Source organism: Oppia nitens, unplaced genomic scaffold (assembly GCF_028296485.1).
Source record: "Oppia nitens isolate AA-2021 unplaced genomic scaffold, nextdenovo-longstitch-racon4-pilon3 scaffold16_pilon_pilon_pilon, whole genome shotgun sequence".
In the NCBI taxonomy this organism is placed as follows: domain Eukaryota; kingdom Metazoa; phylum Arthropoda; class Arachnida; order Sarcoptiformes; family Oppiidae; genus Oppia; species Oppia nitens.
Window position 1 is genome coordinate 2012175 of NW_026533195.1, and position 122826 is coordinate 2135000.

The 122826-nt window shown below is 22.1% G+C and overlaps 11 protein-coding genes and 1 long non-coding RNA gene across 12 annotated transcripts in view; 6 read left to right on the forward strand and 6 right to left on the reverse strand.

Moving 5' to 3' along the window:
* Positions 1 to 1565, reverse strand: part of LOC128965063 (kelch-like protein diablo) — a 2304-nt gene extending 739 nt beyond the window's left edge. Inside the window, exons 1-6 of the mRNA XM_054311716.1 lie at positions 1479 to 1565; positions 1206 to 1388; positions 999 to 1084; positions 829 to 884; positions 351 to 564; positions 149 to 267 (exon numbers count right to left, since the gene is read on the reverse strand). Of these exons, the coding sequence (XP_054167691.1) occupies positions 149 to 267; positions 351 to 564; positions 829 to 884; positions 999 to 1084; positions 1206 to 1388; positions 1479 to 1565 (745 nt within the window). The remainder of the gene's footprint in view (positions 1 to 148; positions 268 to 350; positions 565 to 828; positions 885 to 998; positions 1085 to 1205; positions 1389 to 1478) is intronic.
* A 1314-nt stretch (positions 1566 to 2879) lies between these two features.
* Positions 2880 to 9529, reverse strand: LOC128965064 (ATP-binding cassette sub-family G member 1-like). Its single transcript, XM_054311717.1, has 6 exons — positions 9129 to 9529; positions 6641 to 7310; positions 6510 to 6569; positions 5940 to 6440; positions 3746 to 4098; positions 2880 to 3219 (listed from the first exon to the last, which is right to left on the reverse strand). The coding sequence occupies exons 1-6, from the start codon at positions 9527 to 9529 to the stop codon at positions 2880 to 2882; spliced, it is 2325 nt and encodes a 774-aa protein (XP_054167692.1).
* A 7986-nt stretch (positions 9530 to 17515) lies between these two features.
* On the forward strand, positions 17516 to 24678 carry LOC128965008 (stearoyl-CoA desaturase 5-like). The gene is made up of 7 exons (XM_054311660.1): positions 17516 to 17655; positions 21620 to 22035; positions 23391 to 23565; positions 23681 to 23733; positions 23821 to 23886; positions 24224 to 24285; positions 24384 to 24678. Exons 1-7 carry the CDS (start codon positions 17573 to 17575, stop codon positions 24621 to 24623), a joined length of 1095 nt encoding a protein of 364 aa, XP_054167635.1. The 5' UTR covers positions 17516 to 17572; the 3' UTR covers positions 24624 to 24678.
* Positions 24679 to 45638: 20960 nt separating this feature from the next.
* Positions 45639 to 50224, forward strand: LOC128965065 (ATP-binding cassette subfamily G member 4-like; the record flags this gene model as incomplete). Its single annotated transcript, XM_054311718.1, has 6 exons — positions 45639 to 45896; positions 46370 to 47051; positions 47406 to 47465; positions 47634 to 48173; positions 48953 to 49305; positions 49900 to 50224. Coding segments are annotated over exons 1-6 (2211 nt in total), but the record flags the coding sequence as incomplete, so codon positions are not given.
* A 1888-nt stretch (positions 50225 to 52112) lies between these two features.
* On the forward strand, positions 52113 to 57238 carry LOC128965066 (ATP-binding cassette sub-family G member 1-like; the record flags this gene model as incomplete). The annotated part of the gene is made up of 7 exons (XM_054311719.1): positions 52113 to 52342; positions 53634 to 54426; positions 54626 to 54685; positions 54770 to 55297; positions 55510 to 55865; positions 56255 to 56552; positions 57233 to 57238. Coding segments are annotated over 7 exons (2271 nt in total), but the record flags the coding sequence as incomplete, so codon positions are not given.
* A 613-nt stretch (positions 57239 to 57851) lies between these two features.
* Positions 57852 to 58642, forward strand: LOC128965118 (uncharacterized). The gene is made up of 3 exons (XR_008484682.1): positions 57852 to 58132; positions 58197 to 58400; positions 58512 to 58642. It is a non-coding gene; the product is annotated as an uncharacterized LOC128965118 (long non-coding RNA).
* Positions 58643 to 74562: 15920 nt separating this feature from the next.
* Positions 74563 to 76105, forward strand: LOC128965068 (RCC1 and BTB domain-containing protein 1-like). The gene has a single exon (XM_054311720.1). It carries the CDS (start codon positions 74563 to 74565, stop codon positions 76072 to 76074), a length of 1512 nt encoding a protein of 503 aa, XP_054167695.1. The 3' UTR covers positions 76075 to 76105.
* Positions 76106 to 77897: 1792 nt separating this feature from the next.
* LOC128965069 (uncharacterized oxidoreductase MexAM1_META1p0182-like) lies at positions 77898 to 79129 on the reverse strand. The gene is made up of 3 exons (XM_054311721.1): positions 78663 to 79129; positions 78444 to 78553; positions 77898 to 78123 (listed from the first exon to the last, which is right to left on the reverse strand). Exons 1-3 carry the CDS (start codon positions 79125 to 79127, stop codon positions 77898 to 77900), a joined length of 801 nt encoding a protein of 266 aa, XP_054167696.1. The 5' UTR covers positions 79128 to 79129.
* A 91-nt stretch (positions 79130 to 79220) lies between these two features.
* Positions 79221 to 82413, forward strand: LOC128965070 (blarina toxin-like). The gene is made up of 5 exons (XM_054311722.1): positions 79221 to 79226; positions 79414 to 79429; positions 80361 to 80655; positions 81471 to 81885; positions 82096 to 82413. Exons 1-5 carry the CDS (start codon positions 79221 to 79223, stop codon positions 82411 to 82413), a joined length of 1050 nt encoding a protein of 349 aa, XP_054167697.1.
* An 802-nt stretch (positions 82414 to 83215) lies between these two features.
* Positions 83216 to 84354, reverse strand: LOC128965071 (uncharacterized oxidoreductase MexAM1_META1p0182-like). The gene is made up of 3 exons (XM_054311724.1): positions 83893 to 84354; positions 83704 to 83813; positions 83216 to 83447 (listed from the first exon to the last, which is right to left on the reverse strand). The coding sequence occupies exons 1-3, from the start codon at positions 84352 to 84354 to the stop codon at positions 83216 to 83218; spliced, it is 804 nt and encodes a 267-aa protein (XP_054167699.1).
* An 8966-nt stretch (positions 84355 to 93320) lies between these two features.
* On the reverse strand, positions 93321 to 95505 carry LOC128965117 (ADP-ribosylation factor-like protein 1). Its single transcript, XM_054311771.1, has 4 exons — positions 95470 to 95505; positions 95177 to 95311; positions 94882 to 95075; positions 93321 to 93564 (listed from the first exon to the last, which is right to left on the reverse strand). Exons 1-4 carry the CDS (start codon positions 95471 to 95473, stop codon positions 93352 to 93354), a joined length of 546 nt encoding a protein of 181 aa, XP_054167746.1. The 5' UTR covers positions 95474 to 95505; the 3' UTR covers positions 93321 to 93351.
* Positions 95506 to 98913: 3408 nt separating this feature from the next.
* LOC128965072 (uncharacterized) lies at positions 98914 to 109833 on the reverse strand. Its single transcript, XM_054311725.1, has 4 exons — positions 109642 to 109833; positions 102448 to 102852; positions 100555 to 101593; positions 98914 to 100188 (listed from the first exon to the last, which is right to left on the reverse strand). The coding sequence occupies exons 1-4, from the start codon at positions 109824 to 109826 to the stop codon at positions 98914 to 98916; spliced, it is 2904 nt and encodes a 967-aa protein (XP_054167700.1). The 5' UTR covers positions 109827 to 109833.
* Between the last annotated feature and the right edge of the window lie 12993 nt (positions 109834 to 122826).

The window sequence follows — 122826 nt, forward strand, 5'->3', positions numbered from 1 at the left end:
CTAATAATAATTATAATATTACTAATAATAATTATAATATTACTAATAATAATTATAATATTACTAATAATAATTATAATATTACTAATAATAATTATAATATTACTAATAATAATTATAATATTAAAAATAATAATAAATTACTAACCAATTGATGTCCATTTGTTAGTAATCGGATCATACGATTCACACGATTTACTATCGCTGCCATCGTGTCCGCCGCACACATAAATTTTGTCCATAAATACGGCCGAACCAAACCATGATCTATATATATATCGATATATCGGTAAATATATTATTAGTTTCAATTAAAAAATATTAATTTAATAATAATAATAAACACTAACCTTGTTTTTGCCGACATATTTGCCGCCATTGGTGTCCATTGTTTGGATTGCGAATCAAATCTTTCCATTGAATTCAAACCGTTGCCACCGATAGCGTACAAATGGTTGCCGAGAGCTACCAGTCCGAGACCACTGCGTCTAACTGTCAACGGTGTACTAGCCGTCCATTTGTTAGCTTCCGGTATATATGATTCACAAACAAAATACTCTTCGCCTGAAATAAAATACAGATAAATATAATTATTTATATAATACAAGTTATATATATATATCAGAGTTAATCAAGGTTTTAGATTTTAAGGGGGGGTCTAGGGTGGGGTCAACTAGGTTCAACTCCACCCTACCCCTTGCTTAACCCTGATATATATATATATAGTATATAACTTTATATAGTATTTATTGATTTGAAAATATAAATTATATGTTATTTTTATATTATTATTATTATTATATACAGTAGTATACAGTATTAATATACCATTTTTTCCGCCGCAAACATAAATAGCATTATTTAGTACTGCCGTACCAAATGATCTATTGATTAATTAATTAATAAAATTAAAATTTATAAAAACTATAAATTACCAACAACAAAAATCTAATTAATTTTTAGTTTACAAAAAATTAATTTATTTAAATAAAATTTACCCTCGTGTAAATATAACATTTGACAATTGATGCCATGAATCAGTTATGGGATCATACACTTCAACCGTATCCCTTTTCCACCAATTCTATAGTAATAATAATAATTATTAAAAAAATTAAATTTTAATTTTAATTAAAAAAAATAGTAAAAATTTTGGTAAATTATTATATATTTTTTTAATAATTATTATTATTATAAATACTTACAGTTGTACCGCTAATAGCGTACAATTTATTATTCAGTGAAACCAATCCAAAGTTTGCCCTATAGGTAGACATATCGGGTATTGTATGCCATTCCCGACTCAGGGCGCTATAATGATAGCAATATGACTGATCTGAACCATCACTTTCACCGCCGCATAAATAGATTAGCTTTTCATCGCTGGACTGTTTGTATTAAAAAATTATAAAAAATAATTACAATTAATTAAACTAATTAATTTTAATAATAAATATTTTTTTTAATAGTTAACTTACATTATTAATTGGTATAGCATTTATTAGTAGTGTATTAATAACACTAACATAGCAAACACTAGCTGTCAACAATATCAACTTGGTCATTTTTGTGATGATAATATTACTTTAATATGTATATTTTAATAATTTTAAATTACTAAACAATAATAATGTTAGTTATTATTATTATTATTAATTATTATTATTATATTATTTATAAAAAATATTTATTAAATACTATTCATATATTGATTTGTTTGTTGTTGTCTCTTATATACAAAAAAAAACAAAATTTATTATCACTTTAATCTTAAAATAATTTGTTATTTTAATTATAAATGCTAGGAATTAGAAAATTTATCATGCTACTTGTGTTTGTTTTAATATTAGATTAAATATATATTACTTAAATTATTACAACTAAATATATTTTGATAAAAAAACATTTAATAGGATAATTATAATTAATTTTATTTATCTATTATTATTAAACATTGTAAACTGTATTTTAAATAACTGTATTATCAGATACTACCCTAAAAGTACTTAATATTAATAATAATATAAGATATATTGTGTTTTATTATTATTTTGTTATTGTTTTAATACACACTTAATGCACTCTAAGTTTATATTTATTTTATTTAATTAACAAAAAAATTCATCAAACAGTTAGCAATTTTATTATTTTTTTTGGATACCGTTGTTAAAAAATAAATTAAGTAAAAAATAGCAAAATTAAACAAATATATTATTTATTGATGTTTTTTTTATAAAAAAAATAATTATATAAAATCCTAGTAACTCCTCAATGTTTATGATATATATATATATATACAGTATATATCCGCATATATATATTTAAGGATACGGATAGGGACAGGGATGTATTATTTTTATATACTGGTTTAAAAATATAATAATTTTTTTTAAAGAAAATAAGTTTACTTTTTTATTATGAAACAATAATTATTATTATTACATAACTTAAATTGTAATTTCTAACTAATTGATTAAAAACTTCAAAAAATTAATTAAATAGAAAACTACTGATAAAAATAGTAAAATTTAGATTTATAATTTTAAAAATAATATAAATTATAATACAAATAATTAATTATGTAATATATACTTTTAGATTTTTTTTAGTATATTTTATTTGTAATTAATTTTAATTTTTTTAAAAAACAATATAAACTACATAGTTATATATCAATAATTAAATATTCAATACATATAACAAAATATCAAAGCAGTTTTTATTTAATTAATAAATATTTGTTTCATTATATTACAAATATATATATAAATTTGTTTTAATTATTATACTATTAATAATACTATTCAAAAAAAAATTTATCTAAAATTTTTTTAATAATTATATCAAAAAAACAATATTTTTTAATAAACTAATACTAATTATTTGATTTTTGCTTTCCATCTCAACGCCAGATAAGCCAACACTTGAAATATAACTGTATATATGGACAGTAGGGCTATATATTTGTAGAGATCTTGATCCCGGAGCGCAAACCAGTCCAGCATTTTGCTCGGATGCTGACCAGTCAGGTATCGGTTGAATGCTTTGAGGCCACCAGTGGTCAGATTTGCCGTAGCGTCTGACCAATCGAGACAGTCATTTAGTTGGCCAATATTTACGGCAAATTCGTGGCCCAAGTCATCCATAGTTATCGGTTGGATAGCACCGGGACATCGATCAAAACCGTACAGTATTATCAACATTGCCTCATAGGTTAGTCTATTGAAGAAAAAAATACAAAATACAAAATAAAAATTATATAAAATTATAAATATTTATTAATTAATTAATTAACTAATTAACTAATTAACTAAAAAAATAAAATTAATTAAATACTGAAATTAGGTATTTGTATTAATAATGATAATTATTATATATTAATAAAGTTTATAAAATTTATATATTAATAGCTAAACTGTTTGTATGTCTATAAATAAGTTATTTAAAAAAATAAATTATTTATTTTATTATAATATTTTTTGTTTGATGAATAATAAAAACTGTAATTTTTTAATTATTATTAATTTGCATAAATTTTTATAATATTTTACATTGATCAAAATTTAGGGGTTGGTTTAATTGGGAAATATTATTATTTATTTATTAATAATAATACTAACATTTCAATAGTCATATTTCAAGTATAGTATTTAGGAATAAAAATATTTAAAAACTTTTATTTTTAATTTTTTTTTATTAGTATACTATTGAATATATAAATAATAATAATAATAATAATAATTACCTAAATATTGACAAATAGGACAGTGTCTGCATATAGCCAGGCATTGTACGTATGGGTATTAGGGCACCGCTGGTCAATAGAAACGGTACGACAAATATGGCGAACGACATTAGGGCTGCCCTAACGTTACTGATGAATATGGCCGACAATAGTAAACCCATACCATGGGATACCAGTGCCAGGAGTACAATGACCACCAGGTGTATTGAGAAACGCCACAAATCCCAGGCCTGGCCAGTGATCAGCCAGAGTAGTCCGGCATAGACTACTGGCAGGACTATTACGACGGGTATGTCGACTATTGATTTGGCCATAAAGTATGACCAAGTGGTGTACCATTTGTTGAACCGTTCCTTTATATATTCAAATAAATAAATAAAAATTTTAATTTAAAAAAAATAATATTTTTCTAAATATATTAAATTCAATAAAAAATAATTAATTATAAGTTTATATTATATAGACTTAATAAAAAAAATTTCAAAAATAATAAAATAATAATTATTAGTAATAATAATCAAATATATCTTTATATTAATTTGTAACAGTACTTAAAAATTTTAAATATATATATAATTTATATTATATTATATATATATATATTTAAATAACATTTTTTAGTATAATTAGTTGACCACAAAAAAAATAATAACTATTATTAATTAATTACTTTATAATAATAATAATTAAAAAAAATACGAGATTTTTTTCACGAGATAATTGAAATAATTTTTTTTATCATTATTTGAAAATTATTATAAATAGTTATAATTTTTTTCAAATAATCATTCAATTAATAATCACAAAACTATTGTATAAAAATAGAGGGGAAGTGACAGTTGAGAGAGAGAGATAGATAGACAAGTGAGGGGACAGTTATGTTTATGATCAACTCGTTAGAGGGTATAGTATGGCTGGCCATTGGCCTGTTTGTCGGCATTGAACTCGAGGCCCGTTTTATAGTATCGCAACGCGAAGGCTATCTGTCGCTAAAACATTGGTTAACACAACTGATACGCCAACGACTCGAGCGACTGGTGCCACCAGAGAGACTACCGGTGCCACCGGCAAACAACGATGATGATGAGGAAGGACTGGGAGTACAATCAGGACAGGGAGTAGAAGGAGGACAGGAAAACAGTAGTAGTAGTAGTAGACATCATCAAAAACGGATTCACCGGAAAAAGAGAGAAAATCATAAAATCATAACTTAATGGATACAAACAGAGAGATTAGAGAGAGAAAAAAAAGCCAACTGTCCCTATCATTTCATTTATTTAGTCACCCCTACTATCTGTACAAAAATCAAATGTATTGCATAACAAACAAAAAACAATATATATATATATATATATAATATATATTATATATGATTAGATACTGTACTAAATGGGTATAGAAAATGTTTTATTAAATAAAATATTATGTGTATATAAAACATTGTAATATTGTGTAATGTTTTTTTCAACAAAAAAAATTAATTAAAAAATCTATTCAATGGACAGTTAGCTAAAAATAATTCAGTATTTTTTGTTGTTGTTGATAAGTTGGGTCATATATTATGATAATATCTATTAATAGATATAGTTTTATTTGACAACAAACCAACTGTTCTCTCTCTAACTCTACATTAATATTTCATATCCCTGTGCCCCCTGACTTACATACATAAGCTTAACACCATCAATACCTATCAACAAAAAATATGTTAAAAAAACTAATTTCTTATTTATTAGTAATATATATATATTCATAATATATACAGTATATTGTAGTTATTATTATACTCTAGTTAGCTCTAACCCACCCCACTCCCACCGTAACCCATTAATCCCTTGAACCCCTGAACCCCTGAACCCCTGAACCCCTGAACCCCTGAACCCCTGAACCCCTGAACCCCTGAACCCCTGAACCCCTGAACCCCTGAACCCCTGAACCCCTGAACCCCTGAACCCCTGAACCCCTGAACCCCTGAACCCCTGAACCCCTGAACCCCTGAACCCCTGAACCCCTGAACCCCTGAACCCCTGAACCCCTGAACCCCTGAACCCCTGAACCCCTGAACCCCTGAACCCCTGAACCCCTGAACCCCTGAACCCCTGAACCCCTGAACCCCTGAACCCCTGAACCCCTGAACCCCTGAACCCCTGAACCCCTGAACCCCTGAACCCCTGTAACCCCTGAACCCCATTACCTTAACAAATGTGTTCAATTCGATGGGAAAGGTCATCAGTGTCGGTGCTATCGTACAGAAGTGTATGAACATCATTGTTGTCAATATATACGATATGTTTTGTATTGAACGAAACGATTTCTGTATGGATGACTCTTTCAGATGAATTGATCGAAGTTTTTGGAAAACATCATCCGAGTTGACACAACTGGTCGCCGATTGATGACCGGATACTTTACTGTAGATAATCAGTTTGGACAGTAGGGAAAATAGTAGGCCGAGTATACGTAGCCAATAGTTTAGCGGCTGCCGTACGGATACCAGACCCGATCGACGGATCAGTATCCAGGAGTTGCCAAACTGTTGGCTGAAGTTGTCGGGGGGCAGATGAATACTGAATCGATGATTGTTTTTTCGATGGAGACGACTGTCCCCTGATATGAGCTCGTCTTTGCTAACTGTCTGATGGTCTAACAGTGGCCGCGATTTATGGCGTTCATAGGCGACCAATGTTTCAATTGCCTGCATATATATATAGGGATGGGAAGTCATAATTTAGTATACAGTAGTAATACATACACACATACATACATCAGATCCATGTCCACCACTGGCTATCTCTATGACATAATCGGCCGGATTATGAAATACCTAAACAAATATGTTATGTTAAAAAAATAATTATATGATTATATTAAAACACGTATTTATCGGTCACTTACGGGACAATTGAGACCAAACTTTGATAAGTGTTCAACCAGTGTCTGTGTCGGTCCACTGTAGACACACTGGCCGTCGACAGACAATACGTATATGTTGTCAAAAAATCCCAACAATCTGGCGGTCGGCTGATGTATGGACGCACCGATTATCAGCGGTTCTCTGTTTGCGGACAATGTTTTCAGCAACGATAGACACTGGTATGAGGAACGGGAGTCCAAACCGGTAGTCGGTTCGTCCAATAGTAGAACATTCGGTGAGAATATTAATTCCAGAGCAATGGACAGTCGTTTTTTTTGGCCGCCACTAATACTACCGGTCCGGACGTGAGCACAGCTGCCCAGTCCTATGGCTTCGATTAGCTGATGAACATATGGATCGGTCGAGTATTTCGGTTCGACTAACGGTTCGCTTAGTGGTCTACAGCTATCCAAGCCATCCAAGCGTGTAGTGTCCACAGTATAGCGTATGGTATTATTATTATTATTAATAATAGTGTCGTCAATGCCGTTAGCCGACTGTCCATTTGTGTGGTTGTGTCGATGATAAAAGTCGTACGGTTTATGTGTACCACTGGTCAACTGGGAGGCATACCTGAGCGCCTCCTCTACCGTTAGTTCATTGATCAGTGAATCGCTCTGTGCATTGTAGGCGATCCTTAACTTAACTTTCCTAATATAACAAAAAAATTAATAAATTTGTTATTTGTTAATAATTTTTAACTTATTATAATTAATTAATTAATGGAAAAAAATATGATTACTAATTTTATTGATTAAAATATTTTTTTTTAAATTTATATAAATTATTTAATTAGAAATTAATTTAAATTATTACAGTTTCATAATAATAATAATAAATATTTTGTAATAAAAAATTAATAATATTTTAGTAAACATTTAATTTGTATTAATTTATTTTATTTTATTTTGAAATTTGTTTATTTTACTAGTTTTGTGATTACAATAATAAAAGTTTATTTTTAAATAAAAATTATATATATTATCTTATATTTTATAATTCTAGTTTAAATTAATTTTAATTTTTACTATTATACAGTATATTTAGTACATAATAAAAATTAAAAAATTATTTAACTAGAAATAACCGTATTTTTTAGATTAAATAATTTATTAACTAAAAAAATATATTATTAATATAAAGTGTTTTTATTTTATCATCATCAATCATATTTATTTTCTATATATTTTAATATTATATAATTCACTATTTGAATAATAAACTATTTGAGATAAAAAATTAAAATGCAATTTAAATGTAATATTAAATGTTATATTGATATATATATATATAATGATAATAATTTTGTGTGTAATAAATATAATAAAAAACAAAAACATAATAATAATATTATCCTAAAGTATTAGTGCAAATCAATCATTTAGATATTGCATATTAATAGTGGGTGAGTGAGTGTGTGTTATGCAATAATATCAATACATTTAAAATGTTGCAAAAATATACAGTATATATATATAATGAATATATATTACTAATAAATAAGAAATTAGTTTTTTTTGTTTTAACATATATTTTTTTGATAGGTATTGATGGTTAAGCTTATGTATGTAAGTCAGGGCACAGGGATATGTAATATTAATGTAGAGTTAGAGAGAGAGAGAGAGAGAAAGAGATAGAGAGAGAGAGAGAAAGAGAGAGAGAGATATTAGATAAGGAAAAAACTGTTGTATATTTCAATTCAATAATAAAAAAAAACTTTAAATACATAGTAATTGAATATTTATTATAATCTTATTAGTAATAAATTCAAAAACTATTTTATAAATCAAGGAAAGTGTATTCAAATAAAAAAATAATATTATAATAAATAACTAAATTTTTTAAAATTTACAAATTAGATGTTTTATTCATTTATATTTAATTATAATTACTAATAGACAAACAAACAAAAAATAATAATAATTATAATAATTAAAACTAAGAAATAAAAAATTATATAAAATATACAAAATATATATTTTTTGAACAATTTCTAGTTTTTTTTGTGTTGAAAATTTAAATTTATTTATTTTATACATAAATTTATTAAAAAAAAAACATTTATAGACTTGCATTTGTATTTATAAAATGCTAACCAAAAAAAATATAACAAAATATCATATAATGTATACTTTTTTCTAAAAAAACAAATGTTTGCAAATACTGTAAAATAATATCTAAAAATAAAATAAATTACAATAGTATTAGATTACAGTAAAAAAAAATTTTAAAAACTGTTTACCAAAATAATAATAAAATGGCTAATAATACATGATATAAAAATTATTTAATATAATAAATACAATAATAATTAGTAAATAAGTATTTTTTTATAATAAAAAAAATCTAAATTAATCTAATAATTAATAAAAAATAAAACTAAATATCATATCAAACTTTTTTTTTAAATAAAAAAATCCAATAAAATATACTAAACTTTATTATAATAATAATACTAATAATACTTACTTTTTGGCCGTACTTTTAGCCCACACTCGGCCGGTCAGACCGGCCAACCGTCGGCCGGCCAGGCATTCAATCAATGTTGTCTTACCCGCACCGCTCGGCCCGAGTATACCGGTTAGCGAACCGCTAGACATCTGGCCATTCATATCGTTGACAATGGTTTTCAAACCGCACTTATTATTATTATTATTACCGGTATTTGATTTACTACTACTACTACTACTAGTAGTTGTTTTATCCGATACTTTATAAGTCAATCGACACCAATATAGTGATAGCTTATTATTATCATCCTTATTATCTACCGGTACAGCACCGGTAGATTGGCCTAAACTACCAGTGCCGCTGGCAATCATTGATTCAGTAACACCATTATCATCATCAGTGATAATCATGTCTAACATGATATGATAATATAATATTTTTTTTAATTACCGGTATATATATATATCATATGTATATTTAGTATATGAAACACAATATATGATATATATGTTGATAAAAGTTTTTTTTTAAAAAACAGTATTTTTAGTTTTTTAAAGATATTAATGTACACTATGTATATAAATTGAGATATAAATAATTTATTTTTGTAAAAAAAAAGTTTGACTTAATTGAAACAATAAAAAATAAACTTAAACATCAAATAAATGTTTATTATTTAGCAAACATAATATATTATTATTATTATTTTAAAAATAAATGACTTTTCATTATTATTATTTATTATTTAACATTTAATATTTGCAATAAATAAATATTTATTTATTTTAAAACATACATAATAATAATTATTATTATTATTCATATGTATGTTAAATGAAATATATTGTTTGTAACAACTATTATATTATATATATATATATATATATATATATATAATATTATAATGTCATCACAACATCATAACAACAACTACTACTACTATTACAACTATTACTACTACTACTACCCAAACAGGGGAAAGGGAGGTACAGGGAGTAGTGACTCATTTAATTATAATAATATACCTGTATATTATATAATATTATTTATATATATAAAGTTACTGTAAAACTAAAACATAGATTTCACTGGTATAGTCATTATAAACACACACACAAAAAAACTAATGTAATATAATATACAGTAAATATAACAACTATTAGTAGTAGTAGTAGTAGTAGTAGTAATAATAATAATATTATTATAATAATAATATTCAATATAATAAAACAGTACTAAACTGCTATTCAATAATACCTGTAATACCGGTTAAACGATTTTATTTTGAAAAAAAAATAATATACTATTCAATAATAATAACATTAGAAATAATATATTTTAATATAAATGTTATAACATTATTATATATATATATATATATATATACTGTATATACACACATACACTATGAGCTTATATAGACATACATTTATTTAATAGAAATATATTAATATACAGTACAATATATTTTAATAAATATATTGATAATAATATACAGAGACATTAGGCATTGCATAATAATAATTATTTTTTATTTTATTTTGTTGTTAGTGTAAAACTATTTGTATTTTTTCTAATAATAAAAAATATACTAAAAAAATTTCATATATAAAAATGTGATTATAATTATTGTTACTGTTAAATAAATGTTACTTTAAATTAAATTAGTAAGTATTTAACAAATTTAAAATTATAAATTGAAATAATTAATTATAATATAAATAATTAAATATAATATATATATATATTTATATTTATATTAATTTAATAATAATAATAATAATAATTAGTTTATGAGACAATGATCTGTTAATAAATAAATTAATATTTATATTATCATTATTACAATTATTATTATTTATTACTGATTTATTTACTTATAATAATTAACATTTATAAATGTATTGATTAGTTAATTAATGAGATTAATTAATTATATTTTTAAAGAAAAATTATGATTTATTAAATTCATAATAAATTGTTACTGATCAATTATTAAATAAATAAATAAATAAAACATTGATTTAAAATCATATTAAATTAACATTATATTTTAATATTAATATTAATTTAATAATTATGTTAAAATAGTTTGTAATATATTAAACATAATTGATTTTTTTGTTATTTTCAAAAATAAAAATAAAATAAATTAACAATAATTTAGCTAGATAAATTCAATAGACTATATACTGTATATATGTTTACTACTTAAATATATATTTTTTTATAAATGGTTTTTATTTTATTTTTTATTTTTTTGTGTTATGTATGATTCATATGATTTTGTCGTATGATATTTCAAAATGTCTAGACTTGAGTAAACAAAATATAATAATTTTATAATAATAATAATAATTATTATTATTATTAGTAAATTATTATTATAATTCACAATAACTATTATATTTTATATTTTCATGCGTATAAAGTTACCAATTATTTTTTTTTAATATTATTATATTATTATTTTTATTATTACTAGCATTATCATCAGCATCATCATTAAAATTATTAAATAGTATTATCCATGTTATAATAGAAAAATGATCAAGTAAGTAATGGATTTAATTTAATTTTTAAATTTTAGTTAAACTATTATTTAATTTGAAACTATTTATTTTATTTAAAACAATTATTTATTTTATTTCTATGTAATTTACTAAAATAAATAATTAATAATATATTTATATTTGTTTGTTAATTATCTATGACAACAATAGTAACATTTTTATAATGTTTGTCATTGAACTAGGTGAATTATTATTATTATTATTTTCATTACTATGATAACATAACCTACATTGAAACAAACAAACAAACAAAAAATGTTGCTAGCTAAATATATATACAGTATAATATATATATATATATATATATAATATAATATATATAAATAGTTAGTAAAATAAAAAAAAAATAATTATTTGAAATATTAAATTATTTACAATTACCTTATCTTTATGTTTACATAAAATATTATTTAATTTATTAATAATATTTATTGCATTTTATTATTATTATTACATAACCGATTACACAATAAACTAGGCAACAGTCATATAAATATAAAAAAAATTTATATACAATTAATAATCATACGATTATTTCAATAATAATAATAATAACTGAAAATTGTTGCACAGTTAGATATTAATGTCTGTACCCAATAACCTCACGTTTCATATATATATATATATATATACTGTATATTATAAATAGATATAAAAATATTAAATGATAAGTTATAAAAAATGGTAAAATTAATTATTTTATTAATACAAATATATATTAATTAAATAAAATTGATGGATTGATTGATTGATTAATATATAATTTTTGTATAAATTATTTAATTAAATCTATAAGTTTAATATCTATTTAATATATATATATATATATATATATATATATATATTAATTAAAACACATTTAACTTTGATTTTTATTATTTTATATTATAGTGTAAAGTAATTTTATTAAATATTTTTTTTTATTAATTTTAATTAGTCATTTTTATATTATTGCCAATTGTTTATACATTACATATACATATTTATAAGAAAAATACACCGGTATATTACCAACATTATTGTAATGTTATACTTAAATATATTAATATAATGTATTTCCTAAATATAATTTTTAATAATAATTATCATTACAATGATTACAATATTTTTTTAAAAAAAACAATTTCAATTTTCTTGTCAATAATATATAATACTATCTGACATGACTTTTATTATTTAAATACATTTATTAAATATATATCGGTATTAATTAAAATTATAAAATATATATTACATTTAAATATACTGTATATATATGTAATATAATTTATATTATATTTTGTATCCTATGAACCCGTTAAATACATGATGTTTACTACATACTTATATATATTAATCTACACTAAAAATAAATTATTTATGATACTGTTTAGTGTGTGTATGTGTGTGTATGTATGTGTGTGTATGTATATGTGTATGTATATGTGTATGTGTGTGTATGTGTGTGTATGTGTGTGTATATGTGTGTATGTGTGTGTATGTGTGTGTATGTGTGTGTATGTGTGTGTATGTGTGTGTATGTGTGTGTATGTGTGTGTACGTGTGTGTGTATGTATGTATGTGTATGTGTGTATGTGTGTATGTGTGTATGTGTATATGTGTGTGTGTGTGTATGTATGTATGTGTGTGTGTATGTAAGTGTATGTATTTTCATACGTATGTAATAAATATATTCAATATGTTTTATGATTAGATAAGCTTAAAATAAAATAAAAAAATACAAATTAATTATTTTTCAAATATACTGTATATACAAAAAAAATTATAGAAAAATTTATTTTATTCACTTAAATAATCAATATATTTGTCTCTCTAAATATAAATAATTATATTTATACACAAAAGAGATGCGAGAAATTTATGTACAATTTTTTTTTATTATGTCTTTTAATGTAAAGTTATTTACTTTCATTTAAATATATATATATATATACAGTACATAAATAAATTATTTTATTTAAGTTTTATATTTTTATTTGTTATTTGTATGAATAGAAATGCTATTTTTTATTAGAAAATATTTACGACTAAATATACTGTATATATATATAGTATTAATAGTAATAAATAATTACTAAAATCTTGTTTAAACAAAAATTATATATTACTTTTTTTTCATGTTAACAAACTAATAATAATAATAATAATAATAACACAAAAAATAGTTATTGATTTATTGGTTTATTGCCATATATTTTTTAATATAACAATAAAAATAAAATTATTTATTTAAATATATAAGTACTACATTTACATTTTAATTATTTACTAAATAATATACATGCAAATTTTTATTATTATTATTTTTTCAACAAAACATGTCTAATATAAATATATATATATATATATTTGCAATTGTAGTACAAATCTATTGTATGTTTTTTTTTATTTGACAATACAAGTGAAATATAACAAAATAATAATAATAATAATTGTTATTGAAATTCAATATTATTTATAATAAACAACAATATATTCTGTGTGTGTGTGTGTGTGTGTGTGTGTGTGTGTGTGTGTGTGTGTGTGTGTGTGTGTGTGTATTGTATAATGATTTTAAAATTATTTTATTTATCAATAATATTATATTAAATGATGTATAGTAGTATATCATATATCCTGGTTTAATGGTAACAGTAATATTATATATATATATATATATATATTACTAATAATATAAACTAACTAAATATAGTAGAATTATAATGAAAATAATATTTTTAAGATAACCTTGTACAATAATAAAATAATATTATTTTTTTTGTTAAAAATATTATCTCTATTAATAACAATGTTACAATTATAATTAAAAAAATATGTCACTTTTAAAAAAAATATATAAAATTTCATATAAATATTGTAATATTTTATATTAAATTATATAAGAAAAAATTGTTTGCCAAAAAAAAGTAATAATAATAATAATAATTGCTGATTAAAATATTTTTTTTTATAATAGTAAAACTAATTGTTTGATAAAAACTAATAATAATAATAATAACACACAATACAACAATAGTTATTATTAAATTATTATAAAATTATAATATTATTATGTTTTAATAGATAATAGATTGTATTATATATTACTTAAAATAAAAATTTTTATTTTCAGTTAATAGTACAGTACATACTCTAATATACTAATCTAATTTATTTATTATATATATAATAATATATATATTAATATATATATTAATATATATATATATATAATATATTGTATAATCTAGTTTTATTAACAATATAATATATATATATATATATATTTAATTGGGCGTATATACTATTCAAAAAATGTAGATGTAATTTTGTTAGCATAAAAAACAACAAAAAATTATCTTGCTTATAATATATATATTATAGATTATTCATACCAGTTTTAATGGTGTATTGTTAGCCCTTATTATTTACAGAGCACAGGTAGGTTTTTATTTCTAATACTCTGTGTATATATAGATATAGATAAGGCAACTGATTATTAAGTGTCTGTATATATAGATATATATATATATATATATATATACATTGAATATATCATATGTATATACACTATATGGTTATAATGTATGTGCAATACAATTAATAGTGTTATATAATTTATAAATATACTGTGTATATGCATATTGTGCTAAAACATTACATAATGATTAGTGTATGTATGTATGTATGTATGTGTGTGTGTGTGTTGAGTGCCTGATCTCTAGCACATATACCTTTCAATCTCTCTCTATCACTCACTTACTCTCAATTACTAAGTATAGTACATACCTGTGCTAAAAGTGTACTGTTATATACTGTATATACATACTGTATTTTATATGACTATGTGTGAGTGTATGTGTGTGTGTGTGTGTGTGTGTGTTTGGATAGCGAGCTTAATGTACATATAAATTATATCATATACAGTATATATATAATGTTGTAAAAAAAATTTATTTTATATAAGCAATAGTAGACACACCAAACATCCCATACATAATTGATTGGATCCTTAAATATAATTACATAAGTCATTCACTTCACCCCCACCACCACCACCACCACCACCACCACCACCACCACCACCACCACTAGCACTACCAACACCAGCACCACCACTACTACTATCACTTAACTCACCCATTGATGATATAAACTGTATATACACTGACATTCAGTGTGTGTTTGTATGGATATTGTACTGTAATTTTTTTTATTATTATTATATAACATGACATACCAGTGCGCGCCTAATATATATATATATACATGTCTAGTGAAATACATTTATTGGTGTGTAGTCTGGTATTTAATTTATATACTGTATATACAGTACACACACACATACACACACATTATGTGGTGTTTAAGTGTCTGTTAGATAACAGTATATATATATATCTGTATATAAGTTATATATATATATATATATAAGTCACTCACAATTAGATGATTGGTGTTAAAAGTTATATATATTTATATTTATATACTGTATAAATGAAATTATTGAAACCAACAAATTAAAACAAATAAAAAAATCATTTTTTGTATATATATATATATATATATATTATTTATACAATAATATATACATAAATTATCTATCAATATATATAACAAAGTGTTTATTTGCTGACAATTAGTCGAAATGTGTTTATTTTAAATATATAATTGTGTTTTTTTAAAATAATTATTTATTTATTAATTAATAATTTTAGTAATAATAATACAATTTTCTAAAAAAGTAATTATTTTCTTAAATAACTATTATTTCTATATAAAAAAATTTTAAAATTATATTTTATGTTTGTTTTTTTCAATTATAAATATACTATCATTTATCAAATTTTTTTCTATATAAAAAAAATTTTGCTAGACTAAATTATAAATCATATTTAACTTATTTTTTTTATATTTATTTATTTAAAAAATATATATTATCACAACATACACACACACGCAATAATATTATATACTATATTAAATGTGATATATTTAATAGATTGAAAAAAATAATAATAATAATAAATATTTAATAAATAATTTTATTTAGCTAAGTGTGTGTCTATATCCTAGTTAATACATTTAGAAAATACAATATATATATAATATTTATATATATATAGTATTTATGAAAATATTTGTTTTATTTTTTGTTTTATTTCATATATTTAATAATAACTTTAGTTTTTTTTGACTGATTGTGTTATGTGTCTGTACATGTATTTTGCTGACTAAAAAATTTCTATTAATATATTTATTTTATTATTATTATTATTTTTGTGGTGAGTTTTGTTAGTATATATGTATATATATAAATTATATTCAATATATATATTAATAGTATTGTGAATATCATAAATAATACGATTATTTATTTTTTTTTTCTCTCTCTCTCTCTTTATTTAATAATATATAGAAATTTTTATTAAAACAAAAAACAGTTTATATATAAATATATATATATTGTGTAACCATTTGGTTGAGTTTTATCGCATAAATGTCATCATATTATTACTATAGACTGTCATCAGTTGGCCTGTTATAGCAACAAAAAATTTATATTTATGTTTATTATATAAATATATAAATATATTATATATATTTAATAATATAAATTTAATAATAAATAATATTAAATTGAAAACATATATATATACATTATATACAGTATATATTAAATGATATGACATTTAAAAATAATTATTGTGTTGATAGTGTGCCAATATTTTTTTGAAAAAACAAAATTTAAAAAATAAAAACATTTTTTTTAAATAGTGCTAAATAATAACTACTAATAATAATTGAAAATTATTAATTTTAATAATAATAATAATTTAAATTTCTGGTGAAATAACAATTAATAACTACAACAACAACAAAATTGTTGAAAACACACAATTAACACAAATGTTTGCTATCAAGGGTTTACTAACAGTGATGTCAAATATGACTATTCAAACAAAATTATTACAACTATCTCGACGACTATAGTAAGTAAAAAAAATTTTAAATAATTTAATTAAATTAAAATTAGTTAAATATTTTTTTAAAAAAAGTATTTTTTTAGTACAAATAAATATTATAATTAATAAATTAAATTAATTAATAGTAATAGTTATTAATAATAATAAATAAAACATACAAAAAAAATTTAAAAAATTGAACATGTGATTTTATCATGTTGATACTTTCACTTTAATCTAATTTAATTTATCTAATATATATATATATATATATATATATATATATACATAAATTATATACATATACATTAAATACAGTACAAATATACACACTATGCTATTAATTATAGATATATATATATATATATATATATACAATATATATAGTATATATACATTTTTGTTTAATGTGATACATAAAAACTGTTTTTAATGACAACATAGGCATAGTTGGGTGTGTGTGTGTGTGTGTGTGTGTGTGTGTGTGAGGAGTAGGAGGGGTGGGGAGCACATACCGGCAGGCATTGTGTACAGTTATATTAGGCATACAGTTATATATACAGTATATCTATAATATTTATATACATTGTAAATGTATTTTACTGTATATATATATATATATATATATATATATATCTAAAGTCAAAGGTCTATTAAAGTACAGTACAGTATATTTTACAATAACTTATATGTTTAGTGAGTCATAGCACTTGACTATCGATAAGTTTTTTTTATTGTGATTATATATACAGTATATGTGTATAAGTTATAACTTATATTAATTAATTTAAAAAAATGTGATTATTTAAGTAATCAATGAGTGAGTAAGGTAAAATAGTTATGTTGCTAACTTATATACAACTAGTATAATGTACTTGTATGTATATGATATAATACTGTAGCTCAGGTATGTTAATAACCAGATTAAAATGTGTATGTGTATGTGTATGTGTATGTGTATGTGTATGTGTATGTGTATGTGTATGTGTATGTGTATGTGTATGTGTATGTGTATGTGTATGTGTATGTGTATGTGTATGTGTATGTGTATGTGTATGTGTATGTGTATGTGTATGTGTATGTGTATGTGTATGTGTATGTGTATGTGTATGTGTATGTGTATGTGTATGTGTATGTGTATGTGTATGTGTATGTGTATGTGTATGTGTATGTGTGTAAATAAATAACATGCTAGATTAGTAATAGTATAATTTATTGTACCATATTATAAATATAATATATATACACTATTTTATTGCATAATATAAAATAACAATATTTTACTACCAGGGTCAATAGTACCTAATATGATATACTATATTATATACTGTACTTATAATTAACAACTATTAACAATGTTATTTAGTATTGTATAAAAATATTTACTTAATGACCTTTTATTGTATATCAATGTAATAAAAATTAAATATTACAAAATAATAATAATAATAATAATAATTTTATCGTTTATCGTATTACTTGAAACAACAATAAAAAATGTTATACAATGTTATATACAAATGTTATAACTTATATATTGTATATAACATTGTTTGTTTCAATTTATTATACAATTTTGATAAAAAAAATTTGTTTAAATATTGTTACTAAGTATTTGATATAATAAATAGTAGATATATAACAAAAATTTTATCAAAATTAATTAATTTTTTTCATTTGAAAAATTACAGTATACCTAATGATAATTTTACTTTTTTTAGTTGTAAAACGTTTGCATATTTTATTTTTTTAAAATAAGATTAAATTTTAGTTATGTAAGTTATTTTTTTTATTGAAATTATTATCACACAAAAAATATTAGAAATTAAATAATTAAATTATATAAAGTATCCGTTTTTTTTATAAAAAAAATGTAAAAGTAATCAAAATTGATAATTTTTATAGAAAATTATTCAAACAAAAAATAAATTTAATCATAATTTATCAAAAATAGTTAATTTTTTAAAATATATATATATAAGCGTCAAAAAATTATTTTGAATAAATTATTAAACTATTAATTAATTTAAAATTTTAATTTAACTGTACATAATTTACAACAACAAAAAATTCAACAACAACAAAATTATTACTTAATTTTTATTTTAAATAAATAATAATTAATATCTAGTTTTATTTTATATTTTATAATAATATTAATTTTTTTTAAAAAAAAACTATTACTTAGAAAAAAATTAATAAAAATATATATTAATATAAAAATTTTATTTTAAAACTAAATTAAATTTATATAATTGAATAAATGTAGAAAGTGTTCAAGGTTATTTTTTACTTTATTGTTACTTTTAAAAAAAATCTATTTGTATTATATTATTGTACATAAATTTTTATAATAATAATAATAATAATAATAATAATAATAAAATCTAATTGAATGCATTAGTGAAAATATAAATCATTATATATTTAATAAATATAATAATAAATGTAATTTTAAATGTAATTTAATATATATTTTATTTAAAAGCACGTATTTAGTGGATATTGTTTGTGAATTAATGTTCAAAAAAAATATTAATAACATATTTTTTCAATTTTTATTATTATTATTATTAATATATAACTTGAATTAATAATTTTTTTAGTTAGCAAAAAAATATGTCTGTGTCTATGTGTTTTTGTATGCACTTATAAAATGTTATTTTGATTTTTTTTACATTTTTTCAAGTATTTATATTTTTCAATGTCTATAATAATAATGTGTGTTTGAATTATTTATATATAATTTTTATAATAATAAATTAAATATTGTGTATTATTATTATTATTATCTACTTATTAAATCTAAATCATAAGTGTGAACAACTAATAAATAAAAAATTAAAAAAAAATAAATTACAACTAAATGTGTTATATTTTTTATAGAGGAAAAAAATTATTGCATATTCAGCAATAAATTAACATTTATTAAATAGTTTTTTTTATAAATATTATTAATGTTAAATAATATATCAATATTTAACAGTACAATATAGATACTTTATATGGCTATTAATAATAAAAATAATTATTATTATAATTTAATATTGTTATTCAACAAACCGTTTCACTGACAAATAGCCAGACAAACACACACACACACACACACACACACACACACACACACACACACACACACACACACACACACACACATACACATACACATACACATACACATACACATACACATACACATACACATACACATACACATACACATACACATACACATACACATACACATACACATACACATACACATACACATACACATACACATACACATACACATACACACACACACACACACACACATACACATACACATACACATACACATACACATACACACACACACATACATACACACACACACACACATACACATAAACATACACATACACACACACACACACACACACACACACACACACACATACATACACACACACATACATACACACACACACACACACACACACACACACATACACACACACACACACACACACACACACACACACACACACACATACATACACACACACATACATACACACATATACACACATACACTAATACAGGATATGAACAGTAATTTTATAATACAGTAAAATATATTATATTTAAAAAAAATTATAAATTATAAATATTCATAACAACACACACAACACACAAAACTCCATATTAAGCACAACAACATTATATATAATATATATACAGTATATACTGTATACTAAATATATATATAAATTATATAATTAATCTATTGATAGACACGTTATGTATACACACAGTAATAATTTTGTAACAAACAACACACACAAACACATATTTTAACAAAATATTTATTTATTTAATTTATTTTTAATATTAATTATTTTTGTTTTCTCATTTTTTTTATTGTTGTTGTTGTCGTCTCGCACATACCTGTGTCCTCCACCTCCCTGTTCACACACCCGCACACACACACACCCGGCTCGTACAGCAATCGTATGATGTATTGGAACGGCTGGCGTATAGTCTGGCCAATGGTTTGGGCACTAGCTGTGGCACATGCCGGTGCTATGTACGGCCTTTATTTGCTAGTATTTGGCACCGTTATGTGGCAGACGCTAGTGTGGCAAAATTGCATACACCTGCTAACCGCACCGGGCATTACTGCCGGCGCTCATCGTCTATGGTCTCATCGGTCGTTCAAAGCTCGTTGGCCACTACGCCTCTACCTAATGATTGCCCAAACTTTATCACTTCAGCGGGACATCTATTCGTGGAGTGCCGACCATCGTATACATCATAAGTACTCGGAAACCGATGCCGATCCCCATAATGCCAACCGGGGGTTCTTCTATGCCCATATGGGCTGGCTGTTTGTCGAACAGCACCCGGAGGTCATCAAAAAAGGTATATATATTATATTTTTTTTATTATTAACTAATTATTTTCTAATTATTTCCATTCAATTTTCAAATAAATATATAATATTCATAATAAAAATTCATATATTTTTTTTAAATATTATTTTTGTTTTATTGTTGATATAATATATATATATATAATATTTTTAATTATTGATTTTTTCTGTAAAATACTAATTTGTTTAATAATTTTAATTAGCATGGTAAATTTTTGTTTTTATGTTTGGCAGTGTATGTGTTTGTGTGTGTTTGAAATATAATTAATGTTAATATAATTAATAATATATTATTTAATTTATGTAAATTACATTAGAAATATTTGTAAACAAATTTTTTATTTTGATAATATTTTTTCTAATTAAATTCTAGACTTATTTTTAATATTTAATTAATGATTTTTATGTTGTTGTTGTTGTTGTTATTTATTTTGACATTCAAAAAAATTAGCTAAAAATTATTCAAAATATTAAAATATTAATTTTTTATTTTTTTTGAATAGTGTATTAATATCTATGAGTTAATTATTGTTAAAATTAAAATTGTTTGAAACAATGTTTTTTTTGAATAATATTTATATATATATTTTTTGATTTATTATGGGTTAGTAGTACTGTATATATATATATATATATATATATATATATATATATATATATATATATATATATATATATGTTTAATATGTTAAACATTAAAAAAAAATTATTTATAGTATTGATATATTAAAATAATTATAATTAAAATAAATTTTTATATATATTATATATATTTTATTTTAAATATAATAATAATGATATTTTTTTAAATAAACTAATATACAATTTAATATATAGTCTATTATTTTGATATTAAAAATTGTTTAATTAGTAATAGGGTTGTTCCTAACAAATAAAAAATCATTAATTATTACTATATTTGTATATATAAAAAATAATAATATTTATAGTTACAAAAAAAACCAACACTAACTTTATTAATAATTTATTAACTCTACTAAAACATATATATATATATAATAATTTATTTTTGAACAAAAAGCTTAATACACTAATTAATTACATTACAAAAATAAAATGTTAAGAAAATTTTTTTTAATTACATTTTCAACACTATGTTTAATTGAGACAACACTTAATCATTTATAACAAAAAAAAAAAAATAAAATAATTTACATTAATTAATAATTTTGTTGTCAAAAATGTCAAACTTTTTTTTTTAATTATTAATATTATAAGAAAACTTATAATTAGTAACTAATTTTGGAAATAATTGTTTTTTTATAAATATTTTAGCTTAAAATTAATTTTTTTAAAATTATTTTTTGTTTGTTTAATTATTTAGCTAAAAATATCGATTTGAGTGACTTATTAGACGACCCAATAGTCTACTATCAGAGATTGTTTTATCTGCCACTAGTGGCCATCATTTGGTTTGCCATACCGGTGCTGATACCCTGTTATCTATGGGACGAAACATTTATTAACTCATTGTTCATCAGTATAACCAGATATATATTGTATGTGATTTAAAATTAAAATTAAAATAAAATAAAAATTAAATTAAATTTAGCATGCTAATAAAATAATTATCTAGTTAATAATTTATTTTTTTTTAATTTTTAAATAAATTAGCATGCTTCATTGTGCATTTATGGTCAACTCAGTAGCACATCTATGGGGAATACGTTAGTATTTAAATTTTAATTATTTAATTAATTTTTGTTTTATATTTAAAAATAAATAATTATTATTATTTTATATATTTCAACTAGGTCCATACGATAAAAATATTAATCCAGCTGAAAGTCAATCAGTTACCTGGTTAACTCTTGGTGAAGGTACTAGTTGAAAATTGTTATTTTATTGAAAAAAATAAAAACTACTAACAAATAATCAATTATTTATAAATAAAAAAATAAATAATAATTTTATTTTAATTTATAGTCTAATCTATTTTTTTTAAAAAAATTTTTACATATAATAAATATTTTATTAAATATAATATGAATTTTTTTAAATTTTAGTATAAATTTTATTAAATTTAGTATAAATTTTATTATATTTTAGTATAAATTTTATTATATTTTAGTATAAATTTTATTAAATATAATAAATACATATTTTTTTAAAAATTATTTTTTTATTTGTACTAATAATTTATTTATTAATAATTAGGTTATCATAACTATCATCATGTCTTTCCATATGACTACTCAACTGGTGAATACAGTTGGGATGTATGTATCAAATATATTAGCTAGGACAAATTATTCTAATTTTTTTAAAATAAAAAAATTAGCACCAATGTTAATTTAATTTTTTTTTAAATAATTAGGAAAATTTCAATCTAACAACCTGGCTGATCGACTGGTGTGCCCGCTATGGACTGGCCTACGATCTGAAAAAGCCCAGTGCCGATAATATAGAGCAAACCAAATTGAAACGTGGCAATAGCAAACTGATACATAAGCCCAGTATACCGGTGCTCGACTATGTTACCGGTATTGGCGTACAAACATGGATCATATGGCTTCCGTTAACAATTAGACTATTACTTACAATTGCTACAAATTAATTCAATTTAATTTAATTAATTTTTTTAAAACATAATATTAATACATATAAACACACACAAATAAAATTATTATTATTATTATTATTAAACAAAATAATAATTTAATAATTGATACAAAATATATATATAACAATTAGCAATGATATTTATTTCAAATTTTTTTTTAATTAATTAAATTTATAAAAAAAATATATAATATATTAGTATTATTCTAATTATTATTTTTTAAAATTTTGAAAAAAACCATTGATTTTCTATAGAAATTAATTGATTATCAATAATTGACCCATAATTTGATAACTAAATAACTATTATTATATTAAATATACAGTAGATATTGTGTGTGTGTGTAATATAAATGTGATAATTGATATTTCAAAGTCATTTTTATATATTATTATTATTATTATTATTAATATATGATATTTAAATTATTATTTCATTAATTACTGTATTATTATTATTGAAAATAATAATAACATTAAGTCATAATAAAAAAATTAATTATCATTATTTATCAAACAAACAAAAATCATTGATTTATTTATAATTTTTTTATATAATAATTCAAATTTACATTCATCTGAGTTGTAAATTACAACTTGTAATAAAACAAAATATTTGTTATTAATTTTATTTAATTCAAAATAAAATTAATATTTAATATTAATGATTAATGATTAAAATGTGAGTATTATTTTTTACATTTTTGTAAGTAAAAAATATTTTAATTTAAATATTAATTTCATAAAATTAAATTTATTAATTCTATAATGATTTATAAGTTATTGAAAAATACTAAAATTAAATAATTATAATATACTTATAAAAGTTTATTAAAAAACAATTATTTGTTAATATTTATCAAAAACTGTAACAAATATATATAATTAGTGATTTATAATGATTTATATATTTATATTTAATTAATTTAAATATAGATATTAACCACGAGTTTATTTTAAAACTAAAAATTACAATTTTAGATTTCTGATCATGGTCATTATTATTTAAATTTTTAAAATCCTTAAATATATATATTTAATAAATAATCAAATATCACAAACAAAAAATTATTGTAAAAAATTTATTTATTGATATTCAAAATTATTAGTCATTTAATAATTTTATGTATATATATATATATATATAATATATATATATATTTAATAAAATTGTTACATTAATTAATATTCATTGTATATTAATTAGTATATGTTTACAGTATATGAGCAATTATCAATTTTTTTGAGGACTTCAATTATTATTAATTAAATTAATTAATATTAGTTATTATATAATTATTGTTTGTAAAATACAGCGTATTAATCACTTATATTAATATATATATATATATATATATACTGTATAACCATTAGATATCATATTTGGATATCTAAATAGTAGTAACCATTATATTGATATTTATATATTGAAATTTTCCAAATATGCATATATAAAAAAATTGAAAAAAATAATTATTAATATTTCCTTAATATGTTTTTTGTTTGTTTGTTTATGTTTTACTTCAACAAATCAAACATTTGTATTTTAACAAATGCTATTGAAATAAAATTTTTAAAAAATACAATAATTATTATTATTTATAAAAATAATTATTTTGTGTGTGTGTGTGTGTATAAAAAATATATATATAGATTTCACAAAAAAGAAATATAATATCAAAAAAATATTATATGAAATCATATGATTATAGTTTTAAATGTGTTTTTATGACATTATAGTTATATATATATATATATATATAAATATTGAATATATATATATATTTATATTGTATATATCAAATTTGATTAAGTAACCCATGTTTACAAATATAAATCATATATAATAATAATAATAATAATGTATTATTGTTGTATAAATATGTATAAAAAAAATTATATTATGTTTTATAAAAAAAATTGTTGTTTTTTGTTTTGTTTTGTTGTTCATTATATGCATTAAATAATAATAAATTTAAATATAATATATAAAAATAATTTTTTTTAAATATATTTAATAAAAATAATTCATTATTATTATTATTACTAAATTATATTAATAACTGTTTTTCATAATATCAAAACTTATTAAAACATTATTTAAAAAAAAAATTAATACTTAAAAAGGTATTAATAATTATTAGTTGAATTTTTTGATTATTTCGATATCATTATTGGAAATGTGATTATTATTATTATTATTACTACTAATAATAATATTATTATAGTTTTTATTCAAATTATTATTATTATTAGCGAAAAATGTATTATTATTATCAATAATTTTTCGTTGCCTGAGATCCTGTACCGCCATTACTACTGTATCATCACTGTTAACATTATTATCATTAGCTACCGGTGCCACCACACCATTAGCTAGATTACCATTACTAACAACAGCCTTATTAGTATTATGGACGCCTCCCAGTCCATTGGCCATTGAACAAGCCGTGGGCGTAAATACCATACTTTTGGTCTGCGATTTCAATAGGTAGGTGCGTACAAAAAAGTTGACAAACAAAGCGAAAAACAGTCCATACAAACTGGTACCGGTTAGGGCTACCGTAATATGACAGTCAACTGGTTGACTTTGGGTTAGTTTATAGACCAGCACCTGTACGTTCACATACAAGCCGTACAGCATTTGGATGATCTGCAGGGATGTTATGGTGATGTTGACCGCCCGCGGTATTTGTACCCGAAATGCTTTGGACGCGTAGTACGTGTACATTAGTGAATGTATTAGGAAGTTCATGTTGACCATCCAGCGGGCAGTGGCCGGTACATCGCCGAAAACATACCACGAATAGCATAGGGTTAGACAATGATGGATCCAATGCAGGGTTATTAGCTTATGTCGGCGCAGTACGATAAATAGGGTGTCCACCAGTTCCAGTGCTTTACTCAATACAAACGATAGGTACCATAGATTTACACGCCAGTCCTATGTGTTGTGGAAGTATGGTTGGGAGGGGTGGGTATGGGAACGGGTAGTGGTTTTTTTTAAAAAAATAATAATAAAAGTTAATAGAGATGGTCAATCAATTTTTTTTTAATAATAATATTTTATCAATAGTTATATAAAGTGTGGAAAATCTAGTATTTTTAGTTAATAATAACAATAATATAATTAACTTTTTTTTATCAATTAATTTGTTTAACTAACTAATTAAAATAATAAAAAATAATTAACATTTCTATTATTTTTTTCCATAAATTTTATATAATTATTATTGTTATTTAAATTTTAGTTATATTGTAATAATATTTATAATATAAATTACTGTATTTGATAACTGTTGTTGATAATTATAATTGATAGATACAAAATAATTAAATAATAAAACTAATAGTTACCTAGATACTATAAAAAAATCTAATCTATCACAGCATATATAGTTTAAATAATAATAATAACGTATATTTAAATAAATAAATAATAGTATTTTTAGCGCAAAAATAATAATAATAATTTGCAAAATACTAAATATTTAGTTAATTTCTAAACTAAGTTTATTTTTAATTCATAAAATTATTACTAATTAATTATAATTAAATAATTATGTTTATATAAATGTTTGTTATTACTGGTATATATCACTAACACATAAAACTAAATAATAAATTGTTTAAACTATTTGTTAAACTGTAAATGTTTTACATGTTATACAGTAATCAAAAAAAATAATTAATTAATATATTGATACCTAACTATTTTTTAATAACTAATTATTCAAACACACCCATAACCCCATCATAAGCACCCGCACCCATACATACATGTGTACACACACACACACACCCAACCCAAACATACCTTATAATAGCTTGAGTCGGTAAACGAGGCATTGAAACCTTTATACCATAATATGTGTAGAAATTCGGGTAAACATCGGACGACGCCGATAATCGAGAATATGGCCAACAGTGCCGACCAGTAGGCCATCGGTAGCCGTAGATTATAGGGTTCGGATCGCTGGCGCATCCAATGTCTCAACGAAAATATAGTAGCTATATAAACGGCGGACAGGTAGATGGAGTAGTGCCATTTTTGTTGGAAAAATTCATGTAACCGATCCCCGTAGGGTAGTATGGCTTCCTCTAGTTCCGATAGGCCCGGTATGTATGGTATACCAGGAAAACGGGACCAATCGCGCGACCATTTATCAAAATGTTGGCCATGTTTGATATGATGATAGTTATGATAGCGTAGGTCACTGTCGTTAAACATGTTTATTGTTGTTGTTGTTGTGTTGTTGGGACAGTTGGTTTTGGTGGTGTTGTTGTTGTTGATACTAGTGTTTAAAAAAATTTAAAAAAAATATATTTAATTAAATATTTTTGTTTGTTTGGCTAATTCAAATTGATTCAAGTTTTTATTATTAAAAATAGTTATAATATTAATTATTAATAAATAACTAATTAATTAATTAAATATTATACTAAACCTAATTAGTAATTTAATTAATTTTTAACTTTTTGTTTCAATTATTATTATAACAAAATTAAAACTAAATTAAAGTTTTCAAATAATGTTTCAAATAAAATAAGTTATTGTTTTATTTTATTAAAAAAAAGTATACAGTTTTCACTTTAAATAAAAATTATTATATAATTATGTGATATAACTGTCAACATATTAAATACCGGTACCAATAATAAATTAATATAAAAAAATAAATAAATATACAGGTACAATTTATTTTTAAAAGACAATAGTACTTACAAATTAATTTGACGATTGATTGATGATGATGATTTATTTTGTTAAGTATTTTAAATATTTTATTCTAAATAAAAAAAATAAATAATAAATAAAATAAATATTGTTTTACTTATGTTAAAAAAATGTATATAAATTTAAATATAAATAATTAGTAATTATGTACTAAACTATAATGTGTAAATAATAATAAATATTTATATATATAAATTTCTATTAATTAAGTACAATATTTATTATCATTATTATTGTTATTATTATTATTATTATTATTAAAAGTTTAATGATAATTATAGTAATATTTGTTAGTTATATGTTAGATACGTGACAGTATTTTATTGTACAAAATTATTTACACAATTTTTTTTAAAAAATAGTAATTTATAAATTAATATTATTATTATTATTTTTTTTGTTAAAATATAATAAAATATTAAAGATAAAAATAATCAAATCAAATACTAAATAATAATAATAATATAAATAAATAAATAAATACTAATCGCATTTTTTAACAAATTAAGTTTTATAGATAATAATTTTTTTAAATAAAAATTAATAAATTTACTTTTTTAATTGTAAATTAATATTACAAATTATTAATAAATATTAATACAAAAATCACATTTATAATGTTTAGTTATACTAATAATTCACTTATAAATTGTATATCAATACTAATAATAATAAAACACTGTTTTTTAAATAATATCAATACTTTTTTTAATTTTCAAACAAAATAAAAATTGTATAAAACAAACTTTGATAATAAAGAAACTATTATCAAATGATAGTTTAATTTCTAAACTAAAAAAAATATTATAAAATATTATTATTATTAGTATATCTAATAATAAATTATAATAAAAACATACTTAAAATAATTGCTAACTATATTTCACCACAGTTACCAACAAAGTGCATGTATATTATTATTATTATTATTATTATTGATAATAAAAATTTTAAGATAATTAATTTGATAGACATAATAATCATTTATAATTGTGTGAAATATACATAAATTAAATATATATATATATATTTTAAAAAAATAAATATTATATTGCTGTAAACATAATAGATATATAGTGTTTAATTTAAATATAAATTAAAATTATAAAAAAAAGTAATAATAATTAAACACAAATAAATAGTTGGGATATTTTTATCATTGCTAACTATATATAATAAATTATATTAAACATAAAAAAATCAACTTATATTATAATAAAATTATATAAATATATTATATTTGAGTTTTAATTAGTTTTGATATCTTTATAATCTATTTAAAAAAAACATATTTTCATTATAAAAATAAATGATTGTAATTAATTATATCATCTTATAATATAAAAATTACTTTAAATATATATATACTGTATATATACAGTAGTATATACCGGTATATTCAATGATAAAATACCCAAAAACCTCACATACACTACAAATATACAATATATTGTATGTATATATTTATCTAATATTTGTTAACACTATAATTGTTAGAAAACAATTAAAAAATTAAATAGGGATGACCAAGGTCATTATAATATACAGTACTTGAAATGTTTAAATATAATTAAACTATACTTAAAAAAATAGTAGATCATATATATATATATATATATATATATATATAGTACAATATAAATAGGGAAGTAAAACATACATATGATACAGTGATAATTATTTACAGGTAACATAACACCCTTGACTATGGATACACTTGGCTACCCGCTCTATAGTTATTTCATAATATATATATATATATATATATATTAATAATAATAGTTATGTTCAATGTACAGATTGCATAAAATAAAATAATAAAATTAATAATTTAATAAATAAATAAAATTTCTAAAAAAAATGTGACAAATAAATAACTTTTAACTTACCCTGGGTATTTAATTAACAATTATATAGTATATATAGATAATAAAGATAATAAATTATTTTTATCAATTTTTGTTTTAACTAAATAATTAAATAATATTGTCAATTAAATTAGTTTACAAATATAAAAAATTAAATTATTATTATTATGTCTAATTAAATAAAATAAATATTAAAAAAATATTATTTTTGTAGTTATATTATTAATTATTATTATTAATATAGTAACACATAATTTAAAAATATCTAATTTATATATGTATTTATACTAATTGCTAAAATTGATTGAAATTTTATTGATTTTATTGCATTTTAAATTAATTATCACTATTTAAATACACTCACACTCACACACTAAACAGTTATATTTATTTAAATAAATAAAAACAATAAATACATCAATAATTTCACTTAAAAATAAATAAATATGAAATTTGTTTTATATTTTAATGTATTTCACAAAAAAAATTTGTATTAACTAACACTTTCTATGAGTTGATGCAATTGATAAAAAAAATTATTTACTAATACATTATTATGTTTATATATATATATATATACAGTATATTCAATATATATGTATATATACTAAACACACATTTATACTATTAGGTAAACATTGAACAAAAAATATTATACAACAAATAAAATTTAATCACTAATTAAATGTTTTACGAAACAAATCTTATCTATGAAAATAAAAAAAATTATATGTATTTATAATATATATATACATATTTTTTATACAGTATATAAATATTTAGTATTTATAACATATATATATATATATATAATTATCATCATTAAATAAATGTAATAAAAGTTATATCTAATATAGTATTTTTTTAATTTGTAAATCTATTGTTAGTTATTATTAAGTAATTGATTTATTATATATATTTATTATTATTATTATTTAATTATAAAAAAGTGAATTTGTTATATATTATTATTATTATTTTATATTACATTGATTGCAAGTATTTATTTAAGTTATCTATTTCAATAAAAATAAATTAAAAAATTGTTAAGTTATTATCTATTTATCATATATTAAATTATAACAGTTAATTATAATTTTTTTTATAAATATTTATCATAATTATAACTTATTTTTATTGCTTACCCTGATTAATTAAACAACATAAATTTTTTATACTTATGACTATTTATATATTATTAAAAATTTATATATATAAACCGGTAATTATATTATAATTTGTAAACTATATGGTTTTTACCCAAAAAAAATTAATAAATATTTATTATCTAATATATAATAAACAATTATAATTTTTACAATAATATTTACCTAAAAAATATTATGTTTTCAATCAATTGTTGAATATATAAATAATAATAATATTAGTTGTATTACATTATTAAAAAATAATTATGTTTTTTAAATAAAATAATTTAGGTATGCCTTAAAACATTAGTTAAATTACACAAACAAATAATTTTAAACATTTTTAGTCAATATATATATATATATATATAAATAATAATAAAATATTTGTCCTCATATATATTTAATCAGGGTCAGTAATAGTTATGTATAGTGATATAATATACTATATATATATATATATATATATATTAAATAGATATATATATTGGTATTTATTTTTACTGGAAAATTACCCGAAAATTTTATTTTATTATCTAAAACGTTACGTTTTTAGCTTATCTACAGCTTATATATATTTATCAAGTTTACCACAAATAAAAACAACAACAACAACAACAATACATTTAGTTCAACAACAAATAAAAATTTTAGATAAAAACTCAAACACAAAAATTTATGATAATATAATTACAAAAGTTATAATATACCGTTTATTATATATATATATAATTAATAGTATATATATATATATATATATATGTTTTATAATGCCCTCCAAATTAGTGATCATTGATGGCATCCTTCATATAATAACTCTTTATTTTACATTATTATTAGTCACTCGACTTAAACTTAATTTTATTTACTCTCTCTCTCTCTCTTTCTCTCTCTCTCTCTCTGAATCACTCACTCTATCTCATCAATTGATAAAACAATAGTTATTATTATTATTATTATCATTACTATTAATCAGTGAAAAAAACCACTTAAAATTATGTTAAAAGAAAGAAATTAATTTTTTAAAAATACTATAGATGCAAATATATATATAAATATAATATATATATATATATATATATATATATATATATATATATATATACTGTATATATACTGTATATATATATATATAAGTGTGTACTGTATTTAAGTGATGTACTAATTACAGTCATAGTATACTAAACATAACTTTAAAATACAATCAAAATAAATACATGTGTTATTTCAATAGCTGATCAAAACAAAAAAAAATCTTAATTATTATTATTATCAAAATATAAAAAATTTTGAATGATATTTGAGATTTTTTTTTAAAAATATATGAATTTTATGAATTGTATATATAATATTATAGTGTAATATATTATATATATGATATACATTACGTACATTCAAACAAAAAATACATAACATTCCCCGATATCAATGTCAGGACTGTCCCCTAAATAAAAAATAATACATTAAAAACTATATTTAAAAAAAACACTGAAGTTTTTTTTGTTGTTGACACTACCCTTGAAATTATGTGACCATCGATTAAAAACAATTAAAACAAAATTAAAGTTTTATTTTTTTAAATATAAAGTAATTTTTTTTAAATACAGTATATTATTATTTGTTGTATTTCTGGAAAAAATATTCGGTGTTTTACCAAATAATAATAATCATAACAATAATTATTATTATTATTTAAAACAAATATTATAAAATACTGTATTTATATGTATGTATTAGAAATATAAAACAATAATAAACTGTTTAATTGATTTTTTTTTGTTTGACGTTTTATTACATATACACACATATGTATAAAACTATTGTTTTTTAATTACTATTTTTTTAATTTTACTGTCAGAAATAAATTTCAATTAATATACATATATAGTAATAATAATAATAAAGTGTTTTATTTGATTGAAATGTTTTATTATTTTTATTAAATTTAAGACAAATAAAAAAATACTATATATAGAAACATTAAATAATAATAATAATATAATACATAAATAGCTATATTAAATATATATATATATATATATATATAAATGATTAAATTGATTACCTAATTGTTGTCAATCAATAATTGTTTGAAATATAATTAACAATTATTATTATTATTATTATTATTATTATTATTATTATTATTATTATTGTTAGTTATTTAATTGATAAGTATAGTACAACTACTATATATATATATTAAAAAACAAACAAACAATTCATTTAATAAAATATTAGACACATTGTAGTTGTATTAATAAAAATTATTAGAAAATTTGTTTTCAAATTAAAACATAATTTATTTTTAAAAAACACAGTTTTATATAAATTTTTAAAAATAAAATTATATGAAAATAACACATTAATAACATATATATTTATAAACTATTTAGTTTTGTAATAATAATAAATATTAAAAATAATATCTTTATATATATATACTGTAGTATTGTTATAATGACTATCAATGTAAACCTATTGATAATTATTTTGAAAATTAATAAAACTATTTATTAATATATATATATATATATATATATATATATATATATAATTATCTAAATAAAATGTTAATGAAAAATAAATAAATACCTTGATGAGTTGTCAAATTAAAAAAAAATAAATAAATAACTATTTAATTATTGTATATATCAAACATATCACAACAACAACAAATAATAATAATAACTATACAAAACAAATAATCATTTTTTATTTAATATTTATTTTAAAATAAAAATTTTTATCAAACAAAGTAAAATTAAATTAATTTTTTAAAAATAAAATTTTCATTTAAATATAAGATTTAGTTTTTTTTTTAAAAATATATAAATAAATACACGTGTGTCTTATTTAAACAGACACACCTTATTATACTAATATAAAAATAACTTAATTATTATTTTTAAAAAAAATATTTTTTATTTTGCGAAAGAGAGAGAGAGAGAGAGAGAGAGAGAGAGAGAGAGAGAGAGAACCTTATCATTAAAAGTTTATTGATTTTTAAAAAACGTTTATTTAGTTTTATTTAATTTTGAAAAAAATTACACATTTATATGTATACGACTGTCTCAGGGATATCATTCAACTTGAAATTTATATATATAAAAAAATAAAATAATTAATATACCTGTATGTATACTATGTATATCTATTATATATATATATATATATATATATATATATATATATATATATATATATGTGTAAAGATTAAAATCACATATAGAAAGTACTGTATATATTAATACATTTTATTTATCATTTACTATTTTTTTGTTGTTGATGAGAGAGCTCAGGCACCTGTAGGGCAGTTAGCATACCATCACCTCTAGTATAGTAGTCAAGTAAAGGACATCAAACGTCATAGACGTTAGAGAGAGAGAGAGAGAGAGATTATAATATTAAATAATTTATATATAAATATAATTTTTTTCTTAAAAATTATTAAAGTTTTTATTAGATATAAAAAATAGCGATTATATTTAAACAAATAAATTATAACATATATATACTGTAAATAAATAAATAAATATATATATATATATATATATAAAATTTGGGGTGTTTTTAAATTTATTTTTAGACTAAAAAAATGTTATTTATATCTATATAAAAATATACAACAACAACAACATCAACAATAAAATTTTAAGTTTAGTTTTTTTTAAAAAAAAATTAACACAAATAATATTATTCAATAGTTATATGATTTATACAAAATGTTTTTCATAATATATATTATTAAATAATCATTAATTTAATAACTTTATATAATAAGTTATATAATATATCGAGAGTTAATTTATCAAGTTCAAAATAAGTTTATGTAAACTTATAAAATAAATATCTTTTTAGATAAAGTTTTTTTTTGTATAAATAATAATAAATATTAATTAGTTGAATTAATTTTTAAAAATATTTTTATTTTAAAAACAACTTTTTAATTAATAAAAATAATTTTTAAGTTCAAAAAAATTGTACTTATTTTTTTAAAAATATAAATATTTGTTAATTATTGATATATTGAAAAAATAAATAAACAATATATATATATATATATAAATATTATAGCAATAATTAATTAATAGGATATTGAGTTAAATTTAGATTTATATTTTAAAATTATAGATAAACACAATATATTTGATTTTAATTATAATAATAAAATTAAAAAATTTTCTTACTTTTTAGCAAATTTAAATTTCCATTATATTTTGATTAAAAAACACAAAAAATATAACAATATTATTATTATTGTGATCAAAAAAATTTGCACGATGATATTTCAAAAAAAATAAATAAATCTATTTGACATCAATAATAAAAAAAATGAAAAATTATATAAAATTTATTTTAAAAAATAAACAGTTAACAAACATTTTAATAATAATAATAATATTATTATTATAATACTGTACTTATGTTAAACATAAAATTTATTAAGTAATTAAAATATATATATATAAAATTTTTTTATTTATTCATAAAAAATATGATACATACTATTTTTTATATAAAATTTATTTAATTAAAAAAATATTTTTAACAATGGATCTAAATATTGCAATCAAAAAAAATATATGTATATATAAAAAATTTAAAATTTAAAATACTAAACACAAAAAATTATTGTAAGTTATGATTTTTTTGTCAACAATAATATATACTTATAATGAAATTAATTATTAGAAAGTATTATTTATTCAACAGATATTGCAATATATTTGACATTATTTTTCATTATCTCACACTTTTTCAAACACATATACACAGTATTACATACATACAAAAACACATACATACACATTACATACACACACACACACACACACATACACATACACATTACACACATACATACACATTACATACACACACACACACACACATACACATACACATACACATACACATACACATACACATACACATACACATACACATACACATACACATACACATACACATACACATACACATACACATACACATACACATACACATACACATACACATACACATACACATACACATACACATACACATACACATACACATACAAACACTATATCTCTTACTATCTTTTTATTTTGTTATTGAGATAATAAACTCTAAGGATAATCATTGACCGTCACATTCAACAAAAAAAATATAATAATTTATATAATATATATATATAATAGTTTCATACACACACAAAAAATTGTTTATAATTTTTTCTAGCAATATTAATTAATATTAATTAAAAATAATAACATTAATTGAAAATTATTATCATTATTATTATTATTATTATGGTTTTTAGTTTATAAACTTTTCTATTAAACTAAACTATAGTATAATAAGTTTTTTTTAAAAATAGATTATACCGTATATTTAGTTAGGCTTGTTTGCATAGTATATATGAAATATATATATATAAATTATAAAATTTATTATAGACTTAATTTATTTAAATATTTGAACTTGATATAATTTAATATTTATTATTATTAATAATTATCAATTTTACAATGCTATTGATTGATAGATATAACTTATAGATTATACTTTATAATAAACAGTGTATATTGTATTTTTGTTTATTAAATATTTAAATTCAAATTTATTGATTTTTCTATTGAAAACAAAACAAAAAATACAATATTTCAATCAAATTTTGTAACTCATTATTTACTTTATTGATTAAAAAATTAAATACTAATAATACAGTATTATTATTATTATTATTATTATTATTACAATTTTGTATATCTTATCTTTTTTGTTAAAATTAAATAAATAATTATTTAGATTTTTTTTTGATTGTTGATTTCTATTAATAATTTATTATTATTTTATAGTATATTAAAATTATCCATTTATTGTCTATTTATTTGTCAACAAATATTTGAATATATTTAAAATAATTTTTATTTTTGGGTAATAATATACACACATAAATGCACTCCTATATATATATATATATATATATATATATATATATATATATATATATAATACAGTATATATATATTGTATTATATACATACAGGAGTGCATATATGTGTATATATATATATAATCTTATCAAATATTAGCATTTGAACCCATTGATAATATTAATATTAATAATATAATTAAATAAATAAATAAATATGCATATTAAAAGGGTTATTTGTTTTATGATAATATTGTAATAATAATAATAATACTAATATTTTTGTAATTGATATTGTTTTAGTAATTATAGTTTTATAGTAGTAATAATAATAATTATATGTATATTATTTATTAATTAATTATGAAATTTGTTTTGAATTACTCGAATATTTTGTTAAATATAAATTTTACTTAAAAAATTAGTTAAATCAAAATATATTTTTTTACAATAATAGTATAATACTTTTTAAAAACATTTTATAGATAAACTAATTTAATATATATTTATATGATTTTTAAAAAAATTATTAACTACAATACAGTTTGTTTTTATGAAATCAATAATTTAAAATGTACTTAAATATTATATTTTATATATATATATATAAATACTAAAAATCAAATTAATTTAATGTATAATTAGTAAATTAACTTTATCTAAAAAAATCAGTAAAAATATGTATATTTTTCTAAAAAATTTTAATTTATTTATTTATGATTTTTTGTTGTTGTTGTTGTTGTTATGTTGTTGGTTGTTACTAATTTCTCTAGGGGCACTGACACCCAAAGGGGTAGGTTAGGTGGTTAGATAGGGGGGAGGGGGTTAGCACTAGTAGTTAGTTTGCAAAGTAATACTTTAAGTACGATATATATATATATATAAATGAGATTTTTAATTAATTAACTACCCTTTTACTGTATATATTAATATATTATTACTTTAATATATTAATAAACTAAACTAGATTTTCAAGTATTATTTTTTTTTAAAAAAGTAATAAATTTTTATACACTAATATCAATATATGTTTTTTAAAAAACCAATATATCGATAATATATAATAATAAATTAATAATTTAGTTTTTTTTATAAATATCATATAAACAACAATATTATGTATTAATTAAATTTGATAATAAAATAATTGCTATTATTATTATTAAATATTTAATATATTGATTTTTTTGTGGTAATCTCCCTATTGATAATAACCATGAACTTTATAAAAAAAATTAATTAAGTTTAATTTTAAGTTAAGTATTTTTTAAGTACAATATTTTTATAAAATAAATTATAATAATATTTATTAGTATTATTAATTTATCATTAATTATATAATAATTCAATATATACAGTATATATATTGTATGTTTTAAACTTAAAACAATTTGTTAATAATTTATATATATATATATATATATAAGATATTTTAATAATATTTAATTTAAAATTTATTAATTTAAAAAAATTATTTTTTTATATAAAAATAAACACTTTTATTTATATAAATATTTTTTAATTATTTAAATTGTAAAAATGTTTACATATTAACATTTATACAAAAAATTAAAAAATCTAAATAGATATTTTCAATAACAAAAAAAAATATATATATTGTGAATACTAAAAATAAATGGCAATAAAAACAATAGTAAATTACTATATAATTAATAACTAATTTAACTCAACAACAACAACAACAAAATACCTGGATATTTTTAATTAAAAAAATACAAATATATCAAATAAATAAAACTATTATAACAAAAATCATTAATTTTAATTAATTTAATATATATTTACAAAAAAAAAATTTAAACCCCTTCAAAAAACACTACGGTATATATTAATTAATTAATTAATTATTTTACATTAAATAAAATAATTGATTAATTAATTTTTCAAAATAGTCATATAATTGTTGCACCTGGATATATGATGATGATTATTATTATCATCATGGTCCAATTGTTTACCATTATTTTTGTTAATATTATTATTATTATTATAACTTTTATTTTTATTATTATTAGTAGTATTAGTATAACTTTTCCAATAAAAATTGAGAAACAGGCATAAAAATATGGGCGGTTGACTCAGGCCTAGCCATAGATAGATGGGACGGTAGCCAAAATAAAACGGTACAGTCAATGGCGAATAGATCATCAATATGATAAACTGTATGAGCTAGATAAAATTTTAAATAATAGTAAAAATTATTATTTATTTATTTTAAAAAACAGCAATTAAGCATATCTATTAAATAGTAAGGTAAATAGCGCACCTGTATCTGAGTGATATACCGTTTCCACCAGAGATATTTTTGGACACTGGGTCCGAAAGCTGCCAGTGCATAGTAGGAGTACATAATAACGTGACAGGTTGAATTTAGTAGACAAAATAATAGGATAGCCGGTACCAGTGGATCGACTTTGATGACCAGCCAACCGAGCACCGGTACACTAAAATGATGATACAGGTGCAGCACTGTTACCTGGGCGGGGACAAGTTTTGTAAAAAATATGTAATACATAATATTTATAATTATAATTATAATAACTTATTATCCGATAGTTTTCAAATATGTTTACTAATTAATATTTATAAAAAAAAATTATTTATTAAATAATTACTTAATAATAATATTATTAAATAAATTAACTTGTAGGGTTTTTAAATAATTTATATATATTAATAATAATATTATAAAAAATATAAAAATTATATTATTTATATAATATAAAAAATTATTAATTTAAATTAAATTATTAATTAATATAAATTATTAATTTAGATAAAAATCTATAGACATTAATAACTATAGATATAACTATAGATATAAATATATATATATTAATTTGAGTATTAAAAAAGTCACCATTTATTTTTTACTAACTAGTATTTAAATTAAATAATTATATTATTTAAAAATAAAAATAAAAAATAAATATTGGTACCTGGTTAAATTTTTTGCGCAATACAAAAAACACTGTATCCATTAGGTCGACAAATTTGCTCAAATAAAACCAATACATTATTTGGATGGCATGTATAACATTGGGTGATCGATCGGTACGATCGGGCGCCTGTAGATTAACCAATCGTCGGCCAAATTCAATAATAAATACATATTCATACAGGAAATAGCCGTTCAATAGGACCATCATTATGTTATAGATGAGCATTGGTGTACGTAATTCAATTGGACGGCAGCACCGGTAGCTCATTAGTTGGGGTCCCAATAGTTTAACAAATAGCAAATATAGAAACATTATGCTAAGCATAGGTATGGGTCCGCCAGACATCAATGGATAGCCCTGGACCCGGGGGTCGCCCTCCCGGTTCCAGAATATATCACTTAGACAATAGATTGATGACATTTTTTTTATTATTAAAAAAAATTATTATTATTATTATTATTATTAAAAGTTTGTAAACAAAATTTTATTTATTTAATTTTTTAAATATTTTGTCGATTTCCAAGTTTATGACCAAAAAAAATAAATTCAATATTTTTACAAAATGTTTTCTGTTTATTTATTTATTTCGATTTTTTAATTAATTTATATATTAATTATTAATATATTAAAAATTATTTTTTTTATAAAAAAGATTTAAACTTGAAAATATTATTAAAAAATTTGAATTAACTGATTAAATAAATTTATTAATTATTTACTTTTACACAAACTTAATGATTGAATTATTAGTTTTTGTTTTGAATATTATATTTAAATTATTTATTATTAATTTAATATAATTTTCAATTAAAAAAATAGTTAATTAGCAAAATAAATAATATCATCAAAAAAAAATTCAATGTAAATGTCACTGATTTTTCAATAATAGATTCATAAATGTATACAAAAATTTTTTTTGATAACAAATAATACAAATATAACTTAAGTCACAACTAAAATATATTTTATTTGTATTAAAATTTTTCATAAACTTTTCATGAAAAGTAAAACTGATTTCTTACAAAAATTTATTGAATAATAATAATAATAATAAATAATATCTGAAAAGTTTTTCCTAATTAAAAGGAAATATTTGTGTAAAATTCAAAATCACATATAAAATAGTAATAATAATAATAATAATAATAATAATAATAAAACAAAAACAACTGTAATAAACATTTCATATTATAATTACAATTATTATATCATTTATGTAATAATAATAATAATAATTCAATATATGATAAGACTCTCTCTCTCTTTCTATTACTCTCTCTATTACTCTCTCTCTCTCTCTCTCTCTCTCTCTCTCTCTCGTGTTTTGTATGTGTTATTAATTTATGTGTGATTTATAAGTAGATTAGAAAACAAAATACAATTTACTGTTTAAATTACACGAAACAAAAAAAAAGTAAATAAATAAATAATAATATTTTTAATTTATTTAATATTTAATAAAATATTTTCCTTTTGCCCCTATTATTGTTGTTGTTGTTATTATAACTAATAATAATAACAAACAAAAATAATATTTATTATTATTATTATTATTATTATCGTCTAAAATGTCACTAATAATTTAATTTAGAAATAAATTTACTTGATATATTTATTTTATTTTTTAAATAATAATAAAATTATCATTATACAATTGACAATAGCTAATAAATTTTTTAAAAATCAAAAATGTCTAATTTTGTTAAATCATATATATTATAAAGTATTATAAACTTTAAAATATTTTATTTTTTTTAAAAATAAATATTGTTATGACATTATTATTTAATAAAGTAGTGTTAATATAATTATCTATAATAATAATAATAATAAATTTTGAAATTGTTAATAATTATAGCTTAAATACATAGTTAAATGATTTATTATTAAAATAATAGTTTTTTAAAGTTTTCATATATTACTACTAGTATTATACAGTATATATCAATAAGCTATTAAAATAAAATTTTTAAAACTTATTAAAACATTAGTAATTATTTATTATATAATTTCATTAATATTTTTCCAATTAAGTTTATTTGGGTTAGAAATTAAAAATCTAATCAAAATGAAATTTGTGTAATTAATAAATTGATTTTTAATTAGCAAATAATAACTATTAGGCTATATATATGATCGCAATTGTATATTATTAGTTTACAATTGTTTATAAACACTTACACACACACACACACACACACACACACACACACACACACACACACACACACACACACACACACACACACACACTAACACACACACACTAACACATACACACTAACACATACACACTAACACATACACACTAATACACACATACACACAATCACACACACACACTCACACTAACTGTCTTTTTCAATCAATAAAATAAATCTATAGATATTTAGTCATTGATAGACAAACATCATTGCTGTCGATATCATTGTTTGTCTTAAATGTAAAAGAAAACCCAACTGTCCATCAGTTGCTTAAGTAGTTTATGTTGTTGTTGTTGTAAATGCTGTAAATTTGTTCATTAAAACAGCAACAACAACAACAACAAAACGGTATCTTATATTTACCATTTTGAATGCCAGTTAGAGATAACTGTTTTTTATACAGTTCCTATAGTTAGACCTACCTGTTCCCCATAATGTTTCTAGACTATAGACAAACTATAATATACTGTATAAATAATATCAATATATAATATATATATTAGTATATCATAAAAACTAGTTGTTAACTTGTTTTTGGTTATTATTTTTAAAAACTAAAATTTAATTTAAACATTTTTCAAAAAAAAATATTTAGTATTATTAATATAATTATTATTTTTCTAATTTAATTACTATTTTTCTAATTGGAAATCATAATAAAATAAATACATAAAAATATTTCTATATTATAAAAATACTAACAACAAAAACAAATTGGATATAAATTTAATAATTTAAATAGTTAACCTTGACGATTTTTTTTAATAATATAAAATATATAATATTTCATTTAAAAATTAAATAATAAAATAAATTTAGCATAATAATAATAATAAATAACGTTAAGTTTGTTATAAGTATTATGTTTTCTTTTTTAAAAAATAGTTAATTTTTATATTGTTTTTTATTTTTTTGAAAAAAATGTATAAAAATTTTTATGATTTAGATATAATAAAAATTACTACTAATGAAAGTTTTATATTTATTGAATTTTTTTAACAAAAAAATAATTTTTAAATCAAATAATAAAAACATTAAACACTAAAAAAATAATATATTTTATAAATAATATATTTTATAAATAATATATTTTATAAATAATATACAAACTAGAAAATTACATTTTATCACGTAACATTTTTTTTATTTAAAAAATAATTTTTCAATAAAATTTTATAACATAATTATATACTTTATCATTTGAAAAAATGTATTGTAAATATTATATATATGTATATTAAAAATATGTACTTAAATATACTTGTATATTTATTATTATTATTATTATTATTATATATCAATACATCATAGTCATCACAATCAACAAAAAAAAATCAATGTTAAAATTTTTAACTTAAAAATATGTTTCAAATAAAATATCAAAGTTTCAATTAAATTATTTAGTTTTTTTATATATATATATATATACTACTGTATCGATTTTAGTATTGAGAAACTTTTTTTTTAGAAAAAAAAAATAATAATAATATTTATTTTACCATGTAGTTATCAAAATTTTTTAAAAAAAAATTAACAAACAATAAAAAAAACTGTAAATATATAATTATTTTTAGTAGTAGTAGTAATTTTTTGGTACTAGTTTTGCAAGTTATTGCAACTAAATTATTATTATTATTATTAAATTATAATTATTTTTACATACAATAGATGTTTCAATCAAATTGTATGTCACTGATGATGATGATGTTAATGATGTTAAAATGTCCTTGTTCAATTTACTATACATTTTTTAAATAAATTAAATTTTTTTTATAATAATAATAATATTTTTTACGATGTTTGGTGTGTGTGTGTGTGAGTGTTTAATATAATAATAAAATATATATTATTTTTTTTTTTAAATTATTAGAAAATAATATAAATTATTTAATATTTGTTATAAAATTGTATTTTTGAAAATATTTTACTGTAAAAAATAATAATATCATATTTAATATTTTGTTTGATATATAATATTTTTGTAAATTATTTTTTTTGTTTGTTAAATAAATATAATAATTTAGTATTAAATGTAATAATAATAATAATATTATTATTATTTTATTAAAAAAAAAAATTAAAACTAATGTCTACTACAACTACTACCACTACTACAACAACTACTACTGATAATAATAATAATAATAATAATATTGAAGAGGAAATACCTATGAGTTATGCCTCACGCGATAGCAATGATAGACTTAATCTCTATTGGAAAGGACTGTCGTATGAAACCGATGATGGATTGCGACAGAAAAAGACAATTATCAATGACCTGAACGGCCATATATCTAGTGGACAGTTGACTGGTATATTGGGACCGTCGGGTGCCGGCAAATCAACATTCATCGAGTGTTTGGCCGGTAAACGTAGGACTGGACTAAAGGGACGGGTTTGGGTTAAACATAGTGTCGATAAGTATGTAAACTATTTTTATTTTATTTTATTAATTTTTTTGAAACATTAATTTTAAAATTATAATATTTTTAAAAAATATATTTAAACTATTTATTATTATTATTATTTTTCAATATATATACTTATTTATCTAATTATATTAATTATTTAAATATTTTTATTACATATTTAATTTTAAAATAATGTTTCATATTATACTAACATTAAATTAAGTTTTTTTATGAGTATTATATACAAACTTAAAAACAATTAAAAATAATAATACAATCATCATCAATCATATTAATTAACTATATCCTAATAAAAACTAATAATAATAATAACTATTAGTTAAATAATTTTATTTTCTTTTTGGTTTAAAATATAAAAAATTATTTATATAAATAAAATTTCTAATAATAAGTTAAATTGTTTAAACTATTATCAGTATTATTAAAAAAATTATTATTATTATTATCATTCATATAATTTAGGAAAGTTCACATAAGATTGGCATATAATGCACAGTTCGATGCACTGATTGATGAACTGACCGTCGAGGAGGCGCTCAGGTATGCATCCCAGTTGACCCGTAAGACACATAAACGGTACGATTTTTTTCATACCGATCCCCAACATCAACAACAACAACAATATGATGAACCAAATAATAATAATAATATTGTTGTTGTCGATGATGATGATGATGACGACAAGCACCGGGAGATTGTTGACCACAAACTATTGGATACTACTAATAAAAGTGAGGACAATAGTCAGTGCACAACAAAAGCCAATGATAGCTATGTTGATTCAATGATTAATGCTATCGGACTGACTAACTGTGCCCGGGTTAGGGCAGCCCAGATAAGTGGCGGCCAAAAAAAACGACTGTCCATTGCCCTGGAGCTGCTATTTTCGCCAAATATCTTGCTATTGGACGAACCGACTACCGGATTGGACTCCCGTTCCTCCTATCAGTGTCTATCATTGTTGAAAACATTATCCTACAATAGGGAACCGTTAATTATTGGTCTATCCATACATCAGCCGACGGCCAGATTGTTGGCATTTTTCGACAATATATATGTACTATCGGTTGGCGGCCAATGTGTCTATAGTGGACCCACACAGACACTCATTGAACACTTATCATCATTTGGTCTGACATGTCCTGTAAGTCATATATATATATATATATATACGGTATATATATATATCAATAATAATGTTTATTGATATTTAAAATTATCTAACATTAAAATTAGATAAACATTTCAGTTAACTATTTAATTATTTGTATATATTTAATATATAAAAAAAATATTATTAATATAATAAGTTTATTTATAATTTAAACTAATTATTAATATTTAAAAAAATACTTATTAATTAAACTAATTAATTAATTAATCTATTATTAGTTAAACTAATTATCGAATAAACTTATTATTAATTAAACCTAATTATTTACAAATCTATTAATTATTATTTATGTTTTTGTCTATTAATTTTCAATGACTAAACCAGATCTTTCATAATCCGGCCGATTATGTCGTAGAGGTGTCCAGTGGCGCACATGGATTAGCTGTAAGATATTGATACTGATAGCCCATCACATCCCACTCCACCCCACATCCCATTCCTAAGCTCAAACACACACACACACACACACACACACACACACACTAACTAACTAACTAACTAACTAACTATCATCTATTAAATACCTGTTTATTATTATCATTATAAAACCAGACAATCGACACACTTGTCCACTACGAACGGGAACATATGCTACCCGTATTGGCCGCCAACAGCAAACAAGTGGCCAAACACGAGATCGTAGTCTATTCAAAAAGGCCGGACATCGGATCGCAAACCGACATCCAGAAGCCCGTTGGCGAACAAATCCGTGATCTATGGTGTCTGACTCGGCGGTCGACAGTAGTAACCAATCGACATCCGATAATATTTTGGTTACGTATTGTCGGTCTGGGACTGTCGATAATGGCCCGCAAGTTGACACTCATAGAGAATACTGATGCCGACGGCGGCAATGGCGGACAATCGGACAACTTGTCCGCCGCCGCCGATGACTCGAATACTATATGTACCGATTCGGATACGGTTTTCCGGCTGGTCAGGGGTATGATTGGCGGTACGGTTACCCCGCAACGTGCGATGAACAATATCCGACACATTGGCAACGTTATGTCCGTAGTAATGTTTGTCTATTTGGTGACCATAGTACCGACCATGGTCACATTTCCCATTGAGCTAAATACATTTGTCAAGGTTGGTTAGATTTTCTTTGGGGGGGGGGGTTGGGTTAGGTTAGGTTAGATTTTTGTTAAATATATATATATATATATATATGATATAATTCCTAATTATTATTATTTTAAGTTTATATATTAATTTTTATTTAAATAATATAAAAAAAAATTTACAAATAAATAGCATTAACAATTTACGGTACAGATTACTTATAGTAATTTAAACTTAATAGTAGTGTGTGTGTGTGTGTGTGTGTTGTGTGTGTGTGTGTGTGTGTGTGTGTGTGTGTGTGTGACATCTATTGATAAAAAATATATATACAAATAAACTAGGTTATATACTGTAGTCAAGTTTTATTTTTTTTTATTTTTTTTTGAGTTATTTTTCAACAATTATAAGTACTAATCATAATAATTTATTTATTTAATATATTATTATTGTTATTATGATTTATTTATATATAACAATATTTTACTATAACTAAATAATTTGGCTTGATTGATTGTCTATAAAAAAAATTGCAATTATTAAAATATTATTAACTATAAAGTTTATTAATAATTAATTTGTTATAGTTTTTAAAATATATCTATATATAAATATATAACATAACAATAAGCACCCCCTCCCCCCCAAAAAAATAACAAAACAAAAATATAGATAAAAATAATTATTTAGTTTATTATTATTATTAAATAATTTGATTTTTTATTTTTCTATTATCTAATTTTCAAAAAAAAACAAAAAAATAATTTAATTTTCAATTTTTATGGGTGTATTAAATTAAATAAATAAAGGAAAGGTTCAACAAATGGTATACTACGTGGTCATACTTTATGGCCAAATCAATTGTCGACATACCCGTAGTAGTGGTCATACCCGTAATCTACGTAACCGTTATGTGGTGGATAACCGGCGAGGAATGGGATCCGAAACGCTATCTATTAACCCAATTGGTCGTCCTATTGGTATCGATAGCGTCCCATAGTCTCGGTCTATTGGTTTCGGCATTTTTCATCAACAATATTAAGGCCAGTCTTATATCCCTATTGTTACTAATGGTACCGCAGATTATGTTTAGCGGTAATCTCCTACCTATCAGTGTTATGCCCTATTGGATACAACAACTAACCTATTTATCATTGTTTAGGTAATAATTTATTAAAATTAATTTATTAATTTTAAAATTATGTTTAATTTATTAATATTAAAATTAATTTATTAATATTTTTTTTAAAAAAATATATTAATATTAAACTTTTATGTTAATTTTTTGTATGCGCTAAATATGTGTAATATTAAAAAAAATATTAATAATAAATCATTATTTTATATTGACTATGTAATATATATATATATATATGCTTAAAATAGCATAATAAAATTTTAATGCATTTTTTAATCTAAACTAATTATGCTATTTTTTAAATAAATATATTTGACATTTATCTAGTTTATAAAATATTACAGTCTATTTACCATATTTAACAAATAATATAACATTTTATAACTTATTATTAAAAAAAAATATTATTTATTTATTTATTTATTTATCTAGTATAATTTTCTATTATTCAATTGCACACATTATACAATATTATAAATATATATAATTTTTATTCTAGGTTTTAAATAAATAATTAATTAATAATTTTATGAAAAAAATAAATTCTAATAATTATTATAATTTTTTTTTTAAATTTAAATATTTTAATTAATTATATTTATTTATTAATTTTTATAGATTAGCCGGTGAGGCCATGTTGGTCATAGTATTTGGTTTCGATAGATGTCCCGGTGCTCTGGAGCCGATAACATTTAGCCACCTGAGCCATCACTTAGGTATGGATATGTCGGTAATCAACGATTGTATGGATTGGTCTCATAGTACGGAAAATGTTACCGCAAACGGTTTGTCGGCATTCAATCGCTTCCTACTATCGACTAATCCGTCAAAAATGCTAGACTTTTACGGTCTAAACGATAATACACTTACTATTAGTATTTTATTACTATTAGTGCATACAATAGTATTGCGTATATTAGCCTATTATGTATTAAAATATCGGACAAGTGTTAAATAAAAATTATTATAACTTTTTTTTATTATTAAAAAAAAATTATATTTATATATTTATATAACTTTGTATACATACATAAATATGTTAACAAAAAAAATATTTGATTTAAAAATTAGTTTTTTCAAAACTAATGATTTTTTTAAATATTAATATGAAATAAAACTTTTTTATTTAAAAAATTTATTTCTTAATTATTTCCGAAATTAAATTATTTAATATAATATATATATAAATTTATATTTAAATATCTATTTTTAATTAAAAATTAAATGTTTACAGTTTTTTTGTGTATGTATGTAAATTTAAATATTTATTTTTACAGTATTTAGCAAAAAAATATATATAAATACTTGAATACTTGACAAATATGTATCATTTAAAAAAAATATTTAAATATGTAATTAATATATTGCTATTTTATACTGGAAAAATTATAACCTTAAAAAATTTATTGGTGTAATCAATAGTATTATATATATATATATATATATGTCAATAATAATATTAATATAAATATTAATAAGTTATTGATGATTTATTAACCATATAAATAATTTTTATAAAATGTATTAGTAATCATTAATTTTAAATAATTTTTATTAATAATAGAAATTATAAACTATAAAATATTATTTGACCATGAACATTATGATTAATTTATTAATAAAAAAAATTATATACATTATTATTTAATTAATCATTATTTTAAAAAAAAAATATTTAAATAATACATAATATTTCACAGTAACAACAACAAAAAATTTTATTTAAAATAATATTATATTGTTATATAATTGTCTATTTCAACAACACATAGCAACAAGCAATTAAATAAGTCATTTATTTTATTTTAAAAAATATATTATATATAAAAATAAAATAAAATTTTGAAATATTAATTATGAAAATATTAATAAATTATAAACTTATTTAGACAACAATTGTTGAATACTTAAATAAATATTATAAAAATAAATAAACTTACTGTCATAAGTAAGTAAGTAATCAATTGATTTATTATACAATTTTCAATTGAAATTAAATTTAATTTCATATGATTTTTTTGATTCTGAATTTATTATTATTATTATCATAAAACTAGTTTTCTGTATAATATATATATTAATATATATATAATATTTACTTAATATAAAGTTTATATAGACTTTATATTAAGTAAATATTATATATAAGTACTTATATATATATAATAAAATTTATATATATATGTTTAGTACTAATGTATTTATAATTACAATATTAACTATTTATAAATACAATTATAGCATTTTTCTTTTAATAACTAATTTATATGGAAATATTAAAATTCAATGTCAATTGCTTTATCAAATTTGATTACTAGTTTTTATTTATTTTATTTTAGTTTTTATTTATTGATAAACTATTAATAATTAATATTACCAATAATTATGGTAAGAAAATTACATTAAACTAATTACATAGATTAATTAAAAATTATTATTTTATTTTTAAAAAATACACTCTTAAGTACATAATATTAAAAATTTCCCTTTAATTTAATCAATAGTTAAAACAATGTTTAAAACATTTTTCAAAAAAATTTAATTTATAAATCATTAATATATATATACAGTATATTAAAAGATCAATACATTAGACATTATTTTTTGTTTAGATTTTAGTTTTATTTTTGAAAAAAACAAATACTAAAGTAAATATTTTTTATTATATAGTTTTCAATTAATAATAACTATTAGTAAATATATTAAAATTGTTTTATGGTTTAAAAAAAATAAATCTTTATTATTGTTATAAAATTATGGATATATTAAATAATGTTAATAATAATAATAATAATAATAATAATCCAATAAATGATAATTGTTTTAATGATAATCGTATTAATATCTATTGGAAAGGACTGTCCTATGAATTAGTAGACAACAACAAACAAAAAGCAAACAAATTTATAATCAATGATCTGAACGGCCAGTTATCCAGTGGACAGTTGACTGGTATATTGGGACCATCGGGTGCCGGGAAATCAACATTTATTGAATGTCTATTAGGAAAACGTAGGACAGGCCTATCGGGTCGGGTATGGGCTAAACATAGTAGCAATAAGTAAGTCTTGGTATATAAAACTAGATAAATAAATATTGAAAATTAATTTTTAATAATTATTAATTTAAATATATTAGATTTAATTATTTGCTACTAATTACTATTAAATTTTTTATTTATTAAAATAACTTTCGATATATATATATATATATATATATATATATTATCTGTATTTTTATATAATTAAAAACTTTAGAATTTATTTAATTTAATTATATATTTCAATAATTAGTAAAAAAAATTAATTTTAATATTATAGTAATTAATTTAAGATATATAGAGGTATATGTATATGTTTTATAAGTTATTATAAAATTTGAGTTATTATAATATTTAATTTTTTAGAACTGTTATAAATAAATTATTTTTGAAAATAAATTATTTATAAAAATTTAAATTAAACTAATAGTAATTATTTATATCTAATTTTATATATATTTATTTTGTTTTAAAAACTGTAACAAATTAATGATTGACTTATTTGAAAGATATATACATTTTATATAAATTTTATATATAGTTTCGGAGGGAGGAATGTATTTTAAAAAAAATTAATTAAATTTATTTAAAAATTATATTTCATTAAAATTTTTTATATTACTGTAAATTTATATAATATAATTTAAAATTAGAAATTAAATAAATTTAGAAATAATATAAAAATAACAATAAAAACTGTAACAAATAAATTATATAAAATATTGAAAATTTAATATAAATTTTAACTAAATCTGCTAGACTTGAGATTACATTTAATTTTTTAAAAATTTAATAAAAGTAACTTAATATATAAACATAAAATTTCTTTTAAATGGTTTATTTAATAGTAAATTATTTTATTTATTTAATACATATTTTTTCTATTTGCATTTAAAGTTTATATTTATAATTTTTTTTGCATTAATTATTATATTTTAATTGATAAAAAAAATAAATACTTTACAGTAATTTAGCTAAAATTTGATATCTATTGATATCTATAGCAAAAATTTAGAAAAAATAACTCAAATAAAATAATATTTAAAAATTTTAGTTATTATTTTGTTATTATAATAAAAACTGTAACAAATTAATTGTTGACTTATTTGAATAATTTAAATATATTTTTATAAACAATTTATATATAGTAATTAAGAGATTATGAATTAAAAAATAATAATTTAATTATTTTATTAAAATTATTATAAATACATATAAAATAATATTTTTAATATATATATATATAAATATATTTAATCTTAAATTATATATTTTTTTTTAAATATTTATTTATTTATTTATGATATTAAAGGAAAGTCAAACTGAGGATAGCCTACAACGCACAGAACGATTCACTGGTCAATGAGCTGACAGTAGACGAAGCGCTTAGGTATGCCTTGCAATTGGCCGGTAATGCAATCAGTAATAAACGGTACGATTTGTTTCATACCGGTGCTGCTGCCGTACAAATGGTTAGCCATGGTTTAGGTAGTAGTAGTAGTGATACTAATAATAATGTAAAAGAGGAACCGTTAGATCGTAAATATAATATCAATGATTATATTGACGATCAGGAAGTCATTGATAATAATAATACTAAACGAGAAACTATTGCAATGTTAAGACACAGTAGTAGTAGTAGTAGTAGTGATGATAAAACAATAGACAAACCGTTAGCCTCCCAGAGCTTATCAACAACAATAACACCGCCGCAACTATCCGATGATGATCTATATGTTCAACAATTGTTGAAAGCCATAGGACTGGTTGGCTGTTCGCATGTTAGGACCGGCAGTATTAGTGGCGGTCAGAAAAAACGACTGTCCATTGCCTTGGAATTGATATTTTCACCAAATATCTTACTATTGGACGAACCGACTACCGGTTTGGACTCTCGTTCCTCCTATCAGTGTCTGTCACTATTGAAAACTTTGTCATCGAATCGGGAACCGTTGATAATCGGTGCGTCCATACATCAGCCGACCGCCAGATTGTTAGGTTTTTTCGACAACATATATGTACTATCGGTTGGCGGCCAATGTGTCTATAGTGGACCCACTCAGACACTGGTTGAACATTTGTCGGCATTTGGTCTCAATTGTCCCGTAAGTCCCATAACATATTTATATATATATATATATAAATCCAAAACATATAGATTACATAACTTTTCAATATATATATATTACTTATTAAAATACAGATAATTTATTTTTTAATTATTTGTGTGTTAACTACTATACAATATATATCGATATATATATATATATATATATATATATATATATATATATAAATGTTTAGGTATTTCATAATCCGGCCGATTATGTCATAGAGATGGCCAGTGGTGGACATGGATCTGATGTATGTATGATATCTCATGATATATAAAACTTTAATTACTATACTATCTATTCATATCTTATATATATATATATATATGTTTAGCCAATTGAAACGTTGGTCGCCTACGAACGGCAAAAGTCACGCGCGTTGCTAAACACGCATACAATTGCCAAACACGAGCTAATTGTCGACCAGTCGAGTAGTAGTAGTCATCGTCGGGGAAACAGTAGTCGTAATGCTATGGTCAACAATCGGGCTCAGAGATGCCAGCGCACAGTATGGCGTCAAGTGATGGACACTTGGATACTAACTCGACGGTCGGCACTCGTAGCCCGCCGTTCGGCACTGGTAGTCTGGCTACGGTTGGTCGCACTGGTAATGGTATTAATAACACGTAAGGCAGCCCTACTGGAGGTAAACAGTACCGATCAGCCGGATATTGAATGTATGAGCCTATGGACGGCTGCCAAACTAGTTGCCACAGTTGACCGCGATCATATTACCCTGAATGTTGGCCTAAAATTTGTTATATACCTGACCAATATAGCAGCCGGTCTACTATTTGCCCATTTGATTGGTGTATTTCCCACGTTGTTTACACTGGCACTGGAACTTAATACTATGATCAAGGTAAATTAATTAACTAATTTATTTATTAGCTAAATCTATCCAGGATAAATTAGTTTATATTTTTAGCTAAATAAATTTTTTTTATTTAAATCAAGTTTATATATATAAATATTTACATTTTTGGTTAATTTATCTAGATAAGCTATACTATTCTATTTTTTTTATTTTATTAACAAGTTAAATTTATTATTTTATTTTTTTTCATACACCAGGAACATTTTAACAATTGGTATTCATTCAAGTCGTACTACATAAGCAAAACATTGGTAGACCTACCGATTATCATACTGTTTACAGTTGTCTACAGTATTATCGAAGTGGTCATCATTGCCGACCGGGATTGGGATCTATGGTATCTGTGCTCAGTTACCTCTATATTTCTGGTTATTGCTAACGTATCGCACAGTTTGGGCATATTTCTATCGAGTCTATTCATTAATAATGTTATGCCCGGTTTGGTTATTTTTTCCGTGATATTTGCCGGCAATTTTATGTTTAGCGGCTGTATTATATTGATTAGACAAATGCCCGTCTATTTCCAATGGTTTTCCTATTTATCAATATTTAGGTAAATATATTGATATATATATATATATACAATATACGTAATTTATGTTAACATACGTAATTTATGTATGCAAACGTAATTTATGTATGCAAACAAAATTTATAATTAGAAACGTAATTTATGTTTTACAAACGTAATTTATTTTTACAAACAATTTATGTATAGTAACGTAATTTATGAATACAAACATAATATATCTATACAAACGTAATTTATTCTTTCAAATATAATTTATGTTTACTAATGCAATTTATGTTAAACTAACGTAATTTATGGTTTCAAATGTAATTTATGGTTACAAACGTAATTTATGGTTACAAACGTAATTTATGGTTACAAACATAATTTATGTAATTAATTAATCAAATATATTTATATATATATTGTAGGTTGGGTGGCGAAGCACTACTACTACAAGGTTTCAATATTAAGCCTTGTCCTAATTCAGCTGACTATCCCATATCGATGGAACAGTTAGGCTGCCAAATGGGTGTCGACATGTCTATTGTTAACGATTGTATGGATTGGGCTGATTCTACAGCCAATATGACACAGTTTGGTTTGGATACGTTCAATAGATTTCATAGTGTCAGTACCCTGGACAAAATTATTAGTGTAGTCAAATTGGAGCCGCATGATCTGTATATAAATTGTACCTTGCTAACTATTTATTCAATACTGTTAAGAGTCATAGCTTATTATATTATTAAAAGAAAATTACTAAATTAGACTAAAATGATGATAATTATTTTAATTGTATATATATTTTTTTCTATCAGTGTAACAAACAATTTTTGTAAATATAATAAAAATATAATAAAATCAATTATTTTCTAATATTTATCAACTTATATCAATTTATCAATTTAATTAACATTAACAGTAATAGTTTTTTTAAATGTTTTTTTTAATAATAATTTTATTTTCAACTAGGCGTGGTTCACATATTACGTTCGCACTTGAGGGGAGGGGGGGTTGGCCAAAGCGAACTTTTGCGAACGAGGGGGAGGGGAGGGTTATAGTCTTTAAGAACGTTCGCATTTAGATAATATTTTATTTCTTGTGGTGGGGGGGGGTAGTGGTTAGGGACATGCGAACGTAATTTTTTTAAATGACTACATGCGAACAATTGCGAACATAGGGGAGGGAGGGGGTCTAGATTTTTTAAAAAGTGCGAACGTAATATGTGAACGACGCCCTATCATTTTATCGTGAATTTAATGTTTTAAAGTTTATATTGATATAGTATTTCGTATTAATTTAGTAATTAATTTTTTTAATTTTTTTCTTAAAGTTTAGATATATATTTATTCATCATCATCATCATATGATCTAGTACAAATTATAAGTAATAAATATTGTTTAAGAATTAGCTATTTAATCTATTTTTTTTTTTGTTATTGTTATTATTAATAATTAATAATAAACATGATAACTAATAATAATAATAATATCAATAATATTATTAATTAATTAATTATTTCAATCAAAATCATATGACTATTTCAAATGTCATTTACTTAATGAGTAAATATTTATAAATAATAATCAAAAAAAAAAAAATTATTACTTGATAACAGATTAATAGTTAATTAAAAATATAAATATTTTCAATTACATTATCAATTAATAACATTGAGTTTTTTTACATTTTAAAAATAATGTCAAATAATTATTTAAAATAAATAATTTAATAATATTAATAATACTAATTATTAATTAGAAAAAAAACAATAACTATTATATTTTTATATCTTATTTAATGATATATTTTTTTTTGGAAAAACAAAAAAATTATAACAATTTTTGTTTACAATTTTTAGAAAATAATTAATCAGTTTAATTGTTATTTGTTTTCATGTTAATTAAATAATATTTATTATTAATAATAATTATTTTGTTTTTTCAAAATAATACTGATAAAATTAATTATTTATTTAATTTATTTCTATATAAATATAAATTTTTTTAATAAATACTAAATAAAAATTTTTATACATTACAATTGAAAAAAATTTAGAGTTTTTTTTTATTATTTATTATTATAGAGTGTTTAACAAAAACAACAATAAAAAAAACATGACATCAATTAGTAATATAAATTTAAATGATCATGGTACTTTGAAATTAAGTACACCCAATTTATCGACTGGCCTAGAATATATTATCGAAGATATACTAGATTATATAAAAATATCATCTAGTCAATTTAATCAAGCAATTGACAATAATGATACAGGTAATAATAATAATAAACAAAAATTAAGGTAAAGTATAAATGCAAATAATTGTTTTATTAAATAAATAAATAATTAATTATATTTTTCATAGCATGCTAATTGAGCTGAAAAATGCAATTGATGAGTTTTTAGAAAAATCAGCATGTCAAAATTTTCTAGACACTATAACTGTTAAAATACTAGAAAATTATCAACCATTGAACTATACAATTGACCAGGATCGTTTGAATGGAAATTTTATGTATACATTGAAATTGTTTGGTCAAAAATTTATGCAAAAATCGACATTAAAAAAGTTATATTTTTAGATAATTATTTTCTTTTTAAAATAAATTTATAAATATATTTATACAGTAATTAATTTATTACTAATTAATTAATTAATTTAATTAAATTTTTTTTACAGTAACTGCAACATTGACATGAATTTAATGAAAACTGTTGAAAATTTTCATTTAAAATATTTTAATACTAAAATTGATATCTGAAATACTTAAATATAAATTTTGTAATTTCACTGTCTATTGATATAATATTGTTATATACAATATAAATAAATAAATCTACTTTATCATATTATAAAAATTTATTTTAAAAATGTAATTAAAACTTTTTTTTATTAAGTGTTATGTACTTGTTATTTTTTTAAAAAATAAATAAATAAACTAAACTAATATATAAAATTATCATTTGACATATTTTAAGTAATTAATTGATTACTTAATACGTCTATAATTTATCTTAATAAATGTAATTAATTTTTTGATATTTTAAAAATATTTATTTTTTTCAGTAATTAATATTAAATATTGATAATATATAACTTATATAACACTTATTACTAATTATATTAATATAATAAATTTATTTTTTTAAATATTTAGTTTAATTATTATTAATCACAAACACTTAACTACTTAATTATGTGTTAATTGTTTTTTTTGTAATTTATAATTATCATCAACAAAAATACTAAATGATTATTGTTATTTAACTTAGATTTAAATTGAAAAACTTAATACATTATAAATATTTACACTTAAATTAAATCTGATTTTTTTTCTAAAAAGGTATTACAATATTAATAATAATTGTAATTAATAATATCTATAAACTACTTATTATTTACTTAAATATTTATTAATAGTTAGAAATAATTAAATGTTATTGATAATATATTTTTTTTGTTGAATAATTTCATTAATAATCAATTAATTATTATTTTTACGGATATATATATATATATATATATATATATATATAATTTATTATTAATTTTATCTTTTATTTTTGCATCAATGATAAACTAATAAATATAAATTGTATATATAAATATGTTTATTTTTTTAGTTTATTAATTTATTTAGATTTATTTAGATTTATTTAGATTTATAATTTATTTATTTTTATTTAGATATATTATTAATATTATTTATTATCACTCTATATATATATATATATATATATATATATTACAGTCTATCATCAGTTATTTGCAACCCTATTTATAATTTCATAATTAGTATAAATAATTATGCAAAATGATTATGTTGATCTTATTAAAAATATATTTGACAAAATCAATGCTATCAATTATATTAGAAATATAATCGATTATCAAGTAATATATAATCCAGATACATTTGGTGATTCATATATTAGGCTAACACCAGAAAACAACATTGGGTAATTAAATTTAATTTTTATTAATAAATTATTATATATTATAAATAATTGTTTTAATAATAATAATAATAATAATTTTATTTAGACTTATTAAATCGTTAAAACAATATATTATATATTATGTTAATAATGCCTATGAAAACAATTTGCTAACTATTGATGATTTAAACAATATTATTGGCTATCGATCTGATCGTCGATTAAATGATTTTCGTAGATGTTATGAAACATTGTTAGACGATATTCAGCGTCTAATTGGAACAATAATATTACAGCAAAACAATGGCCAGTATGTTATTATTATTAGTTTTTTTTAATAATAATAATAATATTTTTTTTTAAATATTAAATAATTTAATATTTATTTTTAATGTTTGTTTGTTTGTTTGATCATAGACTACATTATCTTCAGCTAAGACTACTTAATAGTTTGGAAACGTTTCGCGAAAACTATTATCACAGTCAACGAAATATACATTAAATTATGGATTTTAATTATTTTTTTTTATTTATTTTTTTTATTGAAAAATTTATAATTTTGTATTTTTTAATGAAAATAAAATAAAAATTTTAGAATTTAATTTATTATATATATTAATAATAATAATTAATATCGCTATGGTATTTTATTATATTTAATAATATATATTATTTATAAATATTTTTTTAAAAATTTTATTAATGCTATTTTATTTGAACAAAAATCAATTGACAATATAAATATTTTTATTATTGATATATATTTATTTAATAACATTTTTTCTAAATATAAAATTGTTATTTTATTTTTTTGTAAAATTAAAACATTTATTTATTTAAAATTTTTGAAAAAATACTACTGTACAATAATAATATATAATTTTTTAAATATGTAACCTAAAAATATATTATTAAAAAATTTAATTTTAGGCCAGGTATTACACCAACAAAAAATATAATAATTTTTAAATTATTTTTTTTGTACAAACTATTAAATTCTTGTAATTGTAACCTTTAATATTGTATTTTCACTTAACTGTATGTTGTACTTTGGACGTATTGTATTTTATTTAACAATGTATATTACAATGTTAGTATTGCTAATACTTTAGTTATGTTGTAATAAAAAAATATATCAATAATAATAAAATAGGGATGAAATACATCCTCTTATTTTTAGAGTATATACACTTAATATATATATATATAGATATTTAATTAATCAATTTAATTATTAAAAATATTTATTACAATCATATAAACAAGTTAAATGTTAAGTAGGTTTAAATGTTAAGTTAATATTTAATTATTTTATTTAATTGTTAATATCAATTATTAAGTAATTAAATTAACAATAATAATGTTATTGTTTTTTGAAATAATTTAATCAATAGATAAATAACAATTACTTTCTTATTAAATTAAAAACATCAATTAATAAATATTTTATTAATTAATTATTGATGAAAAAACACTTATTTTACTTAATCATATGTTAAGTATTTTTTTAATTATTAATTATCAACTATTCAAGTATTTAGTAAAACTATTACTAATTGTTAATTAATTTTTAGTTTAGTTTAGTTAAAATAATTTTAAATTAGTTAATTATTTTTTTATTTAATTATATAAAAATAATATATAAAAGTTATTTATTATTTAACAATTAATTAATACAGTATTATAATAATAAAAAAATTAAATTACTTAATAATTATTGACCAATTATTAACTACCTACATATTAATTGTTATTGCAATTAACTATTTATATAGATAGTAATTATCATATTTTTAAAAAATTAATTAATAATCTTTAGAAATCAATTAATATTTCTAAAACTGTAAAATCAAAGTAATGTCAAAGTATTATATATATATATATATATATAAAATTATATATATATATCGATAATTTTAAAGCATATGATTGATAATAAATAATATATAAATAGAAAACAAAATTAAAAAATTAATTATTATATTAGTAATAGTTAAAAACTAGATTTATTAATTAGTTAAGTTTTATATTTAATATTTATTTCATATATATATTTATATAACTTAATAAATGTAATTAATAATTTAAATGGACGAAAATAATAATAATTTAACAAAACATCAAGCAACAAATTCAATAGTAAATAATCTAGCCAAGGTAAATGGTAATGGCCTAGTAAATGGTAATGGCCTAGTAAATGGTAATGGCCTAGTAAATGGTAATGGCCTAGTAAATGGTAATGGCCTAGTAAATGGACATGGTGCTATAGTAAAATTATATATACCTAGCCTGGACAATGGTCTAGAGTTTACCATTCAAGATATCATTGATTATATTTATATACTATGTTGCAAATTGAAAGATTCAATTGATACTGATACTAATATTAATTTATCAACTAGACAAATTATGTCTATTAAACAAAAAATAAGGTATAATTTTTTTCATATAAAAAATAACATACATATTATTAAATAACAATATTTTTTATTTTTAGCATGCTAATTGAACTAAAAAATTCAATTTACAAGTTTATCGATAAATCAGCCAGTCCAAATTTCCTTGACGCTAATACTAGAAAAATATTACTAAACTATCAACCCATAACCTATACGATTGACCTGGATCGTTTGAACTCCAATTTAATGTTTGCATTGAAATTATTTGCTAAAAAAATTATGAAAAAAATTACACCCCATAGGTATTAACTAATATTTAAAAAAATAAGTAACTAAAATATATTAATTATTAATTAATTTAATTTTATATATATATTTTTAATATTTTTTTAGTACTTGGAACAATGAAATGGATATAATTAAAAATGTTAAAACATTTCATTACCAATATTTTACAATAAAACTTGATATATAAAAATTGTATAAACTATGTATAATTATATATATATATATATATATATATATATTGATTTATTGATATGATTTTAACATTATTAATAAAATTAAAGATAATATTAGAAAATTATTTATTTTTGCAATTATGATATTAAATTTTTAAATATATTATTAAAACAATTTTTATATATAATAATTTTTTCATATTATATAAATTATATTAAGTTTTAATTTATAATAAATTGTTATTAAATTTTTATATACTTAATAATAAACTATGTTTTGCCTTGCAATTAAAAAAATTGATTTAAAAACTGTTAATATTTTTTAAAAAATAAATAATTAACTGCTATATCAGTATTATTAATAAACTACTCTAAAAAATTATAATACAATACATTTTTATCTTAATAAGTATTGATTATCTAATTTAAAAAAATATTTAAGTGATCACTCTCTAAATTGTTGACATTTAAACTTTAACTATAATATATAATAATAATAATTAACAAAATAAATATTAATAAGTGTACTTTGGATCAATTGAAATTGAAATTTATTTTTTTGTTGTTGATATTATTATAATACAATAGTTATTAATAAATTTGCTAGTATTTATTATATTTAAAAAAAATTATCATATTATATATATAAACTAAATTTTTGATAACAAAACATTTCAATGGTAATATCTAATAGTATTATTATTATTATTATTATTAAAAAATAATTGTATATAAAAACAATATATAACTATTATACAAATAATAGTAGATTATATGTTGTTAAATAAAAATTAGCAATATTATTTAATTAACATAATTATGTTTTTTTTTAAATTTTTAATTTAATAATTAAAAAAATTAAATCTACATAATAATTTAAATTTCTAATCTTTATATATTTTTGTTATTATAATTAATTTTAACTTAATTTACTCAACATAATTAATTAACTTAAATAAATATTTATTAATTAAGTGACTAGTATTTTTTAAAAAAAATAATAAATTAAATAAATGAATCAACAAATTGTCTATTGTATTAAAAATATCAACGATATTATTGCTACCATTGGTGGGCACTGGGAGGACATACCAGTTCAATATGTAATACCATCCCTATTGCCCAATATTCAGCCAACTATATATACACGAAATTATAGTATAGGGTATTATTAAAAATAATAGTTTTTATTTTATTTTAATTTTTTTTAAAAAATATTGATATTAATAAAATTTTTAAATTAAAATTTATCTATATATATATAGATTAATTCAATTTTTGCGACAATTAATTCAATTTTACGTCCAAAACGCCCGATTGTGGCCTAATTTGTTGACATTCGACGAGTCGGACGATTTGGCCGGTTATCGACCCAATGAGTTCAGGGCTGACTATCGCCGATGGTATGAAAAATTGTATCATGAAATCAATCGTCTAATAAATGCCATACAATTACAGCATTTAGTTCAACAACAACAACAACAACAGTGAGTTAATTATTAGTTTATTTATTTTTAAAATAAATATTTTTTTTAATCATTTAATAATTTTATATTTATTTTTATTATTATTTTATTTTATTTATTTTTAAAATAAATATTTTTTTTAATCAGTTAATAATTTTATATTTATTTTTATTATTATTTTATTTTATTTATTTTTATTATTATTTTATTTTATTTATTTTTATTATTATTTTATTTTATTTATTTTTATTATCATTTTATTTTATTTATTTTTTTATTATTTTATTATTTTATTTTAATTATTTTTTAAATTTTTATTTATTTTTTCGATAGACAATTACATTTTCTGCCCAATCGATTGATTAGAAATCTTGAATTATTTCTAAATAATTATTATCATCATCCATTAGATGCATAATTTAATTTAATTTAATTTTTTTTAATGTAATTAAAATAATAAATAATAAATAATAGAATATATATTTTTAGTTTTTAGTTTTTATTTTATTATTAATTTCTATTAATAAATTATTATGCTGTAAAACAGTTAACAAATTAAAAAAAAATATTTAATTTAATTATTTGTTTTTACAATTTCACCTAATTTAATAAGTTATTATATTTATTAATATATTATTATACATTAATTGTAAAACATATAAAAGATTTCAAAAAAATAATAATATTAGCAATATTTTTTTTAATAAGTTTTTATCTGTAAATTTAACAATATAATATTATATTAATAAATATTTATAAATTTATTACATTGCGTTATTATTTAATTTATAATCTAAAATAACTTATATATATATATATATATATATATATATATATAAAAAATATTGATATCACTTAATACTGTAATATTTATTATTTAATAGTGTAATAACTTTTATTTTGCTTTAGTCAACATAAATATTAATCATATGATATATTTAATTTAGATATAACTAATAGCTGATAAATAATAAATAATTTTATTTTATTTTTTTTAAATATAAATATTTTATTACTGTTAAGCAAATTATTTATAGTTATAATTATAAACTGAAATTCAATATCTTTATGATTGTAATCAATAATAATTGTGTCAAAAATAAATAATATTTTACTATATATTCATTGTAATTATAATAAAAAACTTTTATTAGTAATACTTATTTAGGTTAAAAATAGTTAAAAAATAATTGTTATTTTTTTAACAAATTAATTTTTAATAATTAAATTATTGATTTATTATTTTGTTGTTGAAATTTTTTTGCAAAAATCATGTCAACCACATTATCGTCTATTGTTAATAAACAAAATGGTCAAGCTCGTTTTGCTAAACTAGATGATAATGGTGACAATGATAATAATACAATTAATCCCAAACGTTTAAAAATAACTAGCATGCTAATTGTCGATAATGGTATCATTTATATTATTAAAGATATTTTCGACTATATTAGCATGCTAGAAAAACTAATATTATTAACTATAGATGATGTTGATAATTTATCAAGTTCAAATAACCAAATCAACAAAAACAAACTAAGGTATATTATAAAATAAATTAAATATTTAATAATATATTTTATTTTTTAGATTTTTAAAAACTACTTAAAATTTTTATTTATTTATTTATTTATTTGATTATTTTAGCATGCTAACCGATTTAAATGGCCAAATTAAACAATATTTACAACAATGTTTAAAGCTTGAATTGTTAATCAATGATTTAACATTAATTGAATTAAACCAATATCAGCCAATTAATCAATATAAAATTGATCTAGATCGTTTGAATTCAAATCTACAATTTAAGCTTAACTTACTTATTAAGCAAACAATTAAAGCTTGTAATACTAAAGGGTATGTAATGTATTAGAAATACAAATAATATTTATATATACAATATAAATATAATACAGTAAATACTGTAATAATAATAATTTTAATAATTTTAAATTTTTCAAAATTTTTTAACTAATAATTAATTTTATTATTATTATTTTTTTTATCTAGTATACCACACAACAACATTGATATTATAGACCAGATTAATTTATTTTGTCAAAAATATTTTTAATAAAAATTAATATTTTTTTTGTTATTTTAAATAACTATTATATGAATAAATAAATAAATAAATAAATTTGTAAATAATGTAAATAAAATATTTAGCATTATTTATATTAACATTAATTTTGATTAAATTGTATTAAAACTATTTTTTAAAATATTTTATTTAAAATAAATACAATTTATTTGATTATTTAAAAAGCAATTTATTAAATGTTTGCAATAAATAAAATAAAAATTTAATTAAATATTACAATATTGAATACATATTTTATTTTATTACTTCATTAATAATAATTTAATATTTAATTTTTTTCATTCATTTATAAATATATAATATATATATATAATAACAAAAAAATCAAAGTCCATATTTACTAATATGCAATATTAATAATAAGCTTATTTTGACTGTGATAACTATTTAATAATAATAATAATACTAAAAATTCAAATTAGAAATAGATTAATAATTAAAATTAATAACAATATTTAAATGATAAAAAATCACTGGCTAAAATAGCTTGGCTAAAAATTATATGATAGCTTATATTATATCAAAACTTTGTATTTATTTAATATATGTAATAATAATAATAAGAATAATAATTAATATTTTAAGAAAAAACTATTTCACTATTTTTTACACATCTCAATAAAAATACTTAAGATATCACTAAAATGATAACCAAAAATAATAATAATAATTAATTAATTAATAATGCAATTCATAAAAAAAATTTTTTTAATATAATCCATACATTTATTTATTATTTGTTAAAAATAATTATCATATTTATAAATAGTTTGTTGAACTATATACAGTAGCTAACTATAACTATAACTGTTAAAAATAACTGTCTATTTTTTAAAATTTTTAAAATAAAATTGATTAAATTATCTAGTACTGTTTAACAGTTTAAAATGGTTTAATTAGATCAACAACAACAAAAATATAAGTGCTATAATTACAAAATAATTTTTTAACTAATTGATAATATAATTAATTAATTAATTAATTAATATGACCCAGCAAATTATATACTGTATGAAAAACATACGTGACCTAATCCAAGCCATCGTACATCACCAACAGGACATACCGGAGCTATGGATCTATACAAACGATGATCAACCAATTGATGAGCCGTTAGTTACAGTTCCTATCGATTTTAATATAGCGTAAGCAAAAAAAATTATTTTATTTTTTTAAACTAAACATATATTTTTAATTAAAAACATTAAATTTTTATTTTATTTTAAAGTCAATTAAATCATTTGCGGGAACTGTTCGTCTATTACGTCCAAAATGCCCAACGTTTTCATTTGTTGACCGCCGCACAGGTAGCCGATTTGGACGGCTATCTGATCAATCAGTTTGGATCGGATTTCAGGCGCTGGTATTATAGCTTATTTTATGAAATACAGAGACTAATAGAGGCCATACAGCAGCTAACTGGCCAACAACAGTATGTTAAGTATTATTAAATTACAGATTATATATATATATATATATATAAATATATATAACATTAGTCATTTAGGACGACCATGCTAAAAGTGATTGGGTGGGTGGGGTGCGTGGGTTGGATGGGTGTAATAAATAATACATAAATTAATTTGTTTGATAGAATAAATGTTTGTTTTTTAAGGGGGGAATAATTTTTTAAAAATAAATGAAACATTGGACGTCCTACTGTGAATGACTACTTAAATTAATATAATATATTATTATTATTATTTTAATATCTAATGTTATTATTTTATTTTATTTTATTTTTTTAGTCAATTACCTATTTTACAAAATCGATTGCTACTAAATCTACTAATATTTTGTGAAAATTACTATCATTTTCCATGAAATTTTCAATAATAATAATATTTTTAATTTCATTTAATTAAATATATTCAAAATAAAAAATAGTACAATTGATTATTAAATAATAATGTAAGTAAAATTAAATTTTATATTAGATATTTAATTATTATTATGTTTAACAAATATATTTTAGTACAATTAAGTTCATAATATTTTTTTATAGTTATAAATTTATTACTACATTAAAATTGAGATACAATTATCGTATTTATATAAATAATATTGTAATTTATTATCCATACTAATTAAACATGTATAATAAATTATTGCATTACTAATAAAATAATAAAAAAATAATTTTTATCTAATATAAAATCTAAGTATATTATTATTATATTACATTTATTATTAGTATTATTTAGTTAAATTACTATTATTATTATTATTATTATTAGTATTATTTAGTTAAATTACTATTATTAGTATTAGTATTATTATTATTATTATTATTATTATTATTATTATTATTATTATTATTATTATTATTATTATTATTATTATTATTATTATTATTATTATTATTATTATTATTATAAAAACTGTTATCTAAATATTACATTTTTTCTTTTAATTAAATAATAATACTACTGATAAATAAAAATATTATATCATTAAAAATAATTTATTTTAATAATTACGATTGTTTTTACCATGGTAATTAACTTGATATATAAATATTGCACAGATATTATAAGTAATAAATGTTAATAATATACTGGTATATAATTACAATACAGTATAAAAAAATTACTATTTAAATCATATAAATTATTTATTTTTTTTCAAATAAGTCGTATAAAATATATTAATATTTTTTTTTATTTGTTTTGTTTAAATTAAATATATTGTTTTATAAATACTATTTATATAATAATAATAATAATAATAATAATAATAATATATATATATATATATTATGAGTCAATCATCATCGCAATCGACAAACACAGCGACACTGTTTGGCGGCGGACTAGTATGTCGTGGAAAGGTAGTCATGGATAACATTAATATAGTGGGCAAATATGGCACCGGTAGCTCAAATCATGGCGAACATAACGATGCGGCGCTAACTAAAGGCCAGGTCGAGGTACAGGAGCTTGAAGTTAGAAATGTACAAACAGTAGCCAACCAGCAAACTGTTGGTAGTGTTGGTGGTGGTGGTACTACCGGTGCCAACAATACTACTACTAGTAGTAGTAGTAGTAGTAATCAAAATAAAATTAACAATAACTATGTCAATGATGATGATACAAAAATATGTATACAATAAATAAATTTGATTTTTTTTAATCAATAAAAATTTAATTAAAAAAAATTTTAGTTTGTTTTTCTAATTTTATTTAATTTTGTTTTTTTTTTGTTGAATAAAGCATATTATAAGCAAACATTTGACGAGTTGGCCATCATTGGCACCGGTAGTTTCGGTAGAGTTAGTCAAGTTAGACATCGATTGGACCGTCATATCTATGCTGTCAAACAAATTAGTTTTGAAAATAACAGTTAGTAATAATAATAATAAGTTTTTTTTGATAGTAATTATAATAATTATTATTTAAATTATATTTATTTTTCAATTTGAAAACTAATAGATAGATCTGAATCGGTATTATCAGAGATCCAGAGCCTGGTTGCAGTTGAATCCGACTATTGTGTCAAATACTATAACTCGTGGTTTGATAGCCAACTGGACAGTAGTCGTCTACTACTATGCATTCAAATGCAATACTGTGACTATAATTTGCGACAAATACTAGACTGGAAAGCGGGGGCTTTTGGCCGTCAAACCGGCACACATCCAACCAATCCATCGATAATAGGTTTGGCCGAGTATTACATGTCTGGCCAATTGTTTCGCGAACTATGCGAATGTGTCGACTATCTGCATAGTCTAAGGCCCAGGGCTATTATGCACAGGGATTTGAAACCGGAAAATATTTTAGTAGTTACCACTAATAGTAGTGCCGGCACCGGTAGTAACGGTAAATTCAGACCGCACCGTTTTATTAAGCTAACCGATTTTGGTTTGGCTACATTGCACACCAGTAGTAGTAGTAGTAGTAAAAGTCAACTGTCCACTGGTGATGATAATGATCGGCTACATACGACACGTGTGGGCACCAGACACTATATGGCACCCGAAGTGCTCAACGGTCGCGGCTATTATAATACAGCAGCCGATGTCTATAGTCTGGCACTTGTCGGGTGCGATATATTTGATATCGATATCAATGAGTAAGTAATTTAATTGTGAAATTAAATTTTTTTCAAAATTTATTATTATTATTACCCGTGTATTACTATAGTGTACCCGAAAGTAATACCATAGACCCCGGACTTGTAAAACCGTTTTCAGGACTATTGGGTTTATTTAGGACAATGCTATCCACGCTATACCGTTTGAGACCTACCTGTGCTCAAGTATTGGCCAAACTAGATGACGACTACTGCTGTATTGATGTTAATAATTTGAAAACTAATCATAAATTTTTAGATCAATTATCGAAATTAAAGTTATATGAAAATCAATTTTATTATAATTTTATGTCAGAAAAACTACTATTTTAATTGTTATATAATTTAATTTTAGTAATTTTTTTATTATTTAATTTATTTTAGTATTTTATATATTGTTTATTAATTAATTATACTCTAATTTATATCATTATTATTTCATATTTTTTTTTTATTGTTATATTATTGTCTATATTAATAATCATATTTATCAATATATATACCGTATATTAGATTACATTAAGTACTTTACTATCTTATTGTTTGACATTTACTAGTTTAATAAAATGTAAAAATTTTATAATAATTATAATAATAGTGTACTTTACATTGACAAAAATTATTTAGTTTCAAAATTTTATTTATTTTTTTTGATGACTTAATTACTAGCTTAATTATATATCATAAATTTTTTCATAAACATAACAATGTAGTTTTGCAACAACAAAAATAAACTAATTAAATAAAAAAAAAATTAGTAATATTTTTTTTATATCCTGTATTTAATATCACCAATAATAAGTAAATATTATTAACTATTGATAGTATATAAAAATATATTATATACCTATATATATAAATTTTAAGATTAAATTTTGAATGATAAATAGTATAAAAATAGCAACATTATTATTTTATTTTATTATAATTATAATTTCAATATTTAAATAAAATAGTATTAATTGTAGTATAACTACTAATTGTTAGGTGTATTAATAAATCATATTAATTATATATTATATTTATTTAAATTATAAAAAAAAATAAATAAAACCTATACTGTATTAACTGTGTGTGTGTGTGTGTGTGTGTGTTGTTAAAATAATAATAATAATATAAAATATTTATAATATTATACATATAATATTTAATATAAATATATAATATATATATATATATATATATATATATATATATAAATTTATAATAATAAAATTGAAAAATATATTAAACATTTAATTAGATTAATGGCTATTAATAAATGTTTGTTGTTGTTGTTTATAAATATAATTAATTTTAATTACGCTATTAATATATAATTTATAATAATAATCATAATATAATACTTATTTAATATAATTACTAATACTGTGTTTTATAATTTTATATATTATATTATCAATTATTATACTTTTTATACTGTAATGTTTATATCGTTATTATTTTTATAAATTATATTATATATATATACTGTACTTATCTGATTGTTTTACTATTACTGTATTAATAATTAATTTTAAAAAATTAGTTTATATTATATTGTAACATTTTTATAACTTATAAAAAAATTAGTTTAATATATTGTAAGCTACTTAAAGATAAATGAATATAATTTATATTATTATAGTAAAAATTAATACTATTGAAATATGTTATAATATACAGTAATATATTTTTTTATTGCACATATAAAAACTATATGTATTTTTTAAAAATTATTATTATTCAGTATAATAGTGTATATATCTATATAATGATAAAAAATTTTGTTTAGGTATTTATCAAAAATATAATATATATATATACTGTATATATAATTACTATTAGAGGTGGTAGTAATGGATGTATTGAAAAAATATAAACTACTAGAGGACAGTCGTCCGCAAATACAGTTAAAACAAATAAAACTATTGTGTGTTTATTTGCGCAATGAAGCACTGGTAGTCACCCGAGATGATGACCAAGTGTTTAACATTGTCAACAATGTTGTCCATCGTTTACCTAAGCTATGCGGCCGACAGGTAGTAAAGTTTGAATACGGTATCGGTATATCTGGCCAACTATTTAGCTATCATATACTGGCATTGACTCAAAAGGGTCGGGTATACGGCTGGGGACGTAATCAATACAGGCAAGTGTTTGCCTGGTATAATGATAAGGAATACCTGAAGATAGCCAGTCCCAAACAGATACGCTACTACAGGTGCCCAATGAGTAACTATACTGAACAATTTACGGATATTGCGTGCGGTTTATGGCACTCGATGGGTGTTACCCGCCAGCATGCACTGGTAGTCTGGGGTAACAACATGTTCGGCCAGTTTGGCAACTATAGGGATACCCGTACTACTACACGTAAACAACGTTTCCGTAATTCGGTAAAACCGTGGCGACTAAAACTATACCATCATCGCAACAATGATGATAGTGGTAGTAATTCATCAAGTCAAAAACAATGTCAAAAAATTACCAAGATCCAATGCGGTACAGCACATTCACTGGTGCTAACCGATCAGGGAGTGTTGTACGCCTACGGTAACAACCTGTTCGGACAGTTAGGTTTGATGGAAAATGAGGATCATTGCCGACCCCGAGTAGTGTTGGTCAATGTCAAGCAAGTGGTCAGTCAGTGTTTGCATACAATGGCACTGACCTGGGATGGTATAGTCTATTTGATGGGCAGCAATATGTTTGGTCAGTTAGCCCATAAGGATAGCGAGTATCATGATGTACCGATTAGACTGGATATGCGTTGTTTTACCGATATTGCTACGTTGGGTGGATTGTCGATGGCCAGGGATCAGGATAACCAATACTATATATGGGGATTGTGTAGGGAACGGGTACTGGTCAAACCCGAACCAGTACCGTACAAATCGTTCAATAGGATAGCCAACGATATAACTGGACTGACAAACGGGACACTAGTGGCCGATCAGGAGAAACAACTGGAGTTGATGTCGACGCCGTCGCCGGGAGTGGCCAGTAGTAGTAGTAGTAGTAGTAGTAGTAGTAGTAGTGAACCACTGGTAGAGCACCTGGTGCTTGACAATATAGGCTATAGTCTAGATGATTGGATTAATGAGATAAATCTAGATGACCTGGATAATAAAACTAATAAGGATGCTAATATTAGTGGTAATAATGATGATGATAATGGCAATAAAATAAAGGACAGGGATGTAAAGCGCAAGGATGTCAATGCTATTGAGACAAACGTTTGCCAATTGGTTGGCCAAAACATGTACGTCGACGGCAACTGTTTTATTAGTGACGTATCACTGACAGCCAAACGTCAGCGAATAAAACTTATTAAGATAGTCGACGGCAAGGCCCGCAAGTTTGGCATTGTTTGATAGCACAGTAGGGTCGGGTGGGGTTGGAGTCAAGGGTGGGTGCAACGAGTGTGTGTGTGTGTGTGTGTGTGTGTGTGTGTGTGTGTGTGTGTGTGTGTGTGTGTGGGCGAATAGACATTGGTGTTCAATTATTACAGTATAATTTAATACAGTTTTTATTAATAGTATATTAAATAAAATACTATTACTTACAATAGTAGTAATAGATAATAAACTATTGCACAGATATTATTGTTAACTATTTGTAGTTATTATAGTTAATATAGTTATTAATACAATAGTTAACAATAGAAAAATTACAATAAAAGCTATTAGTATTAATAATCTAATATTGAAATTATATATTAGTTTATTAATGATAATAATAGATTTTATTTTTAATATATTACTAATATAATAAGTATTTAATATTTTTTATTAATGCAAATTAATAATTGAAATTATTTTATTTATAGTTTGATTAATATAATTAATTTATATATTTATTAATAATTATACTAATAATAATTGTAATTTTCAAATATTTAAAAAAAAAATTATTTTATTTTTTCGTGACATTTAATTAATTATTTTTTTATTTTCAATGTTATCAAGTATTAAATTAATTAAAGATATTATAATTATTATAATACAGTTGATAATATTATAAACTATGATATAAATACATTTATTTTTTTCAATTATATAAATTTTTTTGTTGTTGTTATTGCTGATAATTACTATAGTATAATAGATACTATAATAATAATAATAATAATAATAATAATAATAATAATAATAATAATAATAAAATAATAATGCATAAATACCTGTATAATTTAGATTTTTAAAAATTATTATTAATGTTAAAAAAAATCACATAAAATATATAAATAATAATTTTTTTTGTTAAATTAAAAATTATAATAATAATTATAATATTATCAAAATTAATGGATGTTTTAGCTAAATATACACCACTACTAATCAACTCTAAAAAAATACCTTTACTTGAAATACGATTGGTTTGTGTATATCTGCAAAACGAGGCACTGGTAGTCGATAGCAGTGATCAAGTCTACAACATTGTCAACAATGTTATTATCGGTATGCCTGAGCTTAACGGTCAGGGAGTCCAGAAATTTACGTACAGTGTAGCCATCGATGACGATATACTTGACTATAGCATACTGGCCCTTACGGCCGACCATAGACTATACGGTTGGGGTCGTAATCATTCGGCACAGGTATTTCCCTGGTGTCGACGGGAACCGTATCTGTCAATTGTCGGCCCGAAACAGTTACGCTACTATCTGTCAGCGTTCAGCTCCCGTATCGAGCAATTTACGGACATGGCCTGCGGTTTGTGGCATACAATGGCCATTACCGGCGACAACAGTGCAGTCATTGTCTGGGGTTACAACCGTTACGGACAGTTCGGTAATAATCGATTGCCCGGTGATCGACGGCCGTGGCGTCTGAGACTACGCGGCAAACATCGCACGGCGGACGGCAGCCGACAACTACACAGTCTGACCATTAGCCGTGTAGTGTGCGGTACTGCACACTCGCTGGTGTTGACCGACAATGGTCAACTGTACGGTTTCGGTAACAACTTGTTCGGCCAGTTAGGTTTGATGCCCAATAAAAACCGCAAATGTCCCCGGCTAGTCCTGACCAATGTTGCCCGAGTCGAGTCGCAAAATCTGCATACACTGGCACTGACCTACGATGGCCAGATCTATCTGATGGGTTCGAACCAGTTTGGCCAGCTGGCCACTCGCGGTACACGCTATTGTCATCATCCGGTCCAAGTGCCCGATACTACTACCATCACCAGTATCCCCACCACCACCAGTGTATTTGTCGATATTGCTACTATTGGCGGTTTATCAATGGCTGTCGACACCGGCGGCCAGTACTATGTATGGGGTCTGTGCGGTCCAGAGCGTGTAATACCGGAGCCAACACCTGTACCGTACAAATCGTTCGCTAAGATAGCGGCCGATCTGACCGGTCTGACCATCAATACATTTGATATCACAACAACAACAACAACAACAGTAGTGGACGACCCCCGGGAAGGGGTCAGTGATGTTGATGGTGGTAGTGGTAGTAGTTGTGGACGCAAACGTCGTGAACCAAAATCACTGATCAAATGGTTATCGGGAAAGGGCTATAGTCTGGATGATTGGTTAAGCGATGGAGGAGTTTTAGCCGATAAAAACAATAATAATACTAAGGGAGAGATAGCTGAACAAAATGGTGAGGACAGGGAGGATGAGGACGAGGATGAGGAAAGACAGGGACAGTCGATGAGGGAAACAAATGTCTGCCAATTGGTCGGCAAAAACATGTACGTCAACGGCAACTGTTTTGTTAGTGATGTATCCTTAACCGGCAAAAATCAATCGATACAACACGTCAAGCTAATCAATGGCAAATCGTGGAGTGTATGGGGATAATAATAATAATAATAATAATAATAGGTATACATCAGGGTTAAGTAAGGGGGGGGGGGGGGGGGGGGGGGGTAAGGCCAAAATACCCCCCCCCCTAAGATCGAGAAATTGGGATTTTACCCCCCCCAGACTTTTTGACCAAATTGAAAAAATTGTCGCTTAAAAACGAGGAGAAATGACCCCCCCCCCCCCCTAAAATTTCGGCGCCGAAGGCGCCGAAAATTTTTTTGAAATTTATAAAAATTTTAATTTTAGTTGATACTATTTTAGTAAGTTTTTTATGTTTTTAATATTTATAAAAATCTAATTATTGATTAAAAATAGTTAAAATAACGTTAAAAGTCTTCAAAAAATAACATTATTTTAATTAAAATAAACTAAAAAATTAAAAATTACCTATTTGTTGAAAAGAGTAATCATATTACAATTTAAATATAAGTTTAAGAAGTTAATAAAACAATAAATACTTATGTTTTTATTAATAATTTTTAAATTTTAAATAAAAAATTTAAAAATATTTTCAATTTTGTACTTAATATAATTAAACTTTAACGAAATTTGAGTTAAATAAGTAGTATTCAGTCAGTATTTGTATAAAAATAAAAATATATAACAAACTATAAACATTAAGTATTGTTTAAAAAATTAATTATGTTAAAAGTTAAAAATTATTAAAATACTAAAAATAACTCATAGTGTATCATTAATGCTTTTATCAACTATTTTTAAATCTTAAATACATTATTTTATTTTTTTTGTTAAAATTTAAGTTTTTATTAATTTAAAAAAAATTTTTTAAAAAATATTTATTTTTTATTAAAATTTAAATTTTTGTTAATTTTTAAGTTTTTTAAGTTTTTTTTTATATTTTTGGAAATTTTACCTATTTTCCCGGGAATTTATACGGGAACTTGTGGGAATTTTATTGAATTTACATGGGAATATTCGGGAACTTAAGGAATTTTTAGGGAATTTTCTCTAGACCCCCCCCCTTGATTTTGGATTTTTGAAAAAATTGCCGTTTAAAAATGCAATAAAAATCTTACCCCACCCAATACCCCCCCAAGATTTTTTGAGAATTTTGTAAATTTTACCCCGGTCTACCCCCCCCCCCTAAAATCCAAAACCTTGCTTAACCCTGGTATACATATGTAGAGAGGACAGGGAGGTTTATTTTTTACCTTTTATTATAATAATTATCATTTCAAAAAAAAAAAAATATTATAATTTGTAATGATTAATAAAAAATTTTGTTTGTATTGTCTATTATTAGTAACATAAAAGCTATATATACGGTATATATACTGTATATACTGTATATACTGTATATACTGTATATACTGTATATACTGTATATACTGTATATACTGTATATACTGTATATACTGTATATACTGTATATACTGTATATACTGTATATACTGTATATACTGTATATACTGTATATACTGTATATACTGTATATACTGTATATACTGTATATACTGTATATACTGTATATACTGTATATACTGTATATACTGTATATACTGTATATACTGTACAGTATATACTGTATATACTGTACAGTATATACTGTATATATACTATATATTAAATATATTAATTATTTTGTTTTTTAATAATAATTAAGCATATAATTCAAAATATCAAAAATAAAAGATTTTAATTATCATATTTAATACAAAACTTTTCTAATAAAATAAACTTTTAAAAAAAAAAATAATTATTTGTTTTATACATTTTAGTCTAAATATACTATAGTTTATTGATTATCAAACAAACAAACAAATTTATTTAAAAATAATAACTTATTTATAAACTAACTAAATATTAGCGGCAATGTGTCCGCCGTCGGCCAACAAACACGTGCCGGTCAGAAACCCGGCCGCCTTATCACTGGCCAAATAGGCAACAGCAGTGGCAATGTCCTCCGGTTGACCCGGTCTACCGATCGGATATTTACTACCAATTGCTGTATACATTTGGTCGCTCTGTTCACGGCTTATATTCAGTGAATGGACAGCTATGTCCGTCAATACAACGCCCGGACTATAATACAGTAGTTTAGGTGTTAACAAAAGTAATATAAGTTACAGTACATATATAACGGGAATTTAGTGGGAATTGAATAGGAATTTAATGGGAATTTAATGGGAATTTACTCAAATTTGGCAAAAATTGTCGTTTAAAAATGCAATAAAAAATGTTCACCCCCCTATACCCTCCCAAGCTTTTTCGAAATTTTTGCCATTTACCCCCCCCTATACCCCCCCTGAAATCGAAAACCTTTAGCAACCCTGATATATATATATATATATATATACATATATATATTAATAAATATATATATAATAAAAATAATTCAATACATTATAGCATTAACTCTGATATGATGTTTGGGTCCCAACTCTGCGGCCATACATTTGGTAAACATATCCAGCGCTGCCTTTGATATACAATAAGGTGAACCACTTATAAGCTAATTATAATAATATAATTAAATAAAAATACATATTTCATAATACATATTATAATAAATTATTTGTTATTTGATTCAATAAAAAAAAAATTAGATAAATAAAATTTACCGCTTGTTTTGAAGCTACCGATGATATATTGATAACATTGCCCCGAGTTTTGGCCAAATATGGTAGACATTTGTGTGTTAGATATACCACTGAATTCAAGTTTGTTTGCATAATAAATGCAAATTTTTCCATATAGTCTGAATCGGCAATTGAAGCCACTCTACCTGTGCCCGCATTGTTGACTAATATATCTATTTTGCCAAACGTTTGGACAGTTGTATCGATTAGACGCTGGCAGTCATCTTCTATGGTTATGTCGCCGACGACTTGCAACGGTTTTAACTGTTTCGGCGATACATCTGTACATTGTTTGGCCACTTTGGACACACCGTCCGAATTACGTCCAGTGACTACAACATTGGCACCCGATTTAGCAAACAGTTGAGCAGTGGCCGCACCGATACCCGAACTCGAACCAGTTATCAGAGCTACCTTTCCGGTAAAGTCATACAACAATAGAGACATTATTTTTTAATAAATAAAATTAATATTTAATGTCATGTAAAATATTTATTATAATTCAAAAAAAAATATTTATTTTTTTCTCATTTATTTCTAATGTTTGTGTAGTGATTAATCACATTTTTGTTTTTTAAATAATTATTTCTTATCATTTATTTTAATTAAAATAACACATATATTAACCAAAACTAAACTATAATAACAATAAAAATTAAATTTATATTAACTATATTTTTTTTAATAAAAAATTAATAATTAATAATTTAAAAAAATAATTATAATTATTAAGAATAACTTACTATACAGTAATTAAATTTTATTATTATTATTATTATAACATTTAATAACAATTATAACACTTAATAACAATTATGATATTTAATAACACTTATTATAATAATTAATTACATTGTAATTCAATAACAAACAAATTCCGATGAAATCATAATTAATTAGACATTTTAATAATAATAATAATTTTAATAAATAATTTGTTGTGTAATTTTTTAATAATAATATTTTTTTTTTTAAAATATAAATATATATGTTATTATATAATTATTTAGTTATGCAGTTTTAATACTACTAATTTGATATATATATATATATTATTTATTTATATATATATTACTAGTTTATGATAATAAAATTCATTTTTGTTTATTAATTAACAAGGTTATTTTTAAAAAATTACCTAAAAATATGCTGCTGTCTAAAATTAACTGAATATTATATTTTTTTAATTTTTTTATTAAATTATTAATATTTAATATTAAATATAATATTATTATTATTTTACAAATCTAACATTGATAAACATAATTTTAAATATATTTTAAATTACAATAACTTACTATTGATTTGAAATTTAAATAATTTATTAATATAATTGTAATATAAGATTATATTATTTTATTTATAGATATTAAATAACTATAACTTTTTCATGTTTTAAAAAAAAGATATTTAGCATAATTTCTAAAATATTAAAAAATAACTATTAATTAGTTAATTTATTTTAGTTTTTTTTGTTAAAAAAATATAATACAATCATCAAAAATGTTATACTATAATAACTACATAATATTTTTATCATTATATATATTATTATGGATTACTAGTTAGTAATTATTTATTTATTAATTAAGTTTAAGTTTTAAAAAATACTTATTAAAAACATTTAAACAAACAAACAAAATAATTAATAAATTTAAAAATTTAATAATTTTTTTTCAGCTACTATTGACACTGGTTTTCTAACAGTTGGCAATTACTCGGACTACGAGCACCTGGGTCTAAACCAACCTGAATGTGGATTAGTTGGACCATTAGGTGCCAACCAATACGATCCCAAGTGTTTCCGTTTTCATAGCGATAATAGTAGAATCATTGCGGGCACCGATAGTCTAGCATCACCATGGACAGTTAAGCTTGTATTTGTCGATCCAACGGGTCGGCATAATGATGGCCTATGCACTGGTGTATTGATAACCTTACAGTTTCTACTGACAGCTGCCCACTGTCTGGATCAGTATGTTTTTTATATGTGGAGGGGGGGTGGTTAGGTCGGGTTTACATTTGATTGTATGTGTGTGTATGTGTGTGTGTGTGTATATGTGTGTATGTGTGTGTGTGTGTGTGTGTATGTGTGTATGTGTGTATATGTGTGTATGTGTGTGTATGTGTGTGTATGTGTGTGTATGTGTGTGTATGTGTGTGTKTGTGTGTGTGTGTATGTGTGTGTATGTGTGTGTATGTGTGTGTATGTGTGTGTGTATGTGTGTGTGTATGTGTGTATATGTGTGTATGTGTGTGTGTATGTGTGTGTATGTGTGTGTGTGTGTATGTGTGTGTATGTGTGTGTATGTGTGTGTGTATGTGTGTGTATGTGTGTGTATGTGTGTGTATGTGTGTGTATATGTGTGTATGTGTGTGTGTGTGTGTGTGTATGTGTATGTATGTGTGTGTGTGTATGTGTGTGTATGTGTGTGTGTATGTGTGTGTATGTGTGTGTATGTGTGTGTATGTGTGTGTATGTGTGTGTATGTGTGTGTATGTGTGTGTATGTGTGTGTATGTGTGTGTGTGTATGTGTGTGTATGCGTGTGTATGTGTGTGTGTATGTGTGTGTGTATGTGTGTGTATATGTGTGTATATGTGTGTATGTGTGTGTGTATGTGTGTGTATGTGTGTGTATGTGTGTGTATGTGTGTGTGTATGTGTGTGTATGTGTGTGTATGTGTGTGTATGTGTGTGTGGGAGGAAGGAAGGGGGGGAGGGATTGTTTTTTTAATTCTCTCTCTCTCTCTCTCTCTCTCTCTCTCTCTCTTTCAACAAACAAAAATAGATACGAAAAATTTGAACTCCATGTCTACGAACCGTTCAAAATCGGTGATTTCTGGGGCTCCCGACCCGCCGACTCGGCCTATTGGTACAAACATCCGCTCTACAAAAACTGGACAATTGATAAATCGCGGCTCAAATACAACCTGGCACTGGTACGTCTGGATCATCCGTTTAGGCGATACGAATTTCAAACGGGTAAGTGGAGCTCCAATCCCGTATGTTTGCCTGTGGCCAACATAACCAATGGACCGCCCAGTGCGGACACTGGCCGTTTGTTTGGTTGGGGTGTAGTCGACGATGGTAGAGAGGAAAAGGAGATTGTTAGACAAATGTCGGTAAAGTTGTCGGCAAACTCCCAGTGCAATCATACAGAGTTGTTGTGTTTGAGCTACGATTCAGGTGCTCGTCCATGTAGGGTAAGCGTGTTAATGATGCTAATACTAACCATCCATATAGACAGTCCATATCCCTATACACAGTCCCTATCTCTAAGCACAGTCCATATCCCTATACACAGTCCTTATCTCTATACACAGTCTCTATCCCTAACTATCCCTATAGTAGTGTAGTAGTAGTAGTAGTAACTAACATACTATATGTGCTGTATGTATGTACGTATGACCCAGGGTGACGATGGCGGTCCGATTGTCCAATACAAACCAATCTACTGGAACTCGAGCCGTGCCATACTGGCCGGCCTGCATACCGATCGGCTACCGCCGGGCACCCGATGTTCGAGACAAAACGCTGCATACGGTGTACCGATATCGCCGTGGATGGACTGGATTCTGGAACAGATCCTAATTGTTAGCCAATTCCCGCCCGACGAAGATAGAGCTGCCGGTGCCGATGATGATGGTGGTGGTGGTGGTGGTGGTGGTGGTCGTAAAAAAGGTATCACTGGATCGGGCACTGGTCGGCACTCGCCTACAAAAAAAACCTAACAAATAGTTTATTAATTTTTTTGTTGTTGTAAATGACTACACAATGTATACTAATATAGTTTAGTTTTTTTTTTGGATATACAATAGGATTATAGGTATAATTAACAATGAAAAAAAATGTTGATTATTATTATATATTAGGTTTTTTTATTAATTAATTAATTAATTATTATTTTTTTTAAAAATGTTATAACATTATAGTGTTTATGTTTATCTATTTTTTGTTATTATTATTATTATTAATACTATTAGGTAAATATTTTTCAATCAATAAAACTTTTGATTTTATTTGTTAATTATCTACAACAATAACAAAAAATAATTAATTAATTAAATCTAAACTTAGCTGGCTAATCGTATTTAATCAAACTTATGTTATTCCATATAAATACTAATTTTTTTAAAAAAAATTATAATAAATTTTTCTATAATTTTATTATAACTTTTTATTTTTTTTTAACTTATGTATTAGTAAATATAGTATTTTTTTATTTTGTTTTATTTTGTTATTAATTTAGTTGAAAATTTAAAAATAAATTGTTTATTCAAAATAATTGTATGATATTTAAATATTTAATTACATTTTAATAATTGATATTATTTTACTAAATTAAAAACATTTATTTTTTTTAAAAATAAAAACAATTTAAAGTTTATACTATTATCTTACGACTATAATTAGTAATCTTAATAATAATAATAATAATTTTGATAAACATACTAAAAAAAACTAAATGTTTTCTAATATTATATTTTGAATTATTATATAAAAAAACAAATTTATTATTTTGTTTTCGTATTATTATTTAAGACCAACAACGGCCAGATGTCCGCCGTCGGCCACAACAATACTGCCGGTCAGAAACCCGGCCTCAGTATTACTGGCCAAATAGGCAACAGTATTGGCTATGTCCTGGGGCTGACCCGGTCTACCAACCGGATAGATATCGGCTGTTTGATCAAACTTTTGGTCACTTTCCGTACGATTTAAGGACATCGACGTCATTAGTATGTCTGTCCGTACATAACCCGGCCTTTTATTTTTTATCAATAAATAATAATAATATTAATAATAATACTCTAATTAAGTAATAATTATTATTATTAATAATTATTTATTTTAAATAAAACAATAATATTAATAATAATAATAATACTCTAATTAAGTAATAATTATTATTTATTTTAAATAAAACAATAATTTTAATAATCTAATTAAGTAATAATTATTATTAATAATTATTATTTAAAAAAGTAATAATAATAATAATAATTAAATTAATTAAATACAGTATTGCGTTAACTCTGATATGATGTTTGGGTCCCAACTCTGCGGCCATACATTTGGTAAACATATCCAGTGCTGCCTTAGATATATGATAGGGTGAAAACCTGGATGACTTTTTTAATAATCAGTATATATATATTAATATATTGTATAAATATATTGTTTGAAAATAATAAATATAATAATATTACTGGTATTTTTGATCCAACGCTCGATATATTGATAATATTGCCCCGAGTTTTGGCCAAATATGGGACACATTTGTGTGTCAGATATACCACTGAATTCAAGTTTGTTTGCATAATAAATACAAATTTTTCCATATAGTCTGAGTCGTCTATTGACGTCAATCTACCCGAACCGGCATTGTTGACCAATATATCAATTTTGCCAAACGTTTGGACAGTTGTATCAATTAGACGATTGCAATCCTCATTGTTAGTCAAATCGCCGACAACTTCCAGTGCAGTCAACTGTTTCGGTGACACATTTGTACACTGTTTGGCCACTTTGGCCACACGATCGCCATTACGACCGGTAACTACAACATTGGCACCCGATTTGGCAAACAGTTGGGCAATGCCGGCACCGATACCCGAACTCGAACCGGTTATTACAACTACCTTATCGGTGAAATCATAATTAACAGACATTATTATAAATAATTATTTTTTTTTAAATAAATAATTGATTTTTTATAAGTAATTTATTTTATTTTTTAATTAAAATTAATTAAATTTGTAATACTAAACTAATATATTTTGTTTACATAATAATATTTGTATTGAAAAAAATATTTTAATTATAATGTTATAAAATTATATTTATTTAATATTTAAAAATAAATTAGACTATATTTTCTAAATTACTATTGTATTTAAAAAAAATAATTATATTAAGATTATTATATAACTGTAATTATAAATTTTATTTTTCATATATTAATTTACGTTAAAACTATTAATGAAAAAAATTATCAATTTTTTAATTATTATTAATAAAATCAAAACAATTTGAAACTAATAGATTAGTTTTTATTTACAATAAATTTATAATTTGTTTTTTTATTTAAGTTTTTATTTGTTAATTTATTTTTTTTATCCGATTAGTTATTATTACCTCTAATATTGAATATTATAATTATTTTATCAATTTATAAAAATTATTATTTTTGTTAAATTATTTACAACAACAAAAATAGACCAATATATACTTTATACTAGCTTAACTAACTATTATCAGTTAAATCTAATTTTAGCCTGATAATTTTAATTAATATAAATTGCTTAGATTTTTATTTAATAAAAAATATAATTTTATTTTTGGTTTTAATTCAATAATAATAATATTATTAATTTTTTTAAAAAATATTTTATTACATATATGAATAAATTACTTTTTTTAAAAAAATGTTTTTATTACAATAACTTATAATTAAATTAAAATTATTTTATACAAATATTTTTTTTTAAATATATTAAATTACTATAAATATAACTAACTTTACAATACACACACTATCAATATATGATATCATATATATGTATATACATTTATGTTTTTTATTCAATTATGTGATAATATAAATGTTTTACAAGTTTTATTAAAATTTTATTATTATTATAAAACATATATTACTTTTTAAAAATATATATAATTAATTTTGTTTTTTTTTGAATTCAATACAATCATCAAACAAACCTAAACAAACAAAATGTTATACTATACTAATAAATACAATATAATATTATCAATATTACTAATGATGTTTAATACAAGTTAGTTAAAAAAAAACATTTTTAAATTATTTAAAATACATATATAATACTAATAATAATAATTACTTGTTTTTTACATGTTTTTATAGCTACTATTATTGATACCCGATTTGTAACGACAGGCAACTATGATGAACTAGGTATAGGTGTTAACAAACTTGATTGCGGTCTAATGGGACCCATGGGTGTCAATCTATACGATCCGAAATGTTTCCGTTTTCATAGACACCTACAAAAACCAAAAGGTAGGATCGTTTTGGGCACCGATAGTAGTTTAGCAGATGCTACTGTTGCACCATGGACAGTTAAGCTAGTATTTAAACACCCATATTTGCATATCGTCAACGGCTTCTGTACGGGTGTATTGATAACCTTACAGTTTGTACTGACAGCCGCCCACTGTTTGGATAAGTATGTTTTTATGGGGGGGGGGGGGCGGGGAGCGGGAGAGTTACATTAATTATGCCGCGTGTGTGTATTTGTGTATGTATGTGTGTGTATATGTATGTATGTGTGTGTATATGTATGTATGTGTGTGTATATGTATGTATGTGTGTGTGTGTATATGTATTTAGGTGTGTGTGTGTGTGTGTGTGTGGTCAAAGCTAATTAGTTAATTGTGTTTACTAGTCTAATTGTATGTGTATGTGTTAATATATATACAGTATATAATAATAAGTTAAATGATATATAATATATATTATGCTATGAGAATAGGTAGGAGATATGGGTTTAGGTGTAGGTGTAGGTGTAGGTGTAGGTGTAGGTGTAGGTGTAGGTGTAGGTGTAGGTGTAGGTGTAGGTGTAGGTGTAGTAATTAAATGCTTAAATAATACAAAGGAGCATTGATAAAAGAATTTTATTATTAAGAAACAAAAAATAAACACAAATTCACAGTATATTTATGTTGTATTTTTTACTTTAAAAAAAATTAAAATTTAATATTTTTTATATAACTGTTTAATCTAATATATATTTAGTGGAAATTTAGTTGGAATTTACTGGGAATTTACTCAAAATTTGGTTAAAAATTGTCGTTTAAAAAAATGTAATAAAAATTGTACACTCCCCCTCCCTATACCCCTCAAGCTTTTTCGAGATTTTTGCCATTTTACCCCCTCACCTATAACACCCCTCTGAAATCGAAAACCTTTAGCAACCTTGATATACATATAATATATATATATATATATATATATATATATATATATATATATATATAATATATATATATATATATATATATATATATATATATATATATCAGGGTTGCTAAAGGTTTTCGATTTCATGGGGACTTCTACGGGGGTGGGGTGGGGGTAAAATGGCAAAAAATCTCGAAAAAGCTTGAGGGGTATAGAGAGTTGGAGTGAACCCTGATATATATATATATATATACATTATAATAGATACAAAAACTGCGATCTGGATATCTATGAATCGTATAAAAATATTCACTCAACTGGAACTACCGTTTGGCACTGGAGGTCCAGTAATAGATCCAATTGGTTTATACATCCATATTATAAAAACAAGTCCATCAGTAACGGACATCTTAAATATGATTTGGGTTTAGTTAGACTGAACCGACCGTTTTATCGTACAGTTAGGACGGATACCGACGACGACGCCGCCAGCAGCTACTGGACCTCAAATCCGATATGTTTGCCTGAATATAGTAGAAATATTCATGCACCCAATCAACTGGAAATTGGCCGCATGTTTGGTTGGGGTGTTATCAACGATAGTATGCATGAAAAACAAACCGATTGGGTTAGGCAATTGTGGTTGAATATTGAACCAAACTCACGGTGCAATCATACGCAAGTGTTGTGTTTGAGCTATAGTAATCGTACGGGTGATGCCCGTCCATGCAAGGTACTGGGGAGGGGGGGGGCTAATATACTAAACTATCCGTTAATAGTAAAATAGTAGTGATAGTAGTGGTGTTAGTGATAGTAGTAGTGGTAGTAATAATAATAGTATAGTAGTAGTGGTAGTAGTGGTAGTAGTAGTATTAGTAGTAGTAGTAGTAGTAGTAGTAGTAGTAGTAGTAGTAGTAGTAGTAGTAGTAGTAGTAGTAGTAGTAGTAGTAGTAGTAGTAGTAGTAGTAGTAGTAGTAGTAGTAGTAGTAGTAGTAGTAGTAGTAGTAGTAGTAGTAGTAGTAGTAGTAGTATCTAACATATTAACGTATGTACTATATATAATTTATCTATATATAAATATATATATATATTGTGTTACCCAGGGAGATGATGGCGGTCCGATTGTACAATACGGGCCAGTCTACTGGAACGCCAGCCGTGCCATACTGGCCGGCCTGCTTACTTATCGGCTACCATTTGAGGGCGTCAAATGCGCCGACCAGGAGTCGGCCTACGGTGTACCGATAGCGCCACGGATTGGCTGGATTTTGAGAAAATTGAGACAATTTGCGGTCACCGCTAGACTGGCCGGTGCCGTTAGTCGTGGTGATGGTGATGGTGATAGTAGCCCAAACAAAACGGGTATCTTAGGAGACGCCAAACGGGCGGGTGATACCCGCCTACAAATACAAAATATAGTTTAGACATCATTAACAATGACAAAATGTTTATTACTATATATATTATAATATATATTTTTTTAATAATCAGTTAATTATTAATTAGCTAGGTTAATCTAATCTAGCTTAACTATATATATATATATATATATATATATATATGTATTAAGTTTAATTATAAATTTATTAAATCCGATTTAAAACCTTAATTTAAATTAATTGCTTATATAATTGTTTAGTAAAATATTTTTTTTTATATAAATTTATTATAATAATTAAAATTTTTTGTTTTATAGTTAATATTTTATTTGTTATTAATTTTTTGTTTACTCAATAATTATCAATAATATTATATTTAAATATTTTTCTAAAATATTTTAATAATAATTTTAATAAATATGCAATTTTTAAAATAATAAAATAAAATAAATAAAAAATTTTAAATTACAATAACTTATAGTAAATTTTAAATTTTAAATAAATTTAATATTATGTAACATAAATTTTTTTAAATATTAAATTACTAGAAATTTATTTAATTAAAGTATCGATAAATATTTTTTTTGTCTTTTATTTAATAATATGAGATAAACTTCTTATATATATATATTATAGTCTATACATGTTTTACATAATTTAATATTTTCATCATTATTATTATTATTTTAAAAACATATTATTTGAATAATTTTTAAAAAAAAATTTATTCAATACACTCATCAAAATAATAATAATAATAATGTTATACTATACTAATAAATACAAAATAATTTTATCAATTAGTATAGTATTAATGTTTAATACAAGTTTGTAAAAAAAATATTTTATTTATTTAATACATATCTATTGCTAACTAAACAAATTTTATATACAATAATAACTATTATTTATTCTAATTATAATAATAATAATTATTATTATTACTGTTTTGTTGTGTCGTGTTTTTATAGCTACTATTATTGACACCCGATATGTAACGGTAGGCAACTATCATGGATTGGTTAACAAACCTGAATGTGGATTAGTTGGACCATTAGGTGCCAACCTATACGATCCCAAATGTTTCCGTTTTCATAAGTCTACTGTAAATAATAGGATCATTGCGGGCGCCAATAGTTCAGCATCACCATGGACAGTTATGCTTGAATTTAGAGATCCAAAAGATGGCCGAACCAATGGCTACTGTACCGGTGTATTGGTAACGTTACAGCTTGTATTGACAGCCGCCCACTGTCTGGTTAAGTATGTTTTTTTGGGGGGGGACGGGTAGTTACATTAATTATACCGCTCTGTATGTGTGTGTATGTGTGTGTGTGCATGTGTGTGTGTGTGTATGTGTGTGTATGTGTGTGTATGTGTGTGTATGTGTGTGTATGTGTGTATATGTGTGTATATGTGTGTATATGTGTGTATATGTGTGTATATGTGTGTATATGTGTGTATATGTGTGTATATGTGTGTATATGTGTGTATATGTGTGTATATGTGTGTATATGTGTGTATATGTGTGTATATGTGTGTATATGTGTGTATATGTGTGTATATATGTGTATATGTGTGTATATGTGTGTATATGTGTGTATATGTGTGTATATGTGTGTATATGTGTGTATATGTGTGTATATGTGTGTATATGTGTGTGTATGTGTGGGTGAGGTTTAGTTTGTATTATAATATTTTATTTGCTTTTAACGGTACTATATATCCACCAATCAAAAAAAAGATATAAAAACAGCGATCTCCATGTCCATGAATCCTATAAAATCATTACAACCGGCTATAGTACGTGGGACTTCCGGTCTGTTGATTCGGCCAATCGGTTCATACATCCGCTTTATAATGACCGGTCGATTAAGGATGATCGGCTCAAATACAATCTGGGACTGGTACGTCTGCATCGGCCGTTTAAACGATCAATACGGACAATGACAGACACATCTACTGCCGTCTACTGGACATCCAATCCGATATGTTTGCCGCCGGCCCATGTATACGGACCGCCCCGACCGGACACTGGCCGCTTGTTTGGCTGGGGTAGTGTCAACAATGGTTGGAAAAAAACAGATATCGTCAAACAAATGTCGATAAATCTAGCACCGGGATCACAGTGCAACTATACGGAAGTGTTGTGTTTGAGCTACGATATCCTAGTAACTGATCGTCCATGCACGGTATGGGGGTGAGGGGATGGGGGTAGAATTTATTTAGTAGATATTATATACACTAACTATCCTTTAATATAGTACTAGTAGTGGTAGTAGTGGTAGTAGTGGTAGTAGTGGTAGTAGTGGTAGTAGTGGTAGTAGTGGTAGTAGTGGTAGTAGTGGTAGTAGTGGTAGTAGTGGTAGTAGTGGTAGTAGTGGTAGTAGTGGTAGTAGTGGTAGTAGTGGTAGTAGTGGTAGTAGTGGTAGTAGTGGTAGTAGTGGTAGTAGTGGTAGTAGTGGTAGTAGTGGTAGTAGTGGTAGTAGTGGTAGTAGTGGTAGTAGTGGTAGTAGTGGTAGTAGTGGTAGTAGTGGTAGTAGTGGTAGTAGTGGTAGTAGTATATATAGTTTATATATATATATATATATATATTTATATTGTGTGACCCAGGGAGATGATGGCGGTCCAATTGTCCAATACGAACCAATCAACTGGAATGCCAGCCGTGCCATACTGGTCGGCTTGTTTACCGATCGGCTACCATCGGGCACCCGATGTTCTATGCAAAACTCGGCCTACGGTGTACAGGTATCGCCGTCGATGGACTGGATTATGAATAAGATTAGACAATTACCCGACGATATCGAACCGGCCGCCGCCGCCGCCGCCACCGGTGGTAGTGATGGTCGAAACAAAACAGGCATCACTGTCAAACAGCACCCGCCTACAACAAAATAGTCATACAAATAGTTTTATTATAGTTTTAGTATTTTATTGTAGTTATGTACTGTATTATTATTAAGGGTTGTCTGGCTATGGCATACCAGTGCCGACTGGATATTGGTTGCAATTAGAGGTCGATTGAATAATAAAAAAACAATAATTATAATTATTATGTAATTGTTATGTAATTATTGTTATCAATAGATTAGTTGAACAAACAAACAAACAAAACAATTATTGATATATATTTTTTTGTATATACTATTAACTAATAATTTTTTTAATAACTAATATATATATATCAGGGTTAAGTAAGGGGGGGGGGGGGTAGGGGGGGTAAGGCCAAAATACCCCCCCTAAGATCGAGAAATTGGGATTTTACCCCCCCAGACTTTTTGACCAAATTGAAAAAATTGTCGCTTAAAAACGAGGAGAAATGACCCCCCCCCCCCTAAAATTTCGGCGCCGAAGGCGCCGAAAATTTTTTTGAAATTTATAAAAATTTTAATTTTAGTTGATACTATTTTAGTAAGTGTTTTTATGTTTATAATATTTATAAAAATCTAATTATTGATTAAAAATAGTTAAAATAACGTTAAAAGTCATCAAAAAATAACATTATTTTAATTAAAATAAACTAAAAAATTAAAAATTACCTATTTGTTGAAAAGAGTAATCATATTACAATTTAAATATAAGTTTAAGAAGTTAATAAAACAATAAATACTTATGTTTTTATTAATAATTTTTAAATTTTAAATAAAAAATTTAAAAATATTTTCAATTTTGTACTTAATATAATTAAACTTTAACGAAATTTGAGTTAAATAAGTAGTATTCAGTCAGTATTTGTATAAAAATAAAAATATATAACAAACTATAAACATTAAGTATTGTTTAAAAAATTAATTATGTTAAAAGTTAAAAATTATTAAAATACTAAAAATAACTCATAGTGTATCATTAATGCTTTTATCAACTATTTTTAAATCTTAAATACATTATTTTATTTTTTTTTGTTAAAATTTAAGTTTTTATTAATTTTAAAAAATTTTTTTAAAAAATATTTATTTTTTGTTAAAATTTAAATTTTTGTTAATTTTTAAGTTTTTTAAGTTTTTTTTTATATTTTTGGAAATTTTACCTATTTTCCCGGGAATTTATACGGGAACTTGTGGGAATTTTATTGAATTTACATGGGAATATTCGGGAACTTAAGGAATTTTTAGGGAATTTTCTCTAGACCCCCCCCCCCCCCTTGATTTTGGATTTTTGAAAAAATTGCCGTTTAAAAATGCAATAAAAATCTTACCCCACCCAATACCCCCCCCCAAGATTTTTTGAGAATTTTGTAAATTTTACCCCGGTCTACCCCCCTAAAATCCAAAACCTTGCTTAACCCTGATATATATATATATATTAATTACTAATAATCAATACTAATATCTATTAATATATATCTATATATATATATATATATATATATATATTAATAGATATTAGTAGTGATTATTAGTAATTAATTTATGAATAGATTTTTTTAAAAAAATTTATTGATTGTGAATATTATGGTAAAATTAATTAATAAAAAAAAATGAAAATTTATTTTTTTATTTTCCATAGACTAGGTCAATCAATTTTTATTTATTAAAAATTAGAAAAAAAATATTTATATAAATATATATTGATATCAAATTAAAAAAACAAAACAAACAAACAATGTGTTGAGGAATGTTATCAAATGTTATTTAAATAAATTAAATAAATATTTAAAAATAATATTAATAATAATAAAAAAATTTTGATGTTTATATAAATAGTTAATACAATAAATAAACGAAAAAAAAATATTTAAAAGTATGAAATAAATATTATTATTATTTTTGATGTATTTTTTTATATAATAGATATGAATACATATTTTAGTTTTGTTTGATTTTAAAAAAAATGTTTGCAATTTGTTTATTGTTGTTTTGCACATAAAAAATTCATTCAAAAATTAATTTTTTTTTGACTCTCTATCTTAATATAATTATTAATCATTGAATTAAATTTATATATAACTATCATATAATAGTAATAATTAGTATTAAATATATAAATATATATATTGTGTGCATATTTTAGATTTAAACACATTTTTTAAAAAAATTTATCGCACATATAATTTTACAATTAAAAACTTATATAAAGATTTTATATAATTATTAACTAATTAATTAAAATAAAATAATAGTTTTAAAAAAAAATTTTCCTCAAAAAAATATATATAACGTTATAATATTTTACCAAAAAAAAAATAATTCAAAAATAAAATTAATTAATTTATATACTGACAATACAATTGGTAATTAAAAATCTAATTAAATTATATAGATATAGATGTTTATAAATTATATATTAATTGTAATAAATTTAGAAATTAATTAATTAATTATTATTATTAATATACAAAAAAAACACTATTTATTATTATTAGTCAACGCGTTTGACAGCCACTCCATGGCCTCATCTAAACCGTCACCTTTGATGGCCGATGTCTTGAATATCTGAAACGTCCGACTTTTCAGGGCATCCAATCCGAGTGCCTGATGGACTTCGGCAATGGTCATGGCCTGATCCATGTCCTGTTTGTTGGCCAATACTAGTAGTATAGCTTTTTTCAGTTCCTCTTCCTATTCGTAAAAAAAGAGAGACAAACGATATATTAAATACCAATAGTATTGCAATAGTATAAAGTTAAGGGAGGAAAGGGATGCACAGGTAATAACCGGATTAACCATAAATATTATGTGATAGGAGGTAGTCATCAATTTAGGCGACAATTATATTGACAGAGAGAGAGAGAGAGAGAGAGAGAGAGAGAGAGAGAGATAATATGAATACCAATAGTAAAGTCAAGAGAGGAAAGGGATGCACAGGTAATAACCGGATTAACCATAAATATTATGTGATAGGAGGTAGTCATCAATTTAGGCGACAATTATATTGACAGAGAGAGAGAGAGAGAGAGAGATTAAATAATCTCTTTAAAAATGATGGGACAGTTAGTTAGACAATTAGATCAGTCAAACATCACTGGGAGTGAGTGTGTGTGTGTGTGTGTGAGAGAGAGAGAGAGATAATATGAATACCAATAGTAAAGTCAAGAGAGGAAAGGGATGCACAGGTAATAACCGGATTAACCATAAATATTATGTGATAGGAGGTAGTCATCAATTTAGGCGACAATTATATTGACAGAGAGAGAGAGAGAGATTAAATAATCTCTTTAAAAATGATGGGACAGTTAGTTAGACAATTAGATCAGTCAAACATCACTGGGAGTGAGTGTGTGTGTGTGTGTGTGAGAGAGAGAGAGAGAGATAATATGAATACCAATAGTAAAGTCAAGAGAGGAAAGGGATGCACAGGTAATAACCGGATTAACCATAAATATTATGTGATAGGAGGTAGTCATCAATTTAGGTGACAATTATATGGACAGCGAGAGAGAGAGAGAGAGAGAGAGATTAAATAATCTCTTTAAAAATGATGGGACAGTTAGTTAGACAATTAGATCAGTCAAACATCACTGGGAGTGTGTGTGTGTGAGAGAGAGAGAGAGAGAGAGAGATAATATGAATACCAATAGTAAAGTCAAGAGAGGAAAGGGATGCACAGGTAATAACCGGATTAACCATAAATATTATGTGATAGGAGGTAGTCATCAATTTAGGTGACAATTATATGGACAGCGAGAGAGAGAGATAGAGAGAGAGAGAGAGAAAGAGAGTTTAAATAATATCATAATGATGGGACAGTTAGTTAGACAATTGGATCAGTCAAACATCACTGGGAGTGGGTGTGTGTGTGTGAGAGAGAAAGAGAGAGACGGTATGGCCATATAGAGAACAAGTAGATGGTATAACCACATATATGTTAGGAGACAGACAAATAGGGGTGTGGGGTGGGGGAGGGATGAGCGTGAAACACACAATCAATCAATTTACCTCAAGCATCGATACCAGTTCCTGTTTGGATATACCTATCCGTTCTCTATCGCTACTATCTACTACATAGATAATGGCATCGGTATTCGAGTAGTAGCATCGCCAGTACGGCCGTATGGATGTCTGTCCTCCTAAATCCCATACTTGAAACTTTAGGTTCTTATAGGTTACCTGTTCTACATTGAAACCGATGGCTATAATAATAAAATAGACATGTATATTATTAGTTAGTTAATTAGGGGGTGGGGGTGGTGGAGGGGAATGGGATCTAAGTGGGTGTGTGTCTGTATATTACTTGGTATAGTAGTGACCACTTCGCCGACTTGAAGCCTATATAATATGGTAGTCTTGCCGGCGCCGTCCAGACCGAGGATCAGTATACGCATCTCACGGGAGCCCAACAGCGACCGAAAATAGGTTAGTAGTCCGCCTATAGGGATATAGCCGTAGGGCACGGGTAGACAGTGAGGGTGGTTGGGGGGTGGGTGGGTATGGGGTTTGTATATATATAAAAAATAAAAAAAAATAATTAGCAATTAATTTAATTTTAATTAAAATTGTTTCAAACAATAAATCACATAAACATACCCATAGTTTTTAGTTTTTTTTAAATAAAAAAAAATTAATTAATTATTTATTTATTATATATAACTACTGTTTTTTATTAAATAATTTTTTATTATTAATTAATTATTTAACTAAAAAATAAAATAAAAATTACACTAATAATAGTAATACATGTGTCATTTAATAATAATAATAATAATTTTTTTTTATATTTTTAACAATAATGTTGTTGTATGTAAATACTGTGTAAAAGAGTCACTCATTAATATAGTTACACGTGTTGTTTAGGTTTTATGTGACATTACTATTGCCCAGTACTGTACTATATATATATACATGCATGCAATGCATACAACATAAACATAGATATTTATCTCTCTCTCTATAATATATATATATATATATATAATTATTAATGTATTAACTAATGTACATGTAATATAGTAGATTTTTTTTGTTTAAGCCACGCCCCCCCCTATTAAAGTATATATATTATATCCATAGAAACATTGAACACATATACTGTATATACAGTATAATTGATTTTTGTATTGTAATAGTAGTGAGTATTATTAGTGTAGTGTATATTAAACAGTATATATATATTAGTACTTTTTTATATAATACAATATAGTTGTATTAATACTATTTGTTTATAGTCTATAATTGTACCCAAAAAAAAAAATATTAAGACAAATTTACTACAACAGTGTACATCATTTATTGTATTATTTATTTGCCCATAAATATACAAATAAATAAATAAATAACGTCACATTAATTAGCAGGGTAAAATTATAAATACTAAATGTATTGTGTAATAATAAAATTTAACTGAAAAAATTGTATTGTATTTTACTAAATAAAAAAATAAAATAAATATAAAATAAATATTAAGTTTTTATTATATTTGTTATTAAATATTTAAATTTAAATCACACAATAATAATAATTATAAATAATTTTAAAATTTAGTTTTTAAAAATATATTTATCTTTACAGTATAGTTATTTAATAAATTTCAAAATTATTTAATTAAATTATTTTATAAAAAAATATTTATTAATATTAAAATTTAATAAAGTTTACTTTAAAAATTTTATTATTTATTTTATTTCCCTCTAAATCTTAACAAACTGTAACTTAAATATTAAGCTATTTTCTAAACTAATATAATTTTAAATAATTTTCTAGGCTATTAGGACAGTACCTCATAGTCACAAAAATAATTAATAATTAATAATTCAATTATAAATTTGACTAGAGTTATTGTCCTTGATTATTTATTTATTTATCTATTTAAGTTTTAAATAAACGGATTATATATAGTTTAGGGATTAAAAATATGGGGGGATTAAAATTATGGAGAGATTAAAAATTTGATTAGTTATTTATAAAATGTTTAATAAATATTAATAACTTTCTAAAACATTATAATATTTTTTTTTTTAAATTATAGTAATTTTTTAGAAAAATTGTTTATAATTAACAATTAAACATAAATTTTTATACATACTTATAATATACTGTATATAAAAAAAATTATTGTTTATAATCATCACATCCAATAAAAACAAATGATAATATTTAAAGTTTTTTTTTGTAATAAATATATTGTATATTTATTATTTAAGTTTTAAATATTTAAAAAACAACAAAACTAATAATTCATAGTTTATTTTTTAACATATTTTAACTTTTATATAAAAAATTATACATGGAATTAATATTATTTTGATATATATATATATAGTATTTATTATATAATTAATATTTATTTTTTTTAACTTTTATAGTTTTACAATATATATATATATAAATGACTTTCAAATATAACTATAATTAAAACAATATATTATTCAATATTTAATATATAACGTACATCTAATATTTAGTTTTTTTTTAAAAATGTACCAAGTTACTTATATATGTGTGTGTGTTATTTAAATATGATCTTATTTTCTCAATTTTATACAAAAAAATGGACCTAGATGATATTTTTACTTGTTTATCATTGACAATTTGTGTTTTTTTAAATAAATAATTTTTTACTTTTATATCAAATACAATGTATATATGTTTAACAAACTAAAAAAACAATTGTTTTTTTTTGTTTTGTATTTAAAAGTAAGCTCTTTTATATAATGTAAATAACAATTTTTTATAAACAATTATTAATTTTTAAAAAAAAACTTATTATTATATATAGATATTTATAGATTTTTAACTTAACAAATAGTTTAATTTTTAAAATTAAATAAATTGATTATTACATATAGTTGTTATATAACATGTATAATATTTTAAACATATAGTATATAATATATATAATTAATACAGTAATAACTTTGAACTTTTTTTTATATATATATAATGACAATAAATTTGTATATATATATATATTTTTGAAAATATATTTAAAATTAACAAGCTTAATTTATTTTTTAAATAATTAAAAATTACAGTTTTTCAAAAAATTACCATTAAAAAATACTATTTTTTTAAAAAAAACTATTGATTATGATCTTGATAAATCTATTTTTTATATACATTTAAATATATATCTAACACTTAATAACATTTACTTATTTTATCGACATTTTTCAAAAAAAATTGACATTGATAAAATTAATCACATTTATTTAGAAATATTCATACTATATATATTAATATAGTTAAATTATAATTTAACTTTTATAATTAATAATAATATTAATAAAATTTTCAATTATAAAATATATAATACTATATATTATATATATATATTTGATATTATTATTGTTATTAATAATAATATTTAATACTTTACTCATTGGTTTGAATCACTTTTAGGTTATTATATACTAAATATATATATTTTTTAATAATATTTAATAATATTTTAACTAAACTTTAATTAATAAATAAATTAAAAAAAAATTGTAACACATATTTAGATATTTTCATATATATATATCACTAAACAATTACAGTATAATAATATTAACAATTTTATTTGATAATTATCAATAACTAATTAAATATATACTGTATTAGTTAAACAATATTAACAGCAATTTTTATTTTATTGTTATTTTTTAATAAATATAAATAATAAATTTTATAATCACTTAAAATATTTATTTTTTTAAATACTTTAATGTTTTTATTTATATATAATAATAATAATAATAATTTATAACAATCTATAAACTATGGTATGTATATAATCGTTGTATACTTTTAATACAATGTATTTATTTATATATATATATTATTTTGTTTAAAAAGCAATACATTTACTCTCAATAATTATATAAATTTTATATATCGTATAAAAAAAACAATAAAATAAATTTTTTATTTCAATTAATAATAATAATCAATATATCAATAATATATATATTTATTAATTTATAATAACACACTGTTTGTATGTACATTATATATATATATATCATATTATATATATATATCAAGTGGTGGTCAGACATCAGTTTCAATTGGCATTATAGTGGTGGTAGTAGTAGTAGTAGTGGAGCTACCGTTCCCATCATTATCATCATCACCAACAATGTTAACAACATTATGATTATTATTATTATTATTATTAATGATACACTTATCTATCATTACTACTAGTTTATCATTATTAAAATGTTTGACAGGTCCGATAGGTTTGGACACTATGCCAGCCCTGGCACTGGCCGTTTTGGTGGTGGTGGCGGTGGTGTTGGCAGCTAACAATAACTGATTATTATTATCACTGATGATGGGGATAAACTTATGATGATGATGATGGGAACTGGTAGGTAATCTACCGATGATTATCGATGATTGTTGTTGTTGTTGCGGTGACGGTGTACGGGAACTGGTGGTCCTATCGAGCGCTTCCATTGACTTGTAGTAGGATTTGATTGGCGGCGTCGTTGCCAACACGGAAGCACAGGTGTTGTTTTTGACCACCGATGGTGTTGCCGTTGTCGGTGAAGAACCGATACACTGGACTGGTATGAGCACCGGTAGTTCGGGCATCATCATCATGGCCGCCGTCGCGTACCGATTACCGATGTCAATGTTACTGATGAGTGTCATGTCTTCTTTTTCTGCTTTTCCCTCTCCAACCACCACTACCTCAGCACTGGTCGGAACTGTAGGTGTCGTCGACGACGACGACAACGTGACGGGCAATGGATGGCAATAATGGCTAAAATGTCGCGATTGGATGATCTGTGATGTAATGTCTGGTGAGGTAATGATAGGACTGTACGATCGATGTTCATAATTATTAGTATTTTGATAGATACCGGTGCCGGTGTACAGCAACGGTGTGCTACTGTTATTATTATTGTTATTATTATAGACACCCGACTGTTGAGACACTGACCTCCGACCGGACAGACGGTCGTTGTTGTCGTCGTCGGCGACGGTTTTGGCATTGTTATCGTCGCTGACGGCCTCCTGATGGTCGCCGTCGCCGCCATTGTCGGTATCTCGCGAAATGTTTGAGTCACTATAGGATGAACGGCGTACCCGATGCTGGCCTACGTTACCCGATAGATAGGGACAGCCGGTTACGTGATTAAAGTTTATCGATTGTAGATCTTCTTGGTCGGTTTCGCGGTGATAGAAATAATTAAAATTGGACACAATTACCGGCACCGGCAGAGCAATGGTTAGTACGCCGGCTATTGCGCACAGGGAGCCGACAATCTTACCCCAGACGCCCACTGGTCGCATGTCGCCATAGCCGACGGTAGTCTATATATATATATATTAATATATAGTATCAATGAGATTATAGACAAACAGATAGATGGATAGAGAAAGAGAGAGAAAGAGAGAGAGAGGAAGAGAGAGAAAGAGAGAGAGAAAGAGAGAGAGAAAGAGAGAGAGAGAAAGAGAGTGAGAAAGAGAGAGAGAGAGAAAGAGAAAGAGAGAGAGAGAAAGAGAGAGAAAGAGAGAGAAAGAGAGAGAAAGAGAGAGAGAAAGAGAGAGAGAGAGAGAGAAAGAGAGAGAGAGAAAGAGAGAGAGAAAGAGAGAGAGACGACAGTTAGATATATACACTCAGTATTGCTATTATTATTATATTAAAATATATAGAAAAGTCAAAAGTCAAATACAAACCATAGTGACCACTGCCCACCAAAAAGCGTCGGGTATTGACTTAAAATAGGATCGATCGCTGTCGGCTTCGGCATAATAGACGGCCGACGAAAACAATATGACACCGATAAACAGGAAAAATATTAGTAGACCTAACTCGCGCATCGATGCCTTGAGTGTACGGCCAAGAATCTGTAGGCCTTTCGAGTGACGGCTCAGTTTGAATATCCTGAACACCCGTACCAATCGGATAACCCTCAAGATGGCCAAACTCATTGCCTGATTGCCGCGTTGGTCATTGCCGCCAAACGTTTGTCGGCTACGATCTGAATCGTCGTTGCGGTCGCTGCTAATGCCGGCACCATTGACACCACTCCCGCCGCCGCCACCGGCACTACTACTGCCAGCACCCGATGCCGTCGTCGCCGCCATTGCCGCAGCAGCCGCTTGTCGTTCGGCCAGAATCGTACCCAACGTAATAAAATACGGAACAATAGCTACCAGATCGATGGTATTCATAATATCTTTGATAAACTCCAGTTTGGATGGACAGGAAAAAAAGCGGACAACTATTTCTAGGGAAAACCATATAATACATAGGGTTTCGACAATGAAAAACGGTTCGCCCAGCGATGGCGTCTCGTCCTCGATAACACGGGTCAAGTTTTCGGTAACATTATAGATCTTATAGTGTTTGAATTCGGGCAGAGTTTCCAAACAAAATATAACGATCGACAAGAGTATGACCACTACGCTGATGATGGCCACTACACGGGCCGCTTGCGATGATTCGGGAAACTCAAACAATAGCCATAGTTTGCGTTGCAAACCGTTTGCCGGTAGCGGACGTTCTTCTTCTTTGATAAAACCTTCGTCTTCCCTGAACTTATCGAAAGCTTCTTCGCCTAACTCGTAGAACTTGATCTCTTCGACAAATATATCCAGCGATACGTTTACCGGACGCCTGAGTCGACCGCCCGACTGATAGTAGTAGAGTATGGCATCGAAACAGCTACGGGATCGGTCAAAGAAGTACTCGTTTCGGTAGATATCGAAATATCTGACCGTTTTTGTTGTTGGTGTTGTTGTTGTCAATCGGTTTGTTGGGTTTGATTGGTTGGTTGGGTTTGATTTAGGACGTCCCGACCCCGAGGTAGGTGTGTGTTGGTGGTGATGATGATGATGGTGTTATAAAATATAATAATAATAATAATTAATTAATTGTAAAAATTATTATTTGATTTAATTTTTTATTTTGTTTTTTAAAATTACTAAATGATTAGTTTAATTATGATTACTAATGTTGTTTGCTTTATAAAAAAAAATAATGTATAATATTTAATGTAATAATAATAATAATTAACTGTTTATTTACCATTAAGTAAAAAATTTTCATTTAATGTTTATTTAAAATAACTTATTGATGTAATCTAAAATTTCATTACATAATTAATGTTTATGTTTACTATAACTTAAAATTAAAATTTAATTACGAATATTATTAATATAATTTACAGATAAACTATCATTAAAATAATAAATTGTTTTTGTTTATTCAAAAATCAAAAAATAAATTATTATGATAAATTTTACATATTATTAAACACTAGTTATTTTCTGATAATAAGTATATTTTTTATGAAAAAAATTTATAAAAAATGATAATTATTTGATATTTTAAGGCTAATTTAATTTATAGGTAATTATCTATTATTGTTTTTTAATAATAGTAATCATAATTAAGTTACACTGACACACACACAAACACACACACACAAACACACACATACACACACATACACACACACATACACACACATATACACACATACACACATACACACATACATACACATACATACACACACATACACACACACATACACACACACACACACACACAAATACACATACCTGATCCTCCTATTGGGATCGCCCAGTAAGGTATCGGGAAACTGGTGTAGTGTCCGTAGTTGGGTCTCAAACTTCAAACCGCTAACATTGATGACAACACGTTCGCACTGGTCGTGCGCGTGTTTTTCCGGTTCAAAATGATGACTACCGGTAGTCAATAGCAGATTACTGACGACACTGCCAGTTGACTGTTGTCTTAGTGTGGGATACGGATGTTGACCACCACCACCACCATTACCATCGGCACCACCACCACCACCAGCACCACCGGCACCGCCATCAATGCCCACAATGGTAGCTACGATACCATCAGCACCGGTAGCGCCATATATGTTGCCTAAGCTATCTGTGGTTGTAGTGGTATCGGTAGCGGCGGTTGGACCGCCGACCAAACGCGGGAGTGACCTAATTATTAATATGATAATTATGAACATTAATAGTAGTATAAAAAATATGAACATAATATGGTGTAGTAGTAGTAGTAGTAGTAGGTATAGTAATAATGCTAGTTATGTCGGGGACAGGTAGTAGATGACATTGATGATGATGATGATGATAATAATAATTAGATAACTGTCCCATAGATTGTTTAAGTGTCGTATTATTATTAATAATAATCATTAATAACAGCAAAACAATTAGTGATTGGACTAATTGTAACATAATTTTTATGTTTTTGTTATAAATTCATTGAATTTATTAAGTAGTTTACAGAATATTCTGATAATATAATGAATTGTATTTTTAAAAAACATTATTATAATAAATATTTTTAAAAATAATATTATAATTATTATATAATAATACCAAATATTTATACAAAAATAACATATTTAATTAAATATTGTTAAAAAAAATTGTTTATACAATTATAAATTAATTAACAATTGATACATAAAATTTAAAATAATAATAATCATTGTTATTATTATTATTGATATTTATTTGTTTATCATTTTAGTAATAATCACTACAATAAATACATTTTGCACACATATTTAATTATTTAATACACACACACACACACACACACACACAATGATAATCAAAAAAATGTATTTATATTTTTAGTATATATATTCAGTACTAATAAACAGTACGTTATTTTGAATGTTTTGTAAAATGTATTGAATCTTTTAAAAAACACACATTTTTTCTTAAACACAGTTTTAAACTTTAACTTTTCAAAAAACAAATATACATTAATAAGTTTATGTGTGTATTTATGTGTATGTACATAATATATGTATGCATGTATATGTGTATATGTATGAGTGTGTGTGTGTGTGTATGTATGTATGTATGTATGTATGTATGTATGTATGTATGTATGTATGTATGTATGTATGTATGTGTGTGTGTGTGTGTGTGTATGTATGTATATGTATGAGTGTGTGTGTGTGTGTGTGTGTATGTATCTATGTGTATGTAAGTGTGTGTATATGTATGTGTGTGTATATGTATGTGTGTGTATGTATGTATGTATCTATGTATGTGTGTGTATGTATGTATGTATCTATGTGTATGTAAGTGTGTGTATATGTATGTGTGTGTGTAAAGCCTAAAAAATATATATAGTGAGAGAGAGAGACATATCTATAAATATCATTACTAACTCCATGTGTATTATACAACCAATAGCTAAAATACATTAGATTTATATATTTATATATAACTCGACAAATATTATTGCTTAAAATATAACACTATATTATTATTTTTTTATATATATTTTTAAAAATTACTGTATATTTATATTAAGTCAATGATATAATACAGTACAGTTGTATATAATTTAGAGAAAATAAAACACATTTCAAATTACTAATAATAATAACAAAAACAATAATAAATTTAAAAATAATATATATTTAAATATAATTAGATTATAATTTATAAATATAAATAAAATTAGACAAATTGAGATAAATATGTAAAGAAAATAATAATAATAATAATAAACATTTAAAATTAAATTATTACTGTAATAAATTTAATAATACTAATACTAATTAGTTTTTTTTAAAATATTAAATTTTCAATTCATATAATATAAATCATTAAATAATTTTATAATAAAATTTTTATTATAATTAATATATTATTTGTTATTTGCTAACTATTTTCTAAATAAAAAACAAGCAAAAAATGTCTGACATTAAATAAATTATAATTGTTGCCAAAAATTGTTATTAAATATCATATTCCTACAAAAAAAACTAAAAATATTATTAAAAAATACTAAAATAAAAATTTATTTAAAAAATATATTGTATGTTATTTTAGATTTTTGGTTACATAAGTGATAATTAGTGGTATTAATATGTAATATTTTATAGAGATTATAATTTAAAAATACATATATATATATACAGTATATAAATAAAAATAATTTATAAAAACAAAAATTTAACTATAAATATGTTTTTAAATAAATTATGTGACAAATAATTTTATTGATAATTAGATTAAAAATATTTTTTTTAAAATTTTAACATTGTTGGCAACACTATTGTCTTTTTTTAAAAAATGTTTACTGGTATAGTCTAATAGGCATTGATAAATTGATGCTGGCTAATTATTATGTGTGTATGTGTATGTGTGTGTATGTATGTGTATGTATGTGTATGTATGTGTATGTATGTGTATGTATGTGTATGTACACCATAGTATGTGTATGTGTATGTATGTGTATGTGTATGTGTATGTGTATGTGTATGTGTATGTGTATGTGTATGTGTATGTGTATGTGTATGTATGTGTATGTATGTATGTGTATGTGTATGTGTATGTGTATGTGTATGTGTATGTGTATGTGTATGTGTATGTGTATGTGTATGTGTATGTGTATGTGTGTATGTGTATGTGTATGTGTAGCAACAGTGAATATATACACACATTTTATATCAAATTAAATAACAAATGTATAGTTACATATTATTATTTATATATATATATATAAAGTTTAATTATATTATTTGTTAAATACCATTTAAAATTGTTAATTTATACTGTGAATAATGCTTTTCAAAAATAAAATTGTTTTTCAAACTAAATTAATTAATAGTTTTTTTATATCTCTCAGTATTTTTGCGAGTAAATAGAAAAATAAATAAATAAAATAAAATAAAAAACATTTTTAGTAGTGAGTCTATAATAATAATAATAATAATAATACAATTACAAAAATGCTTTTAAGCAATTAAATATCAAGTCTAGCATTAAAACTACTAAAAATATAACAATAAACTAATGTGTTGTTGGAAATTGAAATTGAAATTTGATTAGCATAGAAAAATAATTTACATTTATTAGATATTGTACTATATATTAGTATACAATTAAATATTAAAATAATATTAGATTATTATTAGTTTTTTACATTAATAGTTACATAAAAATAATAAATAATTTAAAATGTATTCAATTTTTTAAATCATCAACAAATTATAAAAATAATATATTTTTTAAAATTTCAATGTAGTTAAGCTTTTTTAAAAAACTTATATGAAAAATATATTCCCATATGTAATAATTAGTGATGAAAATGTATAATAATTGGCAAAATTATTATTTATTTAATACATTTAAAAAACAATTTTGATACTACTAATAGTATGTATTATAAGTTTTAAATAATTTATTTTTTGTTTAAATATTTGATTATTAGAATAAATATTAATTATTTTTTATGTTATAAAAAATATTTTTTTCCGTCTATTAATATATATATTATTGCAAAAAAAATAATAACTATTAAATTTCAAACTATCAAAAAAGCTTGAATTGAAAAATGAAATACATTTATTTCATAAATTTAATTGCATTTTTCAAGATAAAAAAAATAATGATTTAAATCTATAAATATATTGTAGAAAATCTAAAAATATATAATACTGTTTATTAATTTTCAAAAAAAATAAAAATATAATACATTTATTTCATAAACTTAATTGTATTTTTTCAAGATAAATATATATAATAATAATAATTTAATACTAAAAATATTTATTGGAAAAAAATCTAAAAATATACTGTAATATTGTTTATCAATTTTTTAATATAACAAAAATTTCCTCTAAATTTATATATTTATAATCGGGAATAACAAATAAATAAATATATATATTAATAATATTAAGTAAATTGATTTTTTATATCTAGTATACTATTTAAATTTAAATACTAATAATATAACTAATCTATTATATTATTTTATTTTATTTTTTTATTTTATAGATAATTGCCTATAAAAATCACAATATACAGTATATATATATACTGTACTGTATTGTAAAATAAATGCAATTAATTTTATTTATTTTTATTTTACTGTATGTGTGTGTGTGTGTGTGTAAATGTATCTAACAATATAATATAATAGACAATACATTAGTCTATATGTGTTAAGTACTTAATTTTAAAAATACACACTCACTCACTATACAGTATTAAATAAAAAAATGTGTGACTAAAATATTTAAGTTATTTTTATTATTATTATCATATCATTATAGTATATATATATATACAGTATATACACTACAATACATGTATATCTAAATATATTTTTTGTTTGTCGTTGAATTGTTGCACTAATTTTTGTATTACTAAATGTTTTTTTGTATTTTTTTTATTTATATATATATATTTTGTTTGTTTGTTAACTATCTATTGTATAGACTAAATAGCTTTCTAAGTGAGAGGTATTGTCAAAAAAATATATATTTATAAATATAAGGGATCTAATCTTGAATACAATTTTTCATTACTTAATTGACATTTATTTTAGACAACTATTTTTGTTGTATGTATGAGATATATACACACTATCTTTATATATATATATATAAAACTTATTTAATTTATCAGTGAATAATATTTATATATATATATATATATATTAAATATATTTTAATAAAAATGATACAAAAAATATATATCTAATTATATGATAACAAATATATGATACAAACATAATTTTTTAAAATAATTATACAAATATTTATATAATATATGTTATTTATCAGTGAATTAAAATCTATATATTTAATATAATAAAAATTATTTCGCAATTACTGATACAAAAAAATATCACTAATTGTTTGATAGTTTCTAATCTAACATTTGTTTAACATTAATCAAAAACTATTTTTTTATCATGTTCAATTTAAGAAAATTTTGTAATGATTTTTTTATATTTGAACCAACAAACTATTTAATTAACACAAATAAAAATTTGTATTACAACATACAGGCCCTATATTACAGGGTATTGTATATCTAATAACAATTTTGTTAATATCATTAACAAATATCTATAGTATACTGTAATGTTTTAGTATACTATTGATATACAGTATTACACACAATATTTGTATGTTTATGTATGTATGTGTGTGTGTATGTGTGTGTAAGTATGTATGTGTATATGTGTGTGTAAGTATGTATGTATGTATGTGTGTGTAAGTGAAAGTGTGTATGTGTGTGTGTGTGTATGTGTATGTGTATGTGTATGTGTATGTGTATGTGTATGTGTATGTGTATGTGTATGTGTGTTTGATTGTAATAAATAGTTTTATTTGTTCATTGGTATGCCCTAAAAGCAAAAATGTTAAAACCTAATAAACAATTTGTTTGGATAATTTATATTTGTTTGTTTAATGTAAAATAAATTTATTTTAGTTGTGAAACGTTATTATACAATTAATATAGTTTTAATTTTTTTTAAAGATATTTTATTTTAAAAACTATTTAATAACACATATATGTATAATATTAGATATTTATGACTAAATAAAAAAATTTATACTAATAACCATAGATTGTTTTAATACAATATAATAATGAAATTAAATAATTAAATAATAGATAAAATATTAAATATTAAATATAATTTGTATCTAAATTTGTATTTTAATATCTAGTGTTTAATTTTTTTTAAACCATAAATATATTTGTAATATTAATATATTATTATAAAATACAAACAAACAAAAAAGTATTTATAAGTCAAAAATCTAACAGATATTTTCTTTATTTTGTTATTTTTATAAAAAAAAAATATTTTTTTAAGTCGGCATTTAAGTACAAAAAAACAAAATAAAATCTGTATTCAATTAAATGCTTGAATTGTTGCACAAAAAAATAATATATAAATAATAAATAAATATAAAATCGCTATTCAATAAAGTAAATAAAATATTTATCATATATATATATACAGCATATAATTCAAATATATATTATATACAATACAAACAGTATATAAAAAAAATTAAATACTGTATAAACTATACTTTATAATAATTATTAAATTTATTTTTAAGGATAATTTTTATCCAAATTTAAATTATAAATATATATATAATTTTTTATAAATTATATTTATATTTTTAATTAAGCTTGTTTAATTTACCATTATATCAGAAAAAATATATTATATAACTTATATATCAATTAACAAAAAAAAATCAAGAAAATAAAATTAAATAAATAGTTTATCATTTGAAGTATACATTTGAACAGAGAGATCATAAATTTTTCATTAATCCATTAGAAAATAATATTTATTTATTTATTTATTTTTGTGTAGATCTAACTAACTTTTATCCATAAGTAAATAAATATTAATTTAAGAAAAATATTTCATATATACAGTGTATATTATTAGTGTTTTAGTAATATTATAGAAAAAATTAAATAAACCTTATAATTTCCAAACCTATATATATATATAATATTTTTATATCATAAAATATAAATTAATATCTACAATTAAATACTAATTAATTAAATTATAATTAAGTTATAAATTATACTATAAAATAAATAAATAAATAAATGAATCGTGCATTACATGTATATTTTTAAGTATCAATTATCAATAGTTAGTAGTAGTAGTAGTAGTAGTAGTAGTAGTAGTAGTAGTAGTAGTAGTAGTAGTAGTAGTAGTAGTAGTTTATTGCAACAAAAAATATATTATCCCAAAAAATAATATTTTTAAACCTTTTTTAATTTACTTATAATATTACACACACACACACACACACACACACACACACACACACACACACACACACACACACACACACACACACACACACACACACACACACACACACACACACACACACACACACACACACACACACACACACACACTAATAATCTCTATACTAGACTATACTATACCTGGAGTTTGATTTGTAGGATGCGTTGACCACCGCTGTCGCCGATACCGCCGACACCGTAGTATTGGCCGACGACTGCGTCGACGATAGGATAGATTTGCGGCGATTTGAGTGCAACAACTTTGTCGGACAGTTAGATTGGTAGCCGAAAAGCAGATCGTTGGGCGCCAGCGAATAGCGGCGCATAACACGAGCATTGGGCGTACAATTGAGGCCACCGGTGGCCGAGGCGGCGGCGACGGCKGCCGTACCGCCGCCACCGCCGCCCCCATGACGTCGAGCACTGCTTGATCGTTGGCTTGGGTGCCGTCGGCTACCCTCCCTATGATGTTGTTGTTGTTGTTGATGGTGTGCTGATGATGATCTACCCTCCCTATGGTGCTGATGATGGTGGTGGTGGTCAACTTTTACCGGTGCCGCGAGCACTTTGACTTTGACCCTCTAACACCTCCCCCCGGGGTTTATTGTTTTAATTAATTAATAAATAATTAAAAAAATAAATTATTAATCATTTGATATTATTATTATTATTAGTGTATAACTTTAGACACTTGACTTGTTTGGCAAAATTTTACACTAATTTTTTGTTTGTTTGTATTGATATCTATAAATGTTTTAATACAAACAAATTTTCATACAATTTTATTAATACATTATATAGATATATATATATTAAATTATTATTATTATTATTATTGTTATTAGTGTATTTAATAGTAATTTGCATTAATATTATTATTATTCAAGGTAAATAATATAAAACTATTAAAACTAAAATATTTAATATATTTAATATACTTTATATACTATGTTTAGATAACACACAAAAATAATAATAATGATAAAAATTATAATTCAGTATTAATACATGTATTAGTAGAGTATTATTATTATTATTATTATTATTAGTATCAATAGTATTACTTGATAGATAAAGTTTTCAATCATCTATTTTATATATATTAATATAATATATTATTTATAAATTATAATATAAGATAATAATAATAATAATAATAATATAAACGATTACACATTGTGTTTTGGGACACACTTTAACTATTTTATATACATATATATATAAATATCGTTATATCGTGAGTGAAAAAAAAACTAAATCTTTTTTTTACTATTAAATTAATATTATTTTCTGATTATGTATTTTATTATTGGCGAAACTGATGGCTATTTTTTTATATATATGTATTATTATTATTATATGATAAACCCAATGGACTGACACACACACACACACACTAACAAAAAACATACACACAATGAAAATATTATCAACACATATGAAAAAAACATTATTAATAAAACATAAAACAATATATATTTTTGGTAACAATATTAACAATATATAAATTTATAAGTACTATCAATAGTGAAACAACTATTATATCAACGACACACACAAAAAAAATCATTGTTATATCACATACATAGCATAAAATATGTGTCATTTTAATATTTAATGAATTCAAACATAAAAGTTTTATCATATATACACTGATATATATATATATAGATTGTATAATAGTTTATATAATGATAAAAATTATATGCAAATCAAGTGATGTAATATATTTATATAATGTAATGAATTATTAAACAAGACACACACACACACACACAAATATTTAATAACTTTATAGATAAAGTATATATATATATATTTGATATAAATTTGTTATATTATTATTATTATTGTATTTAATTTTTGTTGAAAACCTTAATATGTTGTTTAGTTTAATGATCTAAAAACATGTTTGAAAAATAATATATATTTTGTTATATAACCTTACAATACATTAAATAAGCATGCTCAATTGTATTATTGTATTAATTTATATTATATATATATATATTTATATATATATTCAAATATCTAGTGTACAAACAATATAACATTGATTTTTATTTGATTTGAATTTAATAAAAACATGAATATCATATTTATTTATATTTAAAAAAAATAATATATAGATATTTATGTAAAAAAATTAAATTACAATATAAAATATTAAGGTGAATAATTAAAGTATATATATAGTATTATAATTTTTTTTACATAATAATAATAAAATTTATGTTTAGTTGCATTAATATAAACTCAACAAAAAAATTATTTTATTCAAATAAAGACATGAAAAAAAATATTTACTAAATCTTACTAAAAAATTAAGTTTTTTTTCGACAATAAGTTTCATAATAATAATATTAAAATATTTTAATTAAAATGGCTATTTAATTTATTTGCTAACAACAAACAAACAAACAAAACATATATATATTATGTTTATTGTTATCACTAAAAAATAGGCAAACTATTAATATATATATATATATATATATATATAATATATAAGTACTGTATATATATTATAAATTATATATATATATATATATTAAATAAAACAAAAAACATGTGTAAACTAAATGCAATATTATATAACTTTCATTTTAATTACAAAACTAATTAACAAACTTTTTATTATTAAAAAAAAATATTAATTATTTAGTAATTATAACCATAATTTTTATGAATAATATTTGTTGTTTTTGTTGTTATTATAGAAATTTTATATAGTTAATAATTTTTGATAAATAAATGTTATTTAATTATTTACGTTTACTATTGAATATATACAGGGTATATAAATATTGAATAAATAAATTTAATTAAAAAAAATTTATTTAAATAGTTATCTATATATCTATTTATATTTAGCAATACAGTACTAATTATACATATAATATAATAATCATACCTTAATGTAAATAACGCCTAATATTTTTAGGTAAACTCTAAATGTATTGTTATATTTATATTTATAACTACAATACAAGTTTTAGACATTATAAATGATAGGCATATAAAATTTGATGTCATATTTTAGTGACATAAACATAACATCACTAGATATCATGTTTATGCAAAAATAATGACAATCATAATTATGATGTCATGTAATTTATTTTTGTGTTTGTTATTGATATTATTGTTATATTTACTAATAATAATAATAATAATATTATTATTATTATTATTATTATTATCATATATTAAAAAAATATATTAAGTAATGTTAGAATAATAATAATAATAATATTCTAGTTTTATTTTTGCTACATATTAATATATTAATTTGTAACAAAAAATGTGTATTTTGATTATTATATTTATTGTTTAATTTAATTATTAAACTATTGATATCGATAATTGTAGACCAATTGTAATGTATTTATACAAAAAATAAATAAATTATAGTATGTGTGTGTGTCGGCACCTTATTAGATACCTGTCCATTAAATATACATGTAGTCCTAATACTGTATACATTATGTATAGGTATATAAATTTATTTTACTATACTATACTAGTAGATCATTATTTCAAATATCTATTTACTATAACAAGTACAATATATTGTATTTATAAATCATTAAATATAAAATGTTTGTGACATTAATAGTATAAACATCTATTCAAAGTACAATATAAATTAATTTTTTAGTAAATAATAACTAATTAATAATAATAATAATAATAATAATAATAATAATAATAATAAATTATTTCTAATTATTCACTAGAAAATTATTGATAATTAATTTGTTTGAATAATAATAATCATTTAATAAATATAAATAATATCTTTTATAATAACTAAACATAAATATATATATAAATTTAAATATACATAAAGTTTTTTAAAAATATAAAAAAATTATAATTAATTATAGTATTTATATTTTCTATAAATTTTTTGTATAACTAATAAATCATATATCTATTAAATATATATATATATATATATATATATATATATATATATATATATATATATAAAAAAATAATATAAATTGTTTCACTAAAGTATAATATTCAACAAATATATTTATAATTTAATACAAAATAATAGATACACTATTATTATTATTATAAAAAAATATATATTTATTTTAATGATTTTTTATGAAAAAAATATACAATATATATACTAGTTTCAATTTGTTTTAAAAAATAAATATTTCTAGCATTATAATATACTGCATATTGTGTCACATATATAATATTGTATAAAATATAATAATAATAATAAAAATAATGGGATTTAAAAAAAAATATCTAATATATTATTTTTTATTTTATAAACCAATAAGATCTAACATCTATTTATAATCAATTAGATATAGACTATGACTTTTAGATACAATATTTTTAAAATAATTTATTATTTATTATAAATAATATTTCCATTATTATTATTATCTGTTATATCTATTGAATAAAATAAAAAAATAAATTTAATTAAATAAATTTATTTTCTAAATGTCTAAAAATAACTAATCAATGTAATTAAATTTATTCATTGCATATAAATTTATGTGTCTATAATAAGTAGTTAAAACACTACAAACCAGTAATAATAATTTACAGTAAAAATATATATATATATAATTAAAATTATTTTTAGATTAATTAATACTTAAATAAAAATTGTTAATTAAAATTGAATTTTTAGTACTTATAATAACCTTTTATTTTAATTTATTTATTTAGTGCTCAAAAGCCTTATAGGCAACAAGTTTTTAATATATATAATATAATAAAAATTGAAATAATATTTTTATTAATATATTTTATTCATATTTGTAATATATGATGAAAATTTTTAGATGTTAATTAAAAAATTTTTAGGAAAATAAAAATAATAATAAAAAAAACTATTGCATAGTTAAGTAGCTTTTTATAAAAATAATTTACAATTTAATTTCAATGTATGCATTCATATGTACTGTTAATTACTATTTTTAAAAAATTTTTATTAATAAAGTATTAAAAATAAAAATTATTATTTTCCATAAGTTTTTACTCAATAATATATATACCATGTACAGATAATAAATTATTATTATTATTATTATTAATATATATCATAAAATTTACACTGGGTCAATTTATATATATAAAAAATTAACGCCAATAATATTAAACTAGTAAACATAACAATACAAAAAAAATCTAAAAAATACATTTTAAATGTCAATCAATTTTATTATTAGTATTAACAACACTATACTATACACATACAAATTAATATATATGTTAACAAACTAATATGAAATATATTTACAGTATAATAATAATAATAACATCTATTATACATACAAATAACACAAATAAAAAAAATGTGGTTTAATTTTGTTATGCGGCATAACTTTCCTTCTCTACCTCCCCTCCCTCTACCTCCCCCCCAAAAAACATCCCGATCCTAACATAGCAAACAAACCAATCTATTGTTATATTAAATATATATATATATAAATTTTGGCTCATAATAACACACACACACCCATACAAACACACACACACACACACACACACACACACACACAGTCAAAATCAATGTATGTTTATATATAGTATCACTAACTATAGGTGTCATCAATTTTGTTGGTTTTTATTATTTGTAATTTAGGACTAATATTATAATAATAATTGTTATTATATAGGAATATTCTCTACTATATATGTATGTATATTAAGTTAGAAAATAATTGCAATTATATACATACTTATAAGTTATTATATATATATACTTTAAATGTATTCTAGCATATAATCGTTACTTATTATTATTATTATATCTATGATTTTGTTTATTAGATGTTTAATAATGAGTGAGTGAGTGAGTAAGTGAGTGAAATAGTGAGAGAGAGAGAGAGAGAGAGAGAGAGAGAGAGATAGTAAGGGGATTATAAGTAGTTAGTCCTACATATTATACCATTGATAACAACAAATATATTTAGATATTTTGAGAATACTTCTCATAAAATACTTATAGAGAGAGAGAGAGAGAGAGAGAGAGAGAGAGAGAGAGAGAGATATAAAAATTTATAAATGAATATTATATTACAGACAAACTAAAAAAAAATTTTTTAAAAGTACAAATAGAGTACTAAATATTATACAGTAGTTATTATATGAATAATTATATACTATTGTTAATTAGTAAATAGCATAATAATGACTTAATATAGCATAATTTTATTTTTTTTATATTAATTTAATTGCAACTAAAAATACTAATAAATGCAACCTAATATTTTAAGCTAAATTATTATTATTATTATTATTATTATTATTATTATTATTATTATTACTAAAATAAGTTATTAAATTTAATATGTTTGCAAAGTACACATTAAATATATATATATAAATATAAAATATATATAATTAGAAACTTCTTAATAATAAATATATAATTACATTTAAAAAAAATTATATAAATTACTGTTTATAATATATATATATATATATATAACTTTAAATAAACAATAATTATATTATTTTTAATTTAAATATTTTATTAAATAAATAGTATAATAATAATAATAAAATATTATTTAATATTATTTTAATTTTTCAAGTATAATTTTTTTTAATTATAAAAAATGAAAAAAATAATATTAATGCAAATAAATACTAAATAATTTATAAATTATATAATAATAATAGTAATATTAATAAAATTCTTACCACAAAATCAATAAATAATATTAATAATAATTGTAGAAATTATTTTTTTTATCAATTACTTATAATATTTTTAAAAAATGATTATACATTTAAACAAAAATTATTCACATTATTAACAAAACTGTATTTATGCGCACATTTTAATTATAAATATTTTTTTGTTGAATAAAAAATTATATTGTTTTTTATATAATAATTATTGTCATCTAAAAAATAACACATTTATAACACTAATAAATATATAATAATAATAATAATAGGCATTACAATAACAATAATAATAAAATGTAATAATATTTAATTTCATATAACATAACAGTATTTCAATTGTTGACAAAATTGTATATAATATATATCTCTATATATTTTTTTATGTATTAAATACTTGTATATAATGCTATCAACAAAATATATATACTGTATATATATTTCCATAAAATTTCAATACACGATATAATAAATATATAAATATAAAAAAACAATTTAATGTTTTATTTATAATACATTATTATTATTATTATTATTATTATTAAATAATACTATGAATTGCTTATTCACCCACAATAACAATATGATAATACAGTAATATTACTTATTTTTTATAAAAAATAATATCAGTTTATATATAATATATACATATTATACAATATATAAATATAAACATTTTAGATATATTATAATAAATTATGTTTTGATTTTGTTGTTGATTTAGTTATATATAATATTTTTTTTACTTAATTATTATTATTATTATAACAAATCTTAAATAACATTTTGATTTTTGATGACTAGTGACACAAACACACAATAAAAAATATTAATAAAACATTTATTATACAAAAAAATGATATTTTTAATACCAATAAATAGAATTATTTAAATAATAATAATATTTTGTTTTTAATTGTTATATTTTTTTGAAGAGAGAGGAGAGAGAGAGAGAGAGAGAGAGAGCTGTCTCTCAGTCAGTCAGTCAGTCAGTCAGTCATAGTCATCGGTGTTGGCAATTGTTAGCCAATTATAGTACACATGTATATAATAGGAGTGTAGGGACTGGGAGTGTGTTTGACAAACAAACAAAAAACACAAAAACCGTTTAACACATGTATATTATATACAGTATATATAATATATATATATATATATATACTGTACTCACTCTATATATATCAAGAATATATACATATATTATATATATATTTTACATCACATTCCTTCCGATCCCTTTCCTAGTCTATACAGAATATTCTGTATAATATATATATATATATATTGTACAGTATGTATATATATATATTCTGTATAACTATAATGATTACACGCACATACATATACATACATACACTTACTCTCCCATAATTTTTTTCCCTACAAAACTATTGTAACATTTTAGCTCCAATACTATATCTATCTATCTATCTATATCTATCAGCCCAGTCAGCTCCTAGTGCTCATGATTATGACAAACACATACACATACATACATACACTTACAGTGCATATATACCAGTGCCTTACATATGGTTAGAGAGTCAATGTATGGATGAGTTAGACTAACTGAAAACTATAGACAATTATTATCAGTGCAATAGATCAGTACCACTACCACTACAACGATAAAACAGCAAACAAACAAACAAAATAACGATTAAATTAATGTAATTTAATAAAAACATGTGAATAATAGAGTAGTGAATGGGTGGGTGAGTAAGTAAATGGGTTAGTAAGTGATAGAGAGTGAGTAAGTGAGAGAGAGAGAGAGAGAGAGAGAGAGAAAGTCGTGCAGTTTTATACAAAAAAAACAAATAATTTTTAAGATTATTATTATTTTTTTTAAAAAATAATAAAACATTTAAGTTATAGACTAATATATTAAAAACAAAATAAAACACTAAAAGTATTTAATAGTCGATTTATTTATGTTATAATGTCAAACATTATTGAAGAAAAAATATATTATATTTTTTGTATTATCATTATTGCTTATATTATTATTATATGTATTATTAGTAATACAAAAAAGAAATCTCTATTTTTAATATAATAATAATAATACAAATGATTATATTTATAATCTTTGGTGTTAGTTATGCACAATATTTTATACTATAAATAAATAGATATATATTATTAATAATTTATATATAAGAATATTCTGTACTATTTTGTTGAATAGCTTAAAGAATTAATCTATTGATATAATAATAATAATAATAATAATAATAATAATAATAATAATAATAATAATAATAATAATAATAATAATAATAATAATAATAATAATAATAATTTACATATACTTTATGTATATAAATAACTTTTTCTTTTGATCTAAAAATTCAAACAATTTGTACTGTATATTAATAATACAGTAAATATACTTTATATACATATATTATATTTTGAAAAATTTTAATATTTACTTTATTACATACATGAGTGTATATATATAAATAGCATACATGTATTAAATACTGTATTATTATAATAAACCTAATAAAATTGAATAGCTAAATTTTTAGTTCAACAACAACAACAAAATAAAAATGTGATTCATTGGAAAAATTTTTTTATTTAATTCAAGTTTTTTAATTTTTATAAGATTTCCATTTATATTATACCCAAATAAAATAATATTTATTCAAATATATATATATAACTTTATATTTAACATTTTAACTATATTTTTTCATGTATGTAAATAAAATATAGTTGTAATTGTAATATATATATATATATATATATATATATTAATTGAAACATACAGTAATTGAAAATTGTGATTTTAATTTTGTTTAACAAATGCTATACTGTATTAATATATATATTTTATAAATAAGTATTTTTAGTATTATTATTATAGATGTTTTATATATATAAAATTGTATAAATTACACTTAAATTAATTATTTATATATTAAATATAATTTATATATAGTGTACATATTATGATATTTTTATCTACAGTATTGACAATTAATTGCTAACAACTAGATATTGTTGTCATAGTGTATGCTATGTACTGTTCAATATAAAAATAAAATTATTATTATTATTATTATGGCTATTATATGAGTATTATTTTGTATTATTAAAAATATAGTACATTTATTTAATAATAATTATTATTATTGATAATAAATACAGTATATGATATATAAATATAAAATTATTTGTAGACATAATACTTTAGGGATTATAATTAGTCAGTTGTATCAATCAATATGTTTGATATATATATATACCGGTATATATGTATGTATGTATGTATGTATGTATGTATGTATGTATGTATGTATGTATGTATGTATGTATGTATGTATGTATGTATGTATGTATGTATGTATGTATGTATGTATGTATGTATGTATGTATGTATGTATGTATGTATGTATGTATGTATGTGTGTGTGTGTGTGTGTGTGTGTGTGTGTGTGTGTGTCAGTTATACTTATATAATAATAATATATTACTGTACTTTATATTAATGACAAATCAAGTGAATGTGTTTACAATTCATTAGCAATAGTTTTATTTTTGATCATCTTTTTTTCACTAAAAAAATATATAAAAAACAAAATTACAGTAAAATCTAATGTAATGTACAGATAGAGATAAAGAGAATAATTATAGACACATTTGTAAACTATGTTTTTTTTATATATAAATATATAGATATATTATTTTTAAATGTAAACTATATATTAGCATTCAAGTATCATTTACTATATTAATGTTTTTTTTTAGTTTATTTTATTAATGTTTTAGTTGCTAAAAATATTTGCCTAATAATAATTAATTAAATTTATTTTGTTAATTGTAAATATGTGCAACATATGTACAATTTATTTAATTAATTTTTTTAAGCATTTTATTTTTTGTATTATTAAAATATAAATAAATATAAATTTATTTCTGACTTAAAAATATATAGTATAAAAAAATTATGTCTTAAAAAATAAAATATTTTCTATATTATTGTTTTGTTAAAATCTAATAAATTTTTTTTAAATAACAAATAACTTTTTATAAACAAAAACTAATAGTAAAATAATGTATTATAAAAACATAAAATTTCAATTTTTAATATTTACAACAACAACAACAAAAATTGTTGATTTATAAAAAAATATAAGTTATTTAATGTAAAAATTTTTATATTTTATATATATTTAATGTTTATAAAAATCTATTGTGTATTTTAGTAATAATTTTTTTTGTTGATGTAATAATCATATATTCAAATATATGATTTTGTTTTATATAACAAACAAATAGACTTATTTTGTCAAACAAAATGCCATTTTATTTAATGTAAATATATTGAATATTTCAGTAAATTTATATATATATATATATATATATATATAATATAGTAAACAACAATAAATAGTTAAAATAAATTTGATTTTTTTTTCTTATTAATAAAATTCATAAATCTTATTTTATTAAAATTTGACATTTTATTTATAACTTAATTTTCAAAAAATGTTATCAAAAAAAATAAAAACAAAATAATAAAATCTATTACTTATTTGTTTACTATTTGTTTACTTATATATAGAGATGGGCAAATAGAAAGTTTCTAATAAATTTCCCTGAGAAAGTTTCTAGAAACTTTCTCAAGAATAAATTTCTATAGAAATTTAACTTTATTGTTATACTATGGGATCCCCATATGAATAGTAGTTAATGTCTCATTATTTATATATTATTTCAATAGCTATAGACTATAGCATTAACTACTATTCATATAACATTACACTATACACTAATAAATGCGATACCTATATGTAAAATAATAATTATTTAATAATAATCAGTTTTCTAAAATTTTAATAATCATTTTATTATATATATATATAAGAATTTAAGATAATTAAATAAATTAATTTTTACTTTAATTAATAATAAAAATATTAATATTTATATTTAATTATTACTTGTAAAACCAATGTATTTTTACATAATATCGAGAACTTATATCGAGAAAACAAAATTAACCATGGGGATCCCATAGATAGAAATTTCTTTTAGAAACTTTCTAGAAATTTCTCTATTATTTTATAAATTTCTCTTTTTTGCCAACACTACTTATATAATGATTAATATAATCTTATTATAACATTAATATGTTTAACACTATTAAGATTTTTTTTATATAATAAAAAGTAATAAATTTATATATTTTAGAAGTAGTCTATATTTATTGATATTTACATTTAGTTAATTAAATATAATTTATTTGTTAATAAAATATAATTTGTTACTAATATAATACATATTTATACATATTTATATATATATATATATATATATATATATATATATATATATATATATATATATATATCAACAAGTAATACATGTTTAATAATAATAATAAATTTATAAATAAAATATCTTATTATTATTATTATTATAACATACAATATAACTACCAAAAAAAGTGTATTAAAATTTAGTTTTTTTAGTAAACTTGTAATATATTGTATTCACACTAAAAAATTATTGGATTTATTTATTTTATTTTTTTTTGTATCCAAAAATAAAATAAGTATATTTGTCTTATGTTTTTTTCAATAATACTTTTATATATTTATATTATATTTTATATAAATGTTTTTTTCATACAACAGGTGCTCTCATCTAAGTATAATATGTTTGTAAATAAAATATATATTTATTATTATTATTATTATTTGTAAAAATTAATCTTTACATTAAAAATATTTTTATAATAATTATCATAATTTTATTATTAATTTAATCTATAGTAAAATTAATAAAAAAAAAATTAAAAATCAAATATTTAAAGCAATAATAATAGTAATTAAAAAAACTAATTAATAATTATCCAAAAAAACTCAAAAATAAACTGAAAAAAGTTATTAAAAAATTTATACACACTATTAATATTATATACAACTATAATAATAATATATTGGAAAGCAGTTACAAACAGTTTAATAAAAGTATAGTATATATATAGCGGTATATATATTATCATACTGTATAAACTATCTGTAATAAATTTTTTATATATCAAACATGTTGCCATTAAATTGTTAGTTTTTAGGATGCAATTTATCTAACTAGCATTTTATTAGCCATATCCTATCAATACAATGTGTTTGACATTTGTGTGTCAGTCTATGTATGTGTGTATGTATGTGTGTATGTATGTGTGTATGTATGTGTGTGTATATATGAATGTGTGTATACATGTATGTATGTGTGTGTATGTGTGTGTATATGTGTGTATATATGTGTATATATATGTGTATATATGTGTATGTGTGTATATGTGTGTATATGCATGTATATGTGTGTATATGTGTGTATATGTGTGTATTTGTGTGTGTGTATATGAATGTGTGTATACATGCATGTATGTTTGTGTATGTGTGTGTATATGTGTGTATATGTGTGTATATATGTGTATATATATGTGTATATATGTGTATGTGTGTGTATATGTGTGTATATGTGTGTATATGTGTGTATTTGTGTGTGTGTGTGTATGTGGTTGTGTGTGTGTCTGTGTGTGTGTGTGTGTGTGTGTGTGTGTGTGTGTGTGTGTGTGTGTGTGTGTTAACCTATCAGCCATTAATTGCAATTTGTTTAAACATAC

Excerpts from the sequence above, each read along its gene's own strand:
- LOC128965064 (XM_054311717.1), bottom strand. The coding sequence starts at position 9,529 with ATGTTAGACATGATTATCACTGATGATGATAATGGTGTTACTGAATCA. Across the intron at positions 4,099-5,939 it reads AATTGAACACATTTGTTAAG|GAACGGTTCAACAAATGGTA; the intron begins GTAATGGGGTTC and ends GAATATATAAAG. Across the intron at positions 3,220-3,745 it reads TCCTATTTGTCAATATTTAG|ACTAACCTATGAGGCAATGT; the intron begins GTAATTATTATT and ends TTTCTTCAATAG.
- LOC128965008 (XM_054311660.1), top strand. The coding sequence starts at position 17,573 with ATGTTTGCTATCAAGGGTTTACTAACAGTGATGTCAAATATGACTATT. Across the intron at positions 23,566-23,680 it reads AGTATAACCAGATATATATT|CATGCTTCATTGTGCATTTA; the intron begins GTATGTGATTTA and ends TAAATAAATTAG. Across the intron at positions 23,734-23,820 it reads AGCACATCTATGGGGAATAC|GTCCATACGATAAAAATATT; the intron begins GTTAGTATTTAA and ends TATTTCAACTAG.
- LOC128965068 (XM_054311720.1), top strand. The coding sequence starts at position 74,563 with ATGGATGTTTTAGCTAAATATACACCACTACTAATCAACTCTAAAAAA.
- LOC128965069 (XM_054311721.1), bottom strand. The coding sequence starts at position 79,127 with ATGTCTCTATTGTTGTATGACTTTACCGGAAAGGTAGCTCTGATAACT. Across the intron at positions 78,554-78,662 it reads CGGTAGCTTCAAAACAAGCG|CTTATAAGTGGTTCACCTTA; the intron begins GTAAATTTTATT and ends TATTATAATTAG. Across the intron at positions 78,124-78,443 it reads ATCAGAGTTAATGCTATAAT|TCCGGGCGTTGTATTGACGG; the intron begins GTATTGAATTAT and ends ACTGTATTATAG.
- LOC128965070 (XM_054311722.1), top strand. Across the intron at positions 80,656-81,470 it reads GCTGCCCACTGTCTGGATCA|ATACGAAAAATTTGAACTCC; the intron begins GTATGTTTTTTA and ends AAACAAAAATAG. Across the intron at positions 81,886-82,095 it reads CAGGTGCTCGTCCATGTAGG|GGTGACGATGGCGGTCCGAT; the intron begins GTAAGCGTGTTA and ends CGTATGACCCAG.
- LOC128965071 (XM_054311724.1), bottom strand. The coding sequence starts at position 84,354 with ATGTCTGTTAATTATGATTTCACCGATAAGGTAGTTGTAATAACCGGT. Across the intron at positions 83,814-83,892 it reads GCGTTGGATCAAAAATACCA|TCATCCAGGTTTTCACCCTA; the intron begins GTAATATTATTA and ends TTATTAAAAAAG. Across the intron at positions 83,448-83,703 it reads ATCAGAGTTAACGCAATACT|GCCGGGTTATGTACGGACAG; the intron begins GTATTTAATTAA and ends AAAAAATAAAAG.
- LOC128965117 (XM_054311771.1), bottom strand. Across the intron at positions 95,076-95,176 it reads AGTGGTCACTACTATACCAA|CCATCGGTTTCAATGTAGAA; the intron begins GTAATATACAGA and ends TTATTATTATAG. Across the intron at positions 93,565-94,881 it reads AACTGGTATCGATGCTTGAG|GAAGAGGAACTGAAAAAAGC; the intron begins GTAAATTGATTG and ends TTTTACGAATAG.
- LOC128965072 (XM_054311725.1), bottom strand. The coding sequence starts at position 109,826 with ATGCGCCGCTATTCGCTGGCGCCCAACGATCTGCTTTTCGGCTACCAA. Across the intron at positions 102,853-109,641 it reads TCCTACAAATCAAACTCCAG|GTCACTCCCGCGTTTGGTCG; the intron begins GTATAGTATAGT and ends ATTAATAATTAG. Across the intron at positions 100,189-100,554 it reads GGTGGGCAGTGGTCACTATG|ACTACCGTCGGCTATGGCGA; the intron begins GTTTGTATTTGA and ends ATATATATATAG.